Source organism: Melanaphis sacchari, unplaced genomic scaffold (genome assembly GCF_002803265.2).
Source record: "Melanaphis sacchari strain LSU unplaced genomic scaffold, SCAv2.0 Contig1_pilon_pilon, whole genome shotgun sequence".
NCBI lineage: Eukaryota > Metazoa > Arthropoda > Insecta > Hemiptera > Aphididae > Melanaphis > Melanaphis sacchari.
This window is the reverse complement of record NW_020270976.1, coordinates 1,858,610-1,984,721: the sequence shown is the minus strand read 5'-3', so window position 1 is coordinate 1,984,721 and position 126,112 is coordinate 1,858,610. Positions and strand designations below refer to the sequence as shown.

General features: G+C 26.8%; 4 protein-coding genes across 4 annotated transcripts; 2 read left to right on the top strand and 2 right to left on the bottom strand.

Annotated features, from left to right (window-relative positions):
* Window positions 1-7,914: 7,914 nt before the first annotated feature.
* LOC112593294 lies at window positions 7,915-79,965 on the bottom strand. Its single transcript, XM_025337667.1, has 10 exons — window positions 79,469-79,965; window positions 55,610-55,822; window positions 55,052-55,360; window positions 42,592-42,664; window positions 21,321-21,504; window positions 18,533-19,131; window positions 11,366-11,440; window positions 10,084-10,470; window positions 8,333-8,428; window positions 7,915-8,119 (listed from the first exon to the last, which is right to left on the bottom strand). The coding sequence occupies exons 2-10, from the start codon at window positions 55,793-55,795 to the stop codon at window positions 8,010-8,012; spliced, it is 2,019 nt and encodes a 672-aa protein (XP_025193452.1). The 5' UTR covers window positions 55,796-55,822; window positions 79,469-79,965; the 3' UTR covers window positions 7,915-8,009.
* An 8,756-nt stretch (window positions 79,966-88,721) lies between these two features.
* On the bottom strand, window positions 88,722-92,029 carry LOC112593206 (28S ribosomal protein S29, mitochondrial). Its single transcript, XM_025337555.1, has 8 exons — window positions 91,828-92,029; window positions 91,542-91,755; window positions 91,363-91,455; window positions 91,157-91,296; window positions 90,917-91,077; window positions 89,593-89,734; window positions 89,399-89,491; window positions 88,722-89,031 (listed from the first exon to the last, which is right to left on the bottom strand). Exons 1-8 carry the CDS (start codon window positions 91,927-91,929, stop codon window positions 88,846-88,848), a joined length of 1,131 nt encoding a protein of 376 aa, XP_025193340.1. The 5' UTR covers window positions 91,930-92,029; the 3' UTR covers window positions 88,722-88,845.
* A 339-nt stretch (window positions 92,030-92,368) lies between these two features.
* Window positions 92,369-114,913, top strand: LOC112593079 (WW domain-binding protein 4). The gene is made up of 6 exons (XM_025337330.1): window positions 92,369-92,522; window positions 106,703-106,775; window positions 107,084-107,218; window positions 107,481-107,751; window positions 110,383-110,686; window positions 114,573-114,913. Coding segments are annotated over exons 1-6 (993 nt in total). The 5' UTR covers window positions 92,369-92,520; the 3' UTR covers window positions 114,781-114,913.
* LOC112593080 (calmodulin-lysine N-methyltransferase) lies at window positions 93,192-95,116 on the top strand. Its single transcript, XM_025337331.1, has 2 exons — window positions 93,192-93,804; window positions 94,234-95,116. The coding sequence occupies exons 1-2, from the start codon at window positions 93,325-93,327 to the stop codon at window positions 94,591-94,593; spliced, it is 840 nt and encodes a 279-aa protein (XP_025193116.1). The 5' UTR covers window positions 93,192-93,324; the 3' UTR covers window positions 94,594-95,116.
* Window positions 114,914-126,112: the final 11,199 nt, after the last annotated feature.

Below are 126,112 nucleotides of genomic sequence, written 5' to 3'. Positions count from 1 at the left end.
CATATTTAAAAAAAAAGTCACCTCCTCACTCACTCTACATGGGGAGGCCTTAATTATGTTTAATAGTTGTAGTATATATTTAACACAAGTGTGATCAAATTTTGAATGAATGCGATGGTAATAATAGGACCATATATATAATGCTATACCTATAAACAAGCAATTCATCATAAGTAAGTATCTTATTTATACTACACCTTCATGACTATATTTCTACTTATTTATATTTTGTACATAACTTACGTTCAACTTAAATCTCATCTAACTGCAGCAGTATATTTTGTACTTAAATATTAATTAATTATTTTATTTCGCTAGTTTTGATGTTATATCAATATAAATTAACCAAATGCTATATACGGCTTTAGAGTTTTCAGTATTATAAAGTTTATTTTTTATCATTAAATACTACAAAATACCTATTTATAATAAATTATAGGTAAATATCAAAATTTATATTATATTATCACTAAATAAGTACATGAATGTGAGAACCATAATGTTATTTATCACAAAAGAATTCTATACCATTTACTAATATATTATTAATAATTAGATATCTTTATATATACTTGTATTACTATAATTAACTATTATTAAATATACCTATACCTAAATATTCACTGATGCAGCACAATATACAGTGTTAATATTTATTTAAATAATATAATTTTGTTTTTAAACTTTTCAAGATAAAGCTAAGTAGGTTGGTAGGTCACAAAAATTTTTTTTGTTATTTAAAATTATTTGAATAATATAAATAATCTGAGTTATTATAATAACCGATATAAAAAATCAAGTAACATTAATATATCATACTACATCATGTATAATTCTTTAATGTATAAGTTTCTCCGCAATGTATATACACATATATAATGTAATATATACATTATATATTAATCAGGACGTCTATGTCAATAATTATTAAGTATTAAGTGTTAACACATCATTGCACGATCGAAAATGCCCTATGACCTAAAATGTCTATTATTTTAAATACACATAATATGACTTATTGCAGTTTCATGTACGTTTATATTTTCCCGAATTCCTGAGCATAATTTATTACAGGTACTGTAATCTCTGGTTCATGCAGCAGTGCACATGATGTGCATTGCAGCAAAGATAATGATAAAAATATTAATTTTATATACTATTTAATATTTATATTACATTAATTCAACGGTAACACTTATGAACGCATTTTAAGATTACCTTTAAAGCTACAATGTATTATGCAGTAAGTACGACAAAACTAAACAAACAATATTAATTGATGCAACTGTACCTACACCAAGATATATACAAATGTATATATATTTTGCTTATATGATATAAGTTTATATGAGTACAAATATTTTTGTTTACTTTTGTTTAATTTTATGTATCTATTATATAATATTCAGTATTCACTACTAAAATTATTACACATTAATGCGAAATTTTTTTTTAAACGTATTGAGTGCATTTCTATAATTGATTTTAAGACATTAACGTACATACATAATCAGTTTATACGTATGCGCAATATGCATATAGAAAAATAATATATTGATTAAAATTATAGATCAATTATATACTTATTAAGGTTGTTTTACGGTCATGTATAACTATAAAATTAAAATTACTTTGAAACTTTTATAAAGAACTAAAAATGTTATCATTAAGTGTGAAATACTTAAAAATATCAATAAACACGTTTTTCAATCGTTAAAATATAATATTAATTAATTATCTTAATTTTTTTATTGTTATAACAGTTATTCTTTTTGAAGTTTACTTGTATTTATACAATTTATTGCTGATATAATTTATAATTTCACATTAATTTGACATTGGACACAATACAAATACACCTAATTATACATACTACAATGTATAATGTAATATACAACTATATAAACTTAAGTAAATATTTTATTCACACTATTGGTATAAACTCGTTTCCATGCAGCCTATATTTTCATATTATGTACTATATTTATAAATTAAAATTTTTAAATACTGCTGCAATTGATTATTATTATTATTATTATTATTATTATTATTATTTATTAAAAGATTAAAATTGTATTCAAACAAATACAATGTATAACAATTTGTTGATGTAATGTTTGTCAATAGTTCAAACAACAAATTAAACTAGAATAAATATTAGGTATACGTATTTGTGTATATTTGTGTACATAGATTTAAGTTTTCTAACTAAATACGAAGACATTCTCATTTAACAAGTGTGAAAGATTTGTAAGTCGACTCTAATGATACTAATTTGTTGGGAGAATATTTTTACATGAATGACTTATAATTATGCAGCAGAACCTGTACATATATTTATATATTATACATATATATGTATTTTAAATACTTAAGTTTTAAAAATACACTGGGCATTATAGTTTATTTTGAAATTTTTTGAATATTCATACAAATTTATAATTTTCATTTGTGTATTTATAATATGTATATATATATATGCATATTAACTAATATTATATTATTTTTAAAAAGTTTTGATTCAAATAAAATTTAGTGGTCCGACGTATTGTCAGTGGCGGATCCAAGGGGAAGGGGTTAAAAGGGTAAATACCCCCTCCCTTGAGCTTAGCTTAGGTACTCATTACCCAAAAGAATTACGCGATAAACTGTCAATCGGGGCTTGGCATGAAGATTTATTACCTCCCTTGATAAATTTCTGGACCCGCCCCTGCGTTTGGTAAATTTTATACAATGTATCTATATAATAAATCCTTTAATAATTATAACTATTTATAATACAAAATAAATATTAACTCATGAGTAGCTCAAAAGAGATATTATGTAAAAATCGGACAACAATTATTATGTTAGACGTCATTAAACAGTTATTAATTTATTAAACGTATACTTCTATCAACGCGATTCGTCGGTCGTCTCACTTCGTTCATCTTGTAAGACACGAAAATTATTCTATTCAAAAAACAACTCGGCGCGAACAGTATAAATATTATGGTGATCAACGTAATACACATGAGTCATGACCGTCAATAACTATATAATGTCTTTAGTATCTAGAAATCATACTCATATTTTTTTCTAAAACTATTATCATTAACCATATAATATTTTTGGTTCACTAATAATAGTTCAATAACTTAAAAACTACTTGTTAGAATTCAAATTAAAATCAATATTTTTGACAACAAAATTAACTGTTTAATAATTTATAAAAATAGAGTAAACGTAGCGTGCTATTTGGTATTTTCTCCACTGCACAAAAAACATGATACATTTACACCCATGATTTCAAAATGTTGATTAAAAAAAATGTATCAACGAGGTTGCTATTCATTATAAATCATTGGTTTCTAAGGGTAACCTTACGAAAAAAATTAATGGAATTCAGATTTTTCAGCTCTGTTTTTTTTATTTGTATAGTAACGTGAATTAATTGTTCATTGGTTGGTAGGAGCAACTTATATAGATAGGCAATAAACACTATCCTTCACTATATACTGCGAAATTACAACACTATTACAACAATATTAATTCCATATTTGTCATTATTTGGTTGTTATGACAATTACAACGGTCAGATGAAAATCTAGTATTCAGCTCAAAATGTCATAATAATATAATATGTATAATGTATACGATATAGTTTACCTATGGCATACATTAAATCTGAATTAAAACATTATACTTGGCTCGTTAATTTTTTTAAATGTGACCTATATATTTTTCAACCATACATAAAATAAGACAACTTACGCTCAATTATTGAATTAATTTGTATGTAAAATGTAAAAGCATTTCTATTTTAAGTATGGAATATATCACAAATATCAATAACTTTTTAAATAAAATATAAGTAATTTTCTTAGAAGAAAATTATTGATAAAAATCCTGTAAACAATGTTTTCCGAATACTGAATAGTATGTGGGTTTATAGCACGGCAAAAATTCGAAGTGTATAAGCTAACGTAATTCTGTTCATATCTCAAAAAATGTAGAAGCATCATTACTATGTATAGTCAAGAAAGATATAGTCTGCAGGGTATTACAATCAAGTCAGAGTGTACTTGTGTTTTTTCTAATTTTTGGTAGACCGCATATACGCGGAAAAAAATATTGTTTTGTAAATTTCCATACTTAATTTTTTTTTAACGAATTGGACCACATTTTATCTACCCAAAAAAAAAAAATAAATAATATTTGTTTACATTTTACTACCTACCCGGAGATTTGGCCACAAATGTATAATAATACAGGAATATACGAGTAGGTATATATAATGTTTTTTAACTATTTTTTTTTTTATACATAAAAATACAATTTTTTTTAAACAAAATGGCACGGGTATTACAAATTCAAATCTCTTTTTTTCTCCTTCTTGGTATTTTTTAATTTCATTGAGAATATACATTTTTCAAATTAAAGTTCGTTTTCTGGTTTTTATTGTTCTCACGCTTTTAATTTTAATTTAAACTTCCGATTGAACTCCCAATAAGACATTTGAAAAATTATGAATATTTGAATGTGATATAAAAAAAACGAATTTTAAAATGCAAATGAAAAGATTCGACGGCATTTGTAGTTCGAGTAATAGATTTAGACCGTAACGCCCATATATGCGGAAGGAAATTAATATCATCATAAATATAGGTGTCAAGAATATAATCTGAAAATGTTGTTAATTAACCGAATTGTAGATACATGTAATATTAAATGTGGATAATATATAGTTTGCACTCATCTAAACAATCGCGATGTTTTATAATATTTGTAAATTACGCTTTTGGCTAATTTTATCCATTTTATTCGGTGGCGGCCTCTACCAATTCTTTATCATTTGATATTGGATAATTTATTACCTTTTTATAAGGCACGCGGTCGCTTCGAATAAAGTTTCGTGTGCACTGAAGTGTTAGGTATTGTTGCGATTTAATATATGTGACACGCTTTATGCCAAATATTATTTCATTAAAATTTAATTGTGGCCCGATTACCGTATACGGCGTATACAACAATAAAAAATGTTGAAAAAATAATGGCCCAATCACCGGTTTTACCTATTATAAATGTAAAACAGAAGTGACCCAATTACTACCGTGTATACCTTTTTGGTAAAAGGTTAATCGTGGCCCGATTTCCGGGCGCCCATTTCCAGACGTACGTGAAATAGTAATTTCGCTTTATTACTTGATAATTATTATTGACTACTGTAGCAATGGTACATGGATGGTACCATCAGCTGTTCGAATATAGGAATACTATTTTAACACAAACATTCGTCTCTATGGTTCCGACACGTCGGCTGCATACGTATTGCGTCCCGATATAAAAATTGCGATTTGTGACATACTAATTGCGTCCCGATAATATTTAACAATTACTAGGTTTAATTTGCAATTACACGTATAACAAAAAACTGTGAAGCTTTCTGTTCAAATTAAACGGTACCTACGTTTTATTCTTTCCATCCAAATATCTACAAATTTATTGATGTACTTACAAATGCACGAAAAGATATTTGCATAAAAGTTTGCAGTAATAGTCAAATGAAGAACATATTAAGACGTGAAATATGTGGAAAACGAGAATTTAAAAAAAAAGAAATGATTAAATACGACGTGAACGAAATAACACGTTTTGAATTTGTCAAAACTGTATCGTTCACATTTTTACCGAACCATAAATAATATTATAATAACATATTCTTTAAAACTTAGTTACTCATATAAATATATTATAACTATTATAAATTTTTTTACTTATTCTTTTATTTTTGTATTTAACGGCGAAAATAATACTTTTGATGTACATAACTACGAAACGATAAAAAACAATATTTTTAACTTACCTTTAGCAATATAGTATTTTTAATATTTAATGTTGCTATTGACAGTTCTAGGTCTACATTAAATGGGAAGGAAAATAATGTTAAATACATCGAATGCAATTAGTTTAGTTATTAAATATTATCGGGGCGCAATTCGTTTACACCTATCGATTGGTATACTCCTTGATATACCTGTATATTTATGATTAAATATCAATATATATTCGAATATGTTTCTCAGCCGATGATTCGCAACCGCATAAGAGCTGTTATAGCGTATGTTAATATAGTACCTATTGATAGACACTAGACAGTAAGGTCGCTCTGAATGAAAAAAACCCAAATTAAATACGTAAATACTCGTACGTTATAGAGACGTATTACCTTCATATTATTAATCATTGTGATAATAAACATGATAAAATATATAAAACAAAGAACAGCTCCCTCCGTTATTTGAATTGTTGTATCAACGCTTCAGCACTTTTTAGTGAAATACGTAACGTCGCAATGCGAGTTAGGTTAGGCGTAAAAAAAAACATTTCTGTAACACTTAATGCTCTGTTTTTTTTTTTCTGATATCCAAAAACAGCACACGCTTATATTTTGAAACATAAATGCGTTATTTCACTGCAATGAAAATCTAATGTATTCAAGTAATGTGTGTGGAACACCAAAACCACGTACACTGCAATAATATTATGTAAATCTAGATTTCATGTTTCTAAATATAATCATTACTATTAATATTAAATTAATTAAGAATAACTGCTTAAGTTACTTTTGAAATTTAAAGTATAATTATCAATTATAGAAGAGTGTGTAATAGATGAATTTAAATCAATAAACTTTCTATTAAAGAATTTATTTTTAATCGCATTAATATGCAATTTAAATAAAAACCTATACCCATATAAAATATATTACTTTGTGAAACACCTAATTATTAACTATTATAAAATAGTTATTGATTTCTTATAACTATGCATTGTATTTTCGTGTAATTTTATTTATTTTATTACTATATCTACGTTGATCAGAAATTAATATTATATAATAAAATAAGTAAATAATGTTTTTATTTTCCATTCATATGATTAAATTACCTAGGTACATAATTTTTCATTACTAAACGAGATTCTTAATAATAATTAAACACTTATAGGTAATGATTAATGAACTTACCTACTTATAATTTCTAGCACCGTTTTTTGCCATTGATTCGTAGTAGTCCTCAAACATTATTTTCACCGGTAAATACACAATAATTAATACAATAATACACATGATTAAAGTATTTTATAATAATTATTGGCTTGAAAAATCATCAAAAAATATTTCTCTTCATTTTGTGATGTATGTTTTTAGGAAATATTCAGGAGTATATGAATGGACTTGATAAATATATTTTGTTTCTATTTCTACGAACAAAGAAAAGGAATTACTATTTTGATTTAATAAATAATAAGAAACAACCACATTTTTATATAGTCATAATACAAAAAAACTGTAATTTATTCAATCATTATACATCGATGCTAATACTGATTAATATTCAAATCCAAAAATGTACGTGTATTTTACAAGACGTGTTATGTTGTTGGTTTTCCCATTAGGATGAGATCTAAAGAATGCACAGCCTTAAAATTAATTTGAAGTACTCACAATTTACACACTATATTTACAATGATAATAATAATAATAATAATAATAATACAAATATATTTTAAAAAAGAAGGTAAAAAAAAATTAAGTCTCCTACTCGCAGTAATATGGGTTATATATATATATATATATATATATATATTATATACATATATTATGCGTAATAACTATAATAATAAATATTTATTTTTAAACTATTCTATACTATAATAATTATATTAGCAAATCACTTATTTTTTATAAAAAAAAGTAGTTTTAAAACAAACATATATATAGTAGGTTTAACCAATGTATAATCTTAAATTAAAATTAATTAAAACTATTATTGGACTTAACTAAATTAATATTTAATTGTTATTAGTTTATAATTTATAATATGAAGAATAGATAATATTATACCTATTCTGCATATATTATATATTTTATATATTTTGCTTAATTATCTACTAAACTAAACTATTATTTAATAATATTTTTACAGAAAAAAAATTATTCGTTGTGCTTTCCAACGTCTACTATTTTAACTAGAATGTTGATCGTCATGATTATCAACACTGCTTTGTGGTTGTAGGCATCCTCTGTAGAGTTCACCATTAAGGCGCAAAATAAAGGGTCTAGTGTTCTTCATTCCTACAATAATTATTAACGGTAAAATTTTATTTAAAATATGAATGAATATTAATTTTTCAAATTTCTTATAAGATTTTTAAAAATGCATTGATCATATACTTTGATCTTCATTTAATAATAACATGTACTTATCTAAAGAAGAACATTTTATGAACTCAGATATGAATTCTATCATATATCACGTATGAAATATTTAAATAAATTTCAATTTACCTCCATTTAACTCTGACTCGACTTTGATAAGTTGACCTTTGTAAATCCCGTGTTTTGTTCTTTTACAGACGTTTATTTTGAGTCCGCTAGGCGTGCCTAAACATCAAAAACAAGACCCTTAATAAAATTGAATTAAAATAATATAATAATAATACTATAGTAATGTATATTATTATATTAATATATTATAACATATTATTACGTTCTATTAATTATATAAATAATTATATGCTACACTATATATTAAATGCATACCTTCATATACATATATGCAAATAATCATTAAAATATTGATTTTTATAAATTTTAATTTTTAATTCTAATTGTGGATATAAGAACATCAATATTTTTTTATGAAAATAATTCACGAACAATACAAAAGAAATATTTTTTTAAATAAACTATAAATATTATTTGTTTATTTCATGAGCAAAGCTAATCACAAAATTTATTATAACTTTTTTTGTCAAAAAATTTTTTTTTCTTGATCATTCTTAACTTAATTTATCGTAAATAGTTGTGCATATTATAATATTTATAAGTGTATGTAAATTAAATTAGTTTTTAGGTCGTTGAATTGCATAGGGAAAATTATGCCCCACAAAGTTCTATTCGCCGTTTAATTATCATAAGGATTTATGCATACACATTAACCGAAATCATTAACATAGAATTATTATTTTACATTTAAATATTAATTATTATTACGAGAAAATAATGATTACATGTCTATACACGAGAATAAAACTTAAGAAATTAAAATCGTTTCGCATTCTAATACATACTGAAACGAAAACATTTATACTCTACAGTAGTCTTCAAATTACTTTTTTGTCACGTATTACATACCAGGACATAAATTTTTGTATTAATCGTAATCATTTATCATACTCAACATCTCAAAATAATATATTTTTATCATATAATCTGTAATCAATTATTTTTGAAATTTACTTTATAAAATTGTACGTATTAAATATATATTATTACGTGCAAAATATTAAAATAATACGGAGCCATATATTACCATGTATTATTAAAATATTAACGAGAATGTCCTTAAAAAAAAAATTAAGATTTTTCAAAATGTTTGTACGAAATACAAATACTTAAATGACAAAAAAAATATATATTTCAAGTTCTATCCTAATAAAATCTAAGATTTTTGAAATTTTATAATTATGAATATATTTTACGCTATTATTCCTATAAAAATGTAAACTTAGTTTTGAAATTTGCACTACACTCCATCCTACCTAAAATTACATAATTAAAAATGTCTAATACGGTCAGTAACAGGTCTCACCAGCCTATTCAGCCTACTTTAATATTAAAAGTAATTTTTATAATTTTTTTTTTTTTTAATCTTATTTTGAATTTCATACAACATATATACCCTCCAATAGTCCAATATCCATATAATTGTATTTATTTTCTACGGATATTATTAGATGCTATCTAAAAAAAATCCTTTCCTTTCTTCCTATATGTATAATATATTCCAATAGATACACGTAATCTAGTCCACGGGGGTGAATTAAATCAATTACAATATATCTGAATGGAGCAACACGAATACAGCATATTTATAACACATGTTTGTGATTGCGTATTATACATAATTAAGCAGTATTTTATACGGCATGTGAAAAAAAAATTGATTTACATCGGTCGAGGAATAATTTCGTTGGGAAAATATAAAAAATTTATCCTTATCTTATATACTCATTATAGAGAAATCACACACTTACCGGCCGTCACGTTGATATCCATTTCGATCGTACCGTTGCTGTCCGTTTCTTGGTCGTCACCATTTCGTTCAGGCGATGTAGCTGCCTCCCGTATGGGGCTGCTTGCCGTTGGCGCCGGAAATGGTTCAGGGCTTGCTTTGGGGCTGGCGGAACGACTAACCACGATAACTCGTGGCGACCGTTCCTTCTTGATGCGTTTTTGATCCGGTTCGTCCTCGTTTTCACCCGCGTTGTTGTTGTTCGTCCCTTGATCCTTTTTGCCTAAATTCAACGCTTCACACTGTTCTGGCCCGTTATTCGAATGCAACGCGACCGGAGACTGACGTTGCAGATTCATCGCAGCTGGTACTGTGGCGTATGGTGACGGGTTGCATGCTTGTTGCAAGTCTACGGGGTAGACAGAAAAAAAAAATGCCAAGCGCGTTAATATCGTGAAAAGTTCGGTTATCGCTGTACTACATAATATATATAAAGACTACAGTTGTATTGCGTAATATTTTATTATTATATTGGTATGAGTGTATAATGGATTTGAATTGTTAACGGTAGTAAAAATGATTAACTATATACAATTTAATTTAATTCCAACGAGATTTACATATGTTTTATATTTTTAAACACAACGATCGGAATTTGTATGCGTTAACACAATATGGACATCTCGATGAATCTTGAAAACTATGTTTTTATTCGTACGTTATATAATTATTATTATTATAAATTCTGCTTTACGTGAAATAAAATTTATATTTATCGAAATATATTTAAAAATTCATATTGTGTTTTTAGCACAGGAATACCGTTTTTATACTTAAAATATGTACTTTCTCGCACTTCCTTTTATATAGTGTAAAAATAAGCGATATACCATTGCAAATCGAAGCTGTGTAATTGTCAGCATTACCTACTGTTCGTCAAACTTTACCTAATATATTATGTAAATTATGTTACAATTTTAATTTAAAGTTTAAACAATAAAAAAGTCATAAGAGAAAAAATATCGGAATATCGGATGAAAATATATTCTATTTTTGTAAAATTATTTTGCTTACGCCTACCAAACAATAGCTTCTTTTTAAATACTAAAGATATAAACGCTTGAAAACTCTCTAAAAATGTATATAATCTTAGCCTTAAGTAAAATATGTAGTAAATAGCTATAATTAATATTAAAAACTTGTATAACATAAATTTATAACAAGTAGTAACAACTGGCACAAGAACTGTTTTAGTCTAATGTAAGAAAAACATGAATAGGTACTACACAAATATTTAAACTCACTTTGTATTGAAAGTCTTGGAATAGCTGTTTGATTAACTCTCATTAAATCCATCCACATCAACATACTGAGAATTTCTGAAAAAAATACGATTTATGATTAGATATATTAGATATTCAATTGGTTTAACTTATTATTTTTATTTTACTTAATCCTGTAATGATGTTTCTTTATTAATTTTATTATACTTTGGTTACATTTAAAAGAACTGCACCTTTTATAGATTAATTGCAAAAATAAATAGCTGAAAAAAAGAAAATAGACTATGATATGATTTATTTCGAGGCATTATTACTCATATTGTGTTTGAACTTGCGCATTTGCATTTGTTTGACAAACAATATTCTATAATCTATTGCGAACAGCATCGCATTAATCAAATCAATCGTCATAGTGAGTTCACAGTATATAGGTATATAATATGACGATATGGTATTGCAATAACTTGTTGTAAAATGCGATAATATTATAAATCGCACATCAATTAATTCAAATTACCAGCCGGTATGAGCGTTCAAAATTCGTATGGGAGATACGTATATTATTATGACGGACACGTCTGCAAAAAAGACTCCGCACACCTAATCTACTCAAAGTATGAAAACCAAAAACCATATAGATACTCATAAATACTTTGAAGCGTACTATGAGCATTGAGCATATACGTGTACTATGTATATTATAATATGTCCACGAGAATAAACCATCTTCGTGAAAAAAACGGCGGCAACGACCTTTTCCTATACAATATTACGTAGCGTTGGCGGCGGGTGCACAATGACGGTGCAGGTAATAATTAATAACACCTAACGGAGCCGCGCGTGTAAAATCACCGAAAATAATAATTTAATGTTCACGTCCAGAAAATAATAATATGTCGTCTCGTCATCATATGCATTGAACTACGACGTCCTGAGCATTATTATCGCGGCAGTACTATTATGTGAATATGGTATTTAAGACGAATTCGGCGGATTAAACATTTTTCTTTTTCTTTATTTTCCAGTCGGTCAGTCATCCGGTGACGTCTGGAGCGGTTGATACGTGCGGTGTACAGTGTGCATTTATTATATTATTACGATTGTAAAACAGCGCGCGAGTCGTGAACAAGTGTCGGTAATTTGTTACGTTTTTTTTTTTTTTTCTTATATGTACGAACACGAGTTTTTTTTTTTCTCGAAATAATAATTATTATACGAATACGTTCGTTTTTATATACACAGGTAGGTATTATAATAAGAACGAACTCGAACGCGCGCGCGTGTTATATTATATATATATATATATAAGAATATATGATACTATGATACGACGACAACGACGACGACAGCGGCGGTGGCGGCGGCAACGGTGGCGGCGGGACTTGCATGGTGGCGGGTGTAAAAGAAAGAAAAACCAACAATGTATAATATTATGTATCCATGTTGAATATTTAAATATCAAAAGGCGCACGTATTATATTATTATTGTGTTATGGATTCAAACGAACACACGATGTCACGGTGTAAATTGATTTATTCAAAAACAGCTACGGGAGAGATGTATACACATCACGTCGCGCGCGTATCAAAAGTGTTACACGCATATACATATTAATATAGGCAGGTACCAAGCTGGATATTATGCGTGAGTACGTACATTTAATATTATATATATAAATATATATATATATATATACGCACACACACACATACACAATGTGCTAGCGCGCGCGTGTATATTATATGTGCGAGATATTCGTCAGACGACGATAGGAATAGGAGCGGGAGGTGGAATGCAGCCAGACCGTAGTAAAAAATAAAAAAAAAAAAAAAATAAATTAAAATAAAAGCCGCATTTACAACACAATGTGTAAGTAAATTGATAACATTGACGAATGTCCCCGCGCCCGTTCGCATCAGATACGGTCGTCGGACTGTACATTATATGTTATTATTATTATTATTATTATTATTACCACGACAGTGTACACGACCCGAGACCGGAGACCGGAGCCTGACGGCTTTGGCCGAATATAAAACGTTGTATACCGTATAGGTAGTAGGTAAGACTATATGTAGATATATAATATTATGCCTATATATATATATATATATATATATACGATATACCGAGTCTTACTTCCTGTATGCACGCGCACACGCACACGCACACACACACACACACACACACACACACACACCACACACATACACGCCGTGTATATGAAAATATAAGCCGTTTTTCTAACGCGAAATAATATCGTATACAGATATCATATCGTAAGAGATTTATAATATGTAATATGTAATGAGATCGAAATAATATTGTCGTATTATAATATATATGTCGCATCCACACAGTGAAACTATTTATTTCATGAACTGTATATCCAGATAGTGAAATTCGTCCAAATTGTAAATTTTAACGAAAATACATTATAATATGGACATCCTTTTCATGAAATGGACAACACCTATACCTAATGTGTACTTTGTGTAATTATTATAAAACAATTATTTTTGTTATTATTACTAATAAATGATTATTATATTATACATAATTTTACATTACATTTTATAAACGACAGTGTTATACCTATAAAGTGTTATTATAAAATAACACCTATTCTTATTATTAATTTTTGAACGATGATCGATTATGACTATAACATACGCCCTAGACACCCTCAAAGTCAAAGAAGTATTGAAAGATCTAATCAGGATGTTATAAACATGGATGGCTAATAACAAATCCAAAATGCGAGACATTGGATTAAATTTTGTTTAATTTCAAAAAAATAGTTCATTTCATCGACATATCATTTAAAAATCTTAATTCGGAAATGACCCAAAAGTTGGACAAATTAAATCAAATTTACCATTTGATCAGTTGAAAAAATTAACAATGGAAGATCTCGAGCATACATCTCAAATAAAAGAAATCGAAAAACGCTTAATTGCCTACAGCATTTATAAAGTTGAAAAAAGAATGCTATTATCAAGGGTTGCTAAAAATAATAAAATTATCTGCAAATTATGTGATTCAAGTAAGGAAATAAAATTTCGTGGACGTGGACTCAAAAGTCAAGTTATAGCTGCAAAGAAAATGATCAAGATAGATAAAGGAATACGGTAAAAATGTTCTTATAGATCTTATTTTAATTTTTTTTTTTAATAGAGAAACAAAAAAAAGTGCCGGGATTTTAAAATGAATCGATGCGCGTTGTATTCGGAGTACCAAAAGTTGGTAGAGACCTATAGATCCATCAAATATAAATTGTGTGATCACAAAACAAAAAGGAATGTTTGAAAAAAATTAATAATTCAATTTGTTATTTATGATCAATTTCATAGAATGCTGAATTTTCAGCGCCAGAAATTATAAAAAAATTTCAGAAGGGCAAGGATTTTTGTCTCGTTCGTGTAAGGCAAAATCTCCTTGCCAATTAAGTCTGCGGAGTGCATATTGTTTTAAAAATAACATGCTATATAAATATAATAGTCTATGTCATAATCAATTGTCGTGAAAAATAAATAATAATAGGATATTATTTAAATTATACTATTTATAGGTAACATTTCCATTTATAAAATATAATATACAATTATATATTCGTATATTATAATAATATATTGTATTATATTTTATTATATTTTTTATTCATTTTTTTTTTTCATGAAAAATAAATTAAAATATGATATATATATATATGGGGTATAAAAAATTAATAAAAATATAATATAATATAATTTATCGATAAATAACAAAAATAATATTGTTTTGTAATAATTACACAATATAGGTATTGTCCGTTTCATGAAATGGATATCCATATAATGTATTTTCGTTAAAATTCGCGATCCGGTAGAATTTCACAATCTGGATATTCAATTCATGAAATGAGTAGTTTCACTTCGTAGTGCGACAGCCGACATATACATAGATGATCGTAATTACATGCGATTGGACAAAATTTTTTTATACGTGTATTATACAGAGTGATTCTTTGAACACTGATCATATTACACACAGTCATTTTTTTGGTAATTCAGTGGTTTCGAGAAAATTTTTTTTTAAATACATTTTAGATAGGTATAGGTTGATTTTTTGAAAAATTTTATTTCTTACAACTTTTACTAGTCGTGGTTGTTTTTTATTTTACAACGTATATATTTTTAATTTAATGAGCCAATAGTTATTATCATAGTCATTATCACCTTATAATAAGCAGTGCGTAAATAAAAACATGTGTCTTTAAGCATTGTAAATGTTGCTATCATAATAATACTAAAATTTACATAAAAGAAAAGCGCCTTGTACCTGTAATATGTATAATATAAAGATATAAATGCTTAGTGGCTATTAGTAGACATCAGTCATATTATCACGCCGTGAAAAAATTCAACGTACACTAATTATAATTGCATGCGCAAACATTGCGCTGGTGTCTTTTCATAATATTCGTACGGTATTATGGTCATTGTAACGGAGGAGAAATAAGAAAGTCATAAGTATACATAAATACCACCACGCTCTGTGCAATCGTTGGACAAGCATTGCTAAGTGATGTCCACATATTATTAGCACCATATCATTATGTGAGAATGTGAAATAATATTGTATCATAAGTAACAATTAATATAATCATTCTTTTGCAGCTGAGATCTCAGGACAATCTTAATATAGCGCCTAATCAAAAAAGAAATACAAATACCTACATATACTAGCATATAAGAAACAATACCATTTTACTTTTTAGTATGTTAAATTATGAATCGTAGGTGCTTTGAGTGATTTCTTCGTATAATTAAGATTTATATATTATTTCAAATATATATACAAAATATATTTAAGACATTTAATTCCATTAATTTTTTTTTTTTTTTTTAACTTAAATAAATTTTAATATTCCAATCATCGTTTCATACATTTTATATTTACTAAAATATCGTAGATTAAAAACAGGTATGTAATAAAGAACGATACACGCATTAAATTCAGTATTAGTTAAAATACATATTTGCTAAACAATATAACGTAGGTTTCAGCTATTTTTTTTTTTTTTTTTATTATTATTATTAAATCAACATAGTTAAATTTTTGGCTGATTCCTTTTCTGACAAACATACATAAATGAAAACCTGAAATGCTATCTTTAGTTTTGTTCATTTCTTATAGCGAGTTGTCTTTTAATAATAGTATATTAATTTATTTTCTACCTTTATGGCTGACATTAGAATTTCGCTTAACTTCTCTTTCACTAATGAAGGGCACTTGATGAATGAGCAAAGCTCTAGGGAAAAAATGTATAGAGAAAGACAGAGAGAAAGAGAAGTAGAATCATAGATGTATAAAGTTGGTGAGAGAGTGAGTACGAGAGATAACATCGTATAATAAAATTAGAACACGTCATAATAGTTTTTTTTGCTTATTCTTGGTAACGTTTCAAAAATACATTAAAACAGAATGAATAGATACACAAAAATGTTATATATACACACATTTAAAAGTAGCATAAAGGTGAAATTATTATTTAGAAATGAAATTGAACATTTTTATTTTTGGGGCCGCGTCAGATGGACACACCTGTCAAGGGGATTGTAGTTAGTTGTCAATGTGTTTACCAATTTCCCGCTTATCCTTTTCTTGGCACGAAACTATTCCGTATTATAAAAACAGAAAATAAAAATGTCACAAAGTTTATAGAAAAAAGCAAAATAAATAAATACAAATCCAAGAAAAAACAAATGCTCGTTCTATAAACTACGATTGACTTACTGTAATTTCTAAAAGTACTGTTTAAACAACACAAAATCCGTAAAGGTGTAAAATAGTCATGATAGTGTTTAACATTTTCTAAATATAGTAGTATTATTTTCTGTATTACGATAAAATTATAACCACTTTTAAAATCTTACTTTTTCAGGTCTCTCTGTTATATATAATTATACTAACAAAAATTCAGTATTTTCTTGGTGTGTTATATATACAACGCAACATTTGAAAAAAAAAACATATGAACTGTTCTTTCTAATAATATGATTTATCTGGATAGTTTTACAATAGAAATGTATATAGGAAAAACAATATTTAAATCTGTATTATAATCTGGGCTTGATATTTAAATTAATTTATTCGTCATTAAAAACAGTTGAGATGAAAAAAACTTAAAGATACAATACTTTCTATAGGAAGCGTGATGTTTTAAATTGTATAAAAAATATTATAATACCTAAAACAGTAAAAAGAAAGTATGGAGTTATTTTTTTATTTGTATATTTAATGTATGTCCATTTAAATTAACAATAATCTTATTTAACGAACGAACTCTCGCCTGTACCCATTATACATACCTTCCTTTTGTAATGAGATATTTAAAATAAAACATGACTAATCAACAATAATTTACCAAATGAATATAGCCAATCAATGATTATTAAACATTCAAAACTATAAACAATTAATGAAATTAAGGACTTTAGACAAAATAAAATTCGAATTCCAACAAACATAGAAAAAATAAGTTAAAAATTACAAATTCAAATCACAACATACTATTAATATTTAGCTAAATATACCGTTTATGTAGAAATATAATATTATGTGTTGCATATTATATTCAAAAGATATGGGTTTTTACTGACTTATATGTATTTAATAACGTCTATGTAAATCCGTCATTATGTCTTACTGGCAAACTCAATTAAAACGAAAGAAATAAACCAAGTAATTTGGAATACTATATATTATGTATTTAATTGAGATAAACATCTCGTGGAAAAAATTCTAATTATAAATTATTATAAAAGTTTCCTAATATTGCAACCAAAGATTATTATTAGTTTGATGAGAAAAAAAAATAATAATATATTTATCAGCTAAACTTGATTTTATAAACACGTTTTAGTCTTTCCGGAAAATTTTTCTTTTTTGAGATACGACCTATTAGTAGAGTCGCCCATCGACGATATTATATTATACGAAAAAAAATTTAAATAAAAATATTTGCATTTATCATTGTTGTTATATTTTGTTAGAGCACATTATTTCAAAGGATAAATTTCGAACACTTTACGAGGATTTATAGTATCGAACAGATTGCCGGGACATAAAAATTGTCTGCTTTAAATCAATAAAAACGATTATAACTAAGCGAAACGAGCGATTGATTATAATAATAACATTACCTCTCTGTTTGCTGCCGTGGTCACCGGCGGCCGCTACCTGGTGTGCCGCAGCGGCCATCATGGTGGCCGATTGGTACGGCGGCAGTTGTAGCTGGTGGCCGTTGAACAACGGCGACGATTCGGCGGCTGCGGACGGCGGCGGCTGTGGCTGTAGTTGGGACAGCCGTTGCATCGGACTTCCGGGCCGCGGCGGCGGCGGCGGCGGAGGCGACGACGAAGACGACGACGACGGCTGCTGTCTGCCCTGTTCCGTGGCGGCGCGGTGTCTGTTGTTGTCGATGATGGCGGCGGCCAAGTGACGGAACCGATCGTCGGCGGCCAGCACGTTGGCGTAGTGCTGCTGCTGCTGCTGCTGCTGGTGCTGCTGGTGATGGTGCTGCTGTTGCTGGTGACCGTGGCCGTGCGCCGCCGGCGGCAGTTGGCCGTGGTGGTGCAGATGGCCGGCCACCGTGGTCGCCGGGTGCGCGGGCATGTACTCGGACATCAGAGACTTGTTCCGGCGGCCCTCGCGCCGGTTGCCCGCTATGGCCATGTTCAGTTCGTCCACCGTGCTGAACTGATTCATTTTCGACTCGTACGCGTACAAGTACTTGACGTATCTGCAAACGGTATGCAGGTTTAGTGTAACTGCGTTACGAAGCGGTGTGTGCGCGCGTGGCAATCCCTCTCCACCCCTGCCGAGTTGGGGGCCGATATTTATTAAAATCAATGTCCTCGGAGTTAAGCTCCTGAAATGTGATATGTGGCCTGAATTGTACACACGGGTGTTGTATTGTTACTTACGAAATTTTTCGAAAATATGTGACAGTGATAAGTGATAACCTGTCATCCGTACCTACAGTTATTTGTAATATAAAAATTAAAAATCGATTAAATTATATTGATAACTATACATAAACGTTCATAGTGATTTACTTGATTTTTTAGAACAGGGCATAAACAAAAAAAAAAAGGGGGGTCCAAAAATGCTATGCTGTATAATAGTAATAGGCGCCACGCAATTATAATAGATTCAAATCTGCGCGCACGCCTATTTATGTGGTGCACTATTAACGGTGTATGGACAATATTATTAATACGGTGGTATAACTGGTAAGTATAGGTATATGTTAAATAATGATATAACGCCGGTCGAGAGTCGTCAAACCGTTGGTGGTGGGGGGGGGGGGGGGGGGGGGGGGGGGGGGGGGTGTTTGGCAAAGTATGATATTTGAATCAAATCTTCTTCAGTAGACGTCTGTTATAATACTATATAATTCGGTTCATTAAACGTTTTTTCTACTGTTTCAGGTGTACTATGCTACGGGTACAGCTGTACTTTCCACTTGTTAAAATCTGTTAAAACGAAATGTTAATAATATACGTCTATTCAACAATGTTCGTCAACAAATCGGTTTACACTGCACGGCTTCTATCCATCGTGTGGCATAGAAAATTGCTTGTGCTTCTTTCTCCCTCTATGTGCAGTATATATATATGTCACATCATCAAAATTATATTATGAACTGTGTTCTGTGTGAAATGAATTATTATGGTTTATTTACGGTTAATAGTTTTCATAATTCATTACATTCATAATAATTCATTATGATATTCATAACCAGCATTTATAATTCTGTACTGTATATGTTCAAAATAATAAAAAATGTAATTATAAATATTGTTACGCTAAACGTTTGTCTAGATGACGGAACTAGTTCTGTTATGTGTAGCTTAGATAACCATTTCGTGAAATGTTGTCCAGATACCGGAATTACGCGAAGTGGAAAAAAATCGTTTCCGTTTCGCGAAGTGGGTATAAACTGTATCCATTTCGCGAAACGTACAATTACGCGATATGGATGTGACATAATATACATAATATATATGTATATAAGCTATTACATGTACTCTATTGTTTATATGGTAATTAACTTTTGTTTTCACCAAAATAATATCAATAAAAAAACATATTTAAACTTTATGCTTGCATCCGCCGTTTTTTTTTTTTTTAAATCAATATTAGTAAGAAATTGTTAAATTTATAGTTTTAGATTTTTCAAAATATATATTTCTTGTATTACAATCAAAATACTAAAAATACTATGACACAATTATTAATTTATACTCGTCTCTAAATATATTGAATAGAGTATTTTCAAGTAGTTAAAATTTATATGTGTTGAAAAAGCAAAATCCCCCGTCCTCCCAAAACGTATGTATGTAAATCCGAATTTTGACGACTATAGTACATCTCAATCAATGTAAGTACTTCACTCATATCGATATCTATAAAAAGCGACTTATACAAATACCCACCGCGATTTAACGGAACAGTTAACAATATAAACGATATAGGTAATAATATGTACATTATATTATATTATGTATATTATATGTTGGTAATTTAGATTTCAAAAATCATATATTATATGTGCTCCAAAGTATACAATAATGCTAATGTGTGTTTTAGCTATTATATGTATAAATAAAATATAATAATAGATTAGGTATAGAAAAAAAACGTGTATGTTTAAAAGGGACTGCGCTCTGATAACATGTTGTGCTACATTCAATGGAATACGTTCCGTGGAATCGTACAACTATTATTGTGCTGACTAATCCTATAAATTCATAATAATTTATAATATGTTTCATAAACGGTGCAAAATAGTATGCCGAGCAATTACCATTTGAAAAGCGATGCATTATAATTTTAAATAATGTATACCATTCACCCGCGTTCATAATGATTTAATACATCGTCGTTTATATTTCATAGGTATATTATATATTTTTATATACTTACTGTGTTCTCAACGTAAAAGCCGCGCTGGTGATGGAAGGCGGTAAGCCCAAACCTCGGATTATCTCTTGCCACAATTTTTTAGTAATGACCGCCACGATTCCTCCTCTTTGTACGACTAATTTGTACAGCGTGTACAGATCCAACACACGTTTAGCCATAATGGGTAGTCGGCTTATCGGAGTCCCTGAAAATCGCGATACACACAATTATTGATCGTTACACATGCAGCGTACATATAAATGCAGAATTCATATAATTTATTATAATATACAGTTTTACTCAAATGTTATAATGTTGTGTGTTTATGTCTGGGAGCGTGCGGTGAACGACGTTTTGTTTTAAGGCAGTTTATAAATTGTATTGGCCACGTTTACGTACAATATTATTCGGAAATAGGGAGTACGAGTATTTAATATAAACTCATTTGGCAGGTTTTCTTTGCATAATAATATCTTAACCCGATAAGTAATAATTACCTTTGTAATAGCATATACAACAGATATTATATCATCTCTTTTGAAAAGTACATTATCTTTAAACCACAACTATATTTTGATAAGTAAATTATATAGTAGGTAAGGTTAGGTTAATATAATAACAAAAAAAAATGCCTATATTATAAATGGTATACGCGAAGGAGATGATAATAATAATAATAATAATAACTGCATAAAATCAAATATATATCTATACTCCAGCAGTAACAGCAACAGCAACATATAAAATATATAATAAAATAGGTAATATTAATTTTTTTACGCATGTTTATCATCTAGATAGTAGGTACATAATAATATACATATATATTATTTTTAGAGAGATTATACACATACACGCACAGGACCAATATACATAATATAATGTTCACTATTACATAATATATAGACCGCAGCAATGCCTATATGGCTATATATTTTATATGGCTCTGCGTCCGTCGGCTTTTTTACGACTTATATAATTATTATAAGGACTGCGGAGTGCTACGTGCGTTTTTCTACACTATATTTTAATATGAATATAGTATATAATACCTAAATGTAAACTATATATATATATTATATCTATACATAATAACATACTTATAACATTTTATACATAAACTACGGCTGGACTTTCGGAATCGTTTACCATATGAAATAAGAGCTCTCAGCTCGTGCATTCACGTATTTCACGTATATCCCTGGTCGGTCGTCGGTATTGGCGCACCATCACGATATTATTATGTATTAAGATTTTAATTGCATTCACTGGTATACTATAATATATATATATATAATATTTACATCGTGCACATCATTATAATTATGTAGACGTATTATAATATACATATAAAACTGCACGCCACTATTTACAATAAAAACTAAAAGGGATAAATATAATTTACACAACGTATAGATGGTACATCGTATTACATTTTTTTTTCAATTTTAGAAAGAACATTGAACTAACCAGAAATCGAATCTTTTATGCGCACTTTTTAACTAAAATTATTTTTCTTTTATCATAAATAAAAGAAGTCTTTGAAAATAAGCTGTTAATTATGTTTATAAATAGTATGGAAATAGCCAAAATATAAATTTTTTTTTCTGGATAATTTTGAAAAGTATCGAGAATTTGTTTAAAAAGCATCTTCAGAGAATCAAAACAAAACGCATAACTGTAAAACCAATAAATTCATCGAATCGATTAATTCTAAAAAACATAAATATACTATTTTAGTAATTGCACATAATAGCAGCGAATACATAACAAATGGGCAAATATACGTTCAGCAAACACAATAACAATTAACAACTTATGATTTGAAAATCGAAATTTCACTTTGTCACTAATCAGCCGGTAATAGGGTCTTCGTAGAAAAATTAAAATTGAAATAAATATTTTCAATACGCCCTCAAACATTAGCAGTGGTCGTTCGAATTCTCCGAATATACAAAATTTTACGATTCTGTGTAACTCCATAACATATTTACAGGTACGGTTTTAATTTCACGTCTCTTGGAATTGTAGGAATAAGGCACATAAAATAATATTATCTACCCATATAATAATATAAATATGACAGTATAAACAGATAGTCAATTTATGTAATTTTTTTATTATGCGGCTATTACTTTAACCTAATATAATATATTTTACCATGTAGGATATAAAATAATAATTATTAGTAACTACCTATGCATCAGAGCAATATAGGTAAAACATAAAAACATACATAGTTAAACAATAATAGATGATGAATTTATATTTTATATTTATATTGATTCGACCATAGAATATATATTATATATAATGCATAATATTACATGTTAAAACCTTTAAGAATTAATCCATTAGCGAAATTGAAATTTGAACGATTTGGGAAGGAATGATTTTAGTCGTGTATAATAATTCAACTCTTCAATCTTAATACGAAATAAAGGGTCTCTCAGAAACCCGTGAATCATTGCAACTTTTTTATTTTACATATTTAATGCTAATTTAGTAAATGTACCATTATTGATAAAATTAAAAAACCAAAGCACAACTCTCGCAATCGTCATTCAGCTATCGCACCTCCTCCAACCTTTCACATTGACACTCAGGAAATATTCGACTGCTATTTCAAATACTTATTCGTGCTGTTTATCATTCAATTATATTTATACATATTCGTATATTAATATGATCGTTAAATAAATTATTTTATGTATGTTTGAACGTATAGGTACACACTAAACAAATCTCTAATTTTATATTTAAACTTATATACATATATACGTGCGCGTATAATATCATTGCGTTTAAACATACAACCAATTGGTACCTGTCAATTATAACATAATGTATAAATATATTATTACATTTTAATATTTTAATCCATTGTACTTAAATAAATCAACCGAACGCATATATTATAAAATATAATTCTCTCCATTGGACCGTTCCCATTGGCTCGTCGTCTGATCGAATTAAAACACGCCCGTTTTATATATTATCTACCTTACCTCATCCGGCCGCCAAGCAGCTGTGAAGGGGAATACTATGACGACATACCGCGATATTAACAACAATAATAATATAACTTACAAGATACAACAATAATCATTAATAGCATAGATAATAGGATACTTATGCAAATACGTAGATATATATTGTATTGTTATATATCCATACAAATCATAAACACGCATCCATACCCCTTAAATATTGATAAATGTATACATATATAGGTATAGGAGATGCTATTTACCCTAAAAGTTGGTATGTACTCGTGAACCTGCAATTTTCGCCGAAAGTTCTCATATAAACTGCATTCTACATCCGCACGTATTATAATATTATAAGATTCAAAAACAAAAAAAAAGTGTATATAAATTCAAAAAAATCCTTTTTAAATATTTAAAATTTAACTCATATACTTTTTTAATTATGCTTTCCTCATATTGTGATCTTAACTATAAGTCTTCAATAATAATTCACGTATCACACATATAACACGTTAACGCATAATTAGTTTTATCAAAATTATTTACTTATATTTATTCATATTTTATGCACGGAAAAAGTATAGAAATATAATTATTCTTATGTTTACCCTAGACAATTATTTTCAATAATAATATAATAACAATACCTATATTATGACATGTTTACTATACATAATATCGTTATTTTTTACACAGTTGGACATATTACCTATGTGTTTTAAGCACTAATAGTTGGTATAACCTTTTTGTATATTTTATTGGTATACCTATATAATATTAATGTTTTGATGCGTTATCTATAAGTACACATACAATACTTATAACGCGTTTTTACCTATAGGTATAAGAAAATCTTTAATCCTTCCTAGTAAATATAGAAATATTAAATAATATAATTGTTGTATAAATATATTGATTTTTAAATGAACCAAAAAAAAACACCTTTATAGAATATTTTTTCCTTCGATTTAACACGGACAATTTCCCTGTACATCCTTTTACGTCCTAATATTTAAAATTCTCATATTATATTATTTTAGATGTACCTATACTTACATAATTACATATATATATATATTAAGTTTGTATATAAATACGTGTCAACGCGTGAGGAGTTTTTTTTAGGGTTCACCTACCACTATTTTATTGTAACAGCGGTTGTCGGTAACGCTCCAAGCGACGATGACTATCCTGTAGGTATTCACAAACAATATACCTATATACACTACACCTCGTCTTATAAATTGATGGTGTTCTGTTAAAAAAATGATTATTAATTTTATCAGGAAAATAATATAAATTAAAAATAACTAGAAACATATAAAAATAAAAATTGTGTTAATAGTAGAGTACCTGTAATATTTTTTTATAGGTATACTCGTACAAAATCGTATGAATTTTAAAATGTTAATAAATTAAGTATTTACCTACTATAGCACTATATAATAATAGATTTCAGATCATCTCAGCCGCCAAATCATTCATAATTTGTTTAATTTTAATTTTTTGATCATTCGTGTAATTATTTAAAAAATATTGTTCGGTATATAAAGTATGTAAAAAATTTTAAAAAATCTGAATTTGAACAAATGTTTATAATTAAATGGGAAAACTGTGAGTGTGAATGTTTATAAATTATCTCGTACCTATATATATCATCATACTTATCGATTCGAAGACAGTACAAACATAGAACAGTAGAACTATATTATAAATTGCCACTGTAAAATAAATTATGTTAATTTTCCAGCGCAGCATTGTAATATTTTTGAAATGGTCACGCGGAGACGTGTATAAAACAATTTAAAAAATAAATAAGGAAATCAACGATTGTTCTGGATATACCTACCTACGGTCATTACGATACTATTGTTGTGTCACATTATTGTCCGTCACCTGTGGTTAATTGTACCTATATATACTCGAGTGTTTCAGCTGCAGTACCACGCGGAGACTGTATCAAACTATCAGAGGCAGAAATTAGATTATACATAATAAATAATAATGTATATATTATTTTATTTACTTACAAGTAATAGTATATTATATACGCGTCCTCGTCGATGTCACGAAGTATACAAAAAATATAATATTAAAATTTTCTACAAATATTCGATCCATAATACTTACGCAGCATACTATTTATATACCTACTCGTCAGTTTGATGATATACATTATAAAAAAAAAAAAAATCAATTGTAGAATATATTATTTTAGTTATTGAACACTAAACAAAAAACGAAAACTGGTAGTCATATTAGAAAATACCATTGGTAATTGCAAGAGAATGTTTATTTTTTTAAATTTATTTGGTTAGCTGTAAGTCGCATAAGCATGATTTCAAATGTTTTAGATTCCAAATGTTCACGCAATACTTATTCTAGTGAAATAAAAATGGGTGCTTTTATATTCATATCATCGTCTATCATAAATTATGTGAATCGCGGAGATAAAATAATTATATATTAATAAAACCGTTTGTCCGGATTATACGAATAATAGCTGCAGCGTAAAACAAGATTCTGGATAAGTTGATCATCATTCAATGCATTGCGTCACTATACCACTGCGTTTTACGTAGGTACATTTTATTTATGCAATAAATGTATACATCGCTATTTTCCGTTGGCTTAAATTTCCATAGAAAGCGCATAATATAATAGACGATCACGTCTATTATATCATACATACATATATATATATGTAATAGCTGCGCTTAAATATCTAATCGAGTTGAATCGGCGTTTAAGCCTTCTACAGTTCAATACGATAATAACATATAGTTATATTCCACACGACAATAGTGTATTTATACATTTGCACCTATACCGAGGACCAAGGGACGGGACCGGAGACATTCTACGTGCGGACGTGCAGCGGCGGTCTTGGCCGACGATAGTCATTGCGCGCGGTCGCCTCGTTTAATTATTATTAAAATTTAGTAAAAACACGATCGCTCGGCATTCCCGTTACCGCCCGCTCCGCACAAGACAAATATTTACCTGTACCTACCTCTCCATATTATAATATTCGTCTATATAAGGACGCCCCAGCCGAATGGGTGTGGTGCACATAATATTATGTGCAGGACGACGGTGACAGAGACGGAAGGTGACTCGATGTTTGCCCGCACACGCACGCACAAACAAACACATAATATTTCATATTATGCATTATACACAGGTATATAACATGCATCGCGGTCGTGGTGTTATTACACGCATTATCATTATTATCATTATTATTATTATTATTATTATTATTATTATTATTATTATATTATGTGTACACACACCGTGGGCATATAGTACGTATATTATTATATACACACACGCCCGATTTTTTTTTTTTTTTTTTTTTTTTATCGGAATGGCTTTTAGCGGCAAAATGTCCAATCAAAAGGACCGAGGGAGCAAATAATATATTACCGGCGCGACACGAGTGTATAGGTACACGCAGCATACGTTTTATATAATGCACGGACACTGTCTCGGTAAACAACGGGATATAAGTCCGACTGCACCATACATTTATAAAATATTTATATATATATACATTATGTACCCATGGAAACCGGTGTCTCGTGACGTTATAATATTGTTTAATGAACGCACGGATATTCAATACGCGACACAATCGTTATGACGTATTAAATCATTTCCCCGGCCGTGGTACTGTGCTGCAGTGTGTGTGTGTGTATACCGATGACAACGTGCGCCGTGGTGTTGTTTACTCGGTCGTCTGCAGCGATCCTTTTGATATCCCACATCGGCCACGGCTGTGTAATATTATATACATGTATATATGGATAATAACATATGTATGTATTCACACAACATTAAACGTAATATTTACGCGTTGGATATCTATATATACATATTATATATATATATATATATATATTTTTTTTTAAATCTTCTAATGATGATATGATTATTGATATATACGTATATATATATATATTATATAATATTATACAAGCACGATGATTGTATATAATATTATCGTGTTATTACTGTATTCTATTATTCTTATCGGTATCACGATGTTATTATAAACGCGCTCCCCTCTCCCATCACCTAAGCAAATAAATTGAGGGAGAAAATATTTTTTCCACATAGCTATATAACGCTTTATTTACGTATCTATATCTATATATATATATATATATATATATATATTATATTGTTATACAATTATTATTCAAACGTAAATAATAATAAACTCACACCAAAAACGAAATCCATTTTCAAGGCTAAATAAATAATAATCGACTACATTAAGATAATGATATAAAAACACGATATAGCCGCTATCTATCTATATTCCTATATATTATAAAAGTATTACCTAGTAACATTTATGTTACGGATCGCATGTACGTAAATCATCACATTTGTTGCGAGTTTCTGAAATTTTTTATTGACGCATATTATTAATACATTTTTCTTATCGAATAAACGTCCAAGTCATGAATTTGTTACATTAATATTATTAAGATATTATAACTTTTAAACGTATAATATAACTATAGCAATAAAAGAAAATAATATTTTTTTTTTTTTTTTTTTTTAATCAAAACATTTTCTTGTTCCTCAACTAAAGAGACAAATAATCTCAAAACATTTATAATAAACTACTGATTAACTATTACTTATTACTCGATGTGTAAACAATATATATTCATATTCTGAGGATTTGTGAATAAAAAAATAAGATGAAAAATGTACACAAATAACTAGTACGGTTTAGTAGTAGGTATTTCAAAAATATTGTTCAAAATATGATGAAATTCGCATTTTTATTAGGTATTATAATAATATTATTGAATAATATGCGCTGTGTTATATTATATATATTGTTCCTAGTTTATAAACCACTAGGCGAAAATTATTACTAAAAACCTTGGCCGTCTGGGTTTTGGCATTCACAAACACCACCGGTCTCGTTGCAACAGTGTAGTACAAAAAATGTGTTGGCCACGTGTTCTGTCGCACGAGACGGATACATTTGATTTTAATACACATTATCATTAGTCTGGTTCCGAGTTGACGATTACAGTGTAAGCTGGGTGTAAGCACGGCTAACACCATTAGTGATTTTTACGGAGTCATTTATGAAATAAAAATCGAATTTTTAAACACAGCAATATTTCATCATTTGTTGCCTTAATACTGTCTGTAACACTTCCGCATATGCAACTTATAATTAAATTAATTATTCAATAGAACTCTTTGTATTTAATTTATTAATAAACTATTTTGTATTTGTTATATTTTTAATAACGTCAATTTAACTGGCTTATCGGCGATTTAAACATGGATGAACGAGTCACGCATTACCATAAAACATAGATAATTTATTTATTATGATGATGAGGTGCGAAACTTGGGAAAATCTTACAATTTTATGTGTATGCTTAATGATTTTGGATTTTTGTGCTTAAATAAAAAAATATGTTTAAAAGCACTTTCACTGTTGCTATATGGAGTAAATAATAGGTATACTATAAAATATTACCTAGCTATTTCGTCGTTTTAAATATTAAAATGTCTAATGCAAAAAATTATTAAGTCAGGTTAGGTACCTATATGTTTAATTTATAAAACAATAACTTCTAAGGTGCGTTTAAAAATACTTCATCTAGGCCAAGATCGTGAACTTGTACTATTCGTTCGTGTTAAAAGTGATTGATGGCTGTATAAAATCAAATCAAATGAGGTCATCTCCAGTGTGAACACTATATGAATGACATTCGAAAGACCGCTATCTGTTGTAATCACTCCGTATACATATCAACTTTAAATCTATATTATAAAATAGTTACTACGTGTATAATGCCAGCGTGTCTTTGAATTATTATTTTTTTACATAAATTTTCGTTTCCATGTTCGGTAAATAATAGCTATTAACAATATTTCGGAAAAGTGACGGCCAATATTGTGATTTTTCAATTTATACAGATGGCAAGATGAAATATGTAAAATGTAGTAATGTGTTAACTATTTTTTACTTCTAATTCCAATATACGGTTCGAACGTTATTTTAATAATATCGCATTCGACATTGTAATTATTATTATATTAACTCGATACATTAAACGTTTAAAAACTCAATTCCTTGTGTATTTTATCACAATAAATTATAATCGTATTAAATGTAATTCTGTGTTTAATATTAAACACAGCAACGTTGACGCAGGTATCATATCGCATCATAAAGGAACCCTGGAGAGATCGTAATTGCCCGCATATCGAGAAAGATAAAAGGTTTTTGATTTATTGGCTAAACCGTGTTTTTATTATACCCGTGCGCATAATATTATTATAATATTATTATTATGTATAAAAGCGGATCGTTCTGAATTTTATTATTATTATGTTTTTAATCGAATCGAAAATATTTTGTACCGACGTTGGACTCGGACTCGGACTCTCTCTAACTGTAATATCATTACGTTTGGTGGTGTGCCGTCATATTATACACGTTTCTGTACGCGTCCTGCTCTGTCTCCCTCTCTTATTAGTTATTACTATTCTTTTATTTTTTATTCACCATTCGTATATCGACCGTACCGAATCACCAACAGCTTATAAATATATTATCATACGTATGTAGTCGTGTACTATATCATAGAGCCCGAGAAAATACTTACAACAATTATAATACTTATTTTAATCACTGTACAATAAACACTGAAGCAGTTTGTACACGTTTAAACCTATATATACGTACATAATATTTTATATAAACCTTTATACAAATAGGTATGCGGCGCAAACACACATAAAGATATTATAATATAAGTACGACATTGAAATATAAATAATAATGCAGGGATAATTATTTATTATTATTTCAAGGTCTTGAAGTTCATTGCTATTCATTATTAATATAGTTTTAGTTTTAAAGCAATTTATTATAACTACATGTTGTTTAAAAATTATAATCATAATATTATTACGAAATTTTACATTAAAATTTTAATATTATATTTTAGCTGTATATTAGAGGTACCTAACCTAGGTATACGTACACATTTTATTTTATTACTCATCATTCGTCGCTCGACAGTAATGTCATACCTACCCCAAATTATATTATTTACGTGTACCTATTACATTTAGTAGAATCATCTGTTTTTTTTTTTTTTATGATCTGAAACCAATTATTTTGTTGATTGCGCATTTTATATCTCGAGTTGAAAAATTTGAACAATTGTGCAAAAATATAATAATAATAACAAAAAAATAACTTAATGTCCAGTTAAAAATCTGAACCGTCAGTCGTCGTCGTGTAGCGCGGACGAATAATTTTATGACTTAGGAAATATCGTTTGCCGCGCTGCACTATATAGCAGCTGTATTACATGTTGAGAGGGCCACCGTGCACGCAGAGAGCCTCTCCGGTGATTTAAACGACATGTTTCTGATAATCGTATAATCTAAAAATATTATTAATCTACGACGTTTAATAGCAAACATAAAAAAATGAGTCTGACCGGGGGAGAGAGAGTATAAGCCGCCGACAAGCTATTAAAAACAGTTTTATTACCGGGGTTAAAAAATATATATATACATATGAGAAACACAAATTGTAATACAAGTATTATTAACGCCCAGCCATTGTGGTTTACTGCTGGACGAAAAAAAAAATTCGGTATTTACTCTCGAATATTGCGGATACGATGTTTTATGTTCTGCGAACGAGTTGTGTACGAAATCTTTTGTCGGCGAATTTTTAAATATTGCGATGCGATACGGAGGACGGAAAAATGCAATACACATATACAAACTGGAGAGGTTTGTTTTGTTTCGTGTAAAAAACTAAAAAATAATAATTTATCTGATATTACGTTTTCGCCATATAATTTGCACAACTACTAAACGAAAATTTTGCACAGGGGTGTTGTAGTTGTGCCCGACATATACGATCTACAGAATATTAAATAAAATATAACACGAGTTTTCTTCATATGGCCATACTAGTCACCCATCCAATAATGATTTTTAACCAACGTCAAAACTTTAAATGGAATGTACTTTTATCCATAAATCACTTACTTGACTTACTGCCACAATGTCAACACCTAAAAATACATCATCATTGATATCGATTTGTTATGTCCAATGCAGTTTTATGTAGGTTGATTGGCCGACATGTTATTACAAACATCCTATATAGTTTGATATACTTTATAATTTACATAAGCTATATATAACACTATTAACGACATAAAACTGTGCAAAAGTAATATTTTGTAAAATTTCGTATTTTTTAAATAATTGCTTTTTAATTTTTGCGTATTTCATATTATTATATGTATAAAACTACTTATTATAATGTATTTAAAAATAATAAATCTTATTGATTTGAAATTTAAAATAATTATGGTATTCCATAATTTACAAAAACAGAAATGAAAAAGAATCGAAAACAAATAGTGTCTTACGTTAACCTAACCTAACTTCAGATATAGCACTATTAATAATACGCAGTGACCATTTCTGTCACGATGGTAACTTTATATCAACTGCTCATATTTTCGTCGTTTTATTCAATTGAATTTAAATGTCAATTTCAACAAATATGAAATGAAATAAGTAATTTAAAATGAGAATGTTATGAAATTGGTGAAGGACGATAAAATGTATATTTATACATATTTTACTAAAGGAAATATTTTTTAAAAGAAGAAATATAATATTTTGTAAGTTCTGCAGATTAAAATAAAATAATAATTTGTCATTTTGAATTTATAATGATAAGTTCAATGGAAATACTTTACTTCATAAATCATAAGCAATACATTTTCACGGGGAAAAAAATGATGTATTATAGGTACCTACATATAAAACAATATTTCGGTTTTATTATGTTTGTAATTCACAAAACACTCCATTTTACCCCTACATCACGGACAAGATATTCGCATTCCTGTACGATACTAATACATATGTGATATGTAATATAATAATAAACTAAATAATATCAATCATTATATTATAGCAGGATACAGGTGGAAATGTTTTTTCGTCACATAAAAAACATGATAATACTCGTACATCAAAATAAGTATACTATAGTGCGACCGACGGGCTACATTGTGCGTTATATTATAAACGTAGCCATTGCATTTTATCGTGGATACTTGTAGTTATAATATTATTGTTTTTATAATAATATCGGGACTCGGCCGTAATAATTATTTCACAAGTTTTGTACTCGCAAAGAACAACAAAAAACCGTCTAACGTGCCAACCGCTAAACCACGCTATAACCATATATCGCCGACGACAACGTCGCTGTATACATAATAATAACAACAGTAAATAGTAATATAATATACAAAATACGAGTACATGCGCCAATTGTCATTAATTTATTTACAATACGGACACGTTTTATTATTTAGCTCTTAAAAAGTAAAATGTACACCTATACACCTTTTTGTCTACCTACTTATATACCTATAATAGGTACCTATATTATCATTGTTTGTTGGAATTTTTTTTATTGCTTTTGTACATGACTTTTTGATTTTGGACTCCATAATCCGAAATACGCACGTTTTTCTGATGCCAATATTATATAGTGAATTATGATGATATATTATATTTCAAGTATACCTAAACTGCAACTGCAATTGTGCGCAATAGTGTATAATATATATTATTGTGTAAAAGGTTAGATTAGATTATACCATATTATTATTTCTTGTATTAATAATATAATAATATATTGTATAGAGACAAAAGTTGTACGCATTCTTATATGTTATGTTAGAGGTGAAGTTCCGATGAACAAGATCTATTGTGATGTATATACAAAAGTAAATCCGAAATCGTATTATATTTTTCACACATCGTTATGAAACATTCTTTATTTTAAATTCAGGTTATTCTAAAGCAGTCACTGCTAAATCCCTTTTGCCACGATGATTTATAGATGAAGTGCGGCTATATAATATTGTCCAAGTGTATTATGTGCACATACTACATTGTCAATCCATTACAGTGGTATACAATATAAACTGTGTGTTTTATAACGTCATGTGACCATGGCATAGAGATTTCAACAATGGGATACAACAGTGCCGAAACACAATAACATACACATTATTTCCTAGGCGCTTAAGTCGATAAATAATATCACAGTTGAACGGTTGATAATAGGCGTTTTGATGCATTCTATTATTTATTATATTTTATTTTAAATGTTATATTTTAAGATAGAATGATAAATAACCACAACTACTCAGAATAATATTTGACCACGATGAATCGATAAATATTCATTTAAATACCAAAACCCCATTCGTCACAGTTAAATTATACCTATAGGTATATGTACTGAAATAAAAAAAAAATTTTTATTGAAATAATAGGTAGGTATATATACTCGTATTATATTTTAATTTAACTATTGAAAATTTAACATTATATGTCATTTTAATTTATTTAACTGAAATATTATATCTAATAAAAAAAATAATGCGGTAAAGAACTCTAAATGCAATTTTTCCTAACTATTAAAACAAGAAAATTTAACAAGAAAACTCATTAAGTTAAATTAAATTAAAATTTATATTAAAATTAAATTCTACAGTATAAACTATTTTTATTTTTTATTTAATTATTTGTTGAATCAACTAATTGCTGGCTATAAACAAAATTAATTAATAGATTTTCAGTTGATTTATTTCAACATATTAATATTATGGAACAATAATTTTAAAACTTTGATATAATTAATTATTTATACAAATTTAATAACTTAATTCGATACACAATTTTTAAAGGGTAAAATATACACTAAAGGGTAAAGCATTTAATTTATTGTATCCTTAATGATTCCTTTTATATGTTAGTTAATTAATGTGTTAAATGAGACAACAATTTTGTAACAAAAAAATAACAAATACAAAATAAATAATTTAGGTGGTGTAATTTTATTGATATAAGATATATTAAATTTGGGCAAATATAGGTAAATTTATGATAATTTAAATTTAAATAATTGTTTTACTTTATCAATATAATATATGTGATAGTATTCAGTAGATACACTAATATAATTTTTATGCAAGTTATAATATTAGGTATATTTTCGTATTTTGTATATACTAATATATATACAAAATAATATATATAGGTATATATACGCATTTATCTACTCAAACCTACAATTTACCTACCTACTTACACATATATTGTTTTTTAATAAATAATGTAGTAACAATTTATAAAAATTTATAAAAATTAAGTTATTTAATTAAAAATATTATAAACATTAAATACAATATTTTATATATTTTAATTTATGTAAATTAAAGTGATTTGACCATTATATAGAGCACTTGTGTCATAACAATTTTAAAAATACCTGCCAATTTCCTTATTTTTCAAATTCATAACTCATACCTGCATATTAAATGCATTATAACCGGTCACCAATCGACACATAATAATGACAGTGTGGTGTCATAATAAGTGTTTACGGCTCAGTCTTGGATCTTGAATGAAGAAAATAACTAAATTATTTACGACTTACACCTATTATGAATATACGCCCAGTGTCCCAGTTCTTACAATACTAACATATCTATCAAAATTATTCTATTATTCGTATTTTGATATACCTAATATATATTATAGGATACTATTGTAACGTAATATTTATACTTAATAATATGTTGTATGTAACATTACGACCTATCATATTACAAACAATACATAATACTATTGTATACTGTCACCGTTAAAATATTCTGTCAAAAAACGATCCATCATTAATTATACAGTTGAAAAATAATCAGCTTAAACAATATTGTAATTATTATTATTATAGCTTTTAATTTTATATATTGAAAACTTGTGAAAGAGTGATTTTATTCATACCCATATTTTCTTTTTCTTTATTCAGTTAGATTAGGTAGTGAGGGTTACATACGCACTCGCATACACACAACATACGAGCACGTGCACATACGTACACACATCGGATATAATACAGGTTGAATGCCTAATGCGGAGGATTGATGACGACGTCAGGGTAGATGAGAGTGATCGAATGGTCTGAAATCACGACCCTGCTGATTGATGGGAATAATATCCAAGAGCGGCGATAATTATTTTTGAAAAATAAAAATTCTACTATTGTAATTAATTATTCGAAATGTAATGCGCCACGAGCCTCCGGCCCTAATCGGATCACACTAAAGACTAACAATAATTCAAGCCACGGCCGGTCAGGCACAGGGTGTACTCAAAGTGTATGGATAATGTTATATAATTAATATATACGTGAATCGTATAAATGTGTTTAGGTATATAATAATATATTTTATTATGGCTCATATTATCGAAAGTTTATTGTGTTACTTATTCCTTTTCTCATAAGTGATATAAAAATATTGTGTCATAAAAACGTATTAATACATTATTATTTTAAATTTTTAATGAGGACCTTCCCTTCCTGTCATTCATCTATACATTATCGTGTAGCAATATTCATATTATATATATATATATAGTATATACACTTCACTGCAGCTGTGTACCGCGACAAAACATAAGAAAACATCACGCCGACACGCCACCATATACAACTGGCACTTTATGTACATAATAGTTACTAGTTGTAGCACCTATTTATAATAACAACTTATTAGTTCTGCTTAATTTTAGTATGGTTACTGTATATAGTGTATACTTTCAATTATTAAATACCTAGTTGCGAAATAATAATGTGTAATATAATATATTGGCGTCTAAAACTTTACAAAATATACGTACATATAAATAAATATTTTATAGAGGACACTGTTAGATATAACAGCATGATATCTTGAAAAAAATAAAAGTTTTATTATTTAATTTCAAAACAATAATAATTATTGGTTAATTTATTTTTGACGTGTATAATAAAAGTTTCAATGTTGATTTATTCTTTAATGCAATATATGACGATGATTAGAAAATATTATTTAAAAACACTATTATAACTCGCAACAACAACATTTACGATAATTATCATTGATAAAATATTATACATACTTAAATAGGTATACATAATATCAAAATGTACAGAAACATTATGAAGGAACACCCTGTACACTCGATGAAAAAAATCAAAAAAACCTCAACGCTATAGATGAATTATACAGCCGAAGGCCGATTCACAAGTATTAAACGCTATTCGTACAGATATATAATATTTTTATAATCGCGGTGTCTTTTGATATTGACTGGAAAACGCAATAAAAAATCGGCTGTGATGGAAAAATATTATTAATATAAACGACGTCACTGTATATTCATGTACACACAGCACACACGCACATTAATATATAATATACCTATGTATAATAAAAAATAATATTACTAATATTACTGATGATGTAATTACGAAGGTGGATGCCCATATCGGATTTAACAATGTATGCACATGGATGGTTGTTTCTTATCGTGGGGGAATATAATATAATATATACGTAAGAACTTAAGAGAAAAAAATAAAAAATTAAACCTTTAAAATAATAATAACGTCCATTTGCATTTGGAAATTAAAAATTATACATAATTATTTGGTTACGGTTCGGAATAATATTATGTAGGTATGTATAATAATATAATATATTATGTATTATTATAATGGTGAAGACCCAGTTAATATGCTCATCAATATATATTATAATATTGTATAGCGACGATCGATTTGGAACGAGAAATGAGAATATATATTATATATTATTAGAAAATGTAGTTTATAATATAGGTAGTATGTAAGTACGAGTATAACCATTATTATTGCAGCTACTGCCGCCGCTACTGCCGTTTTGGGACGACCACTATTTGAACTAATTACAATAATCGCTTATGACTTTTCTACTTGACGTATATATTATTATTATTAAGGAGCATGTTGTACTTATTATTATAATCGATTTCCATACAGACAATGGACACTCAGCATCAGTAAGTACTGCTTGTACGCGCCTATAAATATTATAAGACTGTATTTATTGACGGCAATCATTAGGTATTATACACTATTATCATAATATGTCACTAAATGCTTTGACTCCGAATATGGTTATACGTTTGTACGACTGTACGTACTTAACCAACTACCTATAAATTAATAGGTGTGTCAAACTAACAAGTTGAAAATAAAATATTACCTTTGTAAATACAATACATATAATAATAAACAGTTCAAAGTTATGACGAATTTATCGATTAATTAAGAATAAAATTTATTATATTGATTTATTTTGCATTAGTGAATTACTATAATATTTTGTATTCCAATCAATTAGATTTCTAGTTATATTTAATAAAATAAGAAAATGTAGGAATAAAAATATCTAACCATTTTAATATAAATTATAAAATTGATTAGTAATAAAAGAATACCCTTATATTTTACCCATACATTAGAATTTTAAAACATTTTACATTAATTAAATACTATAGTTATTAAATTATCTACTTGAAAAAGTCACATTTTCTAAAACACAATAAGACATTATAGGTATACAAAGTATGTATAGTAGTTAGAAAATATAATAATCACATACGTATTATTTGCTAACGGAATAAGTGTACAAATAAATGACCACAGAGTGTTTTTTTGTTATCATAAAACAATAAAGTTTGTACATGATATGAAGTATGTACAGCTAATTACACGCTTAATAAATATTGTTATCAGTTATCACTTATCAGCATTCATATTCAGAGTTAATAGTCATCCAATGCATATTATCAATAGTCTCAATAAATTTTACCGACCACCGTGTAGCTCACAATTTATTATTATTATCATTATTATTATTGTTATAACCAAAGAACGATTGCAACTGAATATTGATTATTATTACTATTTGTAATGGTTATGTAGGTATAAGTGTAAAATATAAACTTGAATATTAGTTTCAGCGTGTTGTACATTGTTGTGGTTTAAAAGCAATAAAATTTTACACTATAGTTCATAAAAAAATCTGATAAATATTAGTCATTGTTTAACTATATATCTAACTACCATTTCACATTCAAACCAAACATAAAATATATCTCTCTTCTTAGAAATAATTACAATGTGTTAATATTTTTATCATTATTTTTAACATAGTATAAAACTAAATATTAATATATATGGAAACACACATATTATATATTTATACATTATTTATACGTGAAAACGTACAAATGGTAAATTATTACTTATTAGGTATAATAAACTATTTAAGGTGAGTATCTTTTTCCAAGGTAAATTCAATACTTAAAAATGTTTTATCTATAGAACGTAATACCCTAAGTGTCAATTCATTATTATTATCACATTTAAATGAGATTATAATACAAATTTCAATCGTTATATACCATTATTATATTAAACTTTTCAGGTTCGATCATCTCAAGTCGCAGGGGTCTCCAACCGAATACACCCTGCATAATTCTATCTTATTACATTGAAGAAGTTAGGTAACACTTATTCAAAAACGAATACCAAAGTTATTAACTCTAATGGACTTACGATTAAAATAATGAAAATTTTTAAGTTATATTGTTTCCATATAAATATAACGATGCTACGTAGCAGGTGTTTCGTAGATAAGGCTACAAAAATAATGATATTATTTTTAAATAAAAAATTACCATTTTGCATATATCTATGTATAGTTGAAATACATATACATTTTGTTTAGAAAATAACACAACAGGTGAATAGTGTAAATTAATTTATTGTATTTGTGCTAATTACCCATTAACAATTGCCGTTTATTATTACACACCTATGAGATTGTTGCCGGCATTGTGTAGCGACACACATATTTTTTTAAATGAAAATCATTGTACGTATTATAATTTTTTTCTTCGGAATATTGCTTTCCCTATCATAAAACTAACATATTACTATTAATATTATAATGAACTGAAAATTAATATTTACATATGTATAGTTTACCAAATTGCAAAACATCATTAGACGGCATTTGTCGTTATTAGAGAATTCGGGTTTTTTCCCCATCGCACAGTGATCGGAATAATAAATTAACGAGTGTGCACGTTTATATTCGGTAATTATGATTTTTTTAATAATTATTGTTACGGACACACCAATGCTCTCGCGTGTTTGCTATATTAAAATGTTTACATTATGGGTAGGTTCAAGCCGTGTAGTACCTATAGTTTAGGACACCATATGGTAAACTATTGTCAACCTTCGATAATTCAATAGGTACGAACGAGAAATAAGTGTAAAAAAATCTATAACCCGTTACAAAGTCCCACAATTCAATATTAAACCATATAAAACCCACTGGTGTAATAAAATGTATTAACTGTTATACTTATACGTAGGTATATAAATTACTTTTGAAAAGTATATTCGAAGATGATAATATTATATAAGTACTAAGGCAAAACGTATCATTGGTATACTCCGCACCACGTAACCACGTAGGGATTAGAATATTTTGGTTACCTATCTAATATTATACTAGTTTAAATAATTTAAATGTTTTAATCGTAATAGGGTTTTAAATTATTAAAAAAAATGAAATAAACATAGAGACGAATTTTCAATTATTAAAAACATTTTAAAATATGCTACATTAAATATTTTCAATTTTATACAAATAAATTACTATAACTAATTTATTACTCTTCAATAAATATTACTATTAATTAATTGTGTGTTCTGTCGTAATTAATTAAAAAAAAAAAAATATGATCTACTATCGATAGTCATTAATAATATTTACTATGTGTACACTATACAGTATATAATTATCACTCATTAAGTATAGTATAGATATATCTGCATGTTTAGCTTAATTCGATTGTATTTTATAGTGTTTAACTATAGTGAAATATTTGGCTACAAAGATTAAATTGTTGACGTGATAATAAATATTGCAGGTATACTTAATTCTTGTCTACATCGTAAAATTTGCAATTAATTCTGAATTAGGTAATGTGGTAAGAGTATTTGATTTTTATATACGGGTATACGCCCTCTAATATAAAGTGAACAGATTAAAATATGTATTTCACAATAAACATTTTTAGCTCCGACTTCTGACCTGAGTTTGAAATAAAACCGTAAATTTTAAAGGCATTGTTATAATGGTAAAAAGAAGATCGAACGTAGGATGAAAAAAAAGGCAATAACACGGCCGCTCGATTATTATTACAGACTTGTCAGAAATTGGTATTGTGTTGAATATTTTATATTAGGTTGGCTACGCACAAACCTTATTCAGAGACCAAGTCCATTATTATTAAATGAAATAATAAAAATATAACCGATACTTTTTTATAGCCAAATAAAACAAAAACCGAAAAATATATATAATACATACAAGAGACGTGTTTTATTTGGAACAGACGTGGAAGCAACATATAACCGGGCGGCAGTAAATCTATACGTTTTGGTCGATTTTTTTAATATCTGATTTTAAACGTCACGTTTACGATTTCGGCAGGACTCTAGAAAATTCGCTTTACAAAGAATCAAGGGATATAAAATATGCACAAGATTGTAGATTTGAATTTATACAGTTTGTTTCTGCACGTGAAGTGTGCACATCCATTTTTATACAAGGCCGGCCAAGAATTGAATATTATAATGTTAAAGTTATAACATAATATATAATATTATGTTGTTCGTATCACCATAGACACCCCATAATAATATTATGTAAACAGTGTAATATTCTTAATAGGATATTAAAAAAAAAAAATGCTTTATATTTAATTATAAAACCATATTTTTAATAATAATATAATATCCATCATGCAATTAAAGGCCGTATACAAATTATATACGGAGTAAGTAATACTCCGGTTATGTAAATGCAAATTAAATAAAATATTAAAATTTTCATTTGTTAATGGTTAAGAATGTCGAAGTTTTATAGCTATATTTTACATGCTATAAATCATTACTCGCTCGTGTTTAGATCATTTGGAAATATATTTTAATTTTAATAATACATATCGGTTTTTATGGAAACTACGTGGTGTAGTACTCTCGCATACTACAGTGGACTATAGGTACCTTTTGTATTTTTATTTTTTCATTAAAGAACATTATACGAATGGAATTTTTATTTATATTTTTTGCGATAATATTATAGACTAGACTTATAGCATCGTAAAAACATCCATTATATTCCATTTAAGTTATTATGATTATTCATAACATTGTACGCAAACAAGTAGTGATATTATACCGATGCCAATTCAGAAACAAAATAATAATTATAAAAACTTGTAATTTCACATACCTTGTTCCTGCATGTAACTGAACAGTGAATCCAGGAAACTGCGTCTATCAGCTTCGTTGCCCGCAGTATAAAGCTAAAAAATATAAAAGTATAGATCAATATTGTGAATATAGCTTTACATTTTTAACATACATAAACTTTTTAAGGGTATGTACAAAAAATATAGGCTGTGAAATTATTTTCGTATTTTTGAGATTGATACCTTTTGGATTTTATTAGTTTTGTATAATTTATCAATTAAATGTAAAAATAAAAAAATAAGGTGAATGCACTAGTATTGCAAAAACCTGTGACACGCTTATACTAATGAGTAAAGAATAAGTTTTTGAAAGTATATCAAAATTGAGATTTGGTACCTACATCATATTATCATAAAATAATATAGTACCTATATAATATTAAACTCAGTTTTTAAAATGTTTATAGAGATCATGACGTGTGTTATGCAAATTGAAGCGTAACGAAATTTCGTGACACAATTTTTAAAACACCATCAAACCTTATTATATTCATTTTTTTTTTTAGTCATTTAGTGTTTTAGGCTATATGTGTCTGTGTTTACATAATATTATAAACATTTTTGTAGTATATACATACATAATATCATTAATCAAACATAAGTATATAAAAATTATATCTGATAAAATTATTTATAACTATATATTACTGAGTGATTAAGTATATGCTTCATAGTTTGTTAATAATAGCATATATTTGTAAACAAACATTTTAAGCACTGTTTTTACCAAGAATCACTAGGACATTTATTAAATATACTGCACGTATAGGTAAAAAGTATGTCTTATTTGTTTAGCAAACAAATATTATTAAAAATGCTATAATAAATATGTGAGTTTTTTTTTTTCATTACCTGGGTGACACCTTAATAACACGCTTACTTGGAACTTGGACAATATTGTTCCCACGGCAATTAAACGCTTAAGTATTCATCCGCGTGTAAATACCAATGAAGTGTACATAGTTTCTATTTTTCTATACAGATAAAATATATGATGGAATTTGTTTTCGGTCCGTATTAAAACACTCCACTCTACATACATTATTATACATATATCTCCGTAAACGAATCGCGCTAAACGAAATTAATGGTTTCCGTGTCATTGTTAAATTAATAATTATAATAATAATAAAAAAATTTTATTATAAGTAAAAAAAAAAAGAAATACGAGACGTAGGATTTTTTCACTGCGTACCCGAACACGGTCCGATCGGTGATCCTGCGGAGTTCAAGGGGTCTAATGCGCGTCTAATTAATTGGCTTTTCATGGCGTGGTAGTAAAAATAATATTAATTACCGGCCGTTTATCGTATCTGCAGCTATTCGCCTCTTCTATTGTTATTATTTATATTGTGATTATTGTTTAATGGCAGTGATCCCACTGTGATCGAGACTTAATCTCCCGGGCATTACATATTCGGGTAGACGACGGTGCGCTGTATGGTATAGGTAGGAAGGATGGGCTGTGGTGGTAATTCACCACGAATGATTGGAGGGTGTGGGGGGCACTCGAGCATTGTTTATTGGTATATTGTTTATAGTATATACATACATACACGTTTATTATTATTATTATTATTATTTAATTTAGTTACTCGATTTTACTATCACAATGTGTGTGTATATATATAAATATTAAATAATATATATACAATATATACATATTATAATATAGCCTATCGTAACCTATTAGCTTGCGCGATGTTTGATTCCTGTATAGATGCGATTCTCGGCCCACGCGCACACGACCGCCGCGCAGTCACGAACCACAGCAGCAGCAATCGGATGTAATTCGATAATATTATTATACGGCGGAATTATATAGGCGTTCGAATAATAATAATAGTTTTATAATCCTGCTGCAATAAACACGGTCATTCATCATTTACCCGAGTGCCCGAAACCCTGGCCCGTGGCTGTTCTTTAACATTCATAGAATACCGATTTATATACACGATAGATATATTGTATACATATCTACACAGCAAGAAAAGTATTACAATAATATCAAGCAAATTATATTTATAATATTTCAGTGCTATTGTCATAGTATGGATAAAACATATTTATTTTGTTAAACACTCGAAATGCGCGCTCCTAAATATATCGATTAATGCACAAGTATCATGAGGATTAAAAATTAATTAAAACCACGGTACCTATACTTAGGGCTATTTATATGCACATATTTAGTTGGGGCGCAAAAAAAAGATACGTCGATGAATGTAAAAAAATACATCATCATGAGATGAAATAAATGTGTAAACGGCACGTAATCACCGACATAGCGAGAAAAAAATATTGTTACGCCCACTGTGTATTTTTTAAATCAATTCAGACCGCAAAGTATTGAGATTTCAAATGGATTCTACTTTGTATAAAATAATAAATATATTTTACAATATAGGTGTTAAAAATTGAATAATCAAGGACGTGAGCCGCGAGGTAATGTAATAAAATACTTCAAATTTGACATAAATAAACTCATAATATTTTGTTGTTTGCTTTATCAATAAAATTTTGACGAATTAATTAACAATCTTAATAAATCTAATGACTAAAATAAAATATTTTATTGATGACAAAAGGCCTTAAAACACATATACTCATGATGATAGTTATTTATTATACCTGAAATATCTGTTTGTTTTATTTTTGCTAAATGTTTTAATAAAAAGAGAAATAATTATGTGTAATTTTTATTTAAAAAACTAGAAAATTATTGTTTATAATTCTCTTAAACAATTTAAAACAACAAAATTTTGTAACTTTAATACTCTATGTGTGTAATTAGTATTGTGTTGTCTCGTTGTTTACAAACTAGAAACGATCGATAAGTCTATTGCGATAAAATAAATATAGTATATTAATATATATTAATAATCTTTTTGATTTGTTTAAATCGATATAGTATTATTACATGTCTGTATCGTAAAAATTTGAAAGATTATCTTATCATTTATCGTTTTGTTGGAGATTGTGAGAATGAATTTAATGAAAGTTTCAGCCGCTCCCCCCCTTAAAAATATATATATAGGTTTTATCAATACATCGTATTGGTGTCAACATTTGGTTAACCATACACATATGCGAGCTCAATTTTTGTATTCATTGGGTTGCACAAACACCCGGTGGACAGGGTCTTAAGAGATGATGGTCTCGTGAACACGAATAAAAGAACTCGTCGCATAGGTGTAGATTAGTTCACGTATAACATGTTTTGGGCCCCTCGCTGAGCCTTATTTCGATAATCATTGAACGTATTTAAAAAAATTATTATTATATAAAAATAACAACAATACGTCACAGGAGGGAAAACGACGAAAAACGTCTCATTAGCGAGGATTTCAACATTATTATCATATTTCATCCTTTGTTGTTTCTATTATATTATATAGTAATAAAGATACGCATGAACTGTCTGTTTTCTATAATTTTGGTTTTACTGTCAAAAACCGTTCTACCATCAATAAAGAAGTGTGTCACATGAGCCAGTAATACATTTTAATTCCAATAGATGCGCTGTTCCAATCGTATACAATATACATATGTTAAAATTTTCTAAATAAACGATTTTGGACTTTTAACTTAGATTTAGATAGATAAATTTAAGTTCCAAAAAAGCATTATATACATTATATCGGTACCTACATTTAATGTACCTACATAGTAACTTGTAATACTAAATAGATTTATCATTTTTATAAGTTAATATAAAATACACTGAATAATATGCAGAAAAAAAATAATAATTTTAAAAAGTAAACAATATAGTTTTATTGTTAAAAATTAATAAGCAAACAATATAATCATTCGATTCATTAATATTTAATCACCGAGAAGTATGTAAATAACTACAATTATTAATTATCCTGTACGTTTATACGTACCTACAGTAATCAATAATCATGTATGATAATGATATTTAAAATCAAATTATCAGATCTATCTATATTTCTGTATCACATTTGAAATTATATACTTAGGTAAAGTGTTTATGTTAGATTAAACTGTAAAAAATGAACCATTATAAATTATATAGGTATTGATTTAAATTCAAATGTCCGTCTCATTTATACAATTATAATTAAAATATAGTAAAATTAATTTATTTTATGCTAAATTTATATCATGGTACGTAAATATGTACGAAACAATTAAGTAAACTGTTAGCAACTGTTGCTAAATTAATTCTTTTATGATATACGTGAACTGTAAACACTAGGGTTTACTACGATGTCACCGGTCAAAATTTCCCACAGAAAACAATTATAAACAACTTAATGCACACGCATACCCTTTAAAACTGAGACAGTATTGGGGTGGAAGAAAAATCGTTTGACCACCCTATATGATTCGACGATCAATTAAACTTGGTGTATAATATACTGTTGTAATAGCTGTTAACCACAGTAATTTATTTGTTTCAAAAATTGTATATTGCCATAATATATCGCTGTTTAGATAATAATTTAGTACATAACTCAAATTATATCTACTCTATAAAAATGTATGAAAGAATCCAAATAATAACCAAAAAATTTAATTTAAGATGATATAAAATAAAAAATACAAATATATTTTTTTTCAATATTTAAATTCAATTCACGACTCAATTAAAATTGAATGCATACCGATATAATAGTCGGGAACTAATATTGGTAACTATAAAAAAATTTAAATAAAAATATCTCTCTAATACATATAATATATGTATATATATATATATATATTATCATATATAAACTATAAAATAAAATACGATCATATAAAAATTAATTTACCTAGACTAATGTATGAAGTATTTATGTGTTATGACTATAATGATCATCATCGCATTCGTCGTACAAAACAATTTACAGTTTAATTATTTTTATCAATGCTAACCACCATATATCCGGTATGTCTTTTGTACGAGTAATAACCTCCATGTAGGATATCAGTACTAAAAATTAAATTTTCTAATTCTATCTTTTTGCAAAATATAGCCTATAATATATATATATATATATATATATATATATAATAATATATACTATAATATTACATTATAAATATATTGTATATATATATAATGTACATATTTATATACACCCTAAACGATTTTCAACAAGTTTTTAAGCATTCTAAACAATTGTTTCAACACGTTTTAAATACATCGTTGGTATAATATAATATTTATACACACATAGAGACTTCATTACTTCTAATTTATTTATATGGTTGAAAATACTAAAAATATACTAGTCATCATGTAATAGTTGCAGTAGAATTAAAGACTGGATATAGATACAGAAATAATATCATGCGTAATAACGGTTTCTCGCAATCTGGCGCGACGTGCAATGCAAAACACAATAACTGGCGTTTTCCCCATTTAATTGTCGACACATTTTCACGTTGTATTTTCTCACGTCTCTTTAACGCTTAACCAAAATGTAAGTAGGTAGGTGTATCTATTCGGTACCTACCTATTCAAGGACGCGAAGGAACGATCGATCCTAGTTTCGACTCTGGCACACGCAGGTCTACGTATGTCGGTGTTGTCGACGACGACGGTTACGTCTGTATCCCGGGCGTAGGTTTTGTGGCAAGATGAAATAATAAACGCATACAAATAATGATTAGCAGCCAAGTGGAGAGTGCACACACACACGCACACACACACAAACTGGCGTGCGCGCTGTTTACACGAAAATATGCACCGACAGAGAGAAGTTTAATGTTGATTGATAGTGCCGTCCACAGTATAAAGTATTTAGATAATAATAATATATAAATTATATTATTATATGTACATATTATGCGTATAAGTAAGTTCTCTCTACTCCGAATTTAATGCACCGTCTAAAGACGGAAGATCGTCAGAAGTCAGAAAGGAAATCAAACACGACAAGCGGGCGAAGAGTGAAATAAATACGCACTGTAGGTGTATAACATCATGTAATAATATTTTATACGCGCTTATTCGACCGCTGTACCATGTCTGCCGTCTGGCACACGTTATATAGCTACTCGTCAGTCGTGATTGACTCGTTAAAACGAGAAATAAAAAAAGTCTTAACGAATTTATGGCGCGACTTGACTTATAATATTCTATAGAATGTAGCACGTGTAAGAATAATAACACATATAAAACAGAGGGTTACGTTAGATATTCTCAGTGATAAACAAATTTAGTGATATGGGTACAGTCTTTACATTCGTAATCGACAAGATTTTATGCATCCAAACAATCTTTTCTAGTATCCCATAATTACCCATAAGTGTATTACATTAAATTTTTGACAAATTGGGAAATGGTAATTTTATATTTATAATCGGCAAGCATTTTATTGTACTTAATGTTGAACATTTTATGATTAATATACAATATAAAAAATTATATTATCTTCTTTAAATAATGTATCGCTGGAACTGTATTCAATTAAAAACGTTTTACAGAGTATATACACCATTTTACAGTTTTGCGGATAATATTCTATTTAAATATTTTTTTAATAATTCGTCACGCCGTATACTAAGTACCTTACCTACTGCTTATACTCTTCTAACTTCACTCCCTAAAAATATTTTTAAATAACATACAATACATTTGTCAAGCGTTTATCTTTTTCGTGGAATTTTTTAGATGGATTAATGTGGGAAGTTGTTATCAGTATTTTGAGTAAATAATATACCCATACATATACGTATTTTATCAAATTCAAATAACATGTTCATTTTGTACAAACTCCACATTATATTACTTTTCGAAAGCCTAACGACATTTTAAATATCGTATTATTATTATAATTATTATACCTATACCTACTTATTTTCTTAAACAAAATCTAAAATAAAAGACTGTGTTCAATAATTAATATTTTTGACGTTTAAGTGTTTAGAAAAATTAAACGAGGTTATTGTACTATTTTCTTTTAGTTTATTAAGTTTATAATATTAAGATTTTAAACTTAGTATTTAGCTTATAATATATGTACAGTATACAAATACTACCTATATACAACTATACAATATTTTAGGGTCTATTATACCAATGTGTTTTGAATTAATATTCATTGTTAAGTGTTGGGGAGTTATAAAAAGAAACCATAATAGTTCTTTTAGAATTAGTTTAAATGTGTTTGCATAAATTATGAACCAGAATGAATAGAACTAAATTAATAGGAGAACATAATTAAAAACACGTAAACACGTGTTGTAACTGCAGCAATACATATGAGATTGATTTCGGACAGTTTAATTTTGAATAGAAGTAAGATCTTTAAATCTTTTATAACTAAAATACACATATTATACAGAAGAAAGTATTTTAAATTATATAGAAACAAAACGACTGACTCAACTAATAGAGAATTATCTAATTGTTCAAGAGTCTATATATTCAACATAATATGATAAAAAATATAAAATATATGTATATAATGTATTATAATGATAAATTATGAAAAAAAAATGCAGTAGAAATATTTATTATAGTTATGTATAGGTATTTTTAAACAAAAATTCTAAAAAAAATAAACTTAACTTAATATTTATGAACAATTATCATTCAAAATAATTCACCAATTGGCGATTAAAATTTAATTGGTATAACTTAAGTCTTACATCACTACAATAACTTTTTGAAAATATTATATTATATGTTCTTTTTATTTATTTAATTGATTATATAGATCAAAGCGTATATTATAATGAATATATTTAACATACTTTCTACTTTACACATAACCATACTAAAATAATCATTTATCAAATTTCTAAGTTATTAGGTATATTAATTTAAAAGCAATCCAGTTTTCAAATTTAAAGTTGGGCCATCGTGTAATCGAATTAATTGCTTAATTAACCATTGGTAATACAATTATTATTGGAAAGGGATTGCACATTGTTCGAGTAATAGAAAACAATATTATACCCTCACCGCCTTTATTTATGAAGGAGTCCAAACAAAACTCGTATATACAATTCGTGTATATGGGAATCAAACACGCGATTAAGTCGATTAAGTTGTGAAACGATTAATGAAATAATTTTCTCCCCCAGTTATTAGTCACCCCCACGAATTAACTGACCCTCTTCAGGGATATCCTACAGTTGGCGATTCGAAACGACACGAATTTGACAAACGGCTGATAATTGGAAACGACACGAGAGTGTGTGGTATATAATCCTCTTTTAAAGCCGGATCATATTATCGACAAAAACGTCTGTATTATTGAACACTGTAGAAAGCAATTCAACTCCCTTCCCTTCCTTACCAAGTAAAAATAAATGTATTTCTAGTAGTTTTGTGGTATGTCAAATTTAGTTTTTCAAATGTAACATCCAATTTATACAATAGGTATACAAATATACATTTTCAAATAATATTTATTTTTTTCTTTTGAAATCATATCAACCACAACAAAACGTTCATGTATAAATGTTAAATATAATTTTAAACGATATTAACTAAGCTTAGTTTATATTAAATATAAAATTGATTTTATACTATTTTTTTTATACATCAATGATCTCAATCATAACTCACGGCGTTTTACTGCTTTCTTATTTATGGTAAAGAATTTAAGAAATATTCAAAATTAATGCATTATAGTATTATACTGTAAAATAGTGTAAACATTTTTACTATAAAAATTAAGTGATATTAATTTTTATAATATTAATTTTTACATTTATTGGTTTTATTAAATTAATACTCCTTACACCAGAATTTTTTTTTAATTTCACAACAATAATAAATTGTTTTTGTGTTATAGTCATCATAATGATTAGTTTTTATAAAGGAGATCAATTTTGAAATATTGAATTTTAAATTTCTACTCAAATAAAATTATATGTTTACAATCTGATGTGTAATAAATATACATATTTATTTATATAGGTACATATAAAAAATTTTGCGTGCGTGAGCTGGCTGCTACCGGATTAAATAAAGGAATTTATTCAAGGTACTATACGATTAATAGATCAGAAATTGCCGAGAGCGATTTAGTATAATATGTTTATCAATTATAGGTACATGCCAAATTAATACGTAACTAAAAAACAGTTGAATGTCTATCTAAAATTAAAACTGTATAAACATAGTATATATATTAAATGATGTCGATTCTTCATAAAAATTTTATTCTGAACTACAGCATTAATCATTATTAGAAAGTCTATAAAACACAATAATGTAGTTTACAGATAATTAATAAGTGAAGAATTAAAAATTAAATTTGTGAGTAAAAAAAAAAAAAAATATATATTTGAAATAATATTGATTTAATAGCATCATAAAATCTAAAAATATACAATGAATGTTTAAATTAATATTTAAAGTCTTATGTTTGAATTTCTTTATAAAATCAGAAAAATTGTTAAATAGCAATTTTTATAAAATCAAACTATATGTATTGAACAATTAATTTCAGTAAAAATATTTTTCTATTTAAGATTTTAATTAGGTTACGTAGATATTTAAAATTAATAAGCAATATATAAATAATTTAAAAATGAAGCATTTCTAATTTCATTAAATTCCTTTTTTTATTATTTAGCTGAAAAATCATACTTGTAATATCTTAAAATAATTTTTATTTTTACAATTATTTAACAATGGCTACTATAATTTTTCACAAAAAAATCACACGGCAAATGAACACATAGTTTTGATTTCGAGTGCGATTATTAATAGTTGTATATTATATATTTATGTCCCACCGAAACAGCCAAAAAACGACAGTCACGATTTTCAAAAATATAAAACATTAGACACTATTATTACTATCATCATCGATGCAATTACCAAACGTTGAAGTAGCCTACTGTACGATGGATGGATGACGAAGTATATGAAGGTGTCGAACGGTATTACCCCGTGAGCGATTGTCTGCCATTTATACGACCAGCCGAATCAAAAAACCGTTTGTGGTCAGTTAATCGGACGCGATTATTCATTGTCTATAATAATTGGGAAAAGCAAATAAATGTGATCGGTTTTCGAGGCGGACAAAGAGGAAAAAATACAAAGAGTAAAAGAGAGGGAGATGAAAAAATAAGGAATGAAAAATATATACATATATATATATATTATAATAATGACGAAAGATTCCCATGTACGGATAGCCTATCAATCAGCACATCTAAACCGTAATTAACATCAGGTAGGGCGTGTAATTTTTTTACTATTTTTCTCTCATACCTACTATATCTAATATCTGTGTTTCGTTTTATATACATATTATATCGCCTTTCTTCTTTATTTCTGATCAATCCGGAACAATATTTTATATACGACTTTACTCCGGTGGGCGTAACGTAGTCAATCAGTCAATACGGAAAACAACATTTATTCAGAACAAAGGATCGAGTAATCCTTATTGGCTAAAAGGAATCTTAATAGAAAACATTACTATACTATATGGTAATATACATTATTATATGGTAACCAAAATCGTTTTACAAGCATAAACGTGTATCTGGATTTCAAACATGCCCATCCCAATTATTTAATTTTTGATTGATTAATAACGCGCTAGGTATGCGTCATGCTTGAGTTAAAAAAAATTAAATCTGATCAATCTTATTTTCAATATTATAAAATATTGTAAATTTAAAGGTCAAACAACAAGTTTATAGTCCCGAGAAATATATACGAGTAAGACTATTTATTAAATAGATATTATTTATAAAATTATCAACAACAAAAAATATTTTTTGTAAAACCAAATTTAAATCATAGCATATTATATTAAACATCACTTCAAATATTAAGTCAGTTACTATATTCATTTTATGTATAATATATTTTATACTGGTGAACAATTTCAAATTTTCGAAAATAGGTAGGTAATAGTAAGTTGACATTATATTGATATAATAATGCTTTTAATACTATTCACTGTACCTATCCCTATACTATATATCTATATGTTCTTTTAAATCAATAGATTTCAATTTTTAAAGAATAAAACTTAATAATTAAATCTTTGAATTTTGATAGTAATCATCAGTTATGGATTTTTCACGAAACACATATATAATTATAAAATATACTCTCACTATAGGTGCTATGACGAGCGAGTTAAATACAAAGTTGAATTCGTCTGAGTATACACAGCTACATAGTTATAGAAAAAAAAAAGCTAAATAATTTTTTTCTTCACTTCTTATCTTTTTTCGTTACCCTATACAATATTACACGACATTGAGGAAGAGTTCTGGTTGTATCGTTTTATCACACCACATACCTATATAGTACACAGTATCTATCTATATATAAGCCGCAATTATTATAATTATTATTATGTTAACGCGTCAAATTAATGTGTGTTTTATAATTGCATAGATATATTTTCATCGAGTCTTCTATTTAATTTTTATTCTTTCAACGTCACAGCCTCCTTGTGCGCCCATATTGATGTACTATCCGTCACAAAGTCAGGTCATCTCGAGTTGGTATTATAGACAGTCGCATATGTCGCGCGATGAGAACTCGCAACAGTCCTGCATGGACCGGTCGTCGACGACGTGACTAGATAATACGGCGGCAGGTGTGTGGTTCTTATATAATATCGTATTATGCATATACCTATAACCTACCGTTGTCGCGTCGTCGTGAATATGACAAATCGGTTGACATGCGATCGAAATCCGTCTCTCACGGCATAAAATATTCTCACCCAGTAGTGGTATTGTCCACCGGCCGCCGTCGCCGCTCTTATTAATTTTGCCGTCTCTTGTGACCAATTCAACAGGTGTGCGTATGTATTTGTCTTTCATTCATTTCCCTTTTTTTTTCTCTCATCGTCTTTTTCGACTATTTGTTTCATTATACGTATCCCATACACATACATATCATAATAAACTGATTGTGCTCTTTTGTGTATGACCTAGTGTCGTCGACCTCCATGAGAAAGGACACTCGCGCATCAACCAGCGACAATGCAGTTGACGCGTATTCGATGAGAATTATATTAAGTACGTGTAATAAAAGATATTTATCCTTCCCCACTTAAGTAAAACTGTATCAATATAGTCCGTGTGAAATCATCATGAGTTGTTTTTAATTTGCATATTTTTGTTTTTAATTCTAATAAAATAAAATTAGCTTCATGGTTGCGTTTATTATTTATCGGACACCTACGCGTGTTCATCAAAGGTTGAAATCATGTTATAAACTTTTTATTGTAACAAAAAAAAAAAAAATGGTGATTTAAAATAGGTGTTTTACTCGTATTTTAAAGATTATATAACATAGATAAAAAATATGGCTTTTAAATATTATATCAAATTTAAAACAAAAAAGTGTAACGCAGACATTAAAATAGTCCGATAAGTATAGTATTCTATTTTTAAATTTACCCTTATCTATGCAAAAATAAAATTTAATATGCACCTAAAATGTTTTTTTTAATTCAAATTATGTTAGAATTTTTGAGTTCATACCTGTCTAAACTGTTCTTCAAAAGTCCACGATTGTGCTTCACCCTTTCTAGCTAACAGAGATGACTCGTTTTCTGATGTGTATTCGTGACCAAGAGGTGTATCACCTGATCGACTAGATCCTGGTGGTGATTCTATGTTGCCCGGTCGTCTAGAAGGTATTGGCATGACGATTTGATCGGATATAGGCATCCCATTAGGATGATGGTAAACCAAATGTTGTATCATAGATGCAGTGTGACCTCCCATCAGTCCATGTGACCCACTTGCCAAACGACGAGCTAACTGATTAAGGGTTTCACGTTCTTCCCTCTGAAAACAAGACATGTATATTAATAAAATATATTTGTTGCTCATAGGTATATAATATAAAGATATAAAGATATAAAGATATAAATAAAACAAACAGTCTAAAATCAATTGGGGTTGTTCAATTCAGGACTTATAGATTACGTCTAATAAATCATAATTTTAAACTTTCTAAAAATTTTAATTCCTAAATATAGGTATTGTTAAATAAACTATACAAGTACAATAGGAAACTAATTAATGAAATTATACCTGCATTTCCAGGATATCCGGTTCTTCTTCCGGCGAACAATCGTCATCCACTCTTCTACGGTCATCCTCGTCCTCATCATCAGTACCCTTAGGTGATTGAATCCAATGATATGATTGAGGTTGCACACTCAAATTCAAGTTTAAGCCAAGTCTTGCGCTATCTGTGGCATCCATTGTCATTTTCATACAGTCAATTGGCAAATCGGTACTTAACTAAATAACAATCAGTATAAAATTATAAAAACATTTTTAACAAACGTATAATATAGGTAATAATAAAACTAATATTATATCATTCAATATATTATGAGAAACTAAAAATAATCCAACCACCGCAAGTCAATCAGTATAATATTAACCTCTACTTAGAACACATTAAGGTATTCCATTAAATCGTTAGATGCTTCATTTTTGTTCTATAAATTTTATTATAGCTATTAGTTATTTCAGTATTAATTGATATGTTTATACCTCCAATTTTAATGTTAAAATGGAAAATTAGGTAACAAATATAATTTATATTCAACGTTTAAGACTTCTACGAATATAAATATTTCACATATTATATATTTTGTTTATAAACATAAGAAATATACAGTGAACAAAATACCTAATAGCATTGATTTTAGAATATATTCTAAATTCAATGACATTAATGACAAATAAAATTATCAAAATATTACTTTGAAATTATTTAGCATAAAATTTAATTTTTTAATATATTATTGTTTCTATAATAATTTAATAGAATGGGTCTAATCATAAATTATTGTAAACATTTTTCGAATCTATCAGAAGTATCAAAACAAAAAAAATTTAAAAAAAAATAAGGTGATTGATAATGAAGTTTAAGTAAATTAATAATAAAAAAAAATCACTTTTGTCTCTCAACAGACACAAAAAAATAAATATCAAGCACGTGTTTCATTAAAACTACATTAGTCCAATTGGCGCTCAGCCACACGTCATTTGGTCTTACACTGGTTTTGACATACACTAGCACGACGTCGAAGTGATTTAGTTTTTAAATGTTACTTAATAGATTAATTAACAATACAGTTTTAATCAATTCATGATAATTTAATCTGATAATTAAAGGTTGAATTAGTAATAATAATAATAATAATAATAATAATAATAATAGAGTATTAGAAATACAATAAACATAAAATCCTTAATTAATATTAAATTAGACATGAATTGTTTAGTATGATTAAACAATATAATAGGTTTTAAGCAAAATGTCATATTTAAATAGGTACCTACATAATAACAACTAAAAAACTGTATACACTAGTTATACGTTTTAATTGTTACTTATTAATTATAAATTTTTAATGTTAACTTTTAAAATACAGCTGCAATCATGATTATCCCGGAAGTTTAAACTAAAATTATTTAATTACCTATAACCAAATAACATCATGCAAATATATAGGTAATTTTATATATTATTGTTATTACGAACACAAAACAGTATAAGTAATTAAATACTCTATAGTATTAAAAAATATTTATTTTTTTCTTAATAACTTTTTCTAATATAATATATTTTTGTAAATACCTTAAGTAACTATAATTCAAAACTTAATGTAAGTGCTTATACCTTATAATATATTCTAAACTTGTAATCTTTAGAAATAATATAAATCAGTTAACATAACAAGTAACATAACATAATTAATATTTATACTTATAAAGGAAAAAAACTAAAAAGTTTTGTGTTTATATATTTTGTTTTATTATACTCAGTATATTTTATTAAGCTAAGTAATCTTTTTTGTTACCATGTGTGATTTTATATGTATATGTACAATTGACAACGAATTGCATTCATATAATATTAAGTACATTTACAAAATATATAACCTGATGGCTGATTGATATCATGAAAACATAACTATTGTTGTGTTAGGTATCGTAATAGATGTTTCAAACACACGTTTATTATTTAACAAATTTGATCGTAAAAAGAAAATCACCTCAATGAATATATATGTAAGATGACGGTGTCAAGTGATTTAACATGCATTTAAAGAAATACGTTTGTAAAAGCAATAAATTCATTAGTTACTACCAATGTGGTCGACCGGAAATACGGTGAACGTTATTGTTTGATGTAAAGACACGTGACTCTTATTATTTCTTCATTCCTCCGGGTAGTGATAGTGATATGTGTGACAGGTATTATGCACGGTCGTTGGACGTTATTTTATTAATGATAAGAACGTGCTAGAAGAAATCGCGAAAGTCTATATAGATATACATATTACATATATAAATGTCAAGGGTGTCTGTAAACTATAAGGATAATATTTCTCAAAGGAGCAGACTCGGGTTAAACGATACAACGGTATCGCCCAACACTTGCATATATTATGCGTGGTATTGGTAAATATTTTGGACTCGATCAATGAGTAAAATATATATTGCTCGTTATAATCATATAAACGTATACCTTTAACAGCTACATTACCATTTTTTAATGTAGATAGTTACATAAATCCTTTATAGAAATTCCTAATGATAAATGATATGTAGATACATTATACAAATATTAATCAGGTGCAGGTTATAATGTTATATTTTCTTATAATTTTGGGAATAATTATGTTAGCAAATGATGGAATCGAACACCTATTTTGCGTTTTTTGGAATTATTAAAAATATTTTTAATATCCACGATATCTATTTTATTCAGTTTTAAACAACAATAATAAATCAAGTACGAAATTTACCATTAAAAATCCCGCATTCGCAAATTCCTTAAAAAGACTTTTAATTCCATTCACTGATATTATGAGCCAAAGTATTCTTGAAGTTTGTAACAAACAAGAAATGGTCTGTACCTATATGATTTAACATTATGTTACAAAGTACAATAACTAAGAAGTCTTGGGTTTTTTTTGTTTGTTTGCTTTTTACTTCCATCCTTGTGCGAAGACGCTAGGTCTGCAGCACGCCATCATAGCAGCAGATGATTCGTTTAAAGTGCGCCTACTAATGATATAGGTGTGCTGTCATTATAAGTTCATTAATTACAGTGATAGATTCCCGTTTGCTACAGTTTAAAACAGTTTTTATTTTCGGTCGCCGCTGGTTGTTAAATAAATTCCAACTACATCATTAATATCATCGCAAGACTACTAACGTCACCCTTTGCATGCTTTCCGCCATCCCTTGAAGCCTACCCTTGCGCACCCTGCTATCCACGACCTAAACGGAAAACAAGATTAGTGAACATCCGAATGACGTGTGTTATTTTGTGTTTTTTCTCCTCTTTTTTTCTCCCTCCTTCCCCACGAAAATTTTCGCATTCCGATACAGATGCCCATCAATTTCAACTGTTATTACTATTCCATCGTAATATCGGGTACACAAGTAAACATCGTAGGTCGATGCGACGGTCGTTTATCAAATCCAAACAAAATGACGAAATAAACGTCTAAGAAAAACTAAAGTTTGTGGTTAAGAGAAAAATTAGTTAGGTACTAATAAAATGCGATTTTACAATGTGAACTATTACTATATTAGCATATTATAAATTTCCAATGAAATTATGAAATTATCGATTTAGGACATTAAATAGATTTTAAATATTGTAGCTATGTTACAATCCTTTGTAGTCTAAATGATTTTTGAAATACGAGTGTATTTTAATTATTTATCTGAAAATTTATTTAGATATACTTTAAAGGCACTTTAATATTATTACTTTATTTAATATTTTTTTATTAATTTTATAATACTGAATATTACCAATTCCCTTGTTTACTATATATTTTATACACACTTTTAACTTTAATAAACTCTTCGTATTCTAAAATGTAAATATTTTCAATAATATTTAGTAATATCGAATAAAAATTAAATATAACGCATATTTTATGTGATAAATATTTTTTTCAAATGTTCACACATCCATTTTCCTACTTATATAATTTTAAATTACCTCTACACTAAGGTCTTTAGCTGATAACTTGTTTTTAATTACTATATTTCACATTTAATATTCTACACTCTTATTATTTGGATTTCCATTTAACTTAAGTATTTTTATGACGTTACAATTGTTTTTTTAAATATTTTATCTTATTATTTTAATGAATAATAATACCTTTATATATCTATTAAAATAATAAATCTTTGCTTATTAAATATAGATTCCAAGATGTGCAGTACACTTTTCATTATCGATCATTTTTCATTTTTTTTTTTTTTTTTGTTTATACTTTTAATTTAATATATTTTAATAACAGAAATTGTAAATTATTTGATATTCCATAATATAGTATATTATTACTAATATAGAACATATTTTATTGGGTTTTCCAAAAATAATTATTTCTGCTAGCTATATATACACACGTAATATATTTACAATGGTAAATTTTTATTTCATAAAAATTTATTACTTAGATATTATTATTCTGATGTATTCGTTATAATCAAAAAGTGTCATTTACATACATGTGGGTAGTTAATTCAAAATATCGGCACAGTGGGCGCCATATATTTAATCAAAACCTGAAACGTATATTTTGATCTCAGATTAATTATATAGTATGATAATACTTTTTACATTAAATCTAACCACGCAAAATTATTTTGAATGTCATTAATAAGTAATAACTAATTATGTAAAAGAGAAACGGTAGGTGTTGAAAACACAAAAATATTGATGCACAATATGTAATTATTACAAAATACAAACCAATAAATTGTTATTTTATAATATTTCTTAATATACTTATTGAAATATATTAATATAAGTCTAAATATAAATATTGAGAATGATAATTTATATTCAAGACATTATGTATCGTAGTATCGTATTGTTGTAGACTATAATATTAAATAATTTTTAAAAGCAACGAGTAGATATCAATATGATTGTGTCTATAACACTATTAACTGTCAAATTTTAATTTATATCTGATCAGATTAAGTTCACTGTTTAAATATTCTAAATATTAACAAATAAGATATCTATAAAGGTTATAATATAGTTTAATAAAATAAACATTACTAAAAATATAAACTATAATAGTTATATTCATTTATATATTATATGAATTGATTCGATTAATAAAAAAAAAAAACTAAAATATACCTACCTATATCTACCTGTGTATACCCGTACAGTTCTACACCATACTCTGAATAACCCATTATGAATCGTCCGGTTTAGTTGTTTGCATGCATGTTTTGTTTTTAAAAAGACCTTCAAATGTGATTTATGGCCGTTAAAAATCGGTTTATTTATAATTTATATAATAAATAATTTAATGCTAGCTAATTTATCATTTCTATCAGTTTTATTGTAATAGATATTTAGATATTTTGTTTTTAATTAAATTTAATATCGCTTTTATAAAATAATTTAAATTTTGAATTATTATCAACCACATTATTTAATAAATATATTTCTTTGTATAATATTATATTATGTTTATCTGCGGTTAATTATTACATGTATAACGTTTATACATGTACACTTATAAATTAAGAGTAGCCAATGTAGATTGTAATTCTGTGTATAATCAGAAATTATCAATTTTTGAATCACTTTTTTAAATCTAATTATTCTTACGATATGCCTGTAATATTACAATATAACACACTTACACTCTTTAAGTACAGTAGTCACTCGATAATTCAAAATTTAGGGGACCAAGTTAAAAATTCGATTTATAGAGGTTTTCGATTTACCATTTTACGATTTTACAATTATTAATTGACATTTATTTATTATATTATTATATTTTACACATTAAAGAAATCTGTTATTATTTTTGTGATAAATTGCTAGCCACAATTTGGTTTATAGTATTGTCTAACTAACTGATAGCATTGACAATTGTATCGCATCTTTTTTCGTTCATTTCAGATTACTCAAAAATTGACGTAGGTAATCTTAACAAAAGTTTAGATTAGGTAGGTAAGATAGGATGACGTTTATCAACTACGATAATATTAAACCCCCGTCGTTATTAGTTTCATTACGAGTACATCAAATAGATTGTACGTAATCTTCATAGGTATGTACATTGTATTTACATATGAACTTATATATAATCGCGTTTAAAGAAATTCGAATTATAGAGTTTTATGGAATAAAAATTCGAACTGTAGAGTGTGTCCCACCGACAGACATTTCGAATTATCGAGGGGACTGGAATACATGTATTTTCTTCTAATTATAAAGGTTTTCTCAGAGAACTTAACGTTTAGTTCGATTTATGGAGTTTTTCGAATTATCGAGGTTTGAATTAACGAGTGACGGCTGTATTCATGATATACTGAGGTATATACAACAAAGTTCTATGTTCTGCGTGCCTGTCGAAACGTTAAGATCATTAATTCTGTATGCCTACAATATAATAATGTTTTGTAATTAATTGATGCAGAAAAACACAAATTAGCTAAAAGTAAAAATTTATACTTTCGAACAACACTTGTGCACTTTTTATATGACATTTAACTATACAACAAGACTACTATACGACCGACCATCAGTGTTTAATTACATAGGTATATTTTCGCGAGTAATTATGAGTATGGACCGGAATCCAAATAATTACGTTGTGTGTATATTTAAGTATTGAATATGTAAGTTGATAGCAGATCGTTCATATATCATTATATAGAATAATAATAAAATGTACCATGTACATATATATATATATATATAAATATATTTTAGTTTGTATCCGCATCTACATTATTATTAACGTCTGTATACTACATAATAATATGTAATATTATAATGCGCAGTGCTAGTACAATACGCACGAAGAGCGTCCACTAGTGTTAGCAAAAAATAGATTATAAATTTCCATTGAGACTTTGTGGGGTGATGATGAGAGAGGGTATAACAACGTAATATTATGTACTTGATCCTATTGTGGTGACGATAAAAAGTTCATATTATTCGATTTGATTTTTTTTTTTTATAATTATATAGCAATCGAAACAACATCACATATTATTACAATGGTCGTATAATATTATGTATAGTTAGATGCAAACGTATTTTAGTATATTTATTGTTTTCATCGTGTACACATTCTTTAATCCACGCGTGTATAACATATAGCTACAGTGGTGTACCTATATGGCTATATACTTTTACGTTTGCGGGATCTGCATATTATAACACAACCGTCCGTGGTAGTGCCTGCGGTGCGTGTTACTGCATTTGTATAATATAAGCTTTGACACGCCGTAACATAGCTCGGAGCACTTCGTTATCCCGAGCAAATTGCCGTGCAAATTTATAGCCTATATATACGTTACTGTAATATGCACAATATGCGCATTATATACGACCAGACCAACCATAACGTATGCACATACATAATACGCATGCATATAGAGTGATGTATAAACACAATCAGGTATAGTGTAGTATATGCAGTAGTCTGTCAAGGTGTTAGCTAGGAAGTGAATACTGTAGGTTGCAGCGGTCAGTTTGATAGACCGATAAAATCTGCACGTATAAATAATTTCAACAAGACAACAAATGTACATATTTTCAATGTGCGAGCTTATATTGTGTTACGTACAATATTATTATAACCAATAAATATTTTAAATAATAATTGTTTGTAGCATGTACCTACATTAATTTAATATTATTCTCTAATCACACGAATAAATTGCAGAGTTCGACTAAATTGAAAAAAAAAAATGAAAATACAAACGACTGTTAAACTGGTTAGATGGCTTAAAAATTAATATCTACAGCTTTAGTTCTTCAGTTTATTATATGTAATGTTTTTAAAAATCAAATTTAATTACTAAATAAATTATTTTGTGGAAAAATACCAAATCAAATATTTGTTATTATTATAAAATAAAAATAATTGGATTGTGTGCATGTGAATTTCAAGTTAATACCCCATATGGCCATACCTCGTGTGTTCTATCGAATCGAAGAAAATCGTAAAGAATATAAACGATTTATATTCATAGCCTGTTTTCTAAATAATAACATTTATGATTTGAAACTAAGTATATAAAAAGTATAAACAACATACGTATTACCTATGTATAATTGAATTACATATGCTATTAAATAATTTATCATCACTTATGTAGTAATTGCATGTATAACTTTGTATAACTTATACTAATACTAAATATTTGTAAGTTGCCTTTCTGAAAATATATTGTTTACAATTTGACCAATGTGTACCTATAATGATCGTTGAGGATGCAACAACGAATTCTTGTGACATTTTTAGCCAAAGGGTCTTATTATATTTTATATACAAAAAAAAAAGAAATAAAATAAAATAAGAAACAATAATTTTATTCACAAAAGAGGACAGTATCACGTGGGCGCACGTTGAATATGGCGGTTCTTTTATTGTATAGACGTGTAGACGCGGTTGATACGCCTTTTTAAATTGCACGGGCCCAATACATATACCGTTGATAATCGATTATGATGACGAATGTAAATAACGACTTAGTAATTGGCCGCCCACAGCCAGTGATTCCAAATATTATGAATGGCTATAATATAAACTCGATCATAAAATTTCGAATAAAATACCCTTTGTGTTTAAAATATATTTTTCAAATTTTAAACCATAATTGAATTACTCGCAACGCATATATTATAACTTTTAAGCCATAACAAATGTAATTTGTAATAAAACGTAGATACCTATATTAAACGTAATTGCATATTTTGTATGTAATACATAATATGTTAAAAATAAATTATATTTAATTTTTAACTCTGTAAAACAAATAATAAGCGAGCTTAAATTTCAAAAAAAATTATAAATATACATGTAAGCGCAATAGTATCTATTGTAGATAATCTATTAATATATATTATATAATGTATAGAATGCAGTATAATAATGTTATAAATTTAAATTAGGCAGCATGCTAAATTGTCGTAAGTATTTTATTAATGTCTATACTCTATAGTATAATATGATACTAATATGCGGTATGCACAAATAGTCACTATTCCTATCACGCTATACCACTATACCAATGTCATACATCAGATACCAGAGTGACGTTTTGATTAAGTTTTAATTAAAAACTATATAATACAAACACCGGTATAATTAGTAAATAAAATGTAGCATCTATAATAGTCAATACGTTACGTATTATGTTTATCTGTAATTGCATACAATCTAGTCACATCAGTCAGGCTATATTCAATTGAGTTTTGATTTCTGTATATAGATACCTACTATTGCTAGCTATTCGATTATACATAGTTATTACATTGCAGTGATTATAGACATCATGTGGAGTAAAATCTATACCTACGCATGTCGGTATAAATGTACAGTACCTACACACAAAATATCAGATCAAAATTAGATTACAGCTTACAAATGCAATTTCAAAATAACTAATTTCCGTTAAACGATGAATAAATGTTCAAACATAACATACTATGTGTACATCGATCCTTCAGACCACAATAATCCGCGTTTATGGTTAGTTTTTTTTTTCGGAGACATGCACGAATCGCTAGAAATATAGGTATATTCTACTAGGTAGAAATAGATATACTTTATAGTAAAAATACTGGTAATCACGAACAGATGATTAGTCCATAACTGCAGATCAACTTAAACACCAATTGACCTGCACCGGGGCTCGTGAATTCGTGAATGTCGTACTTGCATCACGGTCAGAGGACCGACACGCGAGATGTACTGACGTCCATACGAAATAATTCACGTCTACTATAATAAATAATAATATATAGCTTGAATTTCGAAGAGCTAAAATTACACGTCAACATTGTGTCTTTCTGCCAGTACTGTGTTTGCACTTGGCACGTTCCGGTGAATTTTAGCGAAATTTTAACGTCAGCCACCTTATTATAAATTAATATATATATAAACATATTCAAACAAAATGAAACGTAATTATGCCTATACATATAACTTTGTAAGAAATTTATTGTACTATTTATTTTTGTAACAGCCGTAACACCCGATGCACGCACTAACCGCTATGAGTGTACATTGCGTGGTACATCTTGAACACACAATGCGCAGCGTTAATACCTACGTGAAGGGGTAAATTGTGCATACATGGGTGGTTACTACAGTAGTGTTTTCACCGTCCAGATGTTAGACAAGCTAGCATAATATTACAATATACGATCGGTGGTAGGTATCCACGGATTTGTTATTGAAAGACACATCATTTATTATTATTTATTTTTTTTTTTCAATAAAAATGTTCAAACCGACACACGCGGTCGATTAAAAAAAAGGCCGGTTTCGATAAATAATAATATGTATTTAAAACATTGTATGATTTGTATGGTAATAATGGGCTAAAAAGAGATCAGACGGGTTGATAAGCGCGATGTAACCGTGGCTACTGAGCAAACGACAATCGACGTCCGCAGACTGGCTTCCGAGTATGCTATGCCACACATGGTATTTAATATTTATTTATACAAATATAGGTACTCTCATTATCAAACAATATTAGGTATGTGCTAAGGTATGTAACTATACAAAACATAATCATCGGTTTAATCATATTATTATGTATATTGTAGCTATATATCTATTTATACATAGGTATTATACTCGCATGTTGCGTATGACATGTAAAAATAAAATTTTAATAATATTCAAAGACAAGAACAGCCTCGAGAAATTGCATAATATTGAATAATACAATTACATGACGAACATTTTTAGGGCACAGAACCGCATTTTTATTTTTCACTATTGAATACAAGTACCATCTGTATATTATCTATGCGAAACATAATTTAATGATATAAATACAATTTTGGTGGATAACATCTTGATCTATAATGTCCATACTAATATTTTATGACTATTCTATTAACAATTGTTCATTGTCTATTTATCTAACCAAGTTTTAGTATTTTATTGCTTGGCCGTTAAAAAAAAAAAAAGAAAAAAATGTAAATACATGAAACACTAATAGTTTTATGAGATGGCGTTTATTTCCTTCCTTTTAAACGCAGAATAGTATTGTATTAACAATTTGTTTGTCTATTTCTGTTGAGAAAAAAATAATGTCCGCCTTACACACGTATGTGATAAATAAAAAACGGGGGTAAAATAAAAATAAAATAAAACTCTAGTTCATTAATCGGCGGCCTGCATTAATCGGAACCTATAAAATCGGTCATAAACATTTCTCAAACGACCGTTTTCTACGTAATAAGCCCTTCTATTATTGTATAGACACCCATTAAACTGGACGTTATTAAACGCTTCTGACATTTAACGATTGTTTTAAATATACTTGGCATACACACAGGATAGTTCAAAATGCATGAATTTACCGGTCAAAATTTGATATTAGGTATATGATATGCGCAAACATGAACTAATCAAATATGAGTAATATGAGTTATGGCATGATACTACACAAACTTTTCAAAATATATTTTTTGTTTTTACTCTTAAATTATATAAAATACTAGAATAATTATTTATTAATGAATTACTATTAGTTACAATGGAATTTTTTAAAAAGTTACCTCAGATTAAACAATACGACGTCTTAAAAACGTATATAAGAGATTATAAATTACTATAATAATATGGCAAATGACAATTTATCAACTGCTCTAAAATTTATTGATACACATATTAAACAAAATAGTGTTTTAAAATTATGATATAATATCAAGTGCAGATAGTAGATAGATATGAGCATATCTAATTACCCATTAAAATTATATTAACTGCGGCGTTACAAAATATTTTAAATATGTTACAAATTTAAAATTTTTACATTATCAAATACATAATTTAAAATAATTTTTAATATTCAAATCGAATGTATCTAGAAGTATTAAATTATATATTTATTTCCGCACATTTATTTCTAATGCGCAAATACCTTGCAACAGTTAAAACAAATAAACAAATATTTGTTTAAACTATGTTTTATTATATTAAATTTCAATGGTGATTCACGTTTTAAATAATACATTTAATTTAATTTTGCTTTGAACTATTTTAGAATATATTATTATCATTTCTTTCTTCGAAAGCCTATTTCCGTATAAGATTTCTTGTTTAAGTTTTCACTTAATTATGTTAAGTCAAAGCATAGCATCGAACCACATTTCCATGCGTTTCTGCTTCCATATACCTATATATATATATATATATAATATATTCAGTAATAGTATACCGTTTACACGGTTACGTGTTCTGTTTTGTTTAACACGTTTTTTTCACGCATCTGTTGATCGTTTCACATGTACGCACGATAAATAAAATAAAAAGAAAACATCAGGACAAGCGCATAAAAACCCCTCTCGACACCAGCTTTATTAATCGGCTCGTATCAATCGGAACGCATAAAATCGGCCATAAAAATTTTCTCGGCAACTGTTTCCCTATATGCAATATGCATATGCACGTATATAGTTTAGTGTATACTCATAGTAACCCATCTGCAGTTGTTGCATATAACAGACATCCGTATTGAAGTATATAACTCCCGTATTCCTATTATTTATGTTATAAACATCATACATTCACACAATAGCTATAATAATATCGAACAGTACTTATACTAATCTATCTCCTAATCATGGAATTAGGCAATTAAAGAAAGCTTAATACTCGTCGTTCTTGATTTTGTGGGTTATAAATCGTTAAAAATTATGTCATCAACAACTTGTAAATTTATAATGCAAAAATGAATAATAAAACAATAATACCTAATTCAAATTTAATCATTCCAGTTTATGAACTATTATTATGCGGTATATATAGTACTATGTACAATTTAAATTAAATACAACAATTTAATCGAATATTTATAATATTATGTAATGTATTATTTATATGTGTCAACGATATTATCAAGTGTGGGAATTATAAACATAGGTATAGGTACTTATAATTCACGGTTATTAATCTTGGGTAATGAGTGAATGACATAACATATATTTTTAAAAGTCATTGGAATAATTGTATCATATTTTCATAAGTGACAGTATATTCATAATTTATACAAATTTAAGAATGAAGGAGACATCCACGCAGAATATTAGACGAGTGAAAGACTTATGATATGAATAAAGTATTATGTAAGGAAGTATATACCTAATTTTACTCTATATTTTGGATATGAATAATTCTTTTGAGTGTCACTAAAAAAGTCCAACGAAAATCATCATTGCTCTGGTAATATTATTATGATCAAATATGTAATTATTATACATTAGATGCATAAGATAATCATTTTTCATTACCATAAATAAATAGCTATAGTGGCTATACAATTATACCAATGATTTCTAATCTATAAACTAGAGGACATTTATAGGTGACGTAAAAAAATATCAACGCGATATTTATTTTCTAACGCAAACCGACACACAACATAAATAAAATACATTTACGTAAAATATTTTTTGTAATTTTTAAGTAATATTAAAGTAAAATCATTTATTAAAAAAATTATTGAGAACAATATTTCCGAAGGTTTGATATATTAACTTAATATCTTATTATTATTTAACTTTGTACTAAACTTAAAAGTATTTTTTTTTTTAATTTAGATGAATCTTAAATTATTTTGATTCAATATTTAAATAAATCAGTATTTCATATTCTCAACAATATTTTCTCTATAATTCTTGTAATGGTTTATTTCACTCTTAGATTAATCATAAATATAAAAAAATAATTTTGCATATATGTGTTTTGTCTATGTTACGCGTGGGCGAGAGAGAACACACCCAGTACACTGACATCTGCTTGATTAAAGGTAAAATTAAAATGACTAGTCTAATACTATATTTTCACCCAATAATGTGCTTTTATTTTAATCTCAAAATTAATGTAATTGCAATAATTAATGCAGTTAATTTTATTTAATTAGTTAAAATTGTGTGTAATATTGTAAACTGTTTTGATTGCCACAATATTTTTAACGATGATGAGGGGATGTAATCGTATAGGTATGAGTTTAAAGTAGACATAAAATTAAAAGTCGGGAACCTCTGTCTTATACATTGACGTATCAAAATAACTGTTTTTTATTTTAGTTAAGTTAAGTTAAGGTTAAGTTAAGTGCATAAGCATCACGCTTTATAATTAATTTATACAAAAAAAATTAAGTCAGCCATTCCCTCTTACGATAAACTAATATATTTAGTATTGAATTTTAGCCATAGGAAATCAATGTACAGTACGTTAGTAACAAATTTCAAGAATTTACGCCACACGCTTTCAAGTTGATGACTACCACTATAGTTGTACGAGGGTGCCAGATATATTTAAGAATAAAACAAACAATAAAACATTTTAAAAAGACGTATGTGCTGTCAATACGTTTTACAAACATAAAATTAAGTAAATTTGTATTTAGCAGTTTCAATTACGTTTAGTAACTTTTAATCATAGAGTGAATTGTGACTTATTATCAAAGTTAATGGTAAGAGTGTTATTTATGTTTTAACAAAAGTAAAATATTACAATTTGAAATTTTTTTTTACTCACTTCAAAATTAAAATATTATGAAAAACTTTAGTGAAAACATAAAAAACACCTTTAAATTTTTGTCGATGTAGTTCAATTCATTATAAATTATTAAAGGTTACTACATATGTCTAATAAATCAAAAAAATCGAACACGAGAGATCTAATAATACCTACTCAATTTTAGATTTTTGAAAACTTCTTTGAAAAATTTGTAAAAAAAAAAATGAAAGCTTAAATAAATTTTTTTGAAAATTAGTTAAATTATTCTTCCTTCAACTTAATTTTCTTCCCAAATAGTTCTAAAATATATACCACGTTCTTAGTTTTTTTTTTTTTTTTTTTGTGTATTTAAGAAACCACCCAATGTAATAATATCAATAATAATTAATAACATAATATAATTTTTTTTATAATCATTTTTATAGCCAAGATTTGTTTTTTATACATTTTATTTAATGTCTAATAATAATATAATATGAACAGCTCAAAACTCGTTAAGTTCTAATAAATGGCTTGATGCCAAATTTCACGGCTCATTAACAATAAGTTATTTCCTTTTTTTACGGATTTGTTTGCGTTCAATTTTACAACTATTTAATCTTATTAAAAATTATAACAATTTATATGTAAAAAAAGCTATATGTAAATATTTTTAAGTTTTAACAGTTTCTAAGGATAGAAACAGTTGGCTCATGACTTATTACACACACCCTCTTTAATAATATAATCTTGCGTCCATCTCTATATAATCCAAAACCCCATGAATCTTCAAACAAATGTAAACAAACACAAAAATGAATTTTTAAATACCCTTGACATTGGTTACTGGAATATATTTAAAATAAATACTAGGTATGTATACGTAACTGCAGCAATCGTATACATTAACAAATTTAAAAAAAAAAATGATAATTTATAATAATTTAGCTACCAAAACATCGAATTATTTTTTATATTAAACTATTTTTATTTTATGTTGGAGCACAATAAATATTTTAAACTTAGATTATTTTTTACCCGACATTTTTTTAGTCTGAAGAGTTAAAATAAAAAAAACCTATAAACATCACCTGCCAGTCAAAACATTACTTTTCAGCGCTTCAGTTTTTTTTTTCTTAAGGGGAAACTACTATTTTTAGTTTTTTTCAGTAAGAGAGTAAATAGTCTAAATAGTATATATGAATAATTTATTTTTATGAATTTTTTAAAAATATCAAATATTTCCATCTTTTAAATTTCTTCTAGTAGATTTAAAAAAAGCGGATTCATATAATCGTAATACACTCGAGAATATCAGGAATGCATTATTTAGTTTTGATGAAATATGCAATACATACAAGCATAGCACAGAATTATTACCAATTATATTCAAACTATTTTAAAGTAAAGGTAAAGTATATTCTAATTTTAAAATAAATTAAATGAAAAAATTGAAGTTACTTTTTTTGTAATTTTTATATTGTTTTTAAAGTCTTACTTTCAAATAAATCTATAACATTGAATTTTTTTTTTTTTTAAACAAAATACCTACTAAATTACTGATTGTAATTTAGAACTAAAATTATCATTGTAATATTATATAAATATGACACAGAATATAGCCATTACATTACTTTCATAAAATATATCACAAGAAATGCTTTTTTATAAAGTTTAAGTATGTAAAATAAGTAATAGATATTTTTTTTTTTATAAAGAGGTTATTCGTAGACCTTAGACAGGTAAAAACAAATTTATAAAATGACGTTATGAAAAGAAAAAATATTAAATACCGATGCATACAAATTCTAACCCCGATCATATAGTTTTTTATTATAACAATAAACTATGAAACAATTTTTAAATATTTATTATCAAAATTTTTCAAACCCCGGAATAGTTTATAGAAATATTATCAAAACGTTAAATCTGAGCTGGAATTCATATTGATCATTTTTATCACTTTTTGGTTATAATTTTAATTATTCACTAAACATTTTGCTTATTTCCATCAGAAACATTTTCAGTTTTTTTTATTATTCTACTTAGAAAAAAAAAAAAAATCGTTGGCGGAAAAGGTTATTATTAGCTACAATTTGTTCTCGTGACAGTGTTATTAAGATAATTTTGTACACAGCCATTTTATCATAATATATCGTACTATTTAAAATTTGTTGACATCAAAATTTAGAAAATATATATGTAACTATAACTGATGATATATTTTGCACATTTAATATAGCCATTGAGTATTGAAATCCTTACACCACATGTAGCCATGGTATATCGTTATAAAACGCGCACGTATATATATATATATATATATATGCCAGCAATCTAACAGTATTGTGCACGGGGTAGGTATGTTCGGGAGCATGTTGTATACATCTGGTCACCATTTAAGTACGTTCTACTAAAGGGATGAAAAATATAAAACAAGAAGGAGATTAAATAAAGAATACTGTAATATTCTCGAGAAATAACGTGGCAAGGTTTTTAAGATATATAGATGAATATAATTATTATAAATAAATATCTTAGGCATTAATATTATTTTTATTATTATATATCATTATTATTTGAAGAGATTGAACACTACATAGATAACTGAACAAATGCTATTATTTTAGACTTAATAGTTGAAAGTGTATAACAATTATTCAAAAATTAATATTGTAAATAAGTTCACTAGTTCAATAGTTAGCTACCCACTATAAAGTAATTAATTATATATATAACAATATATTATATAATTCAAAATGTAATTTTGTAGTACGTATATAATATGCAATACTTTTTATATATTATTTGATAACTAATTGTTATTCTACATGCATTTAATTGTTATTATATTTCAACTTGCATAAAGATAAACGAAAATACAATACAACAGTATTAATTATTTGTTAAAGCATAAGCTAATAAGTAATTACAAAGGAATTATAAAGTTGAGTTATTTATATTCTATTTTATTTAAATTAATAGACGGATCAATGATATACTCAAGGGCGTAAAATATATATTCATAAGCAATTTAACAATTTGTATTTTCACTGTCCAAATAAAATGTCTTTTAATTATTATACCTGGAACTAGTCCTATAAATAAAGTACTATACTTAGAGTTTATTAAAAGTTTTTAAATACATTCTGATGAAAAATTATAAAAGAAATCAAGCTTGACCCAAGGCTCTAGGGTAATAATTATATAGGCATTTTAGAATATATTAAAAATACGTTCATTTTTTATTATTAGGTGTTAATAATTTTTAAAAACCACTATATTTCAAAAATTATTTTAAATAAATAAACATGAATATATCTTAAGTGAGTACATAAGAAAAAGAAGTAATGGCTTAAAAAATGTTTACATTATTACTATTAAACAGGTAGGTAATGTAAAAACGATGATCATATGTTATACATATACACTTTGCGACCTTACAGATATGATAAAAATACTTGTTTCAAAATTATACAAGTAAGAAGTTCAGAGTATTTTTCAAGTATTTTTTTTTTTTTTTTTATAATAAAATGTATTATATTATAATATACCTATAATGCAATAAACACCAGGGTTCGTCGTGAAATTACTTAAATCATTATTCATTATGCATATTTTGTAAATAAAATCAAAGTTTTTAAATTTTATATACTAACGTTTTTAAAAATCTGATTATGGCTTGGACTTCGGGGTTAATACACGTCATGACTCATTATCATATATAATTACAACATTATGTTCCCCACGTGCAACTTGATTAACAAGTCAGACACATAATACAGGAATCGGAATTTATTTAAGAAAGCGGTCGAATGGTCTGTTATTACTTATTATTATTGCCTCCCAAAAAATGAATTGAAAACGTATACCTATAAAACAACATAATATGTACGTACATAATATAATATACGTGTATATACACAAATATAGTTGCATCATAATGACGATTGTCCGGGTCTTTTATAGTCCAATATACGCACACATAGGTACTATTACAAAGGACAATAATATAATGAATAAGTCACATACATATATCATTTACAAAACACAACATCCTTCGAACAATAATGATAATATTAAACAGAAAAAAACACAGTTTTTCCATAGAAGACGGAACGGAAACGCATACACATGTTAATGTATATTTATATAATGTCAAAACACTTCAATTATCGTTTATGCGTTGGCCGCGAGGGAGGAGGGCAGCTGTACACGTTATTTAAATTGACAGTCTACTTAATTCTAAGTGGTCAATTGTAAGAGACAAGGTTGATAATTTATTGTGTATTTCTGTTACGATTCTAATTTCAGAGGCGGGTGCATTCAAATATAAATAATATCCGTGCAGTTACGCTTGATATTGTTGGAAAATATGTAACCATATAGACTAAATATATTGACTTCATATTTGGAGCGTATTAATTAGCTGCTAGAAGTATAGTATCTTATCAACTCCGAAAGCAGAACAAAAATTTAATTACTTCTAAGTAATTTTTATTCAACTGCTTTTAATTGTATTGAGCAAATACTTAAAATTGAAACGATTAAATATTTTTAAAGCAATTAGGTATTGTTAATAATTTTTATTTATTCATCACTATTATAATAATTTTTACAACATTAAGTTACAATATAAATTAATTTTAATAGTTCAATCATTTCAGAATATTGTATAACAATACATTATTTAGCATGATAATTTGCTCTTCATTTGCTGACATGCATTTTTATACTATATATTTTATATATTATATTTTTTTTTATATATTTTTTTTATACTTGTATATTATTAATTTCTTAACCGAATGATATAATTAAAATCTAATGACCATAAATCGTATGTAAGTGCATTTTATATATATTCTTGAATACTTAAATAGCTAACCTACTATATATTTGTATTAACGTTGAGTTACCTAGTATAATATTATAATTCAATTATTGTATAATATTATACAATACTACGTCTGTAACTATTATGTCTTTATATAAAAATAATGTTTTAATTTTATTATAGTAAGTAAGTAACATTATTTAATATATTATTATTATTGTTATAATTTTATATTGTTACTTTTTATTTTGTTTTTTGTCCTCGAAAAAAAACTACCCTTGTAAAAATATCTGATCGGCTCTTTTGAACAACATCGATGACCGCGGTGACTAAATTCTCTTTAACCCTAACTAAATAAATGTTTGAATTGTACCGAAAGGTTTTACCCTAGCAATATGTTCAGCCCTATATGCACATCAATTTCTTTAACATAATGCAAGTCTATCATGAAGGTCCAAGGCCACTTTTTATCGTCACACATAGTTTCAAAATTTAATAGTCAAAATGTCAACATATACAAACACGTTTAATACCGTTAACGTAAGTATCTATACAATACATACATTTCAAATTTATGAAACTAAGACAATCAAGCTTGATACACATTTCACTCTAATAAATATATGTATGTACAATTTTTAATATGAAATAGATGATTGTAAATATAGGTATCATATTAACATTAAGTTTAAATTTTATTACATTTATTACTTTGATTAATTTTAAATTGTGTTAGTTTATTTTACTTACATAACATTATTTTTATGTTATTTCTGTGATGTGTAATTTATTTATCAAAATAATATTTTAATTATATACCTACAATAGGTGAATTTGTGTAATATTATAAGTCTTTAAAAGTTTTAATTATTATTTATTCTCATTTTCCGATTATTTATAAATATAAGTAAACCTTTAATAATATTTGATGATTTTTACAGAATACAATTTCTAAAAACATTTATTTAGTCACGTAGTAGTACTAATATTATTCTTTATATTTTAAATAAGAAACTAAAAGATTTAAAAACATTAAACAGTATAGTATATACATATTTAAATGGTGCATGATGAGTGATGACTATTAAATATTAGGTTGTCACTTGTTTTATATTCAAATTGCTTTTCAAATATTTTGTTGTATGACATACGAAAAATACAGGTTATTCACAGGTAATATTTTATTTATAATTATAGAATTAGTATATATTTTGCATCATAAATAAAGATACCAATCAATTTCATTGAACTTTTAAGTTACGTAATAATTGATTAATAATTATTTAATGGTTTTTTAATTATAATTTACATAATGGTTTTAAATAATTCTTTTAACTCAAGTTAAATAATTATTTTAATTATAGGGATAATTGTTTAAAATGCCTATAGCTTATGTTATATCTATTTACTAAATTTATTAAACTACATAAAATAATATAATTGACAGTAAAGTTATACAAATCAAATTATAGATATAGGTAATATTAGGGAATAATTATTATTATAAATGCTCTCTAGACAAAGTATCATAGATATAAAACAGTAATTTCTGTTAATATTTGTTATAAATAGAAAAAATGATAAATTTATCATTTTTTTTTTTTTTTTTTTTTTGAATAATATTGAATAATAAAATTATTAATGGATAACAATTGTCAATTGATTAATTTTAAAATATTAACCATTTATCAATAATCAATATTATAACATTTAGAACAAAAAATACCAAATTTTTAACAAATATAGTTGGTTGTATACAACCAAGCATATTTTAAATACCGTTTTGAGTAGGTATATTGTGATATGTGTACCTATTATTACCTATTCCAAGTTTCTAAAGTGCAAATTATTAATTTTTTTATAATTGTTAATTATTTTGTTGTTTTTATATATTTATTTTGTTTTAATATATAACAAATATAAATATACATTATATATATAAAAAAGTTTGGAGATCCAGATTTACTAAAGTGTTACATAAATAAGTTATTACGATATCTAAATTATTTTTTGCGGAATTATTGTTGTATAAACCATTGCTACCTATGTCGTTAAATCTACATTACTAGTTGCTAAGTGACAAATCACAAGGTCGTGATACCATATTATAATGTATTAAACTAGTTTAATTATTTGTTTACTACAATATTAGTTTAAAGTTAAACAACAAGATCAATTTAATATCGATGAAATCTTATTATATAGTTTTATTCGTAGTTATTGTGAATAGTTTTGCCTATGATGATAAATGGTCAGGTAAATAGTAGATAATTTCCATAGTAAAAAATAGGTAGGTATATTATAATATTAATTTAAAATACATTTTCATAAGATAAAGTAGAAGTTTCAAAACGTATTAAAAGAATTAAACAAAAGTTGGACAACTATAGACAATTGGCAATTTTGGCACGTAAAACATATATAGCACAAATGAATAACCATTATGACGAAACAAGTTAATATCTAAACTATATTTACGTTAATTTTAGTACCTATATCTATACAATCGAATTTTTATTTATATTTTCATAAAGATTTAGAAACTGGACTTTCGTTGCATAAAGAAGATAGATGTGAACAAACTGAGAAACCACCTAACATCTATTTTATTAGTTTTGTTGTTATATTACTTACTGTTATAACAATTTATATTCATATAAAGTGTCCACAATGTGTTAATGATGTATATTTATGATGAAATATATACTATTTTATACTATTTCTATTTCACATAACTATTTGGCTTCGAGATGATTTGTAAGTATATTTATATATAATATAAAATATTCAATTAATGGATCAAAAACTTCAAATAAAATCTAATGATCTATACATGATATTATTTTAATAACCTCTATAAAGAAGGATAAATATTTATAATGACATGATCACTGGCTAATCTAAATAAATATTAAAATATATATATAGGTAATAATTTATCATAATATACTTAAATCTATATAATGCATTATGTCAGTTTACATGTACAGTTTAGAAAACAACTATTTTCAAAAACCATTTAAATAATAAATACATTAAATTTAAACTATATTATAACAAAAATTTGTTCTAAACTGTATAATATATTGACATATTGTATAAAAAATTATCTATACATCCATATGTTATTTATTTTAAACATTTGTATTAAACTAAGAAGAACAAGCATTATTTTTTCGTTAATTTGTTAACAACAGAAATAGTACACTGCTGCACTATATTTTACTGTATATTTTATAATTGTTAGGATACTTTACGACTATAACTATATACAATAGGATATATTATAGGCATAACACACAAACACACACATAAATAGTATACATGTATATAAATATCATACAGAACGTAATGCAAGGATTTAATAATTTAACAATAAACCAGGTAGGTACACTTATAAATGTCAAACCCTCACTATAGACACCCGTATAATATGTACACGTATAAATCTATGTATATATTTACAACCCTTTATTAACCTAAGAATTATTATTTTATAACATTAACTATCAGCCGGGAGACAAAAGAAGACATAGTTTTTAACACGTATCGTGTAGGTATAATAGGTATACCTACAGAAAAATATCTACCTAGTACCTATACCTATATTGTGTAGGTATAAACGTAGTATTATCTCATTGTGAGTATTAATACATAAACTCGTATAAATAACAAAATAAAATATTTGTACAATAAGTACCTATATAATCATTTGGGCGCATTAAAGGTACATTTTATAATAATGACAAAAAAAAAATAAAATAAGTCAATACCTACATCTTTTAGTTTTATGTATTATAAATAAATATTTTGTTTAATATTTTTACTCTATATAGTCCCTTGAATTTAATATGAAAATTAAATTAGAAACTGATATTTTAAGAAATAAATTAGGTACCTAGATAAGTACGTATTACCTATATAAATACGACTATCGATAATGAGAACTTAAAAATTCAATAACCATGATCATATGTATAAATATTTAGGTATATTTATCCAATATTATATAATATATGTGTTAAATTATTTTATTTACGATATGATTTTTTTCAATCGACTGTTATAAACATTTAGGTACCTACTACCTACTAGGTATATTTTGTTTTCACCAAGCTCTGTTGTACTGATATATCGTATATTGCTTATGATAAATGATAATATTGTAATATCGTAATATTATTCGTATAATTATTATAATATAAACCATATAATATTCAGCGAAGTAGTCTAGGTACGTATAGATGGAATGTACGGGGCGCATATTTTTTCAAAATGTATTGCAGATGGCGCTCTCTAGGACAACAACACATGTTATGCGTAAGCATGTAAGTTGTCTGACAGACTAAAATCTCAAAGTAATAATACCTACGTATTGCATAGGCATAAATGAATTTAATAGAGTAATAGACGTATTGACACATCACACATGGTATTTCACAACACCATTTTTATTTTATGGATGCGTGTAAAAAAAAAATCAACCACAGGCGTAGGTATAGTAATAATAATATCATATTGGAAGTTAGTATAGATAAATAGACTTACCAAGTCGTGCGCAGCCGTTTCGCCAGTGGCTACACGAACCGGATTCTGCTTGATGCGGCCAATTTTGAACGAATAATATCGAACCTGGTCCGATAGAAGGCGGGAAAACTGTGTACAAAGCAAAAGTAAGTATAAAAACCAAAACGCACGCACAATTTAACAAAATGTCTACACGAAATTTCGTCGTAAATAATTAGCGATTTAAAAACGTCACGCGTATACCTGTGCTGTATAGGTATATAATATTATAATATATTTCGGGTGCACGAGCAATACAATACACGCGGGAGAATAAAACGTATGATTTTTTTTTTTCTTTTATTCAGAAACGGTTACAAAAATATAAAACAGTGTCTGTTCCGTATTACCTATGGCTGAATATCATTAATTGTATATTATAGCAAGTATAAAATATGAAAACGCACTCGACAATCGGTCTCGGAGAGTAGACGCGGTGTACACTGATTACGGAACGCAGCGGTGCGTCTGTGCACTGTGACGACTGTTGCGAGCGTATTGCGACCGGCCGGATCGGCATCGTCGGCGGCGGCGGCGAAAGGGGGCCAAACCCGACGGTGGCCAATGGCGTGGACACCGGTGCTACGACCACGCCTCCTCCTCCCCCTCCTCGTCGTCAAAAATCCGACGTAAACACAATATACGAAATCGAAATGCGGTAGTGGTGCATTTTATAATAAAATAATTGTCATCCCTATAAAGCGTCCTGTAGTTCCTGTATAATATCTATAATGTTTAACATAATAATATATAGGTACCTCTATTATATATTTATAATGTACCTAGGTACCAATACATAATATTAGGTATTAATATTATACTATAGTATAGTCATATATGACGTGTTGTATAGTATACACCTATTATCTCTATTTGTGTATATATTGCTTGCAATGTGGTACTACTGTTGGTAGGTATAGGCATATGGTGTACATATAGGTATACCGTTTTTACCAGCTATAATACATAAATTGGCAATAATAATAAAATAAAATAATATACGATTTACCATCGTGGTATAGGAAGATTAGGAAGAATAAAATATGAAAACTAGTATATATAGGTCTCTAGGTTAGGTTTAGTGTGTTTAGTATATGTATTATTATAGGTACCTGGTCATCGAGTATAATACACACCTAACAGCTGATCACTGTAAATCGTAACGGATGTGTTAAATTTGGATTTAATGATAAATCATTGAAGAACCTACTTATGCGAAAAACGATTTTGAACGAAGACTTCTAAAGATGATATTTTAAAATGATATATCCGCGCAGCTATTTCTTTTAGGTACCTTACTTATGCCTGCTATCGTTAACTTATTTTTTTTCGTTAATACCAATAATACTTATATTGGTTATATTACAGCAGTAGACTGAACTAATATTTTTGCCAAACACATTTCATCGATGAGTATAATAAAATAAATAATACTATTAATTATTATTATATTATATATTTTACTTAAGCCAGTTAAGCAATATGATAGGCGTATATATTATTGTTATCGGCTTATGAGTCATCAGACACCACCAAATGTGTTTTCTGGAACCTATATACTCGTATATTGTTACTGTGACAGTTTCAAACCTATATGAATTATGAGGTATTAATATTGATAAAGGGCTTATACATTTTTAAGTAGGTACTTACGAATACATTTTCAAAGCATTGTGATTTTGACCAATTTCTTGTGTAGAAATATGCATAAAATACAAAAAGAGACAAAATTTGAAAATTGTATAACGTATTGATAAAATGCTTATACAGTGAAACCTCGGTATCTTAAAGTCCAAAAGACCAAAAAAAAAAATTCAGAATATAGAAACCTCGAATTACCGATAAGGAATTTAAAACATAAATAAAATTTGGTATAAAAATGTTTAATTATTAAGGAAAATGTGTATTTATATATCTTATACATATTATTAGTATTTGTCATTTGGGTAAGTACTATTTATATATTATTTTCTATGGAAGTAGAATTCTGTCATTTATCTTATATTTTATAATCTGGGCATTTTATTCTTTATCTTATCTGTCATTTATTCGAGTTAGTGAATCGTAATAGGCGGTGGGTACCAAATAATGACTTCGACTTATAGAAAAATGTAGACCGAAATAACTTAACTCGTAAGTTCACGACTAAAAATCAACGGACTGAAAAAAAAATTCGACATACAGAAACTTTAAAATACCGAAGTTCGAAATAACAAGGTTCCACTGTAATATAAATGTTTAGTGAACATTTTAAGTTCCTACAGTACCTATAGGTATAGTCGTATAATGGTGAAAGGTTTACAATTTATAATTAACTTCTTCTCAGCCTGACATTTATTTTATAATACATAAAACAATTTAAATTAAGTTATTATTTCATACTTGAACGTCTGTCTTTTTCTGCAAAAATATTGAGTAGGTATACCTACATTTTATGATTCTAATGCATGTGATAAATTTCTTTCAGTATGAAGTTTATTTTAATTCATCAAATTTTAGTAGTTTTACTTGGTATTTACGTTTAGTATAAATTAAATCGGTTCTATTTCTTAGTTTTGCTAAAATTAATCATTTAATGCGATTTCAGAATGCTCAGGTTAAGATCATCGTGATTATTGACGAATTATTAATTTTAAATTTTCTATTAATTGAACTTAGATCATCCACATGCCACCGCAAAGTATTCGCTGTCTCTAGTTGGTGATAATATTTTTTTCTCGAGTATTTTCTCAGTATTAATTATAGGTACTGAACATTTTTTCAAGAAATAAGAAAAATGAAACAAAGAAAGTAAAATTAACTATAAATTTATAAAATAGGTTTTCGAGAAAAATAAAAGACAAATGTATATATAATTCGCAGTATCTAAAGGAGTAAACAACATATATAGACCAATTCCGAGAGAAATACTGAAATAAATAATAATAGAATGCAAATGTATATATTCTAATGCCCATATAATAATTATTGTACGTCATCGTCAAAATATTATCATAATTCATAGACCAATGCAACAATGTTATGCACGACCCGAAAACCACACAGGGTAAATCCAAAAATTATTAAGCTATAAAAATAAACATGTTGATATTATTATGATAGAAATAAATAATATATGTAAAATGTATGTATGTAGTAAATAATATTATACTCTGCTATTATTTGAATCCTCGATGAAATTCAAGGAAAATAATAAAAATAATTAAACTATAATCTTGAATAAAATGCTTTAAAATGAAAGTATAAACACCGCGACGGGGCTAGAAAAATTTCTGCAGAGCTGTAGCCTATATTATAGACTAATAGCATACTGCGCTCGTCGCCAATGTAGATTTATTACCTATTATGTATAATTTATGATAAAAGTATTTATATTGCTATTAAAGTAATTGATTTTAGTATTATAGCAATACGCCATACACTATATACAGTAATAGTAGGTATAGTAATAGTTGAATAATTAATTTTTGACAAAAATATTGAATTTGAAAATAATTTTTATGTATAAAATATAACAATATTCGTCAAAAGTCTCGAGTACTTATAAATAACATTTTTTATTTGCAATAAAAAAAAAAAAATCGCTACCAAATCAAAAAATCTAATTTTGACAAAATGTTACCTTAAAATGTCTATAAAAAAAAAGTTTATTTTTGTTACGATGTTTTGGTTATCCAAAAGAAAATTATCATTATTATTATTTATTAGGTAATGAAAAACATAATTTATAATAAATCCTTTTATATAAAAATTGAATATTTTATACATTTTTAACTAAAAAATTTTTTTTTAAATGTTCGTAATTTAGATAACGGTATCGAAATTTGAACTAAATGTTTATAGAAATCGGGCTAATAGGTACATTTTTTAAATTAAGCTTCATTAAATATGCAATAATATTTTGAAATATCTTAATTGTAATAAGAAAAACTTATGAGGAACTTTATGTATTACCTACATTTTTAAATTTTTTAACCTAACGAAGTTTTTTTTTAATTTAAATTTTCTATACATAATGACATTCAAAAAATACTCGTATTTATACTAAGCTATCTATAGGTATTTAAAATTTTTAAAAGAAGATCCCATATAAGTAAAAGTGTTCTTAATTCTTATAGAAATTTAAATTTTAAATTAGATAGGTATTATACAAAAAAGATGATTTTTTTGTTTTTGTTCAAAAATATTGTCTACGTAGACTTAAAATTTTTATGAACATATTATAGTATTTCACCTTATTAGATATGTAATGCCATTTAAAAAATAATCATAAGTCTATGACGGGAGTCGTAGTTTAGCTATCCCTGGTATATTGTATATATTCTATAAACCTATCGCTCCGTTTCATAGTAATTTATTGATATTTAATGAAAAATAAATAAAATAAAATAATAATAATATGTATGATATGTACCTATATATACGAATAAATATATTTAAAGATGTATCAAAGAAAATTATTTTTCTTCTAACACGTACGCATATAATATAAAACGCAATCCTACAAGTAGAATGTGTCTGAGAGTAAAAAAGCACAAGTGTTCGTATTATGTAATTAAAACCAGGTAATTTACACAAGAATAAGCTAGGTACCTTAAACAGATCAATATCGTTTTTTAAGCATGTAAAAGCTCTTCAAAAAATTTCTTAAAAGTCGTTTAAAACCATTTATAGAAAAATTAAGATACCTAGCTCATAACATATACCACCAGTTGGCAGTTTGGATTATGAAATAAACTTTAACCATCAACTAAGTTCATTGTCTTACAAATATTATATAGCAAAATGCAGTAAGAAAAAAAAAGTATTGCTATGGAATATTTTAGACGTCACCCTGCAAGCTTTTGATAAGGTTTGGCATACAGGACTCCTAAAATTCTCCTATCATACACCAGGCATGCACTCCTAGAATCATACCTGACTGAACGAAAGTTTGGAGTTATGCATGAAGAAGCGATAATAAATTTGAAAAATACATCATCTGGAGTACTACAAGTCCATAAAGTAAAGGATTAGAAATTAGAGCTTATTATTTATCTATATACTCGGTATAGCTAATACCCCAACTAATGGTGACTGCTAAATATTTTCCGACGACATATAACAATGTTAAGAACAAGTAGGTATTAATGATCAATGGACTACGATTGAAAACTATACAGACCTCATCCAACCACTACATTTCTTATTGGACGATATAGGAGTTGGAAAACCAAAATTTATTGAGATGAATTGGTGAACATAACCTATACTCTACGTAAACTTAAAATTTACAAATTTTTCTGAACTACACCCACACGAGAATATACTATGAACAAAAATCCAGTTAAATTCGGGTATGCACCTTGATTCTTGCCTAAATTGGAACAACCATATCCGCCAGAAAAAATTTCAAATAAAAAATAAATTGCGCAATAGGTATATATTCAATAGTTGGGAGACATTCCATACTAAACCTGGCAAACAAATGGCTTCTATATATAGCTATCATCAAACCGATTTGGATTTATGGCATACAATTGTGAGGTTGTGCCAGAAAATCCAACATCGAAGTTATTCAACGTTGTCAAAATATTGCTCTTAGTATCATTACTGCAAACATACCGGTAGCACAGGAATGAAGTCATGCATCGAGATTTAAAGATTTCACCTATCCAGGAATAAATCAAAAATTTTGTCAATAAATATGCAACGAAGAACTAAAGCACACTATACCTACGTTATAATGCAACTGTTATAACCGACTTTTCGACAACTCGCAAGACTTTATATACCTACAAATATATTTAAGTAGCTATCATATTACATATTATTTATTATTATAATATAGGTAAACATCGATTATTCATTGTATTTATAAGAATCTCTGGTCATTTAAATAAATATCTTTCGAGGCAATAAAAAAATATAGGTTGGTACCTATATTGTAATAAAGTATTGTTAGGTACTTATTAGTTTATGTTTAATAGGTAAGATTGACGTTAAAGTTTTTACGCCAACATTTTTTTTGTACGTTCCAGTCAGAAAAAATTGTAAGAAATCTTGCATTACCTACATTTTCAAATATTAAGTGTTAAAATAAAAATATTATATAATTTGAACTGCAAAATAATATTTTGTAGATATTTATCAAATTATCAAAATTATTATTAATACTTCAAATACGTAAAGCCATTTATAGATCTTTGAAAAATTTAAGAAATTAATTTTATAAAATCATTACAATTTACAAATATTATTCTGTAGTTAAAATTAATACACAATGTTCAATTTTAACATATAGGTACTTTAGACTTGAAAATTAAAAAATATAATATTTTTATTACCGGAAATTAAGAAGAAAATTTTTATTATAAATCCAAATAAAATAAATATTCTTTAAACGATCGACGTTCAAATTTGGACGATATTGAATATTCAAACGTAAGTATTCCTAATAACGATTAATTCACAAACGAATTTTGTTGTTCTGTTATTATTCAAAAAATATTATTCCGTAGGTAGCAACTTACCTAACCTAGCTATTATTTAATTTATCATTTTCAATAGTTATCACTCATTTTATTATTTATTGTTACATGTAAATAGGTATACCTAAGGTACCTCGTACTATACTTAATTTCTTATTTTTCTAGTTGCACGCACAGAAATTTGAAACAATTGCAACAAGAACTTATCTATTAATATCATATTATAAACAAAGGACTGAGATAACATGGATCAATCTTTGAATTTAAACTTAACACATATTATCTGCTTCACTGCTACAGCAACTTACTCAATGAAGTTGATTTAGTTTTTTTTTTCTTTAATTTTAAATATAATACATAAACATTACATTATCTAAAGACTAAAATGGTCATAAATTGACATTATTAGACAGAGAGCGGTGAAAAAACAATAAATATGTTGGTCCGTAGGTCGAAGACAAAATTTATATTTTATACAAGTATGTAGCAAGCGCGAATCCAGGGGGGCATAGGTGGCAAGTGCCACCCCCGTTGGAAAAAAAATAAAAATTTTAGTATCGAAATTTATTTTTGTGGGGGGGGGGGATATATCTATATTATAAAATATTTCCTATAAAGTGCTCCAACCGTAAATACATGCTGGATTGCTGGATCCGCCCTTGGTATGTAGGTATCTACATAATAATACTATAATAATTTAATTACCAATAGGCTATAACGTTTGATGTAGCACTGATTAATATACAGTAAATTATAATATTATATGTATAGTATACTATACTACAAGTATAGAATAATAAAAGGTGGTAAATATCATTAATATCAAAATATTATTCATATTGTAGATCATAATATAATATAAACTACCTTTATCAATTAGTGGAAACGATCAATAACAATCATAATTCATGATTATAATGCATCGATAACATTCAGAATTTATTACCATATCGTCGTTGATACGAAAAAACCGGTGATACCCATAAATGCAAATCATATATGTTTTTTTTGGTAGGTAGTTCAAAATGATCAAAACGAATTTGCGCTTTTGTAGGTGCATTGGCCATAAAAAGACAAAAATAAATTATATTACCTGATACAATGTTGTACTTATATTATTTACTATTATTTTTCTTTTATTTAGTTCTTAAGTATTTTTTTTTTATATTTTAAAAACAACAATGATTAAGTTTAGTTGAACAGTTGAAGTTTAGTGTTATTGTATTGTATTTTATCATAGACAATTACGATGACGGTTGTCGGTTAATAATTTTATTATTCAAAATTACTATACAGTATAACCTTACATCAAATGAGATTTTTGATAACTTTAGCTTTAAAACTACCATATGAATTATGAAATGATTTTAATATTGTTTATTAGTCGTTTTATTTTTAATTGAAACATGTTTGAAATTCTAGTGAAAAAATAATTGTAAGTCAAAAATCAAGATTCAGTTTTTTTAAAGTACTGTATAAATTATCAATATTTTGTCAAATTGCAAGCTTTATTAGTTTGCTTAAACCAAACGTATAGAGATTTCATGAATATTAGTTGATGTCATATTATTAATTTTTAATTACATAAAAGATATTTAAAAAACGATTTATAGTATAAGGTCACCATGTAAGGATATAAGAAATACGTTATTATTTTTAATTAATTGTACGATGAAGGTTGGTGATAACTGATAACACATATGAGATATTATGTTCAAATGATCCCTTATTTTCTTAATTCTTTTGAAAGCAGAGATCTAAACTTCTCAACATTTTAAATTTAGCACAGGTTTTTTAGTGTGAATGGTATACTATATTAGTCTACATTAGTGGTTTCTAAAATGTGGTTTTAGGTTGATGTTAGAAGCCTAGGGGGTCTGATTATGTTTAACCAAACAACTATTTAAGAGGTACAAGTGAGACAGTCTCTTGTTCATGATGCTGACAATAAACATGACATGAATGCATTTTTGCTCCATTTTCATGTTTTTAACAACATTTAAATTTATATACATACAAAAAGTAAGATAGGTACATTAAAAAAATAGATATGAGCCCATTTTAATTCAAATTATGGGTTTATGAGATAATAACTCTCAAACATATTTTAGATTTTGAGCGAAACTAGGAACATACATATTGCAGGTTTTACAATATTATATTTTTAATTTTTTACGAATAATATTCATTGCAAGTAGTCCATGATGTTTCAATAGTTTTATATAACACCTTCATTGATAAAAAATATATTGTTATTTAAATGATTTCTAAATTATGTACTTCATAAATTTACTAAAATATTTTAATTTACACTAAACAAAATACATTTTTGAAAATTTTGATGTTATCGTTTATATTCCTAATTTTAAATTTAATGTTTATAAAAATGTAAAGTTCAGTAAAATGTTGTAACAATTAAAAATACTCATGTATTTTGTTTATATATCATCATAATATCATTAAAGATTCTACTACATAGCTTTGAAATATAAAATAATTTATAGTTAAATTAAAAGCGGTTTTCATATGCATATGTAATAGATTATAAAAATAATTTATGTAGAATGTGCATTTACCAAACAAGTCAAATATTTTAATACTAGTATCTAATTAACTTGCTTTTTTTAATCATATCAAATATTATGTAGTTAACTTTAATAATTATATTCAATAATATGTAACTATCAAATAAGAAAAGCTCAATATAAAGAAGAAAACATTATGCTCTTCCAAAATGGTATTCACTAATTTTGATTTAAAAACGCTTAATTGTTTTCATTTTTTATTATGACAATATATGTTAATGCATAATTACATTTCCATAAAAATCAATTGTATAGAAAATTCTATCCTACTTAAATATTAACAAGAAACAAAGAATATATATTTTTACAATGGTGCACATCTAGCCATTAATTCAGCAGGTAGTTTTGAAGTTAAGAATTCTAGCTCTTTTCTACCATTAGTTTTTTGTAACCATCTTTTTTCTTCATAATAATCTAACATGTTATTAAATTCTGCAGTAGAAAGTTCTGGAACCATCACTGGAATAAATGGATCAATATGTTCAAATCCCTGAAAAAATATAGTAAAATAATTATAAGTAATAATAAATAGTATAGTTAAGAATAAATATACTTTGATTAATAGTATTTTACATTTAAACAAACAATATGTATTTCAGTAATTGAAAAAAATAAAAAAATGTATTGGTGTTATTTACTTTTTAATGTAATAATTTATTATTGTATTATAATCTAAAATAACAATAAAAATGTTGAAATGTGTATCATTTCTAATTTCTGTTTCAGTACTATATTATAATTAAATAAAATAACAAACTATCATAACTTTTTTCATAGACATTATTTTATCAATATAATTGCTTAATTTAATAAAATAATATTAAAAAAAAAAAAAAAATGACAAGATTTTGTCTTACTTGTCGTCCAATGAGGTAAATAGGTAAATGAGACTCTCTTTTTGTATTTAAAGCAGCTCTAGGTGAGGTGACCATAACTATAGCACCATTATTCTAGAATAAAAAATAGCAAAATTAACTATTTAGTATTTAACATAATATATAACAAATTTATGTTATAATTTGTTTTTTATAATCAGTATAGTATATATTACCCAATCAGAAAGTACAGCTGATAATCCCGTTTGAACCATAGTGATTTGTTGAGGAGTTACTTTAACCCTGTCTTCTGTTTTTAAATCGGTTTTTTCATTGAAGAATGCATTAAATCCATCTATTGCTACTAACATTTTGCATCTAAAATTAAAATAATTATGTATTTATATATCCATTAAACATGATTATTTAATAAATTGCATTTAAAGAAGATAAATTTTTTTAAACTAATATATTTTTAATATGAGCGAGTATATTTTATAAATGTATTTAAAATCAAAAATATTAAGTATAATGTATATATATTTAGTTAACCAAATTATAGTGGAAAAGCAATATTTTTTACCAGTTTCCCAAATTGTGCAATAACTAAAATATTTTGAGAATTGATATTCAATATTTTTTGTTACACTGTCTTTTAAAGATATTCTGCTAAATAAAAGAAACACTACTTATTAAAATAAGCCAAGAAATGATAGATTTAATTTGTGTAAAAAAATCGATTTTAATAAAGTAAGTTAAAACAATTAAATTGATGATTGAAATTTTTGCTATTTGACAACGAGTATTTAATCACATATTAACAAATTTGAATTTGACATTAATAACTTTTATTTTAATAATTTTTAATTATCACTGATTAGAAATGATAAAATAATATTGTGCATTGTATTGTTTTTTATTTTATTGAACATGAATTCAATGATTTTCTATGAAACTAATAAGTAATAACTATATTACAATAATTCTGTAAGCTTCCAGAAGTCAATGTACATTATTGTACAATGTATGTACTAAGTAGTGTTGTGAAAAAATTAAAAATAATTTCAATGAATAATTAATTTTATTTAAAATGAAGTTTAATATTGATCCTTTTTTAGTCATCAAGTAATAACAAGACCTCGGTAATATATTACATGAGTGTTTAAAGAATACAATTAATAGTAAAATACATTTTAATATTGCTAATAATGAATTTGTGACTAATTTAAACATAATACTTTTTAAAAATAACTTATTTCATACTTAATTTTTACCATAATTGTATAGTATAATATATTAAAAGAACTACAAGAACTATAAATTTATATATGCAAATAAAATGGAATTTTGGAAATACTAAGTCTCTATAAATTTATTTGTATATTTTAAACTTGTGTAGCAAAAGTAATTAAAAAAAATTACTAAATTTTCAGACTCAACTTCTATTTATAACTATTTATTTGTCACATGTATTAACCGTTAAAATTTACTTATTTACTATAATTTGTTAAAAGAATTATCAACAATTAAATCATAATATTAATAATGAAGTAAACTTACTTATTGTTTGAACAGTGAGCTTTTAACTCATTCAGAAGTATATCCATGCAATCACATGCATATTTAGCTCTATTTATGCCATGTGTAATTAATTCATTGAGTGTAGTTCCTTTGGGCGTAGTTTCTCGCTGACTCCAAACATAATCTTGACTTGTAGTAAGCTAATGAAACAAAAAAAACAAAAAAAACAAAACAGATCAATAAAATGATACAATTATAATTCCTTGATTAAATAGTTACATTCAATTCATCTAATAAAGCACTATTTTGATGCATAAAATGTTTTAACCATTGAGCTGCTATTAACGGTATGTCAGCCATACCATTTTTGGAAGATGACCAATTAACTTCTTTACGATCATATTTAAGCCATATTGGAACTAAAAAAAAAAAATTGTTTTGTTAAAAAAATCTTAAAAATGATGAAGTATTGAATATAAACATACCATAAGGGATGTGATATAAAATGAATTTTGAGCTATAAGCATAATGGAGTATATGAGCAAGACTGAGTGATTTACCGCTACCCGTTTGTCCGTCTATACATTAATAATATAAGGACAATTTGTTTCGACTATGTATTAACAATAAATTCAATAATAGAAACATTATTTTAAAAGGATACATAATAAATATCGAACAGCTGGTTTTTGAAAATCAGTCGATTTCAAACTGTTAATAATTTCCAACGCTGGCTCTCGTATCATCAAGGCAGTTTCAGCAAACATTTTAGTTTGTTCGGTAAAAGGTTTTGGTATACCACCAGTTTGAAATATATTACTAACAGTTTTTGGATCTATGGTATAAAATTTTGATACATCACGGCTGTCATGGTCTCCCTAGAAATTACAGTATTGATTAACAGTAATACAATGATAAAATATAAAATGTGTAAATGTTAAGTAACAAACCGGATTTTTCTTTTCCGTGCGTGCGGCTTTTGGAATCTGATATTGTGTTTCTTGTTTTACTGCCGCTGTAGCATAATTACAAAGCCGTCTGTAAGCTTTCATTTTGACCAAAGAAGAAGCCGGCTTTCTGCCTTCTGGTGAGAGTCAAGAATTTCTATTTGATTTTCTTGTGGTTTAAGGTTTTCACAATGATAACATGACGACAGGAAATGATAATAAATTTGATAAACAATGATTTTTATCATGGTGGATAGGACAGGTATCAATCCGCTTTAGTTTTTGTTTTTATATTTTTTGATGACAAAATAAGATTTTTTAATGAGAGATTGATAATGTTCTTAGAAACCACATTTACACGTAACTAACAAATAATATAGATATTATTAATTAATATTTTTTGTAATATTTTTTTTTTCAATGTAAATTTGTGAGTAGGATATATTATTATAAAGTCATAAATCATAATCATAAGTTGGCCATCTTGGCAAGGATATCAATATTACTCTGCCCCTCCTAATTCTAATTTTTGTAACTATACTAACTATAGTAGTGATTATTTTAACTTGGGTGTTTTAAGTTTTTTTGAACGTTTGTTTTAAAACGTTCTTGCTTGGGTAGTGTTATATTGAATTAATAATGTAAAATATTGTGTATTTTCTTTTCTGTAAGTTGTTACATAGACATAAACCAAAAATGTAAGTACTATCTTTTGTTACTATTGTTAATAACTATTATATTAATAATAATATGAAAATTATTAAATGTACACTATCTAAAATTAAAATTAAAAACATATAACCTGTTATTAAGGTTTGCATTAGTTAATTAATTTTTTTTATTAAATAAACTATAAAAAGTAAAATTATAGGTAATTGTAGAAAGGTATTTGTGTTTCAGCGACTTTGAAAAATAATAGTGGTATTTTAGCAGGTATACAAGATACACTTAAATCTATTGGATTTATGGTATTTTTACACAATATATCCACATTTAGGTTGATTAGATTTATATTAAAATTCTGTATTTAAATATCTATATTATGATTTGATTTATACTATTATACTATGATTCTATGATTCTTGTAATTGTAAAATATGATAGGTTAGGTAGGTACTTAGGTACTTTTAATTTTAATTAATAAATTAATTATTTAACACTAATTTTTTCAAAATGTATTTAAACCTAATTATAATACCTACTTATTATTTATTGTCTTACTAATATATTAATATTTGTTTTAAATTATGGATGTAACATTTCTCATTATTTTAAATACTAATTTAAATTGCTCACAAATATTTTAAATTCCTATATCTTCTGTTAATTATTTAATCTCATCTTACAGGATAATATTTGAATAATTAGATTAAAAGTACCGAGTACCATCTATAAATATTATTTTATTTTCCTGTTTCTTGCAGGACATTTTCTGTGATATATAATCAAAAAAAAAAATACCATTAATTTAAGTCAAAAATTATAATAATATGTTGAATAATGAATGCTAAAGAACGTGCACGTAATAGATGGAAATTATTGGCAAATACAGTCAGTAAAAAATGTCAAGACCAAATATTTGCATCACAAATAAGCTATGATCTCTTTAATATTGAATGCATCAATACTGAATGGTCTAAATATTCTTCATGTGTTCAAAACAATAATTTCTCAGCAATTGTATGTCGATCTCCTATAATTGTTACGCCTGAGGAACTTATGGGCTTTAACAATACTGGAAATGTTCGTATATGGCCATCTGAAGAAGTACTAGCTTATTATGTACTATCAAATCTGGATTTATTCAGAGATAAGACTGTACTTGAGCTGGGCGGTGGTATGAGCTGTTTGGCAGGTATAATGGCTGCTTTATATGGTTTTTGTAGTGATGTTCATTTGACTGATGGAAATCCGAATTCTGTGTACAATGTTGAGCGTATACTTGAGAAAAATGTGTTCACAACCAAAGTTACTTGTTCGGTTAGTTATAATGAACATTGCATATTGTTATTAAAGTAATGACACCAATACATGTAGACTCGTTTGTTGTTCTTTTATTACTACGTGTATTAATCTTATTTTTTTTCTATTATTATTATTATTATTTCCATTTTTTGTTATTAACCTGGCATATTTATTCATTGTTTGTAATTATTAGTACCTATTTTAATTTAATTTGATTGGATTTGGGTTAAATAAATCTAATCATTTGTTTTTATCCATTTTTTTTTATTTAATTTTGATCTCACTGTTTGTTTGTGTTAATCAAATACCTAGTTGTAGTGGAACAATCTGAACTCTTTCTCATTTATAAGCATGCTTTTGAAGAAGTTTAGTAGCCTGAAATGAACCAGTCAATAATTGAATTTTCAATTTATTCTGGAACTAATGGTAACATTCGCTGATTAGGTGTTGAAATGGGACCAAAGACCTGCAAACATTTGTCATTACGATGTGGTATTAGCCGCTGATTGCCTGTTTTTTGATGAAGCTCGTGACGATTTGGTGCATACTATTGCTGCATCATTATCATTTGATGGAGTTGCATTGGTTGCAGCACCAAAACGAGGAACTACTTTGTACGAGTTCATAAACATGGCACAGCAAGAGGGTTTGATATGCACCATACAACAAAACTACAACTCTCTGGTATGGGAACGTCACTCTAAACAAATTCTCTACAATCCATCGTATGATGCAGATTCACATTATCCATTGTTGATAAGTATTACCAAAGCGACCAAAATTATTGATTGCCAATTTCAATAAATTATTTAAGATAAAAATTATATACATCAGTTAAAATTAAAATATTGAAGCTGACAATCCAATAGTGTCAGTAAATAAGTACTTGACTTTTCAATACTAAAAAAATCAAAATAATAATCAACTTCTAAAAATCCATATTTTTTTAATTGATATTTACAATAGTAAATCCATAGGAGGGCACAATTAGATCAATCATCTCCCTATTGTTTTTGAATTTATTTATTTTTCATTTTGTAGTAAAACAATTGTTATAAAATTTACATATAGAAGTGTGTTTTAAAAAATTCTATTTCAAAATATATTAATTTATAGCAAATTTTCTCTCATCATCCCTCTATATTAAATGGTGTTATAATGGTTTATAAGTAGTGTAGTTTCAAAATTTTGTTTGTTAAATGATTATAAAGTTTCCACTCCCATTTTATGGGGCTGGATCCATCCATAGATTCTTATATTTATAATCCAGTAATTACATTTCAGTATTTATTTATAGATTTTATTGTTAATATTTTTTAAAACTACTACCTACCTACATATAATGCATTATACCTTATAAACTTTAATTTCTAAAAAAATTATTGTGGGTATGGCATGAATTGATTGTGAATCAAATTAAACTCGAAGTTAGTTTTATTTATAGTATTGTAGACAGTTGAAATAGTATTTTCTTTTTTTTTTTTTTGTAGTTCCATTACTTTTTAGTTACATTTAATAGGTTTGTATCCTAGACACAAATGTTTAATAACAAATAGAGTTCCTAGAGCTTACTGACAAATTTTTTTAAACAGGGTGTTGGTGTATTCAAATTTTCTACAAAATAAATTAATGATATTTAAAATACTCGTTAATCTGAAAGTCGCCAATAATTAAAATTTAATTTCATATCTTATTATAAATTGTTTTTAAATTATTTATTTCCATTATTCCTCAACTATAGTTTCTTAATTCATATTAATATCTATTACATTAAAGTATTTTATTTTGAATATTATATTGTTTTAGTCTTATTTGCAATATTATGCATGTAATAAAAAATTACAACCACAATGAAAATATTTATAATTTATAAATAACAACATATTAAGTAATTTACTTCTACACATATTTCTCACACATTTATTACTATTTGTTTATTTAATAATTCTTTATTGAAATTTAAAAAAAAATTTTAGATACCTATTATATATTTAAAGCAAGGAAAATAATTTGTTGGAATTATTTTTTTCTCAAATACATTCTAGTTTATTTGTTTTCAATATTTTATTACTGAACAGTAAATATTATGTATTATATTGTATTGGTACTAAACTTGTATGCTACTTACTACGATACCATTAGTTTTGAAACCAAACATAGTTGTACTGCATGTTAATTTTTAATTTAAAATTAATTTTGTCTGTAAAGTAAAAGATACAAATGATAAGTAAATAAAATTTATAGAACAGACTCAAATGTTTTAATTTTCATGGAGACACATTAAATTGATTATATAATAAAAACACTTGGATCAACATATATATTAGATTGCTTGATTTTAAGATGGATAATTGCAGTCATTATTAATTCATTAAAATAAAATGTTAGAAGTTTTTTAAAACAACATAAAAATTCTTAAGAAAATAAAAATCACAATAATATTTAACAATTATAAATATCTTACGACTTATTTGGAGGCTTAGGGACTTCTAGCTCTAAAAAAACATGCAATTATGTAATTTTTTTATCTACCAATAAAAAATTTATTTATAACTATTTATGATTATTATTATTTAAATTATAAATGATACTTGCGTAAAAAAATACGTTTTGATTATTTGAGAGTTATTGATCAAATTTAATACTTGATTGTGTGCCTAAAATACAAAACAGAGTAATGGTTTATAATATTTTTATTTTTTAAATTGTTCACTACAAATTGTTTACCTTGAGAATTGCACTGTACTATTAGACATTTTTATGTTTTCAAACATAAACCTGTAGCAGTTATTATTATTTTTTTTTTTGAAAAGGTTCGTTCCACACATTTACGGAACAAAGTGGTGCATAGTTAAAGAATACTAGATTATCATTTGTTAGATTTTCGTAAATTTTATCTATGTCCTCAAGTTTCCTAAATCTTGATTAAAAGAACTCTTCTTTTCCTTATTTTACAAAACTTACGGCTACTTTTTGATTGTTGTATCTTCAGCATTTTAACAACACAACCGTAAACAAGAAATCACGATAAACAATGGTCGACCAATACAATTTTATAAAATAATAGAACGTGGTTTATATTATAGAATATAGACTATAAAATTAATTTATCATTTTATCTAATCACTGGTAAATTCGGGTCCTATCAAAGAAAATACGATAAATTAACTATTTTACAATAATTGCTTAATATACTACGTTGACTATAGTCTATAGTTATATACTCAACACGTATGCATTTGAACTATGTAAATCGTCTTTATAAATAAATACTTTCAATGCTTTCAAAGTGCTTAAAAGTTACATACTTCTAAATTATGCTTTAATAAGAAAAACCATTAAGATATGCAAAATATGCACTATCAAATTTTGGATTAGATTCTATATAACATGATCAGGATTTATTTTTGACTCTGCTACTTTTTATACGATTTAGAAAAAAAAATGCAAATGTTAGAAGCCTCTAAGCCTACTTATCATGCAGCAATAAAAATGTAAGTTATAATTAAATAACCTTACAATTAGCATATAGCATGCATCAAATTTCAGTAAGTAGCATACAAGGTTTTAGGTTGATACCATAGTATTCAAAACAATATTATTATAAATTTATTACATACCTTCACTTTTAAATTTTAATTATATTTAAATTTATGTTCCTATCTGTAATGTTTTTTTCTGCTTTATATTTATTATAGATTGTGTGTTATTATTATTGTAAACAACTTTTAAATCTCTTAACGTAGGTAAAAATCCTATGAATATAATTTCATTACTATAGTAATTATAAACACCAATACATTAAACATATTGAATTTAATTATTATACAATACTATAATATGGGTATATCATATATATTTATATAATGTTAGCGCTATTATAAAAACCTAGGGTCCAATCTAGAAATTATTATAACTTGACATACGTTTTAATATATTAATATTGTATTCATTAGCTTTATATGATATATAAAATATGTAATAGGTTAGGTATATAATGTTGTATATTTATCTATATTATTGTTGTAGATAATTTTAAAAGACAATTATTTTTTACACTGTTACCGTTTGATAAGTTTATTCAACATTTTTTCTAGTCTTGTTTAGTCATTATTGATATCGATTATGTATTACTTTTCAAAATAGAAGTGATTTATTTATTAGGTATATTATTATTGATACATTTCATTACTTAGTTAATAAATAAATATGTGATAATTAAAACACTAAAAATCTCTTATCTAATTGGTAAATTTGTTCAATAATATACCTATATTCAATAAATATCATGAATATGTATTGTGTGTATTATTCAACTTACGTTTTACATAATTTAATTTTAATAAAATTGTATGAATAATGGATATTCATTCCAATTACTTTTCCATGTTACTCAATATTATCTTGAATTATGTAATTTTGTTACTATATTATATTATATTTATTGGTTACCTATATAAAATGTAATTGTTTTAGATTTTAGATTTTAAAAAATAGACACAAATACACAATGTTATATACTCTATTCACGTTTAAAAGCGAGCCAGGCGGTCGATTTCTGCACATGGGTCTAGCATCGTTTTGTATTAATTATTGATGGTTGATTAAGTGGGGCAAACGTTATGTTTGTGATTTGCGTGCTACCGATAAAAACTGAATGCCGCCCTAGTCGCTTCTAAACGTAGAGTATAGTTTTTGGTAATATTAACGATTTTGAGTTATTTTTAATGTATATGTAATACAAGTAGTTAATGAGAAAATCATGGTTGCCGTTTTATTTAAAATAAATAGTAGTAATATTAAAAACTGCGTTGGTAATCTGCCAATTTACGTCGATCTCCTCTCAATGATTGACAACAACAGACCGTGGGTGTGTTGTACGCATCGTGAATTTCAATATAATATGAGTGTTATATTCGTTAACTATATTTTGACGTGAGTGTAAAATTAATCAAAGGAAGACCATCTCGAAGTGGTAGTTCGCTGACATACGTCTGTGTTTAAATACCCATTGCCAATGGCTATGGTTTAAATACCGTATAAAATACAGATTACATGTACAGGTACTTTTCTACAATATGCTATGTTTACATCCTTACCTTATGTTAGACTATAATTTACTTAACCTATTGATAAGTATCATTGTAGTATATCGTATTATAAAAATCTTCAGACCACCCACTGATGTAAATGCTATACAGTATACGCTGATGCATTTACGCTTATTTTGTTATTAATTCGAAGTCGCTAAAACAGTAAATACATTTTAACGAGAGTTAAAATCTCACAAATGATAATATAAAAATTTTCTATTAATAATTAATTTAGCATGTAAGAACATCATAATTATACATCGTTCTTTTTAAGACAAATAAAATAAATGCCTATATATAAACGTTAATGCATAAAAGTGTATGATAATTATGCACTTTCTAGTGGCACAATCTGGAATTTTTAGTGCAGTAAAAGAAGAATTCAATGTATTATCATAATATTAACGTAGGTACTTAGATATAATATAAACTAAGGTGAAAAATCATTTATCATTATATTAATAGATATTAATTATTATGTATTACTTGGGTTATACTCCTTTGGTGTGTTGTTACTTTGTACAGAATACATTTTACATGTCAGAGTAAGTTAAGCTATAGTATATATATACTCTGGAGAGGGAGGATTAGATGTAGTTTCAAAATAAATAAACAAAAAATAAATTTGTATAAATAATTTCCTAGTAAGTTATCAAAACTTTTCAAAAGTCCTATGAGCTCTTTGGCTTTCATTCATTTTGTTAATGAGCGAAGGTGCCTTTATAAATTTAAACGTCCCTACTTTGTGTCTTTATTATAGGTATTTACTTAAATCTGTAAATTCAACAAACTTATATTGACTTGACATTTTTGAAACGGCTTATAAAATTATCAATTATTACTTAAAAATGAGTATGAGGTTTGTGTTAGAGATTGTCATTCACTTGTTAGGTGTTTGTTTTAGTGATAAATCATTGAATATTTATAAATTATTATAATTTATGTATTTATTTTCCAAATTTTTTAAAATTACTAAAATATAAAGGATATTTAAATATTTTTTTATTATTCTTTTATTGTAAATAATATAAAACATATCAATCTATAATCTACTCGATTGTTATAATCTATTATTTTAAATTTCTAAAACGTGCACAGACAGTTATAAATATAAAGTATGTTAATAAATAGTATGTATATCGGTATAGTGATTTTTCCGTGGTATTCATATAGAGAAAAAAAATCAATTTTAAAATCTGAATAATAAACAAAAATCTCAGTTTACAAAATCCTTATTATTCACATTCCTTTAACACAAATTATTCAGATTAATTCCATAATACCTACCTACCTTCAATAAGTTTACAATATACATTGTAGTATTATGCACTACGTAGAATAGATACATTTTATAGTATATCATATTATCGTAAGGTTTTACGTCGTCATCTGCGTGTTGGCATTTCGTCGTCAACTATAGGACGAGGCCGAAGTATACGTGATGTTGCCTATAAATATTAATGGCTATAATAAAATATATATTGTAATTAAAAAAGATCCTACGTCCGTAGTTGGTGATCAGAGATCTAAAGATATTTGTTTATATTTTTTATGTTTTTGGCAACGTTAAAAAAAAAGTACAAACCATTGCGGTCATCCGTTTTTCCGGCCACTTTTTTACAGTTAAAAATTTTGGGTATAATTTACTTGATTTTCGACGCAAAGCAGCATAAATAGTAGGTACCTTCGTTATTCCTATACGACTATTTCAATAATAATTAAATGTACCTATAATATGATATTATAATAGTAATAATATAGCATATATTATACATCGTATTGTATAAAAAAGATTTATTCATTTTTTCTCTTTTGTTTGTGTTTGTGTTTTTTTTTTCTTAAATTTTATTTTATATAGTCTGGACTTGTGTTTAATGTTCTATTAATATTATGCTCCTAAACGGCTTTTCTTGTTTTCTTTTTGGAACGATCACAAAATGGTTAGTCTCGGAGATTGCCAATCGCCGCGTATTAGACTAGATTCCTGATTTAGATCATCCGTGGTGCCCCCATAGGCTAAATGCCCTCTATTAGCAACGACGTCGGCCAAATCGTATGTAGGATACGTATCGATTGCTCAACTGCTGCCGGATCGTTAATTTTAGTCGAACGCCTATCCCTTCTTTCCCGCCATCCCGCAGTATGATATAGTCATTGTAATTTTAGTTCAAAATAGATGCATTAATAAATAATAAGTATAAGGTAAATCTATGCGTCATTTTTGTCTATATAATACACATAGGTACTCTCATTGTAATTACTAATTACATAATATATATATATATATATATTTATACTTTTTATACAAAATAAACGTGTACACGCTTAACTCTTCTCTATAGGATAGGTTTTTTTTTTTTATTATTTGTTTTACCCAAAACCTTTGTCATTTGTAAAAGTTTACCAGTGTACAAAACTATTTTTTTTATAATGTTATTTTTAACGTAACCGTTTTAATATTTTTCAAACACCAAAGTAAACATTCGTATTTAGTGCAATAAAAGTTATATGTGTTTTTAAAAACGAATTTAACACACACGCATACATGTGTGTTGGGAGAAGGAGACCAACAAAGATTAACTATTGTCAAGTTGATAGAACTTCATTATGTATAATTTTCATTGCATAAAAATCACGTGCAGCTTTAAATTTGATTAAAAATCCGCAGACGACAAATTATTTATTTATTAATATAGATATCATATAGTTCTAAACATATTATTGAAGTATTAAACATAACTTAGATATATGATCAAGTTTATGATCTTAAGTTTATTGATCAACATTCAACAAGTAAACACAATCCGAAAATGTAAGAGGAAGAAGGTGTGCGTTTTATATTTCAAGTAGTTGTTAGGCACGACTTTTTACAACTTCTCAGGGCTGCCCAAACTTCTACAACTCTCGTCGTAAGATGGTGCTTCGATTTTTGCGAATTATTGATTGTTACATATACATATATTTGTATTGTGTATATTTTAGACATGCGATTAAAGCTCTTATAACAATACAGTTGAGTCGCGATAACTCGAAGAACTCGACAACTCGTTCTTTTTTTAATTCCCCTAGAAATTATAATAACATTAAATGTATTAAAAGTCTTGTTAACTCAAATATAAAATTGTGATAAATAACTTAGTTGAAGTATATTTTTATATTTGGATATTCTGGGTATATCGTGATTATTTTGTTAATTATTATGTATCATGTTTCATCTACTCTAGTACTGTATAATAAAGATTAAACGAGTAGATAGAAACTGATTATTAGCGCAAACACAATAATAATAAGTATGTATTGGTTAGTATGTGTCTACACTCTGTCTACTAACTCTGTAACTAACCTGTCGTGTTTGTCGTGCGTATTTTCAAATGTTTTTAAACATGTCTCAAAAACGAAAATTAAACCATTTAACTTTAGCTGAAAAAGTTCATGTGATACAATTGGTGGATAAAGGTAACCGGAAAAAACAAGATATCGCAAAAGAATTTAATATTCTTCCAAATACACTGTCAACATTTTTAAAAAATAAGGCGGATATTTAAAAAAAAAATTTAAAAACAATAAAGGCGACTGTAAAAGATCAAAACCAGCAGAATATCCAAATGTATAGAGGTATGTTTATTCAAATGGTTTACACAATGCAGAGATAAAAATATACTTATAAGTGGACCAATACCAAAAGAAAAAGCAGAATATTTCGCAACTCAATTTGGTTATTCTAATTTTAAAGCAACTCGAGGTTGGTTAGGAAATTGGAAAAATCGTCATGACATAATTTTTCGTAAAATATGTGGGGAAAGTGCTACTGTAAATGACTCTTGATGTAGTGAATGGTTAAGAAAGATATCAAACATCATAAAATAATATTTTCCCGATGATGTATTCAATGTGAATGAGACAGCATTGTTTTTTAAATACCTACCCGACCGCACTTCTATTTTGAAAGGGGAAACTTGTTCAGGTGGTAAACAAAGCAAGGAACTGATAACAATTTTTTTAGGATCAAATATGTCAGGTTCCGAAAAAATTAAACCACTTTTAATCGAATTAAAATCAGCTAAACCACGATGTTTTAAAGGAGTTAAGAGTTTACCATTAGGTTATGAGTCAAACAAAAAGACATGGATGACTGGTGATTTATTTAAAAATTGGTTTATAAAATTTGATCAAAAAATGCGACTAAATCAAAGAAATGTTTTATTACTTATTGATAACTGTAGGTACAGCTCATTGTAATATCAATTTAAAATCTGTAAAAATCGAATTTTTACCTCCAAATACTACATCTATACTACAACCAATGGATCAGGGAATAATACAACATTTCAAAACATTATACCGCAAAGAAATTATTCGAAAAATTGTTTACGATATTGATGAAGGCAGACCATGTTCAATAAATCTATTACAACCCATGCGTATGCGTGAAAAAGCATGGCGTAATGTACAACCAAATATAATTGTCAATCGTTTCAAAAAAGCTGGATTCTATTTTAATGATGAGCAGTGTGATGGTGATGGTTTAGAAAACAATGGCGACGACGATGGTGGATATGATTGGCAAATCGTAGCAGATAAACTTAATATCGATCAATAGATTACATTACAATCATAATATGCTACAGTCGATGAAAATATTGTAGTCAGTGGACTGTTAACTGATAACGAAATCATGGGTATAAATATAATATCAAATAGTGATTCCGAAAATAATGAAAATGATGAGCCCGAAATAACTTTAAATATGATTACGGCGAACCGAGCAATGTCATCATTACAAACTGTTAGGCAATTTGTTGAATCTGTCGAAGTCGTGGATACTTCTATTTTCGAATCCATAGGCAAATTAGAAGATTTTTTTCAATAAACAGCCAAAAAACTAAAAATTAATAGCAAATTATTTTTTTACCGTATCTCATAAATAATACATATTAGGTATGTACATATTATAATTTTATTGTATTTATTTTTTAAATTTTATTTAGTTTTTCTATAGCGTTTATGTATATACATAAATGTATTGTATTTGTCATAACGTTTTTATCGTAAAATTTTAAAACTATATTTCATAACATGGGTAACTCGAAGTTTTGATTTTATTTTGATGAGTTCGAGTTGGGTATCTCGAATAATACATATCTCGAGGTGAATTTTTATCCCCCTTAAACTTCGAGTTATCGCGACTCGATTGTATTTTACAATATATTGTTTATATACCCGCAGCTGTACATAATATATATTATGATTATGAATAATATACCTATCCATTATAATTTGTATGGATTTTTTTTTGTCCAAACGCACGCGATAGGACCGCGTCGACTGTTCGAACGAACGTAATCAAATATTTATACGTTATTTATACAACACGATAGTACGATACTATACATTAGTTATAGGCTAGGTACTTTCTTGTAGGTATACGATAAATTTTATTATATATAAGATACAATATATACAATAAATAGTTCGTGTGCGTGCCCGTTAGTATAATAATCGGGAATCGAGATAAACGTGTTCGTTGCGAGTCAAGACGACAAATCATTTAGCTCGTTACTGAATATAATACGCTTATTTTTATTATTTCAATCATATATATATATATGTATAAAACAATACATATATGATATACTTTTGCGATCATGAAACCTATATAATCTATACGTATACACACACATATGTATATACATTGTATAGAATTAGCTATTATTATTACGATACTGATGAAAACAAAACTTACGCTGTAGTGCTGTACATATAATGTGTATTAAGGACGAAAGCTTCTATAGACCTTTTTATATGTATATATATATATATATATATATATATATATATATATATCCGGTATATGTGAAGGGTAATGCACGCCGTATACCTACGCATCTCGTAATAATCTCCTCGCGGATTTTACACCCGTTTTGAATATTGGCGCAATTACCATATTATATTCAACGCCTGCTGTTTTATTGTATACCCGTACCTTTTTTTAATTTAATTTTACTTAAATACTGTAATACTAAAATAGGTACATTATATATTTATAATTCCAAAAATACAGCTTGCCGAGTGATTTTAGAACAAAAAACCTTAAATAAAAGTTGTAGAGAACAACTTTAGCTAGGGCGATATAGGACTAGATTTTTGTTTTTTGTTTTCAAAGCTGAATATTTCAGTTAATCTAAGAATGTTTTTGTTTTTTACATTTTATATCGAGACAATTAACCTAAACTGCCCTAGAAAAATTTGTTATCTACAAGTTTTAAAAAAGGTTTTTTTCTCTGAAACCTTTCAGTAAACTTCATTATTGGAACTCGTGAAAACATTTTTGTGTCGTATTTTTTTCCGGTGTGGTCTACTTTTAATAACAAATGGACATAATGATATTATATAATTATGTACGAGTATAATATTAATTTTATATTAAAATTCGGGATATTTAAGTTTACGACCATTGTCGATAATTAATAATTATGTTATGTGACTTAAACATAACAACGGCTGAATTTTCAGCAAATTATTTTTAATTTGAAGTAATTGAATTGCGCAATATAAAATAAAATAATGAAACATTTAAATGATCCGATAATAGTATTATTAGTATAACCATAGTTAGCAGGTACTTATTTACATGTTAGTAGTTAGTATCTACAATATTTGCGTAATAAATTATTCTATTCTTTAATTATTGGCAACACAATTAATTTTATAAATAATTATCAAAGTTGAAAGTATGTATAATAAATAAAATGTATAAATCGCTTATTTCATTTAAGTTCAAAATAAATAACGACAGAATATTGTGTTATTAATGAGAATTAAATTAAAACAGATTATTAAATTTATCATTTTATACTTATTTAAGATCAAAGTAGATATGTGTTTTGTTTACGTTAACATGAAGACAATTTATGATGCTGTAGGATTATTTGTAAAGGTAGTCGATTACAGGTCTTGTATGTATATTAAATGAGCTTGGAATAAAATTGTCTCTAATACGCATTATGGTTACATCAACCTGTACTCATGGAATAAGTACATTCTATCTCAGTTATTGAGTTTTTGCTTAAGATGGTTGTTATAAATTATTCACATGTTCTTAGGCTTACCTAACATGTAAATATATGATATTTATTAACTACTTGCTTTTAATTATCTGTAACATTTTCTGTATATTATTATTAATATATAAATATATAGTTGGGCATATTTATAAGAGTATAAAAAATATCATGTTATTATATCATAATAAAAGTAATAAATAATTTGTTTCGTTACCGATAAGTCTCAGATTATTTTATTGTATTTTAAATGTTATGTTAACTGTTAAGGATTTCATCACTGGAGGATGAATTTCCTCGTGTGTTATTTTTTTTTATGTATATTTATTATTGTATTATCAGCGAATTTGTGTACTGTATTTAAGAAATGCCTATAGATCGTAAATTTTTCTACAAATAAAAAAAGAATATCATGTTTCTGACAAAAAATTTAGAGTAGTTCAAAATATAAAATGTCATCTATAAATCATTAAAATATAAAAATGAAGAATAGATAAAAAATTATGATGCAAAGTAATAAACTTATTTAAATATTAAAAAACAAAACTATTTTTCCGTATGTTTAATTATACTTTGTAGTCTTCTAAATGTTTAAATTCAAAAACAGACAACTGCAGTATCTTAATTATTCTTTAATCTGAAAATAGTATATGACTGTTGACTGTAACTATGTGTAATAAAATGTGATGTATTAAAAATAAATCGTAAAATATATTAAATTTTACGACGTGTTATTAATGAAAACATATTTTTCTGCAGGACAGAGTATTGGAAATCTACTGGCAAAAAATTTTGCGACTTTTGTAAATGTTGGATTGCAGATAACAAACCTGTGAGTATATGTTTTACTATTCCATTCACAATCGTAGTATGTCTTATTATATTATTTATTGTATTTTATTCACATCGATATGAATTTTTAGTGGCAGCCACAAAACATTTTCAGATATGCTATAAGCAATAACGATGTTGTCATAAAAATTTAATTTTAAAGTAATATTATGTCGATATATTAAACATGTTTAGACTGTAAAATATTCTTAAGGATATAACACTCACCAGCATTATCCTGTATCTGCTACTGAGATTCGTCTATTATTATAATATACCTAAATTTTTGTAAATCTTTGTGCTTGACAGAGTATTCAATTTCATGAAAATGGTAAACGGCACCAAAGCAGCGTGGCCAAACGGTTGGTGGACATTAAAAAAAATAGTGCCATCGAACGGAAAGAAGAACAAAAATTGGAAATGGACATGAAACGGATGGAACAGGTATTTATTATTGTATAATTATTAATTAACCTATACTATGACCCTTATTCTATTTTACATTGAAAATATATTATGGATATTTTATTCGTGTATTATGTTGAGTAATTAATATAATTGTGATATGTGTTATCCCTTATTAACGGGTTGTAGTTATGGTATTGGAATGACTTCGTAAATATAGAAATAACTATGAAATGCGTCGTTATTATTCAAAATTTTTTTAATATTATTTTTTGTACCTACAATTTTATTTCAAACACAGAACGCAATGAAAGCGTACTACAATGACATACAGAACAATCCTGATTATTCGTCACAAGTACTTATCAAAGAGAAAGGCTTATCTATACGTCCTACGCCTTACATAATGACTTCGCAGCCGGCAGGACCACACGTAAACATCAGCTATTCGAAAAACAACATGCCCGTGTCCATCAAACCAGTGGCGGCGCCTAAACCCGAGTTCATCTGGCACCAGTCTAGGACCGAAGACGGTTCCGATCTAATGTATTACTGGAACACCGTGACCGGAGGTCAGTACTACGAGTTAGATATATAAAAATTGTCTTGCCGTGTTGGTATTTTTTTCGCTGAATATATTATACACTGTAATCTTGGCTCCTGTATGCGTATACCTTTCTCAACAGCCTTAATTTTAAATTGTATAATTCAATTATTAGAACACCGTTTAGTACGCCACGCATTTAAAATATTTACATAAGTCAGATATCTGTCAGTGGTAAAGTATACCTGGTGATTTTTAAAGAAGTGTTTAATATATTTTTATTTTCTTAAGTATTTTGTATAATAACTGGGCATTTAAAAAAATTACAAGTAACAAATTGTCAAACTGCAGAATAGAAAAATCTATTTCCCTTTATCATAATTGTACTAAACCAGAGACAATACATTTTATTAGTACACGAAAAAATATTTATTACAACGTACCAATTTCATATTACGGAATATAATGCATTCATAAAAACGAAAAAAAAATATGTATAGTATTACACAGTTATTAATTATTATTAATACTCGTATTATATTATTCTGGAAAATACAAAAATGTATATGTAGAACGTAGATATTTATAAGAGGAAAATACAATTCATTTTTTTAATTATTTTAAATTTCGTTGAGACTAAATAAATATTATGAAAAATATTCTATTGTTACAAAAAAAATAAATACGTTTAATGAGTTAAGGTTAACAGAGAATAGTTAAGTTTATTTATTATAGCACTGTAAACTAGGATGATATTTTAAATTTTTATTTATTTAAATTTTTTAAGCACTTACTTCGGCTAATTTGACATTTTGTTGAACATGTTTTATTTCCTTAATATTAAAATCCATCTTCTGTAACTTTCAAAATACATGCCAAAACATGAGTTTTAATTCGTTCTAGATCAATATCTGAAATTGGCACTCTTGCCGTGTTTCCAACTAGTACCGTAAAATTTTTTTATTTGACTTAGTCTTAACTTTGATCACTTATAATTCCAAATTGATGTGTGCTTCTTTTTGTTGGTTTTTTTTTTATAGTTTAGTTGTGTTAAAAAATTTACATAAAAAATGTACTTTATTCTCTTTCTCTGCATATATTTTGTAACTTTCATGCATTTTGCAATCATATGCTGAACATTGAACCTTTTTTTCATCGTTTTCTTCTGAAACATTATCCTTTATTTATATTAATATCAACTGTATACATATTTTTGTTGACCTTAGTAATATTATCTTCGCTATTTGTAGTAATAGTTTTGAAAGTAATATGTTCTTTGAAACATTTACGTCGATCGTATTTTTTGAATTGTCTATTGTTAATATTTCTTGATTAGTTGGGCCAATGAAATTGTGATCTCGATCTTTTAAAATACCTGATGATAGAAATTATATCTCTAAACCAACTTACATATTTTTTTAATCAAAAAGTGTTTAGTAAACGCGGTTTTTCATCAGTTGAATAAATCTTGGATTATCACTCTACTTCATTATCCCTGATCCGTGTCATCAACATATTCTGAATGTTTTGGTTTGCCCCTTAATTTGGGAATATCAAGGATTTCTATAAACGACTTTTAAATTGGGTCAATAATTTTTCAAATTAGAACAATTTGATCAGAAAATTTACGGTCGTTGTGGAATTGTAATATGGAAGATGTTTCAAGTAAAGTGAAAATATCAATTAAATTATAAGTAACGTCTGCAGTTTTTGTCTTTAACGGTTTTATGACGATAAACTTAGTTAAATGCCATTATTAATTAAAAAAGTTCATCAGCATTCAACTAAAAATTAATCACATTAACTTGACAGTGACCAATAAATTCATTAGAAATAATGGGCTTCAAATTAATCTTTTTCTAATATTTTTTGTGTTTTAATTGACGTAGTTCATATGATGACTAATAAAGATCTATTTCAAAGTGCTTGATATTTTTAAACTTACTGTTAAGTTCATACAATATTTAATCTCGTCCTCTATGTCCTGACAATTGGAGAGCATCATGTAACACATCAAAAACATCACTTTCTTTTGTATAGTATAAAATATTATTATTATTTTTTACAGGATCAATTATAGATTGCTATTGTTATTTTAACGACCAAAACATACTATTTTTTATGTCACATTGCTGCTTTGATAACTTGAAACGATCTTTCATATCGCACATTCGATTCTTTACGTACGACATTTTGTCAAAAACTGAAAAGTAAAAAGACTAGTTTGATACATCACTATGATAACGAAAAAATTATTATTGCATTATCTCTCGACAGTCGATACTATACTACATTAAACTTATCGATCTACAGATAACTAATGGATTTATTAAAGCAATATTGTCTGATATGAATACTGATAAGATGCAATTAATAAATTACTCATACATTGTTTGGTATTTCATTTAATGCTTAGTTAATTTAAACAATTTCATAAAATACCAATATACACATTGCCACTAAAAAATATATATTTATATAATTTATTTACGCGGCGAGATACTGTGTATAATACAAGATAATTTATTTACCAAATTTACTCAATTTCTTTTTTAATCTTAAAGTATGTATGTATTCCAACTCTGAATCGTCTTGTGTATAATAGCCGGGAGTGATTCAGCTTATTTATTTCAATAGTGTGTCAACAAATGTGTTTTAGAGTCAGTTTGGGAACCACCAGAAGAGGGTTTCTTGAGCGTAGCCGAACAGGAAGCGGACGAAAGCGCCAAGGGAAAGGACAACAAAGGCAAGGATAAGGCAGCGAACAAAAAGAAAGCGCCTGCGACCGGATCGAAAGCTAAACGGAAAAAGACTACGGACAAGAAAGCCGGCGACGACGTCGATGACGATGACGATGGTGACGAAAACGCTGCGGAAGATCCTCAGCCTCCGGTACGCGGTGAATTCGAACCGTTTATGGCGGAAACGACGCGTATCGGGTCTTGGAAAACGGTGGAAAAGATGTGAGTCTACAGAAAACTATAATTTTTTCGTATTGGTGATCGAATTGATTATGTATTTTTTGTTTTGCAAACTATAATTTATACGCGATTTGATTATACATATACATATACACACATATATATATATATATATATATATATATATATACTAAAGTAAGATGCACTTATTTTAGTCGAATTGCACTCAGAAAAAAACAGGTAATGGTCAAACTGTACTCGGAGTCAAAAAAGGTATTTTGACAAAAAATATCATGCATTTCAAGGGATTAAACGTTTAGGCAACATTCATTTCCCTTCCCACGTACAGGATTAGGACACACAATAATTTTCACCATCGGCGTGGTTTAAAAATGAATTTTGTTATATTTATAATTATATATATGTAAATGTGACATAATTTTTTTTCAAGTGTTTTTAAATTTATTAATTATTTTTTATAGTAATTATTATAAAAAACTTAATTCAAAAACTGTAATCTGGTAATTAATTTTTGAGTAAATAAGTTTGTACATTTTCCAATTATGTTATTTTTTTCTGGCACAGTGTGACTGAAGGTTTTATGTCAATATTCTGCATTAAAAATATAGAAGTTGTTATTTTTTATTGCGTTAGGACATTAATAAATACGAATATATTTGGATAATAATGTCACATATATCACTAAGAGATTTTGGTAAAATCAATTAGTTGTTTCGATGTCCATGATATTATATATGTTTTCATTTTCGATTTATATCGTTATAAATTTTATTAATTCGATAGGAGCATTGATAAATCGTTTTTTAATAACTTTTAGTAGTTTATAAAAATTTCGATCAGTTTCTTTTCTCTTTGGTGAGTTTAAAATAATTTTTCGAGATAAATGAAGTGGTTCTTCATGATTATGTGATAACTCACGTCTAAAAATTATCCACATCATCTAAATGCTATTCACGAACCCATATAATGCAATATAATATATTAAATACACCATTATTACGTTTGTAAACAAGATTCCTAACATTTTTAAAGTTTATAAATTTATTCTTCAAATTATTTTGTTGAAACCTTTTTTTTTTTGTATTATTACAGTTCGACAATTACCTGCTATTTACCCAAATACAGTTTGACCATTACCTTTTTTGACCCAAGTGCTGTTTGATCATTTATTCTAGGTAAAAGTGTAATCAATATATTATTATATTGAATCGAATTTTGAACGCACCATGCCACGGTCCATTTTTTTTATTGATATAAATGTCATTGTTATTATTTATATATATTTATACACGACCTTCAACAGTTATATATATATACACAGATTAGCACGTACATAGCTTGGAAACAGAGCTATTTTTCATTGTTTGGGGTAAGCCATTTTGGCAGACAAAAAACGTTATTCGTTTTGATCATTAAATATATATATATATATACAATTTACGTTACAAATAATCGGCTGACTAAGTCCAACGACTAATGCGAAACATGTCCGCTAATGTGTATGTGTCTTGGGCTTCATAATAAATGTCATTATTACAACATATATCATGCTCCGTACGATGCATTTACGTCATATTTCTTATATTTTATTATACAATATATAGTACATATTATATATGTTTCTTGTATAGAAATTAAATCTCAAACCTCTATATAATACGGTAGATATAGACTATTAAAACGTATAGGTGATTTTTTTTCAAATTAAAATGGGCATGGTTATTAAGGGTTTAAAATCAAAATAAATCCCAGAAAATAATTTTTTTATGATGATTTAAAAATAATAATAAAAGTACCTAAAATATATTTCTTAGAGCTAAAACAGTTAAATAATATATTTAAGTAGATATCTATTTTTTATTTTGAGTTTTTTAAATAACACTTCAATATTAAGTTAACAGTTAAGGCTCATAACTTTCTTTATAAAGAATATTGATAATATAACTTTATCATAGTTAATAATTATATTGAGTCATACCAAGTTAATGTTTCTATCTCTAAACAATTATTTGCTTAAACTATAAATTTAATTTTGAAGTATTTGGATAATATGTAATTTTACTAAACAATATAATATTTGATTATGTTTTTTTTTAGATTTATAATTTGTTATAACCATTTATTGTTCAGTTGTGTAAAGTGGGAAATATATTTCGTAAAATAATGTCATACTAATAGGCTTACTTAAACTTAATAAAACTTAACATATACATATTAAAAAAAAAAAAAAAAATTATATCATAGCTACTGAACATAATAAATTAAAGTTTTATACATTGAAACTTTACATATTTTGACTGATAGTCGAGTTTTCATTATATATATAAAAAAAAAAAAAAAACATACTTCTAAAACCTAATTAAATTATTATAATATTCATAAAAAATGAATTTATTAAAATTTTTATAAAATTGTATTATCCAACTGTTCTATTATACTGAAAATTGCATAAACTTTTTTTTTTTTTTTTAAGCACTACCTAACGTTTATTGAGAAAATATGTTACTTATTTTGTGTTTTATCTTGAACGTACATTATATTTATTTATAACATAATGCGAGTATCATACTTACAATCGTAAGCGGTTTATAAATTGTTGCCCTAATACAAATACAAATGTAAACGCTCATTAACAGCAATACCAATTCGTTCTGCACATAATTTTGTAGTTTTAAAAAAAATGCATTCACCGATTCGTTCGGAATCTAAAAGTACTTATTGTTCTATATATAACAACGCATCTATTCCAAACACCGGATGTTTTTATTTCAATTGACCTTTTATCTTTAATATAAAACAAAAAAGTATTTTATTAGTTATTCGTAACTAGTATATATATATATTAAATAGTATACAATCATATAAAATATGTGTAGTTTTTTTGGTTCACTAAAATGACCCCTACAATAAATTATATTTTAATTCAAATTAAAAACAATAATACGTATGTGTGTGAAAAATCGTATCTTACGATTGATCTAATTGATTTGTAAATATTTATTTAGCTTCTGAAACGTTAACTTAAATTTTCATCAAAAAATATTAATACCTAGTAATTAAGTTCTGATTAAATAAGAATTAAACGCACTAGTAAAAATTATCACCGAATATATCATATGATGACTCAAGCACTTAAAAAGAAAAAAATATATTATTAATATTTATGTTTCATTTTTTTTTATAAACAAGATGGCGTCTTTAAGCTTTTTTCCCATTAAATAATATTAAATAGCAAAAAACTAAATAGTTATGACAAAAATATATATCTAGAGTCTATGGTGTATGTATCTTTTACAAATTGCACAGTTTAATGATTTAAAATATAAAATGAATTGCGTGATTTTTATGTTGATGAAATTCATATTTTATTATTTTCCGGTTTATTCATTAGTAAAATTTACTTTGAAAACGTTAATCGAATTTATTAAACAATATGTTTCAAAAATCGCAATAATAATTTACGAATTTCAAGCAGTTTTTGATGACGACTACAATAGTGAATATGCTGATAAAAATATGTCATATTATATTAAGTTAACAAATAATAAAAATGGTATTATTATTATGACATTTCATATCCTTATGATTTTTATTTTCAAAAGCGAGTTTGTTTATATTGATTTTGAAGTTTCTCTGTGAAAATATGTAAATATGTATAAACTCTACCGAGTGGAAACTTTATTTGAACAACGATTTTTATATGAACTAAATGTTTTAGCTTGTACTTCTTCGTGAAAATGATTTTGTAAATATAAATTAAAAATTAAAAATGTTCATTTTAAAGGTTATTCGTATTTGATTCAACTGCGTTCTGTTTCCCCCTCGAAATTTACTAATAACTGTAATGAAATCATTATTATTGTTTATTATTTACGTTTAATAATATACTTGTATTAATTGTTTGCAGCGAACAGCCGGTGATCGATCTTCAGTTACCAGTTCAGGAATTTGTGGCGATTAAGGTGCCGAATACCAAAGAAAAAGAACATACGTTCAAGGAAAAGATAGTAGGAAGTGTGAGTGCTTTGACAAAGAAAGAATCAACCGAATCAATTTCATTCAAGAAGTCCAAGTTTAAAAAATCGAATTGCAGAAAACGTTTAGACGACGACTGAAGGAGGACGACTTTATTTCCATTATACAATATACTAAATCGTCGTCAAAACCTCCAAAGTCCTTCACTGTACATGCATTTATTATTCCCAATGTTAGTATTTAAGAACAATAAATTTTTTTTTTTATTTATAACGTGCGTGTTGTATTTTATAAACATGTCTTGAGGGTTGGTCGTAAGACTACTGAGACTTTTCGAAATCGAATTACTTAATAGTGCGAGTGTTATGTCCAATATTAACGCCTCTCAAGGAAGTATAGAAATCATTTTTTTTTCGCTAGTGTTGGAAGGATGTCTATAAAAGTTTTCTCTATAGACATAAACGTTAATTATTTTATTATATCTTTGATTACGTTTTTAAATTTGTTGTCATTTTTTCTACTGAATTCTAAGATTTTCTGAGATAATTTAACGTATCGTCGATAAACATTAATCAATGGTTCAAGTAACTTAATATGCATTACATAAGTTTTTATCAGTTTTGAATTGTTCAGTCGTTCAAAAAAAAAAAATCCTGTCTATTTGATTAACTAGCTACTTTCTGCAATGGCGTAAAATCTCCGCAACTTTAATAATCACGTATTGCATTGGTTTTTCAAATACGTTCGTTTTGACAAGTATGCAAACGTTTATTTAGAGTTTTGAATTTAAAATAGGACAATAACATTATTTATTATGATCGTCACGACTCAGCTGATGTGTGTATTATGGGAAACGCGTTCTGAAGGGTGTGTGCGAGATTTTCAAGGCGGCAACGGCGGCTTACCAATAGTGGCGTATTCAATCTTAATACTTGCGTACGCTGCATGATTATTTTGCAATCTCGATTATATCATATTTCTCATTTGCATTAAACAGGGATTTCGCGTTCACTGACGTAATGTGATGTGCACCAAATTAAGAAATTTCCAAATTTTAAACGTAACGTTACGGCGGTCTGTGTATGAATTTAATGGGCAACAAACAAGCGGTTCCGGAACGCATGTGATTCACTTAACTAGCAATGAAATTGTTTATAAAATATGGGAAAAATAAAATAAAAACTCATTCAAAACAACTTAATGGAATTTATAGTATTCATTCTTTATATACGACCTACGTTACGCGATTTTTATATAAGATATTTATAACTTGGTAAAAAAAAAAAAAAATGAATCCTTATAGTATACGCTTTGTATCTTCTGTTTTACACTCTTCAGCAAGTACTCTGGAATGTTATTAAATATGTACCTCGATGGTTTTAATATAATTAATTCCAAAATTATTAAATTGAAGAAGGATTTCGAATAACGCAATATCCAACGAAAACCCCGCCAATGCGTAAAAAGTTATATTTGATGGATTAAACTTTGAAGAACAAAATCATAATAACACTGTGGTTTTTATATATATGATTCAAATTTTATAATTGAATTTATGCTCATTTATAAAAATAAAGTCGGTGGAATATTTTATTATTATATTTTTTAATTTTAATTGCAGTAATTATCATTAAAGGTTTTGGTCATTATACGTATTTGTATGTTTCTATTATTAATATCGAATTGTAATATTGATTAAAATGATTTTGAATTTATTTTTTATTTGTTCAAATTTAGATGGTTAACAGCGTTTATGCGCTCGTTCGTTATTGATGACAACACAATATTAATAATTAATTTGTATTATTATTGAATCAGCGGATAAACGCCATATAAGTGTTGTACATTATGTAATATGAACCTGATACGTGTATATACCGATGTCGGGCGTTTTTTCTGTATGCTATTTACAATTTAATATTGTTTTATTAAATTACCGATTCCCTTGCTATTCACCTATGGTCAATTATTTAAATTATTCAAATTAACACTTTTATTGCGTATGTTATATAATTTGGTAAATCGGTAATATTAACATATTGTTAATAATACATAACAACTAAATAATCAAAAATACTTATACTAATCACATATTCATTTAATCCTGGATCTATCAGAAGTTCATTAGTCACGTGATAATCAAAGCAACAGTCCATAACCTTCACTTTCCGTTGAAAAGGCTCCAGACAGTCTATCACTTGTAAGTCCGTCTGTATTATTTCTATCCATAAATTTTGTCACGCACATCACTAATCATTTTTACATATTCATTTACAATTAAATTTTTCGTGACAATTTTTTTTTATTTTTTTTTTTTATAAAAATAAATTTAAAATAATTAAAACAAAATAATATTTTTATGTTTTCTCTACATCTACCACAAAAACGCACGGAAAACATCTCAACACAGGTGAGCATAAAATAAATAGTTATCTCTTTAGAATAAAACCATCAAACTCTCTCACGTTATATAATTAATGATATTATGTTCTGTTTTTTATTATTATTACATCGTTATTAACATTTATTTAAAACTTCTTAATTTACTTATGTATTAAATTCAGCGCATTATCATCATATAATTCAAATTATATTGAAGCAATACAAGTAAAAAAGTAGTATTATCGCTTATCGAATTTATTTGCCTATTTAAACTTAATAATATAACGAATACAATATTTAAAACCGTGGACAAAAATAGGGAGAGAAGCCTAAGAGAGTTTCTTAAAATATTTAATACTATACATTTTAATGTAGGATATAGGTAGGTAATCCTTATTACAATAAATTATATAATTTATAACCAATGGAAATAGTCATTATTAATCTTTAATAGTAATAATAATATGTTGGTAGGTTTTCATTGATTTTCGTTTTAACGTTTTACAAATAAATAATGGTCTGTTATAATTTATAAGTAGTTAGTAGTCATAAAAACAATTTTTCACACCGAGTGTTGCTGCTTTGGGATGAAATGTATTGTCCGAGTATTTAACTAACACGTATATGAGCAGGGAATACATGCGTGTGCGGATACAATTAACCAAGTCGTCCAAACATAAACATAAATGATAATTAAAACAAATAATAAACAAAATTGTGTGTATGAAGTGGGTGGGAGATAAAATCTCACGCTTTATTTCGTCCTTGAAACTTTTTGGGCTCAAGCTCTCTGCATTTAAAGCCCCTATTTACGCGCATGCTTAAAATAGTATAGTAGGATATAAGGAATATTAATACTATTCGTGTGTATACCTCGACTTAAACATATTTAGCTCTTCTTAATGTTTTTAATTAAATTTTCACATTTTTATTTCTTATTCTGAATACACGTGGCACGTTCATTGTTCGTCATTCGTCGGACAAATATAGTACATTAAATTTATCATTTAGGTCAGTTAGGTAGGTACTTATTATTATGCAGATTGTCTTTTTCGACGCGTGATGTAAAATATATTAAACTGGTATTTTATACATTTGTGCTACGTCTTATCCTATTGCTATGTTGACAGAGGGATCAGAAATAAAAATAAAAATAAACAAATAACAATAGTATGATATTTAATTTTAGCTTAATATAAAATATCTAATAGTCTTATAAGTTAGAATTAAATTTATATTTTATAATTAAATAGACAATACAGAGATTATAAATTAATAAATATATTTTCTTATCAAAAATGTTTTTTAAATATATATACATGTACATATATTTTTTATTATTATTACAAGAACAAAATTAGTAACATTCATGTTTTATTATATTTCAAAAATGTTTGAAATTTTATCAAACCATAATTATTTTCTTTTCTTTTCACGATTGAAAACAATTTTAAAAATCTAATTTATCGTAAGCATTTTATGTCATCAAAACACGTTATAAAATTGAAAATCATCATAACTATGTACTTTGACACTTCAAAGCCATATTGAATCTATATATTTACATTGAAAATCTGCAAACAACATTTGAAAATATGTATATTAGTTTTTGGTTATTGTACACTATTTTTTTAACATTTACAAATTTAAAGCAAATATTTAATTGAGCATATTGGAAAATTTAATGAAAATTGCACATATGTACAACTAGGTCAGAACGTTTAATATACTCATTAGCATTTCCATTCAACGATCGCACAATAGTTTCAATGGTAAAATTTGAAAATTTGATCAATAATAATGTTCTACTTAGAGGCTTAGAGCACATAAATTAAAATAAAATACAATATGTATTTACATGGCGTACATTAATTATTAAATTAACATGTAAAAAATGTAGTACTAAGGTCGAATAACAGTAGGTAGTAGTAAGTTAGGTATTTTGTAAATCCAATTTGGCGGCATGGCACCTACAAATTTCTCATCACGTACGTTCATTACGTTACTGAGATTACCGTTATTCTAGTTGTTTAGGATACTGTCCAAAACACTCAAAGGTAAACCCTTTTCTGAACTTCAAAAACAGATCTCATTGCACATTAATATAAGTTTCCAAAGTTTGGCAAGCTAGGGATATGACACTTCATAAATTTCCATTTAATGCTTATTCCGTTAAGATATGAAGCTGATAGTGTTGGTGTTGACACATCAGTAGCTTTAATAAGTTGTAATTATTCGACTAGGTTGCCAACTTCCTCACTCTTTTGGATTATAGGAAAAGCAATACAGTAGAAGCCGCTTATTAGGTACACGGGGATAACTGATACAATCGCGTTATTGAAACAAAATGTCTCGGGACGGATCGGACCGGACGTATATTAGAACATTGAAAATAAATCGGATTATTGAAACATCACATCGGTTATCTGAAACAATTAAGCGGAGGTCAGTTGACATATACAACTGAATAACAATCTCATCTTTGCTGTCGTTACGTTTATTTTTACTGTACTTATCGTAAGGATGCTCTTTCTGTACGTACCGGTCGTACCGTTTGTAGTTTAGCCTCGGCGTGCGTACCGTAAAGATCATTAGTGTTTCGTTTTTCTAAAAATCTAAAAATGTCTAAACGCTAAGATTTAAGCCGATTTGCGTGCGGCCAATCGTGGTTTGAAACTCATTAGACCGATTTGCTAGCCCAATACTCACCCTCTGATATTTTCAATGCGGACGAGACTGGGCTTTATTTTAGAGCTCTCTACCTGAACACACATACGCACTCAAAATAAGCGACAAAGCCAAAGGGGCAATATTACTCATATGAAAATATGGTCATGGAGTTACTTAACGCAAAAAACAAATTACGATTGATAAATATTTTAAATAACAATATCGTAAAATATATACATTATTGTACATACTTTTTTAAATTATACAATATAGGTACACACACACATATTTCTTTCGTGTATTATTCATTTTTATTTTCAATCAATCATTAGAAACAATCGGTTAATCAACACATTTCACCTTGGTCCCAAAGTGTTCCTAATAAGCGGCTCTTACTGTACATGTATAATTGGTCGATTTTTGTATTTTTTTTTTTTTAATGCTTATATTTATTATGTTATATAATTTTATTATATTTTTTATTAAAAATAAATTTGCTTTGGTTTTTAACTTCGATGATGGTTTATGTAACAATTTTAATGTATTAAAAATTGAATATAGTTGGAACCTTTATTTTTATTTATTTTTTGGAGGGTAAAGGGTATAAACATGAAAGTTCCATAAGAATATATTTACAATACTAATTTTTAATAAAATTAAATCAGTTATAATTATGATTTATAAGTATCTTATTGTAATTTGATTACGAATAATTATAAATATTTACTACTTACTTATAGTTCCTATCAAATTTTGTAATCATAATATAAATTTCAGTGGCTTACTACAATATTAATCTGGACAATATTTGCTACGAGTATTATCGATATACTTAAATTAAACATATTTAGTAAATCTTTGTTTTATATAGAGTTATTTTTGTATACTTTAAATATATTATACACAAACTATAGTGATTTTTAAAAAATTATATCACGTTAGGTAATACACTAATACACTAATTTAATATTATAAATTATAATAGTTACAATAAACTTCTACCAGCGTGTTTAAAATGAGTTTCAAAAAGCTATTTGATAATACTTTACTTTGTAAATAATAAAAATATGCGAATCATCAAAAAGCTATTCCACGTATAATACTTGACATCTAATTTAAAAAATAATATTTTTTATTTTTTTAGTATTCAGTTTTTGAACATAGTCATGAAAATCATTACGAAATTAAACTGGAATATATGTTCGCGTCAAGCATCAGATATTAAGACTAGGTTAGTATCTACAACTTAGGCTTAATAATATAATTATAAAATTAAATTTCAATAATTTATTCACTCGTGATTGCATATAGCATTGTAAATTATTGTATACCTGTCCAATATAAGCTAAGGTCTATAATTATGGAACTGTGAAACAACGTATATTTTAACGATATGAGCAATTAAATATGAAATTGTGGTGCAATTATGGTATTTATTTTTAAATTTAACATAATAATTTAAAATTATCTATGGAATAATATTTGTCTTTATTATATATTTTTAGCGACGATGGCAAACATTTCAAAAGCGGTTACAATTCGATGATAAAATTGAAATCATAATCGTAATTTTCAACTAGCTTATTTTTGTATCTATTAAAAAATTAAATTAATATTGAACATACTTACTCTTACAAAAAATAAATTGAAAGAGACTAAACACTATTTAATATACCTCTTCTAAAATTAAAATTGTTCTTAACAGACGTATGTACAAAGAGATGTATTTATATATAAGTAATCCGAGTCAAATCCAATAAAAATAACAATATTTATAACCTTCATAAATATTAGGTATATCAAACAAACGAAAAATAATGTTTAGTTCAATATTTGGTACATTTATATTAAATAAAATCGATAAAATTTCTGTTAGTTGTTATACATATTATTCATATTACCCACTGATTAAAATTCTAAAAGAAAAAAAGTTTTGACTGTAGTTACTTGGAAATGTTTAAATACACAGCCAATCTGCAATCTTCCTATAATTGGCATGGCATGATAAACAAATGAAAAATAATTGTTTTTGTTACTTTTTATTTGGTTTTTATGTACTAACACAATTAATACCAACATAAAATTATCTGCATTGAAAATTGAAAATTATAATAATATTATTAATGTTGTTCAACATTCAAATTGTATTTCTCAAACATAAATTATAAGAATCATAATTTTCGAATAAAATTTAAAGACATTGAAAGTACTAATTTTCTAAAAGATACCTCGAAATTAAATTTTAATACTAAAAATATCATATTTTTCAGTACTAACATGAAAATAAATTGTTTTATTTAAGTAAACCGTGAATTACCAAATACATATGTGGCCATAGTTAAAAAAAATAAAGGAGAAACACACCTAACCTAGTAGTCAACAGCTATATTATATACTTTTCAAACTTTAACGGACTTTAAATATCTAAGAATTAATATGAATAATTAAAATAACACGCTTACATGCATGGTTAGATAAAACTAAACATTTTAGTAGCTAATAAAGGATACTTCATCCTGGAAAAATTATTTAAGTTCAAATTACTATCTATGATCAATACTATACACAAGTTATCTCCATTCCTAGAAATGTGAAACATAATCAGTCACAAAAAGTGACGTGGAGAAATTGATGAATTTTGAAAGGAAAAACCTACGTTGTATCAATGACCCTCCTACCTATCATAGAAAATGATGAATACAGTGTTAGAACAATAAGGAAATTTACTAGCGTATATAAGACCCAAACGTTTAAAATAGGCCAGACATGTCTAAATATCCAATGAGGTAATACAAAATTAGAAACAATAAATAAGAAAAAACCTAGAAGACGAACTAGACAGAGATGGATGAATACAGTCAAATCAAACCTACAAAGTTGTGCACTAGAATCAAGACTAGAGAAAAGTAAAGATGGAGAAATCTGTCGGGAAATAATTTAAGCAGTGAAGTTCTTAAATGGGCTATAAAAATTAAAATAACAAGAATAAAAAGTGAATTGCTTAAATTAGAGCTACTGATAACTATAATACGATACTATAGTTTATACTTTAGTCTTTAAACCAAGTCTAATAGTTTTAAACGTAGATTACAACATAATAAACGCAGTGATTAAAACTTTAATTTTTAAAATTTTGACTATAATTAGTTTTTTGATACATTTTACAATTATTTAAAATTTAAAGCTTCAATAGTTTTTATGGTAGTGCTGAGTTTAAACAACGTAGTACTATACCCACATAGCAATTTAAACATAATCAATATTTAACACATATGTTGCTTACAATATTACTAAATTACATATTGGTGCAATATGTTTTTTACATGAATGAGCAAAATATTGTTCAAAAATATTCATATCACATTTTGAAAATATGTTTTTAGAATTATTTTGACAACATGTTGGTTCAATTATTAGTACAATGTATTTTTATTATGCAATAAAAATATTTTTATAAAAAAACATAATTAAAACATATTGAAAATATTTGTTTAAAAGATTATGTCAATATTATAGAGAGTTATACGTTACAATATTTCTTTAAGATAGTTGTAACAATATTATAAAGTAATATTTTAACAATGTTTAAAATAAATTACTTATAGCAAAATATTCAGTTAAAACTTATAACTCATCATTTAAAAACTAAAATATAAAAAAACTCAACGCAACGCTCAAAGCCTTAAACTCGGATTTTTAGGACCAGTTTTTCAATTGACTTTAACTAACAGTTAATAGGACTTGACTGTCAGTTAATACTATGTCCCAGTTAAACTGTTTTAAAAATCCAGTTAAGTTAACCATCAGGTTCAACCGATAGTTAAATTAACCATTACTATTTCTTCAGATTAACTTTTTAGCTATAGGTTAAGAGGACGTCACAGATTCACACCTGCAATTATGTTGTCTTTGTCTTACAAATATACGTTAGGTACATAGCAAATTTACGCTCGGCAAATAACGTTTAGCTCTGTGAGTTTAAAAATTAGAGCGAATTAACTTATCATGAAACTTTATGGTAAGAACATTATCTGTTTTGGTATGTTGGTTAATATTTATAAAATTCAAACATTCCAATCAATTTCTCTACGTATGATTACATGTGCTCCTCCGTATGTCTTAAAAATACTCACTGTTTAAGAAGAAGCCAAAAATTCTTATAAACTCTTCCGTGCCCGTCTTACAAACCACTCTAGCCCTCTAATAATTACTCTAAACTTTAAATCCATTTCCGGAAACCCACCTAGAAGTTAATGTGTAATTGGAACCGTGACCTGAAATAACTCTAACTCTCTAGCCAGTAAGTGTTACCGCTGGGTGATTACTTCATCATGTCAATCATGCCAATATACGTACAGTGGTCGCCGCTTATTATAATCACGGTTAATGTTATCAATCGTTTATTGTTATCGAAAAGTATAGGTACGGGCCGGATCTATACTTATATGTGTAAATTATGTCGGTTTTTGTAATCAATACGCCGCATAATATTATCAGTTTGAGTTCATAAAATCAATGTCTCATAATAAAGATATAAATGTTAGTGGTGTACATACATATTATACATATTTATTTATTTACATTTAATTTTTTATTTTTTAAATTTTAAATTTCCAATTTATACCTACATATGTACTTTAATTATAAATAAATAATAATAAATAAAAAAATTATATTTTTATTAACTATGTATTTAACGTAGATTTTATTATTTTTTATAACTTTTTTAACTTTCGTTTAATGTTATCAACCGGATTATGTTATCAGTTATGTCCCGTACCAAAGTGATTACATTAAACGGCGACCACTGTATATGTAAATCCTCAAACATGCTTATTGTAAAATTTATTTATAGATTGTATGTATTGAAAATAAAAGTTAAAAAAAAAAAAAAAATAATAATAATATAGCGTAAATTAAAAATGCTCATAATTCACTTAAAAACTGAAGAATTGTAAAAAACCAACATACAAACACAGATAATGTTCTTACCATCAAATTTCATAATAGATCAATTCACTTTAATTTTTAAACTAACGAAGCTAAACGTGATTTACTGAGTGTAAATTTGCGCTATGTTGCGCACTTGTAAGACGGAGACAAAACATGCGGGTATTGCATTCTCTTAATTCAATAATTATCATTAGTCGCATATTTTTATTTGAATTTTGAATCCCAATGAACCAAATGCATCCACTGCCCGCTATTCGACAGCTCATAATCGCTCGGCGTTATCGACTGTCGCCTATCGGTTGCAATGTCGCAAGAACACAATTGATGCCATGGATGTCCATGGTGTCGCGGAGGATGGTGGTCTTCTCCAACGGTCGTCACTCATTCTCCGTCATACTTTGTATACTGTCTAAACTTTAAAGTGAAAAGTCTTTGATTACACTTTGCTACTTCCTATGCCCGCGATCGCGCTGTCAGTGATTATTATAATAATTTATATTTTATAAATTTTAAGTTTGGACTTTTTAAACTGTTATTGGTTTAATGTTTACGTTTTTACGTCCAACGATTCCAACGGTCATCGCTTAACACGTGTTCGCTATCGAAATTTGTTTCTATGTGTCAAAGTGTTATACTGTCTATGGCCGCCGGTTGTCGTCATTAGTAATTAATAATTATTATATTCTATTCATTTCAAAATAGCTTTACGGGTTTACTTAGTGATTATTATATATTCTGGTAAGTACCTATTTCTTATTATAAAAATAATTAATGTTACTATATTAATCAGTTATGAAACCAGGAATTTGAATTGGGTTAAAGAGAATTTTTATCGAGTCAATAAACTTAAAAAAATGTTTTTTTTTTACATGATTATGTCAAAATTGTAGAAATTTGCAGATATATTTTATATTTATTTCTCAATTTTTATGATTAAAACATGACAACTGAATATTTTTATCATGTACTTAAATTGAATCATATAATATAGATTATATGGGGTGTATAATCCCTTCGGCCCTCCTTGCGGCTACGTTACTACTACCAGTTGTAGGTAAATATAATTATTTCATGTAATTTTAATAAATCTTTTATTTAGATATATATTTTTATAAATGTATTAAACTTGGTTATTTAAATGTAAAATGATTTTAATTATAACCATTGTAATTAAAGTCTTTAACTGATTTAATAATATCATCATCAATTTTAATAATGGTATAAGATAATTTATTTCATACTATTCGTAAAATCTATTTATTTATTTATTTTTTTTTTTTAATATTCTTAATTATGTATCATTTAAGTCATGCGACATCATATTTTTTTTAAAACAATCACAGATCACAAATATTATTATAAAATTACAATATATTTTACCGAATCAAAAAAGATAATATATTTTTTCACAATTTGATGTACTTATAAACACTATCCAGCTTGAAAACACCGATTCAATTGGAATTA

What these genes read in the sequence shown, in the direction of transcription:
- LOC112593206 (XM_025337555.1), bottom strand. Translation starts at nt 91,929, where the DNA reads ATGAAAGCTTACAGACGGCTTTGTAATTATGCTACAGCGGCAGTAAAA. An exon ending in AGCTGTTCGATATTTATTAT is followed by an intron (nt 91,456 to 91,541) that starts GTATCCTTTTAA and finishes ATTAATGTATAG; the next exon opens with ACGGACAAACGGGTAGCGGT. An exon ending in TTTATATCACATCCCTTATG is followed by an intron (nt 91,297 to 91,362) that starts GTATGTTTATAT and finishes TTTTTTTTTTAG; the next exon opens with TTCCAATATGGCTTAAATAT.
- LOC112593080 (XM_025337331.1), top strand. Translation starts at nt 93,325, where the DNA reads ATGAATGCTAAAGAACGTGCACGTAATAGATGGAAATTATTGGCAAAT. An exon ending in CAACCAAAGTTACTTGTTCG is followed by an intron (nt 93,805 to 94,233) that starts GTTAGTTATAAT and finishes TTCGCTGATTAG; the next exon opens with GTGTTGAAATGGGACCAAAG.
- LOC112593079 (XM_025337330.1), top strand. An exon ending in ACATGAAACGGATGGAACAG is followed by an intron (nt 107,219 to 107,480) that starts GTATTTATTATT and finishes TTTCAAACACAG; the next exon opens with AACGCAATGAAAGCGTACTA. An exon ending in TGGAAAACGGTGGAAAAGAT is followed by an intron (nt 110,687 to 114,572) that starts GTGAGTCTACAG and finishes AATTGTTTGCAG; the next exon opens with CGAACAGCCGGTGATCGATC.
- LOC112593294 (XM_025337667.1), bottom strand. Translation starts at nt 55,795, where the DNA reads ATGAAAATGACAATGGATGCCACAGATAGCGCAAGACTTGGCTTAAAC. An exon ending in CAGTTACATGCAGGAACAAG is followed by an intron (nt 21,505 to 42,591) that starts GTATGTGAAATT and finishes CGCGATTTTCAG; the next exon opens with GGACTCCGATAAGCCGACTA. An exon ending in GGATATCAACGTGACGGCCG is followed by an intron (nt 8,429 to 10,083) that starts GTAAGTGTGTGA and finishes TTTGATGTTTAG; the next exon opens with GCACGCCTAGCGGACTCAAA.